The sequence below is a fragment of the Orussus abietinus genome, unplaced genomic scaffold (assembly GCF_000612105.2).
Source record: "Orussus abietinus isolate OABI.00-Male unplaced genomic scaffold, Oabi_2.0 scaffold195, whole genome shotgun sequence".
In the NCBI taxonomy this organism is placed as follows: Eukaryota; Metazoa; Arthropoda; class Insecta; order Hymenoptera; family Orussidae; genus Orussus; species Orussus abietinus.
The window spans coordinates 25,732-167,467 of NW_019394374.1; the positions used below are offsets into that span (position 1 = coordinate 25,732).

The following is a 141,736-nucleotide window of genomic DNA, read 5'->3' on the forward strand; positions in this document are numbered from 1 at the left end:
CCTTTCCTCGACCACTCGACTCCCCGAGCCATCCTCTTCTTATCCTCTTTCCTCTTTTCTATCCGAATTACTCGCGAATTTGTCTATTATAATCGCGAAGGAACCTAAAATAACGGGGGTTCACCAGAGCGAGTGCTTTCAGAGTAAAATTCGCCGCTGCGAACTTAATCCATCTTTTTTCCCTTTCGACAGCTTTGTGCATATAAAGTACCGCAGATTTACGGATCACACGGTCGAGCGACTGGCGTAGATTCTGTCCGAGTGGAATATGCATAGAGCTCGGTGAAATGGAGCCAGGGGCGCGGTGAAACTCCTTCGTTTCCTGGGAAACAGAACCGGAGGAAGTCCGCCGATTTCTCCATCTTCGGGAAGTTCTGAATTTTTTATCCACCATTCCTTTTTACAATCCCGAGAGTGCACGGGGTAGGCGTCGTGTAATCGGGGAGCTCCGGTGTCGGGAAATGAAAGAGGACCCTTGAGATTAATGGGACCAATCTCGGGTCCCTATTCCCATCCAGGTGCACGTCGCAAATTTGGGCGTGGGATTTTCCCCGTCGCCGATCCTTCTTTTTTTTATCTCTTTTCCCCGTATTTGTCGAGCGCGGAATAGACATCGGGCACACGAACCTGGGTAGCGATCTGGCCGAACACGAGGCCGGTCCCAGAAGAGCCACTCGAGGAGTTCCATCTCCAGATGAAATGGAGAGCTCGACGAAGTGTCTCTCGTTTCATGGAAATCGAGCCGGAGGGGCCAACCCTCGGCCGCGACTCTCACTTTTTTCGCAGAAACCGGGCACACCTTTTATTTATGCCGTTCCCCAATCACGGCACGAGGGGAGAGGTTAAGTACTCCGTAAACCTTGCCGGCGAGGAATTAAAAGGCCATCTTCGGGGAATCTGAGCGGTTCCCCATTTTATATCTTCCAGGATCTCTGCAAGGTTTCATTTTTAATATACCGGGATCCATTCACAAATTCTTTTTCTCATCCTTCAAAAAGACCCAGCCCCGACGCGCTCGGGAAAACCCGAGAAAGACGTCCTTTTCAATTACCGGAAACACATAAAAAGTCTTGGTTGACGACCCGCAATAATTATAAATCTCGAGGGAAGAGGGGCTCGTCTTCCTGGCATATAATTTCTTGCCGTGGAGGCTCCACGTGGCGTTGACTACGAAAAGGGATAAATAAAAGATTCAGCCCTGTTTCTCGGGTCGGAGCAGTCGTAGGTACCGCTCCCGAGTCAATTTCCATGAAACGAGAGACAGTTTCCCCGGTCTCGCCGGTTTCCCTGGTTCCCCCCGGGTAAGGCGTTGCACTTGAAGATGGAACTCTCCGAATTCGCGAGCTCATTCGCGGTGCTCGGCTGGCCGTGCCGGCACGGGTCGGGGGTCGACTCGCCGCCCCCGCCCGGTCCCGGGAAACGTCGCAGAGGAAGGCGCCGGCGAGCCCTCGTATCTTTACGACCTCCCGGGCACATAAACTGGTGTTATCCTCCGGTACCACGGTAGCACGTTCTGTATTCCTCCAAAGGCACCCCGTGGGGTGGAAGGACCCCGTGGGGTGGTCGAAGGGGACGGTCCAGGAGAGGGATGCCGCGCTTTGCTCCGGACACCCTGATCTCCACGAAATACGACCTGGACCCTCCCAAGCTCCCCGAAAGATACAACCGCGATATCGCATGCCGAAGATGACGTCAATCGGGAGATCTTTCGGCCGTCGAAGCAAGCCCAAGAGAGACCTCGCCTGGAGAAGCGAGGAAATCCCGAATCGGTCTAGGGACGCTTCTTCGTTTTGCGCCTCCTTCTCTCCCATTTCGTAATTTGCAACGCGTGGTCATGAAAGTCAAAAAATGCGCGAAATATGACGAACGCCAAGTCTGAAGAGACTCTTTTTATTTCCTTTCCCCCGGTTTTCTTAGTTCTCGGATCCTCGTGGAGCTTCATCTGGAATTAGGTTCTTTGCTCAGGAGATTACTGGGCATATACCACGTGATAACCCGGTAGGATGTCCGTTACATCTGTTTCGCGTGTTCGGATCAATGGGTTTCGATAAGCCGCTGATTCATGGCAGTCGAATTCGATGATCGAGATTATAAGGTTTCGTGGACGCTTGCGCTGGAAGGTGGGTCAGAGATTTCTTTTAGATCAGACGAGTCAGCTTGTCGCGTCTGCCTCGACTCTGGATCAATTTCAGTTTTCCAAGTCTCGATACCAGCGGTCGTAAGCAACAGCAGGTGCACCTTGGAAGGACTAAACGGCAATGGACGTATATCGGGGGTGGACTTTGGAAGCCTCCGGGCTTCTGGAAGCAGAACACGCTACCTCGTCCCAACATGGCGTCATTTATGATGAGCGTGGCATAGTCGCCGTTTTTTTCCTGCAAAAAGAAAAGGCACGAATAAATGCATCCTAAGGACAAATTGATGACAAATCGCGCAGACGCGGGTCATTTAAAGGGACAATACGTGAAAAGAAAAATGTATGAATAAATGCATCCGAAAGACGAATCGACGACAAATCGCGCATACGCGGGCTCTGTAAGGGGACATTCAGTCAAAAGGAAGGACATGAATAAATGCATCCCGAGGCCAAATCGAGGACAAATCGCGCATACGCGGGCCCTTTAAAGGGACATTACCGTCGCTTGGACTCGGCCCGGAATCAATTTGCACCTCCCAGGACGACAAGGAGACGCCAGCTGTTAGCTGTATCAACATTGTCTCGCGGCTGAATAATTCCCTTTAACGAGCGGGAACCTCCGTGGGGTTAATGGCGGGGTAATGGTCGGCTGGTCGTGATGAATTATCGAGCTGTCGCGTAAGAACGGCGCAATTGCATCCCTAGGAATAAATACCGACTTCCGGGTTAACGTGGCGAAAACGGAACGAGCAGGATCCGGGAGGTCATCGGGCGAAGGGCCCCGGGTGTTGGGATGTTAATGTTTCAACGGATTCGGACCCCTCATTCGTCCTCCCCGGGTGAGCTCTGAATTTTGTAAATTCCGTAAGGGCGAGTTTCCCCCGCTGTTGCCCTTCGAGGTCCTTCGATGGCCTCCCGGAAGGGAGGAGCGTTTACTGCCCTCTCACCGTCCACCTATTCCTGGCGCGCTACGAGATGTCCTCTCTCGGTTGGAGCCTGAAATATTTATTTTTATCGCTCGTAATTGTACGCGATGTTTATGCCTTAACGAAACACTTGGCGCAAAAATGATGATAATACTTGCTGCACTCGAAATGTTAATAATACGTTAATGGTCTTATTACTGATGGCTATTTTTTTAAAGAAATTACAATCGAACGCGAGCTGAATTTTGTAAATTTTTCGAGGTGAGTTTCCTTTGCGAGCTGTTCTCTCGCGGTTAGAGGGTGAAATATTTATTTTCTTCACATGTAATTGTTTACAATGTTTATGCCCTAACGAAACACCTGGCTTGTAAGTAGTACGCTTGCATTCGTAACACCGAAAACCCGGGATGTAAGTCACATTTTAAGAGAGATTTGAATTGAACAAGTTATTTTGTATATCTCGTACTAGACAATTTGCATCATTGCAAATCTACCACTGCTTTTTAAGGAGACTTCGAGGAAGAATATTCATTATTTTCTCCTATATTTCAACGCTGGTACCATTTTTTTTAAAGAGAGTTGGATCGACCGGCCACTAAATTTTCTAAATTCATCAAGGCGAGTTTTCTTCGTCAGAGACCCATTACTGCCCTGAAAGGGCTGCGAGAAGGGAGGAACGTTTACTACCCTTGACCGTTCGTCTATTCTCGACGCTACGACGTGCTTTCCTCTCTTAGTTGAAGGGTAAAATATTTATTTTCATTGCTCTTAATTGTTCGCCATGTTTACGGCCGAAGGATACACCTGGTCTACAAATGGCAACGACACTTATGGTGCTGAAAATTCCCAATCTTAATAAGTTTCTTCGGTGATACCATTTTGTACAATTATTTTCGCGACATTAATAAATGTCATTGTTGATAACAGTTTTTAGAAGTAATCCTAAATGACTACCGGTTGAGTTTCGTTAATTTTGCGAAGGCATGTTTGCATCGTCATAATGTGCCACCACCCTTGGAGGGCTTTACGAAGGGCGAAACTACCCCTTGGCTATTCACCTGTTCCCGACGCGCTGCGAACTATTCTACCCCTGAGAGGGGGCATGGAATATTTACTTTCATTGACCATAATTGTTTGCGAAGTTTATGTTCTGACTAAATACTCGGCCTGCAAATTACGGCGATACATGCGTTGTTGGAAATTCGCGATGTTAATAAATCTGCTATTCGATATTACATTTTATGTACAATTCTAACCAAAAAACAGCAGAATTTCATATCATGAAATATTCCGAAACACGGTTAAGGGAATATTTTATTATTTCTCTCAAAAACCTGCTCAATGCATGTTCGCAGTAAAATTACGGATTCGCTGGCAGTTAACGGCGAGTTACACGGTATGGCATGCGATTTGCATAACGGCGGGGAACTCTGGTAATTATTCAGAATCTAAAGTTAGTGTCCGTCTTAATACTCCTTACTTTAAGGCGGAACCTAAGTGCTTTCGAAGCAGGAACGTGAAATCCGTCTTGGCGAATCTGGCCGGAACTTCGAATGGCGTCGAGTTGGTATCAGAAAACGGAATTAGAGATTCGTCTTTAACAAAAGAAATGAAAACGTATATAATTATCATCCGTGCAGGCGCATGGAAGCAATGAGTACATACACACGTGAAAAATGGTCGAGTCGATTTGGCAGCAGAGAAATTCCGGGGAACCAGGGCCCCGAAGATCTCAGGAAAGTTTCCTTGCTTGCAGCTCGTTGCGGATTATCCTGGCAAGTCCGAGTTTGCAAGTACGGCAACAGTGTACCCGGAGAACTTTGGTAATTACTTAGGACCCTAAGGTAATGTCTACTAATATTCCCAATTGGGTGCGCCAATCGAACCGCGTCCCAGAAGAAGCGAAGTCTGTAACAAGGTCAAACCTTGACCGCACGATTTTCGATTAAATAATTTTATAAAACCAATTATTTAATGGTGTTCGAAAAACGTTTTAGTTCCTTAACATTTACCATATATCGAATGAGACAGATAGCATATACAGATATTCTTGACGTAGTGGGAAGTGGATAAGATTAACGATTACATCATCACACTTCACAGAAGCATTGCTATCAGTTTGTTTCTTAGTGTGTACGTATTGAAAGTTCGTAAAGGGATTTTAAACCTTGACATACACGAAAACGGTAAAAGATGTCTTCCCTAATTCGGGGTCATAGATTTCAGAAATGTCATTATTTTTTGGCTTGAACTCTCGGGGCATCCTGTGGAGACTTCCTGATTTCAGAATTCCATCGCTGCAGGGAGTTCTAGATAGCATCGATTTCAAATCTACAATCAATTTAATCTGTTTTTCTAAATCTTATCTTAATAAAGAGTGATGTCTCATAAATTCACCTTTTTCAAGACATTAGTCCCACGCAATACGCTATCGCGTTAGCGACTTCACTTTTTTAGTTGATCTTGTAAGGATCAGAATCCAGGCTGAAGGGCTGTCGAGCGGAGACAACGTCCCATAAGAAGGTCAATTTATCCCCATAAGAAGATCGAGTTCTCAATTTCAGGGATGATATGCATTGTGTCCTCCCCTGATACACCAAGCATCCTAAATCTTGTCATCGTCATTTTTTGTGGGAGGACTGGGCCGATTTGTGGAAGGCTTTCTATCAAAATAGTCATTGGTTATCAAGTTTCAGTAACGAGACTTGCCCTCCCCTTTTCCTTTGCGTCCTCGTCGATAACGTTGCACCGTCTAGAGAGTCGTATCCGACCCCGGGATCCGCGAAATGTTGTACCCCTCTTCCGAAGGAGTCATTACAAGAGGGCCTGTAATCAGTCGTCGAGGATACCGCGAGGGTGGAGTGCAAATACAGTCAGCGTCTGATCGTGACTCGAGTGTGGGATTTTGGATAGTTACAGTGGATGCAGCTAGTCAAGACACCATGGTACTTCAATACAGTCAAGTTTGTCTAAGACGAGTTTACCCGAGAGATATTACTTGCACTAAATTACCGTAAATTCACCACAGAATCCAGAGAAAGGTACCTTGTACCTGGAGTATCGAGGCAGCAACCCCTACAGAAAATCAGTCCTAAACATGCTAGCAATTAGTAGACTCAAAGAGTACTGCTAGCGTCAAGTAGCTGTAAATTTTGCAGTACGAAAAAACTGTCTTCGCAAGTACCTTTCGTCAAAGCGGTTCGCCCGGGAACACCTTGAAGAACGCTGTGCATTCCGAGAGGCTCGGAAAAGGAGTGCCCCGCATCTGGGGAGTCGCTAGCATTAAAAAGAGTCAGCGACATATGAAGACGTCTCCGGCGGAACGTAAAACGGATAAGAGGGACTGTAATTAGTTCTCGAGGACACCGAGAGGCGAGGGTGCAAATACAGCCAGCCGCGGATCGTGACTCGAGTGCGGAATTCGGGGTGGTTACAGCGGAATACAGGACGCCGTATGAACCACGGTCGCTCTAGATACGCTATACACCCACGTATATATATTTTGCACACATATACAATGCAGGCTTCTCACCCAACTCCCTTTACGACCACCAATGGCGGCGGTTCTCTCGAGTTTCCAATTAACCCTCGCCAATAGTTCGTCGCGACGTCAAAGGCGCGAGAATCGTTCTCGATTCTGTGCGAGTACCCACTCTCGATTTCAATGAGAGCGTATATGCATGGAAATCAAGTCTGCTTACCGGGAACGATATTTTCCCGAGGCCTGTATTTACCAATACAGGACCCTCCCGGAAATATCGGAGTTCGTTCAAAAGAAACGCCCCACGGATCGAGGCTGCTCCCTATTCGAGCGCCGGGCTTTTTATTCACCTGAAAATCTCCCCGACTTCGCTTCCTCAAAGGAACCCACCCTGCGTTGATTTCGCGTCTGAATATGTCGCTATTCAAACGACGCGGTTTTTTCTTTCTTTCCTTTTTTTTCCCTTTATTAATTGGACGCAAATTTTAATCAATCGATTTCTTCCAGGAATTTCTCGCCTGGGTGGAGAAGCTCCTTGTTTATAAAACGTCGCTATCGAAGGAATTACTTTTTACTGGTAGTTGTAATTAATTCGACTGAATTTTTATTGTACTCTGTCTAGGTTTTGTTCAGATTTTTTGTTAGATTCTTAGTGTAACTTTTACATTAACTTTTCAGGAAGTTCCTATTGAGAGAGAGCTTTTCCGATGGGAGAAAGCTCATCGAAGAATCGAATGATAAAGAAATTCAAACAAATCAACGTTATCGAGGTCGAAGGGGGCCATGTAATCCGCCGGGCAATTGGAAACTAGTTTCCGAAGTGGAAGTGCAAACGACCCTTCGGGAGCGAGTCGATAACCAATCGAAGGCCCGCGGACCCATCGATCGTCTCTCCCTGCCGATTATTTCTCCCGGATTTCATTTCACACCGTTCAGTTTCGTCGTCTCGCTATTCCTTCGCTTTCGGATTATTCCGACGATTCGCAGTTCCGAACTTATCCGACGATAACGAAGTTTCAGCGTTCCGTTCTCTTTCTTTACGATCCGACGTGAGGAAACTGAAAGATTCTTCAAAAAGTTCATTATTGAAAATGCAAATTAAAACTTGAAATCAAAGAATTAAGTTTGAATACGTCTTACCTCTTCGAATATCTCAATTATACCTTATTTTTATATCGTGCTATCTCATGCCCTCTTTGAACAGATAGGAAACAAAGTATACATCATAATCTATGATTATAAAAAGAAAAGCTCTATCACAAGTTCACTCTTATTTTCGATGAATGAGAAAGGTAATGTCAATCATTTGACGGTAAAAGAGTGCGAAACGGCGTTAAGCGGAGATAAGGCCTGGCGTTCAAAGTTTCAATAACATGAGATAATTCCGGGATGCGGAAAAAGAAACGTCCCAATGGATGTCGGCGCGAAATCGATATACTGGAATGGCGGAAACACGGCAACACCTAATACCCCTCGTCGCTCTCGTAATTCGATGAACGGCGCGTGTTTTCTATCTCTTTTGTAAATATTGCTCCAAACTTTGGACGCTCGTTTCCCCGATATATCGGGTTCCGATACATTCCGCGTTGCAGTTGTCCCCGGAGTATTAATATGAATTTTCCGAGTCGACCAAGTACAGGCGATTTAAACTCCCGATGTGCGCGTGCACCTTCCTGTATGTAATTGCGCGATAATTTAATGAAATTTCTTTATTCCCGTGTGAGAGAGCGATACGGTCTGGACGTAGAACTGCGACACTTTCACTGGGATCTTCGAAGTTCGTTTTCTTTTGTCCTTTTTCTTTTTTCTTTATAATTCTGAAAAAATTCGGAGGTTATGGAATTCGCCGGAACGTGGACAGCGTTAACTCGAAGGGAAGAGTCTCTTTCATAAATATTATAAGTGCTCGACACTCGAGGCGAGAGTCTCGGAGAATAGTTTCTGGGTGAGTCGCTCTCATGAATATCCCACTCGATGGTTGGCGCCTTGCTGATCGACGTGCACCCCGTCCTACTTGAAAGTCTGCGAAAGTTAAGAAGAAACTCATTGCTCTTTTTATTTTTTTCTGCGACCTTTTTCCTTCACTTTTATTTGTTGGCACGTCCGAGAACCAATACCTTAAAAACCTGACGTGCGACTTGCGGTTATTGTATTATAATTAAGTTTAAACGTAAAGAAAAATCCACGCGAGTTATTTAATACCTTAATTTGTAATTTGTACATTTGTTCGTAAACGATTTCCAAATATTAAATATATGTTTCGGTAGAAGCGTCGATTTGCAACTTATTACATTTGAATAAGAATTTCGACGAGGGTCGTATTTGTAGAAACATAATTATTCTTTTTTATTTTCTGAACGTGTGAAATCGATTGATCGCAATTTTAGGGAGGGATCGGGAATTCGGAGAAGTTTCGTCGATCGATCGGTGGTTTCGCGAAAACGCGAGCTTAGTCCCGTGACATCGGCAACTCGGAGGTTAGGGCGCCGTCGCAATTATCGGAAAACTCTCGAGCCGGATGAATGATTGCTAATATGTAATTAGGGGGCTATAATTTATAACGCGCTACTCGGCTGTCGAGCGGGTCGCGACGCTTTGCGGAATTAAACGGGCGGAAAAGAGGGACCGGGTAACGAGGTTCGATCCGTCCGGTATATCGACGCGTTCGGATATTCAGATATCTATGTAGTCGCAAATTTCCACTTCGGGAGGGTGTTCGAATTTCGACGAATTTCCTCGAATATCCACGCGATTTCCCTGGATTCAGAATTGTCTCACTCGGTCCGAAGATAAAAGATTATACAGAATGGAGAGAAAAACGTTCCTCGATATTAGAGAGTTAAAAACTCATTTTTGGTACAGTGGTGAATATTGCGGACAATTTTATTTACATCGATTTTACGAACTCGTGTATTTACAGCATCACTTGCGTCATTTATAATTACTGTACTCTAAGAGAAGACTGATCCATTCAAAGCTCAAAATCGTACTAAGAAGCTGGAATAACATATACAGAGGTGTGTACAAGTTGTAGGCTACTCAACATGGAGAATACATGATTAGAAACGACATTAATATCTTCTTCTGTATGAAGAGCTCTCTCATAAGAGACAAATCGTATATTCAGCAGAATCGTCCTTAATCATCATTCGATATTGACCATAACTCGATGCACTTCGAAAATCCGATTTAAGTAACCCGGAGTAGCCGAAAGCGGTGCTGGGTCGATGCGCGTTCAATATTCGATAATCGGTGCACCCCAAATTGATGCCTGAATTATCGATCTTCGTCGATGGATGGCAGCTGGTACGGAATGGATCATCGACCCTCAGGACTCCTCTTGGAGGACACCACATCACGGTCTATGTAGTGATCTAACATCTAATCTCCCGAGTTTAGGAACGCTCTTCGGTCTTCAATGGCCGCAGGCGAACCCAGACGCCATGTTTGGGAACGCTCAAGAAATTCGAGGGTGCAATCTCCAAAGGGACTTTGGTCCTGTTAGCGAGCTGGAAGGAGTACTCCAGGAGCAGGGTAGTCAAGCAGATCTTCATCTGCATCATAGCCAGTCTCATGCCGACGCACATCCTGGGTCCTTCCCCGAAGGGCAGGAACACAAACTTCGGTCGATTCTGTTTTTCTTCGGCGGAGAACCTGTCAGGATCGAAGGACTCTGGGTCGGTCCAGTATTCCGGGTCTTTGTGGAGATCGTGAACAGGAATCAGGATTCTGGTCCCGGGCTCTACGCGGCAGGTCAACCCATCCGATCCTTGCAGGACGATCTCCTCCGTGCAGGTCTTCTGCAGGCCGATGACGGGATGGTGCCTCATAGATTCGCTTATCACCTGTTCCATATAGACCAACTCCTTCAGAGACTCGTAGTTGAATGCTCCATATTTTTCCAAAACCTCCTGAGCCTCTTTTCGAGTCATAGCCTGAACGTCTTGGTGCAATGCCAGCTCGAAGCCCACGTAGGCCAACGTAAGACTGGAGGTCTCGTAGGTGTCCACGAAAAAAGTCACCGAGTGAGGAGCAACCATATTCACGTCGATGCGACCTGACTTGTCGGTAGTCGCTATCTTGTCTATCACCATTTGCACGAAGTCGTTTCTGCGCGAGCTGTGCTCCTGACGAGCACTTAGGACGTTCTTGACGGCGTCCACGAAGTAGAGCTGGAGTTTCGTAGGGATGAAGGGGATACTCATGATATCGAAGAGCCACGGAAAAAAGAGCATCGTGGCGTGCCCCACGATGTTGACCCGGGTGGGCGCGAAAATGTCCTTAGCCTTGTTGTGCAAGGATTCGGGATTATCCTGCAGCCCCAAGGACGAGTCGTTCAATCCGAATGCGACGTCGGAAGCCACCTCTGCGGTGAATCGCGCAAACAGGTCCTTCAGGTCAATCTCGAGGGGTCCCTGGACTTCGCTGGAGCGCTTCTTCAGGTAGGCACTCAGCTTCGCGGCCACATTCAGGATGTTGTCGGATATCGCTTTCAACTTGCCGCTGGTGAAGGCGTTCACCACGAACGAGCGCTTCTCTTTCCATTCCTCGCCGGTTGTGAAAAAGGGATTCTCCGCCAGTAAAAAGTCCACCTTCGGGTCGATGGGGAACCCGTTCTCCTGGAAGCTGGTGAAGTTCGTCGAGAGGACGGATTTCACGAGTTCCGGGTCCCGCAGCACCAAAATGGGTCTTCGCATTGTGTAGAGACCGAACATACTGCGACCGGCCATCTTCTTGTAGTGTTTGCTGCAGATTTCGAAGAGGCCGTCCTTCAGGAAGATGATCTTTCCCAGATGGCCCACTGCCGGCAGGTACCCATCGGGACACGGGACTCCACGTTTCTTCCAATAATTATAATTCCAGGTTGAATAAAGGTACATCAGCGTCACTAGGAGGATCGCGACCAAAATCCAGACGGCCAGCTCCATTTTTCTGGGCCTCCTCCTCGACGCAGTCTGGAGAACTGTCCGTACTTTCGTTCACCAGCGTCGCAATGGTCTTGACCATGTATCGATATTTTTATATAACTTCTGGAATTGCGACGAACGGACGTTTATTTTTTACCGTTAATCGCAATGGGATGGTCGTTCGTACAGCGGCGCACGACGCAATACTGGTAATAGAGATCAAGGAGTAGTATCCATGTAGAGCCTCCGTTGGTGTTATCAATTGGAGTAGACTGCGACGAGAGGTCGAGCTCGTGATAACGAGACGAATCAATTTAGACGAAACTGGTATCAAGGATTCGCTCGCGCGAACGCATCTCCAATTGGCCGTTCAATTAGGCCGAAGACCAACTCAACGCAGACGAATGTGTCCTACAAATTGCAACGAGCTAGTCGATTTCAAAAATCGAAATGACTCGTTCGATCAGTCAGGAAGCGATCTATGGGATTCTCGAGGAAATGGTTGTGGGGGTATACGTAATGATTTATTTATATGGCTTATCAGAGTGTGATTAGATTTTAACAGGAAATGTTTGCTCGGCCATTTTATAGGAATTATCGGACTTAAGAGGCACGAAACTATGACCTTCGTATGAAATTAAGATACGTTGCTGAGCGATAACAGTGCATTGAGAAAGAAGTTCGGATTAATTACCGTTTGGTCATCGTTGTCACTCTTATGAAATTATTATGGAAGAACGTGTAAGTATTTCTGCATATTATATTACTGATTGACAATGACTTAGTACGAGTGATTAATTGTTTGCGAGGACTAGTGCTGAATATATGTCATTGCCGATTCACAATCACTGACGGTACAGAAGTACTTCCGATCACGGTGAAGTACGAACTGTAATGCATTTGAAAGGTGCACTTGAAACCGACCAGGGTAAAGTACTGGCACCGACACATTACTCGCGTCGGAAACCATTGACGTCACCAATTACGGACCATGATGAAGCATTAAATTGTTAACACTAGCGACTTTCAAGGTGAGGTGTGATCGACGGTAGTGCATTGCTGTAAGCAGCGAACATGGCATTAAATATTACTTGCAGTTATTTTATTATCGTTTATACGTCTTTTATGATTGCATGGTCCTCGTTGACTCTTACATGATCAAAAAATTAAATAATAGTCTTACGTTGAAATTAAAGTTAAACTTTCCTGTGAGCTTAAAATGTATTTATAATCTAATAAAAATAAGGTAACATAATTTGGCCAGTGATACCGATAAGATGCAGTTCTTCAATTTAGTCGACCCGGAGTTCCTTGATTCCCCCGAAGACTAGTGTAGCCTACTGGTTTGTCTTTAATGGATTGCAAATACGCTTCGTTACCATACATCGCAAAGGTAGTGCGGAGCGAATCCTTCTCGAGCATCTTGACGAGAGTTTCGAGTGGCTCCGAAGTAATTTCACTCTCTTCTCGTTGCAGGTGCCCCCGTTTGATGGAGTACCCTCTTCCGGGGAGAGACGCTTATGAGAACTTTGGTGAGCTCTTTGACGCAAAGTAGATTTAGCGTACGCGTTGCAATTACCCTCGGTTATGGTCCTACCGGAGGCGGTTGCTTCATTGGGCGTACAATTCACCAAGGGATCGAGTCCTGCCGTTCCGATGAAATCCTTTCCCAGGAATCGTGGAAATGATCGAGGTTAAAGCGACTAACCGTTCCTGATATGTTTTTATATTTCTTCAAAAATTGTTGTACGAGTGAAATATTTTAAAAGCATTCGCATCAAAGTACTTTGCAAACGAATGTTCCGTTTTTTTTTTGGTCAGAAGGTAACCTTGAATAATTATGACCATCCCGCGAAAGTAGAGGTAATATTTCCGTCAACGTTAAATGCATTTGCCTCCGAGTCTATGATCGCAGTAAACGATGTTCCTATTTTAAAGTCCTTTGTAGAGTGCCTTTCTAAATATTACCGACCCTCCAAAATGTCCTTTCTAGAGCTCGAGTTACCATTACCGTTCAGAAGGTATCTGGACAGCCACGACGGTCGCGTCCCACCCACGACATCTCGAGACGTCTTTGGGATCATTTAATTTGGCCGGAAAGAGCGGAGCCCTTTTTACACTCCCCTTATAAGGTCACGTCCACGCCATTCCTCATCCTAGGTTGATCCAATTCATCCTTCGTCCAATCACTCCGGCCTCTTCCAACCCCGAAGACCCCTCGTTAATCCCGCTGCAGAATCGACGAGATGTCCATTTCGCCAAAAAGAAACACCAAAGTCCGTTTAATCCCGATGTTTGGAAATCTGGAGCGCTTCGGGGTGTCGCCCATTCGACCAATCCTTAGCCGATAAGGTCGTGATCGAGGATCGATCGATCGCTGAAAATTCCCATGGGGGAATTATCGACCTGGCAGGGAGCAGGAGCAAGAGCTCTCCTGTAATTAAGTTGAGCCAACAGCGACGTGGCTCCATTGTGCGAGGCAAATGGGCTGTTTAGCCCGGATACATGACGCCGTCTCTTGTTATTGTGCATGTACCAAGGCAATCGATCTCGCGTCCTCTCGGCTCCTCACCTCGACCTCCGAGAACTCTAACGAGCCGCACAGGAATCTCCTTAGACCAGGAGCCGTCCTTTCTTCGGATCCCTCAGGACGCTTTCCGGCTTCTGCTCACCTGGATGCAAAATCGAGGAAAGGAACTTCGATGGGATCCTCCCTTGGGGTGTCGTGGGAGGAAAATGTCTTTCCTTTATCGGAGGCACATCTCCAGGTGTTTGGCACGTTCAATTAGAGGATTATTCCTCGAGAACCTTGAATATGTAACCCTGAAATGATAATTAAGAACTGGATCAAGGGGAAAATAAGAGATAAAATAGAGATAAAGTGGAGCAAAGCATTAACTCGGGTCGTGGATCTGAATTCATCCATGGAAGACCCCAATTGTTCCGGACGGTTATCCCAGAATTTCGGCGTCTGTTAACACGGCCAATCCTAGGAATTTGGCCTCCCCCCTGAAGAACGAGGTCGGACCATCCTCGATTAATGGTTCCGTCAGCATCTGGCGCGATCATGGGCTACTGGGTCGCATCAATCATTCCCTGCTAAGGGGGCCACTCCGAGGCTTCCAGGGCCATGTCGAACCCGATGCTGGCTGAAGGACCCGGAGTAATTGCTACATTCATGACATTTGCGACGCCGGCATGATTTCCTGGTACCCCATGATAGAACGATGGTCCGGATCGCTTGCAGGGTCGGAAACTTAACGAGGCAATGAGAACTTTAATGTTTATCGAATGCGCTTAGACACCTGTATTCATGAAATTTTACTTATTTACAAAGTTACAGCGATTGCGAATGCACTCGCGACATTAGTCGGACCAAGTTTGTCCCGGTACGTGTCGAATCCCTCGCCGCGTAATACCCGAAGCTGAGAGGAAGGACTTGGAATAATTGCGATATTTGCAAGGACGGCAGAGCATTTCCTCCCGTGGGAAACCGATGTAACATCCTCCAAAGCGGTGAGTTAAAGCCCGGTCTTGACCCCAGCGGGCCTTGAAACCGAATGGCCAGGGTTTCCAGAAACCGAAGGCCGCCTCGAGACCATTTTGCGCCGTCCACTTTCTCGCGGATCGAGCCCCTGTCTTTGGGATCAATACTCTCACCTCCTCTCTCGGACACTCGATGGCTCCTGGAGGGACTTCGAGTCATACAAGATTCATCCCGGCTAGGAGGGTCCCCTTGTCCAGGCCTTGCCGGCCACCGGAGGGATCGAAATGCTGCTTCGTATCGCGCCGAACTTGTTCCACCGAGCACGCCTTCGTACATATGTACGCATATGGATACACGTGACGTCGTCTTGTTTTGTACGTACGCGATCATTTTTTTTCTGAAATGGATAAAATACTTTTTTTTTTAATGTATACAAGTGCCGTCTTGCGTCTCATCTTGAGAATAAAATATCGTGCTACGGAAGTGGTTATTACCCTTCATAATTCATTCGGTTCGAAATCATATTCCGTATACGTGTATATTAGTAACGTTTTGAGATTTTTTGGGTTCATCGACATTGCCTATAGTTCGTGATATATGTTCGTGACTTTGTTGTTCCAAGCTTGGAGCCCACCGGTTTAAAATCGCTATTTCGTTTTTTTTTTTTTAATATTTGGGAGTTTCGTCTGGGCTTTCGTAGAACGAGCCACGTCATGTTGGGAATTAATTGTTAAGCCAAGGAGTTCTCTTGATAACATTTCCGAGAGACTTTCCGGTTCGACTTCCCCGGGCTGAAAGTAATCGAAGTGTGCTCGGTCGTTCCAGGCGACGTCGGTAATCGAGAACTCGCATTAATCATCTCCGATAGCCTGCCAGCTGACCCGGTTTTCAAGTCGCGGACGAAATACATCTTTGCCGTCATACCGAATCCGCAAAGTACTGCGAACTGGCGCAAACTAGCGCCGTAATGGAAAATCATTCTTCCCTCTGGGAACGCCTTCCCCCGACCCTCCGTGAAGCAGCTCAATCACTTTAAAAAAAGGAGGGAATTTGTGTCCTTTTTACGGACGATTCAAATTGTTTATATTTTCTCCGTTCAAAAAGAATGCGGAAATAAATGACACCATGTATAGGAAGATGGTATTTTGGAAGTACTGCAGTATTAACTTTTTGTGGCAGGGTGTCGCTCATCAATGTTTTGCAATTATTTTTAAGCAAATATTACCATCTAAAACGGTAAAAATCTGTTGTTAGACTTCCTTAGCCTGTGAAACATATCCATGACCCGGCGTGTCTGAGATTTTCCCTTCGCAACACGTGCAGGAAAACTCGGAAGAAGATTAATGCGCATGCATCGATGAGTTAGTTTTACCAAGAATTTTTAAATCCATCGATGCACCGAGACAACTAAAAGCCGCGCGAAGGCTCGGGAGCTGCATGCATTTATGCGCCGGAATACAGCATGACACATGCAGGATTGTCATTTTGATCTGACGTGTATCCGTCGGCTCATTCACCCGACCTCCCACCCATCCATCCACCTAACCACCCATCAATCCATCGATGGATGACGGCTCCATCGATTCGCAAGGGAGGTTCCTCCATTTCCGGATCCGGAAGGTGCAGACGTGGATGGGCGTTCTCGCCGGTCTCTTCGATAGGGAGGAAACGAACCGTGGGCAGTTTCCGCCTCCTGGAGGAATCAGAGTCGCCCCGGACGCATTTCTGGCCGCATTTCCGACCGCATTTCCGGTTTCTACGAGATTATCGTCCCGGGAGCCTCGAGGGTCCTCATTGGATCCCGGCGCACGAGCGATGGCTAGGGCGTCTTTCGCGTCTCTGGCGAGTTTCGCGACTTCGGCGACTTCACCGACTTCGCCGACTTTGGCGACTTTGGCGAGCGAGGCAACGCGCGGCCTCCGGGAGCCTTAAGTCGCCGTTTGACCGAACCGGGTCAGGCTCCTCCCCCGGCATCTACGAGGTCGGAATTCGAAGCGGTCCCCCCCTGGGCAGCCTCGAGTTTGACCGACTTGGGCGAGAATTCTCCATATCACGCGCGTTATCGGATGGACGAGATTTATAAGGACCATTTTTCTTCGCGATATATCAGCCGCGTTATCAGACGGAAGAAGATTACGGGGATCGCTTCTCGCGGCAATTCGTTAAATGAAAATTCCCCGCGAGTATCTCCGGAGGTTCCGCAACTTCGGCCGCGCGCGAAACCAATCGGCTAAAGGACCTTTTGCGAGTTCGGTCTCTCCAAAGGATTCCAAATCGAGGATAGTTCTCCGAAGTTTTCGGCTAACGGGATCTATCAGAATGCCGTTTCCCGCTGGAGGTTGCACTTAGCCGGTCCGCTCGGGGAATTCGTGAAATTCGCGCGACTCGCGACCCCTCGAGCGGGACGAGTCGTCCTTTCGAGTGGAGGACGAGGAGCAAACTTTTTCGCTCTACCGAAACTGGCCCATCCGGACCGGGCGACCCATTTCTCGTGATCCCTCTCGTGGGGCGGCAGATTGCATCTGCGATGGAATGACTCTTTCCTCGCATGAAGCGTGTTACGCGAAAAAAATGGCCCGGTAACCCTGCAGCCTGGATGAGTCGCTTATTCCGGGGAAATCTCCCTCCTTCCTGAGAATACCCTTCTTCGGGAAGAATTCAGTCGACACCGGAGAGAAATTTTCACAATCGTTCTTTCATGTGGTCAAGTTTTCATAATCACTGGTTTCCTCCATAAGTTCGCGGACAAATTTGTAAAGGTCAAAAATGCATTTTTCACAACGAAAGGAATCACGTATTAATTAATAGTGTATTCCCTGGCATCATTGATTACCTCAAGCTCTTTAAAAATTTTCGGTAGTTTTATTTAAGCGGGCAATTATTGTCATAGAAAAATGTACTGGAAACAAATGTATGCAAACTTATGGAACCAATACATAACGCGATATAAGATAAGTTACCTGAATCTCGATTTCCGGAAACTCATAAATTTTAGTGGTTTTTGGCGGAATGAGGTGGTCTGAACGGGTACATTTTTGAAAATATCCTCCTATTGGTTTTCTAAAATAAAAGAAAAATTCCAGGACAATCTTCCAACGGGGAAGAAACGGAAACGACGGCGAAACGGGACGCGAATCGGAAAGGGTTAAGCTTTAAAGCGGAGCGATCCCTCCAAGACCGCTACCCGAATTACGGCGACCATCCTCTCCGAGAGGGTTGCCGGGGGTGGAAAATTGCCGGGGGATGGTTTCCTCGCGTCTTTTGTATCGCGGCTCTTATTCCTGGTCGGCGGACCAATCTCACTCCCTCGGCGCGATTGCGTCCCTCCTCCTCCCCGATGCATCCCCGCGGTCTCTCTCATCCCCTCGATGGCGCTCTTTCGCCACCCCTTTCATCTCGGGACACGCGTGATCCCTTTGCCACACTCTCGTTTAATTTCCAACAGACTACGCGCCTTTGTCGCCGCGCGAAACACGCCTTTCCGTCGCTCGTAGTTCGGTGCACCACGAGCGTTATGCACTCCAAGGGGACTACACTTCTCGCTTAATGCACTTTTCGTCGCTACTTCGACGAGTCGTTTATTAACGAACTTGCGCCCCTTCGAGGTGGAACTCTCCCCGAGAGGTCCGATCCGTTCGTCCGAAGCCCTCTCCAGGAACGATTGATAAGAACGGACCTTGAACCTGTTCAAAAAATTTAAATCATTATTTTCCCTCGTAGGAAATGATTTCACTTGCAAGAACATTTTTTAATAAAATAATACACTAAGATAGCAAGGAATCTCGATAAGAGTTGGAAGTGGTTATTGCAGGAATGGAGAAGCAATGAGAACGGAAAGTGTCGGAAATCTTGGGGTGTCTACCAGGCGGAAGAGTGACGCATTCGCAGGGCGTGGTTTATCGTTGCACCCTAACTTCATTACTCGGCAGTATTAATAAAACCCCGGCGTAAAGTTTCGAGCATAAAGCCTCCTTGCGCTCTTGTTGCCGTTGTCCGCGTTACGCTTCGCCGGCGTAAAATAGGGAGCGCCTTTACTGTCCCGGTAAAACGGAGACACCCTTGGATTTCGTGCAGGGGAGATGGAGATAGACAGGCGGATACGCGGAATCATAGATCATCCCTTAGCCCCGAGGATCCGGGGTTGTACCTTAAGAAGGTCCTGGGATTACCTTCGTGCACCTGAGCTTACCCACCCCATGGTATCCTGTCGTTCATTCAACATAGTGCAGTGAACTGTCCAAAATCCGGATCACCTTCCTACTACAGGTTTGGTATTTTATTTATTATATACAGACTACTGCAAAAATAGTGACGCGGTTTTCCCGTCGCTATCCTTGTCCAAAATGCAGTCGAAAAGTTCTGTACAATTTTTTTTTCTGTAGTGCACAGTTTACCTGTAATAATTAATTGAGAAATAGTTAACTAGGTGTGCCGATTATCCGAATGCATATCAGCCGCGGTCTACTATTTGCAGCGAAAGGATAAGACATTTTATGACGAGTTCTTCGATTTATGTTCTGCTAATTGACGCGCCCGGTTGGCTATTTTTAAATTAATTACGTCAAGTAGACCATGCACTGCAGAAAACAATAGTACAGAACTTTTCGACTCCATTTCTGACCAGAATACTCCGTAAGCCGTGTCCACTTTTGGTATACCCTGTGTATGATATTTATTTATGATTCAAATAGAAGTAACATAATAATAAGGAAGAATCGAGGAAGATCAATTGGGAGGAAGCGAGGCAAAGTATAAAAATATGATACCGCAGACTCGTTAGCATCGGAGTAATCAATGCATCAATTGGAGCGATTCTTTCGCATGGACGTTTCAGGCCGAGTTTCCACCGCGTCGTCGCCTCGAAAACCATCGCCGGTGTAACCTGGACCGAGCACGTCTACTCTCCGTCCTCTCTCGAGGGTGACGAAGTGGTCCGGAGTCTCGGAGTCACGAGGTGCGCCTCTCAACTCCGCGCGCCTTCTCCGTCGTTCGCGCAGCCGACGCGATCTTTTCTTCCTCTTCGAGTTCCTACTCCGTCGGCCTCGTCGCGCCCCTTAACCGACCGCCTTGTAACTCGGAAATAAGAGACGTCAGCACGTGCAGCTCGAAGAGCCATTGATCTCGCTTCGTGCCTTCTCCCTTGGCCCTCTTCGCCCTCTCCGGAAGATCGTTGCTTAATTATCGCGCGCCTTCTTCCTCGCTCTCGGACCGATCTCTCTTCGGAGTCAAGATGGCGGCCACGAGCCAAGTCCACCGTTCGAGTTTCCTCGGTTTTCCTGGGTCCCCTCGAGAAAGCCGTACCTACATACCCACGTGCGCGTCCCTTTATTGATTCCTGCGTTAAATGAAAAAAGAAAGGAACGGCGAAAAAATATACAACCGGCACATGGCTGTCACGCGCATCGAGAGTGAAACTTCTAAGTTAATGAGAATTATTTGATGTTATTAATTATTATTCACTATTCTTTCATGAAATACCCTTGTGCGCTAGATACTGGTTGTTTCGGGCACGGTGATTTTTCTTGTTTATTTGTACTATTCTTATTTCACTTTAAATGGCAATAATAAACAACGCGCCAACACCGGGGAAAACCTTTCCGCAAATTGATTCGACTGTAATACGCAAAAATGAATGCAAATAGGAAGTAACCGTAAAAAAGTGCTTCGCTTTTCAACGCGGTCCCTCTTCGTAGCATTCGAATTTACACGTACTATCGCGCTATAAGAAGTTTCACTTGAAAAATATAAATAAAACAGATATTTAATCGAAGCTTATAAAATGAAGAACTGGTATAATTCTCGTGGTGTGATTCCTAGCAAGGAACCGCCGATCGGAAGTTCATTGAAACTTCAAGATTTTAACTCTGTAAAGAGGATAAATCGGTAAACTCGGCTCGCAGGAAGTTGCGCTGCGAGATACGCGCTGTCGTCGATGCAGCGCAGCTACAGCGGTCGAAGGGGAACATCGGTGTTCGCGGTCGGCAGGTTGAGTACCCCTGCACTGGCGCCAGGTCGGCTGGAGCCTGACACGCGATCAATCAACCTGCTACCCCCTGACCCCTGCCCCTGCGAGCACCCCTGGCTGCTTTGAATCTTTCACCTGAGCCTGACAACAGTCGATAGGAGGGTTGGATGCGGTCGCGAGTGCACCACCCTTGAAGTTCGCCTACTGTACAGTCCTACTGTAGTGCAGCGCTCAGGGTGCCCCGGTTCTATATGGAGTTACAGGTTGGTGTATTAATCGCGCGGCATTTACATCAACCCCGATGTATTTTAAATTAATGTCGCGGTTTGAACGACGTTTTTTCCCCGTTTCTTCTCGCCCCTGAATCCCGACAGTGCACGTTCAAATGAAAGCGGTATCGCTTGCAAATGGGCTTACTTGAAATTAACCCCTCAGCGAACCCTGACGCACTTTGATCAACGCCAACTCTCGTTTCGGTATTCCAATTCTCTCCCGAGTTTATTCATTCGGTGTCAATTTATTTATTTATGCATACATACGAATAATTAAATTTCTTTTCACGAACGCGGGCGCAGTTTTTGTAGGTCTTTTCCGGGCAGGGGAATATTTCCGCGGTGATTTTGCTTTTAAAACCGCCAATTCCCGAGGGTGGTTCTCCAGGACCCCGGGGACTTCGGTCACTTTTCTTACGAAGTTCTCGAATTTCTCTGTCTTGGCCTTCCGTGGAAATTCCGCCCACGTCCCGGGTTAAGACATCGCCGAGACGAGTCGCGGCATCCGCGGCCTTTGGCGTCGCAGTAAAGTACCGGGTACTTTACCGAAATCTCATTTAGCCCTGGTTCCTAGGACGAATAGCCCTTGGCGAACAATTACATCGGGTTTGCCGGGGTTTACGAGCGAGCCTCGACCTTAGGGCCTCTCGGAGATGCGGCCAAGCGACAGCGCCGGACCCTTTACGTGATCGGTAAGGTAGGTGCCTTCCCTAAAATTTACCACCTGGAACTTTGGGAACCCTCTGGATAATTTGTTAGATCGAATTACGTCTTATCCAATGCCCTCTAACTCCGTGTATTCTCGAAATTAGTTTAAGGACGTTGCTAAAATAAATAAAAATGATTAAAGAAATAAAGCGAACAGGTGGTAGGAGTAATTTAATGTTTAGGTCGGAACTTTAATTTCTGCAGTGAACTAATCAGGGGCTTCTGAGGTAATATGACCTTATGAAAATTCGAAAGTATTAATAACTGTAAGAAGTTATTAGAATCTTCGATGGATATCATCCGGTGCGATGGACTGCTCGCAACTCGCGATTATTCATCAGGAAAGTCGTGAAACCGACGGGGGTCGCAAACTTTATATGTTATGTCCTATCGCGAGGGTAAAGAGCCTTCGTGTGCAATGGCATAAAGGGAAACGTTAAAATGATAGAAATTCAAATTTTGATGGGTCCTGAAAGGTAGCGAGGGTGCAATGCATTTACGCAAGGGAGAACACGAGGGAGAGACCGTATAAAATGGATATCTCCTGGCTTTTATGATTTCTGTTTAGCAGGGGGCAGCCTGGTAAAAAGAGAACTCACGGGAATAGTTACTTCAAGTACCGTGCCGGTCAAATTATCATTACAACGTTTTTTTCGAATAATCTATTCACGGATCATTTATTTATTTATTTACTTAGGTACTATACACCTTGAGGAATTTCTGCTTCATCGTTGAAGTTTGAAAAATTAATAAATATTTATATAACAGCTCAGGTCTAGGTAAGAAGCAAACAGCTGGGAAACGGATGTAGCGATGATCTTTCGTCATTCGGACGTGTACATGCATCCATGTATCTTCTACTCGTCTTGAAGAAATCCGAGCTTCTGGAAGGAAACGCGAATTCCTCGGAGAGTCGCAGTTAGTGTAGCCGAGGGCCAGTATCAAGTACCAGGGTTTACATATGCACCGTTCAGTACGAGTGCACACTATGTACCGCGAAATGCATACGTGTGTACATGGGCACTTGATTTAGCGACCACTCGACAGCTCTCGGAGGTCAATGGTCTGTTTCTACGGAGGTCTCATAGTTGCTTAGTCTGCACTTACACTTGCAACCCACGAATCAATCGCGTTAACCACGGTAAGAGGATGAGTTATGCACGACGCGCGGTTGAGGGTTCGCTCAAGGGAAGAAAGACGCCATTGAGATATCATATACCATTCTGCCCCATTAAACAAAAAAGGAAATATTAAAATAATAAGTAGTCTCATGTAACATGAAATACATTTTCACTTATATAAACACCTTGAATTAATTGTAGTTTCTGAAGGAAATTGATGGATATTCAAATGGCACGATTCAGGTTTTGCACGAAAGGAACCAAGAAGACATCAATTTGGCAAATTTCAGTTTGCACCGTAAACCAAGATGAAAATACTAAATAATAAATCGCCAAGTAATCTAAAGTTATTGTTTATACGCAGCTCGAATCAATCGTGGTTTCTGCAGGAAGAAAACAAGTACCCGAATCGAGCAGTTGAGATCCCGCTTAGGAGGGAGGAGTGCTGTCGAATTCGATTCTTCAGGTACTATTGAGTGCAGACTGCATTTTCAGTTACCCATATAGGGCTCAGAGGTACACGTTAAGGTCATAGAAACTCGAAACTCAATCGATTGCCCACCCGGAAGGCTGATCGAATTTATTTCGAAGGCGCGTAAGTTCGCTTCGCGAGTTGCGGGACGAGGTAATCGCATCGAGGAAAAATAGGAAACTCCGGTTGAGGATTCAAAAGTGAAGACCGAAACATGACGTTATCAATGAGACTCCATTTGGCGATAATGGACCCGGGTCTGGATTGTATTGGTATTCGGACCGTTAAAGGGTGAACCACAGGATCGTCGATTAAGCGTCAACGGATATCTCGGTTAATTTAACTCGCGTCCTAATTCGAGAGTTCCTGCATTAGAGCTGAATCTGATAATCCGATGTCTGACAATCTCGTTGCGACTTCGATGCAACAAAATGCACCTGCGATGCATTTCAATTGTATAAACCCCAAAATTTCGAATACGAGCGCTGTACAGGGTAGAAAAAGAATTTTTTTTTCTGAAAATCGTTTAGCAGCATTAGGTATTTGACAAATTTTAAGAAAATTTTGAGATGATTATACACGTAACAATGAATCTGTGCAATACAGATTTAACTGATGCTTGAATGCCACGTGGATGTTATAGATTAACTCAATTTAACTGTACTGATTACAAATCGGTACGATTTATCGTAAAGCGTGGAGTCCACTCTAGAAGCTAATGAAAAAACGATGCCGCGGCAATGTAATTACTATAAATATACACAGTGTATGTTGTACGATAAAAATATTCAATCACGCGTACCTTGACTTAATTACTTAACCATTGGTTCACGAGTGATCAGCGGTTTAATTAAACCGGGACGTAATGAAATTAGTATTCAAATTAAAACGCTCATTCTTGCGCTGAGCCCCTCATTTATGCGTTATTCATTTTCTGCTTCCACAACGAATTTTAAACCAAATTTCACGCATATGGTGTGATAACGGTGCATATGAGTACACGTTATTACACCACGGACATAATTACCGTACGTAAACATGCGGAGAGAGTAATCCTAAAAAAATATCAGAAACAGCGCTTTACAACTTGATCCTCTGTCTATTAACCTCTTCACCCACAATATCGTGTAAAAGACGTGGTACATCAATCGGGCCAAACGTGAACAAAACGTGTGAGAGACGTGATATGTCAATCGGGCCAAACGTAAACAAAACGTATGAGAGACGTGTGAGTCTTTGAACATTCAGCCAAACGATGAAATGACCCGATATATGACCGACATTTTTGTTGTTTATAGCACGCACCATTGGAATTCAAATCGTAAGGCAAGGGATTAAGTTTTCTTGCACGAACGCCTCTGTTTTAATTAAAAAGAAAAATTGTTATCATATTTTGCCTGTAAATTTGAAGTAGCGTAAAAACTCAGGATAACTTTTCGTGTCAACATCTCGTTTTGGAATTTCCGATACATCGCAATGTACGTTGTCATTTATGACATCGTCGAGAGTGCATTGCGTCTATCGAGTATTCGATCCATGGCGATTTAATGCCGTAATACCAATAACCAGAGCCGATGACGTTCCTATAAGAGTGGATGGCGTAATGTAAGCCTCCGATAGTTTTTCCTCCTATTCTCTTCGAGAAAAAAAAAAAAAAATATATATATATATATACAAAGCGAGAACTCACGGCCTAAAATAATTCAAGACATCACAGACATTACCCGATGAAACAATTCTAATCTACACATGAAAGGCACCACATTTGTCAAACCACCTCTAAATCGTTATCTTCAAGAGGCCGGAGACAAATACAGAAAATGAAAACATCAAACGAAGCGACACGATTTATTTAAAATTAAATTTCAAGAACTACCAAGCACATCTAAACTATCAACTAGACCTTCATGGCAGAAGATCCGCACGCGGTTTCAAACAGGAATCCTCCATTCCGAGACGAAAAAGGGACGAAAGAAGCCCCAAATTCCCGTAATCCCGAGCACGAGAAGGAGGCTTTTGGAACGCCGCCGCAGGGCTCTCTAGCGTCTTTCCATCCGCCGATCGGGTCTCGATTATTCCACGAAGACTCCCGCCGATCCAGGGAGGAATTTCCTCCCGGAGTCTTCGCGCTTATGAAATATTTATGGCGAGCGACGATCGCGCCCGGACAGGACGGATTAACGAGGGCCATTTTCCTCCCTGGTCGTCCCAAACGACATAACATTGCCCCTTCGGTCCACGTAGAGGCCCCCCCACTCGTTCGCGGAACGATGACGGCGACCGTGGCGCCCTCTCGCGGCGCACGGTCGAAACTGCGGAATCGGCGGTCAACGAGGGGGGTGGAGCGCGCAGAAGAGGCCCCGCGAAATTCCTCGGCGTCGCTTCTGGAACGCGCGTGGGTGTAGCGGTTATTTACCCGGTTAGCTCTCCCCACCTGCGCCGGACGACTTGCGACTCCCTGGCAACCGAGGACCCAACAGGGCCCTCCGATTGGTCGGCTCCGACGGAACGCTCGGTTTCTGGAGTTGAGCGCAGGCTCTTCGCGAGTCCAGGGACGCGCCAGTCGATGAGTTCACCGCTGCCTCTTCGGAGGAGGCGCGATCGACGTTCTGTGATTCAACGCGCATTTTTCAATTGAGTTTCATATATAAATCCGTTGAAATGGAATGAGTCATTTTTATCGGAAAAAATGCAACGAATCGATAATGAAGTTTGTTATTTACTTGAAAAGTCCCTATGACGTGGATCAAAATTTCAAGTTTGGTTTATGATTCGGTCCTGACTAACCTACCTCGTTCGCAGTGAAGGACGCATAGGGAGCGTTTATGCCTTTCTTATCTGAACTCTAACCTCTGCATTACTCCTAAAAAGTTCCCAACTTTGAGTTTATACCGAGATTTTAAGGAAAATAGCATGCGCATACGGAAAAGTGCGCATAGTTTGAATATGAACATAACCTCTAAAATGTCGTAATCTAGATAACAGCGAAATTAAACGAGGCTGCCTATCCACTCCACTGTTTTAATTAGGAGCAGTTTGAAAATTATTCCACGAGGGTAACAAGATATATGTACTGTGCATGATCCGTACAGCGCGCAGGTTCATTGGTCGGAATTATGATTAGGTACAAATTAGTACACGAATATAAACTGTTCCAGGAAAATGGGTCCAGGGGAAAAGATAGGTTAGGATTAGGACGGAAGCAGAAAGCAGAAAATACTTCAATATAAAGCATTTAAAATATTTCGCAAGGTAGAGAGCTGCCTCCAATTGCTTAAATTAATTGAAAGAATATAATAAATACTATAAATGTAATGAATGTCAAAAAAAGTAAATTTCATTTTTAGGATATTTAATATCCTAAATATTCAAATTACAATTTAGTATGAAAAATAACAATAAATTATTTTTTTTTATAGTGAAATGGTACTACAGAGTAGATATTTATAGACATTCTCTTCTCTGATTTTTTAAAAACGTAAATGACACGAAGTCGACGTAGCCTAGACCGGAATGTCCTCGTCGTTCGCGGGACGCTTGTGAGGGTAAGCGCGTCCCTGAGCGACTGACATCACCGCGGCCGCACCCACACAGCCAGCGACGATGATGTCACGTGTGACCATCGAGCGACCTGATTGGCCGACTGCAGGCGGCAGGCGACGCTCGCGATTGGTTGGCGGCTTTCCGCACGCCGCGTGCTGTTTATGTCGGCCAGTATCGCCCGGTTGACACGGACGATCGGCGGCGTCGCCGGAGTCTCGGAGTCGTGCCGCTTCAGGTGGAAAATAGGAAACAGGAAATAGGAAATGGCGGGCAGCGGGCGCTTCGCGATACCTCGCTGACGCCGCCACTGCTTGAAATCCATTTCCGGGGCAATCGGTATTCAATCCGCGCAAGGTCCGCGCGATAGCACTAACGTAAGGACAATGAACCGCAACGGTCGGACTCACGGTAACTTCAAAGCGCAATGATTTCCTTTCGCATATTCCTGTTAAAAGACTTTTCTCTACAAAGCCTGCAGTACTTTTAAGTTTTGCTAACCCACGCTTGAACTCGCTAGGGAATTGTCAAATGTTACTAATGATGCCAATCGTTATTTTGAATCTCACTGCCCGCGCTGATCACGGTGGTCACGTGGTCACGGTACCACCAATAGAAACGAAGCACGCGGTCACGTGACGGAATGCGCGGGATTTACTTGGAAGATGTTAAAAGTGCATGTCTGCATTGTTGAGGTAAAGGGTTGCAAGTCCAATTTTTAAAAACTATCTGAAAGCTTTCATTGCGAGACGGTATCAAAATTGGGCAGAAAAAAGTAAAGCAAGATTCAGGTCGTAAGAAGTGTATTTTCTAATTACAGAGAAGTATTAGATATTATTAAGTGTTTGACAGCAATATGAATTCGCCCAAACGCCGAAAGGGCTCAACAATAAAAATATTAATTATTCTTTATTATTCCATCAAAGCCCCTTACGCGTTTTAGGTCACTTGATAAAAACGTTTACGCTGATTGCGGTAATACCAATATCCAAATATGAATACAAGTAGTATTTAACTGTAGCAAAATAAAAAAGAAATCGTTTCATCCTTCAAAACGGGGCTCTTTCATAACGTGCGAACTTACACCTGCCCCCGTGCCATAAGAAAATTTACGTTTCACTTATGAATAATAACAACTCCACATGGCAATAGCTGGACCCAAGCCCTTTCACCTCTCTTGTCCAGGTCTACAAGGACGCTGCTTCATTGCAATGCTTCGATAACCGTTTCCAAATTGCTATCGAATCTGCCACGAATTCGGTCGAACGCGTAAAGGTTGGAAATGCATTTTAAGGTGAAGTGAAACCCCATGTAAGAATTGCCCTGACACATTCAAAATTTGGATTTTTCAAAAAAAAATTTTTAACTTAGCCCAGACCAGAACCAAAACGGCATCGAGCTCTCATATTTCGATCAATATACAATTATCGAAGGCTCTGATATGAGAAACGAAAGGGTCAGGACAATTTTACGACAATTTAGAACACTCTGGTAATCGATAAACTCGCATTTGAGCGGAATAAAGGCAAAAAATTTCTTATGCGCTTCTATGCTAAACCGATAGGAATATAAGGTCTTTGAGTGAAAATTTAACTTACCTGGAAATCACAGATGGCGCAGGGGGTCCCTCTGCAGTCAATTAGGGCCTCAGAAAGCATGAATCCAGAGGATTTCTGGAGTTTTACTTCGATTTCTTTATAATTATTGTACGAAAACAACAGGTGAAGTACGCCATTTAGTACAATACCCAATATAATTCGACACAGCTGTCAATATAACAACGAACGTCGGCAACGTAGGTATTTAGAAAAATCTTCTTTATCGACGTCGATCAAGTTCCTCGGCGGGTTTCACTTCACCTTAAGGTCCGGTTTGTTATGGTCGCGTGACGAGAACGGCGTTTTGTGGCATTGTGCAGGTGGAGAGCTCGCGTTCGGCGCGGTAGCGAAGCGGTCGCGGCCGGAGCTCCACCTATGTTGTGCGGGGAGTTGCTGAACGGCGGTTTCGTCAGCGCGGGAGCTGCCCCGGTGGTGCCCTGTGGGTTGCTCGGCCTTTGGCTCCCCGGTTGCCTGAAGGCCTCCAATCCTCGGCTGCTCACCTCGCCGTACCTGACCCTCCTGGCCGAACTCCTGGCCACGGGTTGCTACCTGGACGACCAGCTGTACCGCCTGCACCGCCATAACCTCCGCCGACACTTTATGTTGCGCCGCAAGGAGATGGCCGACCTGGACGGCGAGCTCGACGGCGACCTCGACGGCGACCTCGACGCCGACTTCAACATCGACGAGGACGTCTTACTCGGTTAGTGGATTTTCCTTCCGTTTAGAGCGTGAAATTAAGCAACTCGGTAGAGTTTCGCGCCAAATATATGCACATAGAGGCGCGAAACACTGACCTAGCCATTATCTGCTATGTTTAGCCTGGCGAGTCAAACTGGACAGAGTATGTCATTTCCTGAACCTCTTGAATGAGTAATGTTAACTTTAATCTGGTCATCGAGATTGGACTATTTTTCCGCGTTTTTCAACTATTAACGAAATTAAAATATAATAGCTGAACTCTGAGGCGGTTCGCCGTAAAAGGCTAAGGAGCTACGGCATTTCTACGATGAACCGCCATTCGAGTATCTGTTTTCTTATGAAAATAGTTTTCATTTCCTTTTTTATGAATTTAAAACCTGCATTAGGCGTAAGTCGTGTTTATTTATTAACCCTTTGGCTCCTATAGGCGCCTAAAGGCATCCGACGTTTGGGTCAATGTTGTTTGCACGCTTTGATGAATTTCGCCCATATGTCGAAAGGGTTCCGCAGTCAAAGGGCTAAATATGCCGCGGGGTTATGCACTCAGGAAATCATGGATTTCAGTGCTCGAAATCATGTGCAAATAAGCTGGAAATTGCAAGTAGAAAACGCTGGAAATTGTTGAAAATCCCTGAAACGTCAAAATTTTATGGCCGAACGTCACATATTACCAAATAGCCTAGTTGTTTGTCGCATGAAATCAAAGGCAATCAATTCTCAAAGAAGGAAATAGTTTTCAATGATTTCCGAGTGTCCCTATCTCCTCGAAATACAGGTATGCATCTTATTAAGCAACGAAAGCTAACAAAAACCTTAATTTGACATTATCTGAGTCCGTCTGGCGCTGATTCTGATTTCCAATAGAACATGGGCTCCAATGGTATGTGGAAGTAGGAACGATCACGAGGCGTTTTTAGCATTGTCTCGGAGCCAGTTTATGTGGGAATTGTGCTGGCGATTTCATAGATTGTAGCTGGAATTAGTTTGCTTACAAAGGAAACCGTCGTAGGCGTGGTTACATTGTCATAAATTGTACACTACGGTGTTGAAGTATTTCACAAAATGAACAGGATAAGTCATTTTGTAAGTTTTTTTCTTTTAAGATTTTTACGTTTTGGCGCTACCCCGTCGAAAAATTACGAGCCGCTACTGAAATTAAACGGTGGAGGTAAAAATTGTTCCTTTTTTTGCGCTTTTAGTGAGTCGTATGTGTTTTAGGGGAGATCGATCGGTCGATCGGTCGATCGGCTAGGGCCTGGAACTGCGAAGTAGCGTGGGAGCTAGAAAGGTTTAGGCGTTTATTCAATCGCGGGGTTCGAGATTCTGGAAAAAAAAATGGATTGCAACACCCAGAGGGGTTACCGTTATCTCGCCTGCTGCAGTTGGCGCCTGATTCGCATGCTATCGCTCGGCGAATTGGCTTGGGAGGATCGATCGGGCCCGTTTTCACACACAATGCCACGTCGAGCCTGTTTCAGCGAGTTAATAAGTTGATTCATCTGCACTTTACCGGCATTTCGTTCCGATGGAATGTTTCTACGTGGCTTTGAGTTCCGAACGCTTTTTATACCCGGGAACGCGGTTTATTTTCCAATAAATTTTCCGCCGGGGAAAAAATCTACCGACCGTGAAAACAGCAGCTATGGTTATACGGGGCGTTACGTCGATGGAGCGTATCGCCACACGATTGAAACTCACGAACGATTCGCGCGATAGAGTCCCACATGAGAGGGAAGAATGGGGCCTCGTTCCACAACAGGCGATAAGGTATCTGGACATTAACCAGACTCCACGATAATCTCGCGTTCCGTTTTGTCTTTAGGGACGGCTGGGCGGCCGGTGAGAATGTTTCGGAATGGCGTTAAAGACGCATTCCTGGAGATTACGTCTCCTTCCCTTACAAGGAAGACTTGGCGCCGTTGCGATTTCTCAAGGACTTTATTGTACGTCTATACCTAGGTGCAATTTCCTTGATTTTTTTTCTGGTATAAAGGGGATCCCACGGGAAGATCGAAATCGTAGATCAGGTCGCGGGTCCACGAGGGCCGGCGAAACCTTATTTCGTATCTCTGACCCACGTCCGGTATATATAAACGGCAGATAAAGCGGTCGTAAGACGCGGTGTCCTCTCTCGGGTGGATCCCCCGCGACTTCGGTGGGCTTCCTCGGGACCTCGTGTATTCCCGCGGGATTCCCCTTCGCGGTCGGGAGAAACGTAAGTTATCAACCCGGGGCCGACCTTAGCCTGTTCGTTTCTCGTGCTTCCCAGACAACCTTCCAGGAGCTTATTAATGATCCCTGCGCGTTTCGACCGGGAGGCTTGTTTCTGGAGGGTCCTGGCTATCGGACCCGGGAAGATGGATCGTCTTGGAGGAAACTCGAGGAGGGTCGTGGGCAGCCGTACTTACCTGAGAAATCGTGGAAAAATGACTGCTCGATATCCCTCAATTATCGTCAGCCATTACTTTACGATGCATCGGACTGTAGTGCGGTCTGTTCGGGTAGTCCGCGCATTGAAACGAAAGGGAAGGAAAAAACGGGAACGGCCGGAATCCTTTCAGAGGTTTATTAATGATCCGGGCGTCGTTTTCATGCGGAGGTCCAGGGTACCGGATGTTGGAAGATGGATCGTTCGCGGAAAAACCGGGGAAATTGATATTCGTGCCGTATCTCTAGAAATTGGATCTTTGGAACGTATTCCCCGGAAGTATTATTGCTACGAAAGGTAGGGAGCATTGTTTGGAAATGAACTCTTGCATTTGAAAATCATTGTTTTCTTTGGAAAAGTTGAAAGGCGCAGTCAGGAGAAACTGTCTCCTGAACGGTACGAAGAGATTTCTCTTCCCTCATTTTTTGTAACTGCTATTCTCGACTGGTCAAAATGTTATTAGTTCATCGCCTAGGAGCTTATTCTCAAATTCAGTCTTCCTCGGAAAAGACTGAATTCCGTAAGACTTGATTTCCGTAGCCTTTTAAGAGAATGGCAAGAAGTAGACATTTCTTCCTCCGACACAAATCTATTGGTTCACTTGCGCCGAAAAAAAAAAAGGAGGAACATGTAAAACCGTAGATTTAGTGGGAAACGAGAGGAAGGGGAGCTCGGCGAGGCACGACAATAGGATCGCGAAGTCGTCTTGACGGGGGTGGCCGGAACGAGAGTGGATGAAACAAGGCAGAAAACGAAACGGGCACAATGGTCGCCGTATTATTTTCTGTTTGCTGCGTCAGACCAGCCACCCCTGCGACGAGCCGACGACCCGGGCCGCACTTTCGCGTCTTCCACCCCCGAGATCCAAGATTACGTAGCCGATGTTTGCCAAATAAACGAATAAGGACGGTCTTATCTGCGCACTCCTGTCGGGCCCCCTAGGGGAGTAAATCATCGGGCACTCTTTATTTCGACGTCCTACGTGGTTATCCGGCAGGGTTCACCAGTAGAGGATAGGCACTTACGCGGTCCGGGGGTGGAAATGGGCGACACGGACTTCGGGGATCCGGGACGTGGGATGAGTTTGGTTGGCTTCCACGAGCGGATTCCCGGAGCCAATTTTCTGTTCACCCCCTGGAAAAGGGACGTTAAGAATTTGTCCAGAGCTAACCCTTTGTCGCAGGATTTCGGGATGTAGAACGGAAATGGCATAATTTCTTGGCGCAGGGACGTAAGAGTGCCATTTAACTCCTCGGCGCGAGGATATAATGGGACCGTATAATCCCTCGGCGCAAGCGTCCAGACTTCAAACCACCCCTGAAGCGTCCGCCCACTCGGAACCCTTACTCGGCTTTCCTCGGCGCACGTCTCGAGCGAACGACTTCTCCTTTTACGAGTGCCGGGCCCAATTTGTGTCTCGTGCTACCCTTCCCTTTAATCTTCGAGGGAAAAGTAACTCCTAACTGTCTGGCGATGCCCCGGGAGGGGTTTGGGCTTCCCTAATGCGTTGTATCCGGGGATGAAAAGGCTGCGTCCCGGCCCAGTCGGCGCGGCGCATACAGTCGTCGATTAGGCTCGGGAGGGGGGAAGATATTCCGAAAAGGCTCGCGGTGGTTCCGCCACGTTTTTGCCGTGGTGCCACAAAATTGGACCTGTGTCCCCTCGTCGGTCGAAATTGGCGCAATTTTTGTCGCCGCGACGTTTCGCAGAGGGGACCTCTCGATGTTCCCGAGCAAAGCTCGGCGTGGCGTGGCTCGTTTTGCTCGTGCAAGTCGTGCGCGAGCTTTTAATTGCTTTTCCGCTCTCGCGACCGCGGTCGAATCGTCCCGTTCGCCCCGCACTGGCCCTCGAAACCGCAAGGCTGCACGTGTGCGGCGGGTGCAACGCGCGCGATATGCAATTTCGTCGTGGAAGGATTTTCAAGGGCTGAGCCGGGTACATTCTCGGATTTGTAGAGGAATATGCGATCTTGGAGCATTAATAAGTTATAGTGAAATTTTAATTGCTTCTCCGCTAGCGCGCTCGCGGTCAAAATGTCCCGTTTGCGCCGTAGCGGATGTGGGAACTGCGGGATGCACTCACCTGTACATATACGGCAGGTGCAACACGGTTTGTGTGCAAGGTCGTCGTGGAGGAATTTCCAAGAGATGAAGCGTGTTCATTTTGGGATTTGTCAAGGAAAGTGTGATCATGGAGTCTCGATGAGTTAGGGCTAAATTTTAATTGCCCCCCGGTTTCCGCGATCACGGCGGAAACAGCACCCTTCCTCCTGCATCAAGCCCAGAAACTGTGTAGTGCACTTGACTGCATGCATGCGTGTAACCTGCATCACTTGCAGTTTCGTCGTGGAAGGATGTTCCAAGGATGAAGCGTGTACACTTTGGGATTTGTCAAGGAAAGCGTGATCATGGAATCTTGACGAGTTAGAGCCAAATTTTAATTGCCTTCAGAAACCGCGAAGTACACTTAGCTGTACATACGCATGCAACATGAAGGATGCGCATTCTCTTCGAGAAGGAGCTTTCAAGAGATGAAGCGTGTACGCTATGGAATTTATCAACGAAAATGTGATCACGAAGTCTTGATGAGTTAGAGCCAAATTTTAATTGCCTCCTGGATCACGGCTGAAATCTCCTTCTTCTTGCATTGGGCTCCAAAACCGTAAAATACCCTCGGCTGTTGTAGATAACCGTGCAACGTGCATTACGTGCAGTTTCTTCGTAGAATAAATTCGGAAGTAGGAAGCGCGCATATATTCGGACTCGTCGAAGAAAGGGCGATGTTGGAATCTTGACGGAATAATTCGAAACGATACTGGAACACGATAAGTTGTCTCGAGTTAATGGAATATAATTAAACCGCCCAATTAGACGTCAAGAGAGACTCGCGGCCATTTTCGCGAATCCGTCATCGTCGCGAATACGATGAAAAGACTTCCCCCCCGGAGTACGAGGCTGGCGGATGATGCTCCTTTGTCGCATCGCTAATCACTTCCTGACTCCCGGGGACCAGCGTCCTGGTTCCCGAGGGCGAAACCATTCGCAATTAAGCGCTTTTTCATCGGAGAATCGTCGCTCGCGGCGACGCCGGCTCTCCGAGCTTCCGGCTCCGAGGGCCCCCTGCGAAAGGGATCGTTGGAGAGCCTCGTCGAGGGGAACGAGGCCGTCTTTGGATTGGAGGAAAAAATAGAAAGAAGCTCGATCGATTTTCAAAGAAGAAGGCCTCGGACGTTCCCACTGGTAGCATGAATATTGGTCCCAAAAACGAAGTTGAGAAGCGAGTCGCTCGATAACAACAATGTGATAGTACCCCTTCCAGTCTGGTCTTCGATGGTGCTTTTTCTCTGCGATCTCTCCCTTTCCTGAATCCCGAGGATGAATGGGCGTCTTAATCCTCGGAATTCGATGATTCGTGAAGTCTGATTTTCGATTAATTTTATATTTTATTTAACGTTATCAGTCTATTTGGACCTTGTGGAGTTCCTTCGGGGAGGAGCACAGGCGTTCTCCAGAGAGCCGCTCTAGGGGTGCTTTCGATGGGGTTGCATTCAGGTCGTCGTCTTCTATTTTTAAGGAGAGGGTCCCCGGACATTCGCACTGGTAGCGCGAATATTGATTCCAAAAAGCTGTGTTGAGCAGCGAATTGCTCGATAACACCCTCGTGATATCACTCCTTTCGACTTGATTCTCGACGGTGTCTTTTTATTTGCGATTTTTTCCTTTGTCGAACCTCGTGTATATACCTACCTGGTAGTATAATTTAATAATGTTAATAATAAAAATAAAAATAAAATTGCAATTTCTATGCCTTTTATTATCCGTATCCATTTTATTTCTATATAATATACGACTTTTTTCAGTGAAGTCGAACATATAACGTATTGATTAACCGAATTTAATATGTATACGGGCTGTAATGAAATTCATTTTTTAGGCGGACATTTTTCTTACTGATATCGTATATGTAGCGTATTGGATAATCAAATATATATAATTTTCATAATATCCGTTTATGAGCAGATAATTTTCCGTATAAAAATCTGCTTATAAATACCGTTTTGAAACGTTTACTATTATCGTGCACTAAACATATTTAGTTACTGGATATACTTTGTATACATTATCATATAAATATTCGTTTTTCAGACGGTAAATTTTCTGATTAATAAATAGTTTTTATTCCTCTTATCAACCGTGTAAAACGATTCTGTTATATATTTTTTAAACGTTTAATCCACCCTTAAATTCTTATCGGGAATTGATGGCTTCTTCGGAGTGGAATCTGGAGGTGGGTCGCAAAAAGGTGGTTTACTTCGTGAAATTGATTTTCGTGCAATGGATGCCTCATCGAGATGTGAACCGGGAAGCAAAACATTTGCTGAGCCCAATCGACCGGTCTTTGTTTACTAAAATCGTTAACATAGTTGGAAAACGTATCAACAATAGGGAGTACTTATTATGGAATGTTGTTTACTTCTTGAACACGGCAGAACGTGGAACAGCGGCGACTTCTCAATTGAGTGACAACAATCTCAATTCAAGATGTTATTGTTCTCTTTACCCCTGAAGGAACGGACATCTTTCTTTACAGTTTTAATAATCCCGATAACCACCATAACGTAGAATTACATAATACCAATTTACGTCACTGCCGAATGCCGACCATGTAACGAGCAATAGTGCACCCCTGCACTCGCACTTGTTGCATCGTCTCTGTCCACCTGTGCCTCCCCCGCGTTTACCCCTAATTTTGTAACAGCATTTTTTATATATCCTCCCTGACTATCACCTCTGTAATTCCCACCCTCTCACAGAGTTTCAACGGTAATAATAATGCTGCCTTATAAGAACTACCCCTGTATAAAAATTTACTTAAATCAAATATTTACCCTTACCTACTTAAGAAACAATTTAATATAACGGGAAAGAATTTTCCCAGGTGCATAAAGCGAAATCGCAATTTTTACCGTTTCCCGAAATGGGAGTCGATGGGGTGAAAAATCGAAGATGCAGAGCCCGAAGAGATGAATTTTCCAATCCGCATCCCCCGGCTTATCCCTGCGAAGATACGAGGTCAAACGTCGTGGGGTCCTCCTCCAGGGGATGAATTCGAGGGAGGGGGTGCCGGATCGTAGATTTACGGAGAGGTACGTCCTCGGGCACGTAACCGGAAGCGAAAACCGGAGAATCGGGGGTGGCTCGGTGTCTGAAGTCGCCGGTGGGGTGCCCGGTGCATTCGGTACGGAGAGTGACGGTATGCAAATTACAAGGGGGAGGTTGGCGGCCACCCTGCCCGGCACCGGGCACGCCTCTAGCTCTTTACGATTCGTCGGGGGAAAAAGATGGCGGCCGGGGGGGAGATCCTCGGAGGTCTTTTTCGGCACTCCCAGGAAATGCACGCGGCTGCAGTGTAAGGGTAGTTAATCAGGCCGTGTTTCATTTTACAAAGCTTGGGCTTCCACGAAATGAGTCCTTTGATCGGTCTCCCAGGATTATTTGCAATCGAAATGGGAATCGGAAGGCAGAGATGATTTCGCTTTTGCGGGGATCTCTTTATAAGGGTGCGCTCTTCATTTTGCGCGAAAGGGATACGAGCTCGGATTTCTCGCAGGGGCGATCTCTGAATGGTCTTCAGGGACTCGGACGCTGGGAGCTATCAGGATCTGGGAGGTAAAAATCTGGAGTAATATAATCCGAAGCTATTGCCAGTCCTGAAAATAAATTGCGGATTTCGATGTAACGTGGACTTTTCTCAAAATTAACGAGGGGTAGCTTCCGCGTATCGCTATATGATTTTTTTGTTGAAATTTTCAAAGAAGATTTCGTCAAGGCTCGGATTTCTTTAAAAATTAACACCGAATGATTTTTAGTGAAATAGGTATCGATAATAATGTAAATATCACCTGAATGTCGGATGTAATATTCAATAACTTTTTTCCTGAAAATTAACACGGGCGGATCTGGCCGCATCCTCATGAGATTTGAGGAAGAGATTCCCAAGAGAGATCTCGCGGCTTTTAAGGGGGTTTTCCCAGAGAAACAGCCCTTGCGGTAACTTCCTCCCCTAATTTAGGGGTGTAATTATTTTCCGGGGAGAAGAAAGCCCGGGGAAGAAGAGTCGCCGCACCTCGGGACCTCGCCTAGGAGGAATCGATCCTTACGACGAGCGGAAGACCAGGAATTGAGAGAGAAAGAGAGAGATCCCGGATACTTTCCGGAGCCAATGAAACGACCGGCCGAGATTAACACCGCCGGGTATCCGAGGCAAATTAATGCCCCCAGAGGTGAAATTACCTCGCCGATGTCCCGGGGAAATCTATTTGGGAAGTTCTAATCCTAAAGAATCGCGGAGGGATTAGCGCGACCTGCGGTTTCATTTCGTCGTACCTTTTGTGCGCGGGTGTCGCATGAGATTACCGACAGGTGCGAAGTCGAGTTCTTTTTCTGTATTTTATACGATTCATTATTTTTTTCTATCCTTTTCTCGACTGATACATATTCGTCACTATTAGATCTAACGTTCGAACTTCCTCCAGATACCACAGAATCATTATGCAAGTTTTAACTGCTGTTTTCCTCCAGCAACAATTACGTTAAAATTTGGAATTATATTACTCGAAATAAATGTTAAATATTTTTTCTCCGATGTCTTCTTCCTTTATTTGTTCTATTTTACGTTTACCTAGGTTCGCGTCGATTCTGCCCTTTTCTGGTCAAGGTTAAGAGGTAATTTCCTAGGGATAAATTTATACGAGTGATCGGAATTAGTGGAGGTAGGCGCACTAAAATCGTTTACCCTGGGACCAGAGCACCCCTTGCTCGTCCGGGGTCTCGTGCTCACTTCCATGTCCTGAAAGATCGCGGTTGTTCTTCGCGGCGATGTCACCCCATGGGGTATCCGAGAAGGGGTGGACGGTTCTTCGGACGTTAAACCTCCGAACTGCTCCCATTTTCGGGCCACTTTCGCATCCGTGCTCCGTTCCCATCCCCCTCAATTTCGTCCTCACCCTCGAAATCTCCCTTGCATTCTTCACCGGGAGCCACCCCTTTTCCACGGGTTTTCGGGTGAAAACGGGCGACAACGGGGGAGAATGGGGAAAAACGGGGCAAACGACGATCCGAGGGTGAGGTCCAGTTCGCAGGCGACGCGTGCCCGTTAAAGCTCTATCCCTTACCCGGTTCCGCTCGTTTCTTGGCGGAATCCGCGGGGTCCCGGGGGGGCTCGTCTCCGACGTCGGTCCGCTCCTTTCTTTTAAAAGCCCAACCATTACGCCAGGGGGAGGGCAACCCCGGAGGTCGTCGCTAACGTAATAACGTTTCAATTCGAGGACGGAAATTGCCGCAGGCCGTCCCCCGTCGTCGGGGGTTGACCACCCCTGCGTTCACCTCAAGAGTAGTTTCCGCTGGTGTTTTCCGTCGCCGCTTGCGGAAGTCCCGCCCTCGGAGCGAATTCTGGTGCAGACACCTCTGACGACGATTCTCTCGAATCCGATTCGAGTGCCTACTCTTTCTTCGATAACGACCCTTATCAGCGCCCGAAACGAATGCTCCGATATGTTATAGAATCATCCTCTTCGTCGATCGAGATAACTCGACGCTCCTTCTTTGGTCTTTTCACTTCCAATCTTCGATCCTTAAATTTCATCCCCTCGATTTTGTTTTTTCATTCACCATCTGCCTCTGGCGTTTCATCCCACTAGGCGCTAAATTCGCCCCGGTTGTCACAGGCTTAACGCAAACCCGATCGGATGCGAGTTGGTCGGCCATTGCCGCGAGTTCGCATAATTGCGCGGGCTGGGGGCCGCGCCTATCCGCTTTAATTAATGCGACATACTTTTCATTACCCAGAAGTGGCGCATCCGGCCGGAGCCCGTTTGGTGCTTTTCCCGTCGATATAAACGCGACCCCGCCGAACGCCGTTTGGTCTGCTGTGTCCTTCCTCCTCTCTTTCCAGCCAATAGCGAACGGAGCGTCCCTTTTCATCTCCGTTGGTCTTCCGGTGTCTTCCGAGGACCCACCCCTTTCGAACCCCGCGGATCCGATGGAATTGAATCACACTCCACGACTTTTGTCTTCTCTCCGAATTGACGAACTTCTCATCCCGCTGGATCCTTGCTATATCGTAAGAAGTCTATTTTAAATTCTCTTAACTTTTCACCCGCTCGCGATCGTAGCAATTAGAGAAAATTGCAAGCCCATCTTTGCATCGTTACGCTCTTGAATGCGTCGATTTGTGCGAAGAGCTCCAATCCTTCTCGATGAGATATCTCGAATGCAAAGTTGCGCGTTTTCAAACTATATCCTTTGATGGAGGCTGCCATCCCTCTTTCACCTTGTCCCGGATCACGGGATGCTGCAACGGACAGCAACGAGTACATCTCGCGAGCGCTCCGGGGGATGATTTACGGTGATGATTACGCGCCCGTTCTCGCCGCGTTGGGGTCGCATACGTCACGCACCACCCCGCTTTATGATCTGGTCGCGCCCCAACCCCCGCCCAGCGCGCCCTCTGCGTTTAACGTTCATTGGCCGAGCGACGGGGGTGGGTCGCATAAATTCCCCGAAGCGTCCACCCCCTCTGGATTCCCAGAGTTCGTCCGGGCGGATTCTTCCAGGCATTGTTGCCGGTCATTTCGCGCCCCTGCCGCGACTTTTTTCACCCCCCTCTTCCTCCTTTACTATTTCCTTGCTCGCCCGTGGTGGTACCACCCCCTATCATCGGGGTGGCTCTTTTCGTCGGGCATCAGGACGCTCGAGTGCCCCCCGACCCGCTCGTAAATTATTCCACGGTGTCCATTCGTCTCCCTTTCTTGCTCCGCTTTTTGCCTACCCCGATGTTTCCTCTCTCTCCGACCGCCTGCTCGCCCGGTATGTCCGTCTCTCTCCGATCAACGCGACTCCGCGACTGCCCAGCGCCCCGAAAACCTCCCAAGTTGACCAGGGTCAGTGACTGGCCGCTGCGCCACCCCGTGATTTCAAGTGCACTGTCTGACCCAGCTTCCGCGCGATTAATTATTGCTCCCGCTTTCTGCAGTATGGTTTCGACATTAAATATAAATTGGAGCATGGCCGCCACGTGCACTGCAAGTGACGTTACTGAAGAGAATTATTAAATACTTGTGATTATTGTTCATTATTCTCTCGCTAAGTGCCCTTTTGCGTTCGGTACTGACTACTTCGACATAATTGTTTATGTATTTTTCTGTTTCTATTCTTCGTATTTCTCTTGGAATGTTAATGATAGAAGAGAGGAAAGAACTAATGGTCACGAAAACGTTCATGTTAATTGTGTTAACATGAAAACACAAGGGGCATAATTATTTTTACTTTTTACTGCTATCATTTTTCATTTTCGTTTTAAACCTCGCTAATTAACTGAAAGAATTTCTGTACTGACACACAAAGCTGAATGTAAACAGTAATTAATTGGGAAGGAAGTGCGTTTCATTTCCCGAAACAGGTCCCTTTTGAAACATGCAAACCTATATGTATATATGTACTATCATGAGGAGTTTTCTGTAAAAATATAAAAATTAATATTAAATGTCGTAGTGAAATACAATACGGCCGTTTTGGCTGCACTCACGAGCGTCGAAGCTTCGAAATAAATTCTTTTACCGGTTACACGGCTGCCGCGGTTTGCAATAATTAACGGGGGACGAAGAGCCATTATCGGGAGACCACTCGCGGCCATTACGACGTCATTCTCTGGAGCGATGGGACATTTTGCTCTCGTCCTCGCCCAGCGTTTCTCGACCACGACAGACCAGGGTCCTTTGACATTAGTTAGTTAATTTCATTAGCTTCTCCGCGGACGAGCGTTTCCCGTATACACGAGGATGCTCGGTTTATTGTATAAGAGGAAATGATTTTCCGCCCGTAAGGCTTGTTTTTTTGCTGCTTTGACAGAAACATCGTTTTAAAATCCAATCCGTCACGAGCTATATCGACAGGCTCGCGAAAATGTCGTAGAAACCTCACGTAAATAGCCAATACGGCCCCATTGATGCCATTTTAACGAAATTCCAAAATCGAACGAGAACATTCCCTTCCTTATAAAAATAAAATTCATCGGAATATATTTTCAGGGAATTTGGAGTTCCGTTCATCGAATGCCTCCCTTTAATTAATCGATTTGCAAGTCGTGACCATTTTCGTACAAATTCAATGACAACGATGCTTTATGATCTTTCTTCCACGTAGTCACGGGCATTCCATTCTGCAAATAAAGTGAGGTCCAATTTCTAATTTAATTTATTTTAATTTCTTCTGGCGGATAGGGTTGACACAATTCGCGACGCCTCGTTTGGTGATGTCGCGGGCGTCACGACGCCCGATGGACGAAAATATCGAGCGCGGGACGGCGGCGCTTCGAAAGCCCGATTTAACGCGGGCGACGTTGGGTTTGGAACGAAATTGCCGGGGGCGTTATTAAACGGCATCGGAGCGCGTTCTTTAATTACTTGACGCCGGCGCCTGGTGTCGGCAGGGGTTTGCGGGGGATAGGCGTGACCCGGCTCGTCATTAAATTTTGTCCCGATCCTTCCGGGACGGTTACTCTGTCGGCGCGCGGTTGGAACCGCGGTGAAAAGCCCGGCGAGATCGCGATTCCGGGCTTTTCAGGAAACGTGGCAGCCACGGCGGAAACGTAGTACGCCGCCGAGGGCCGCGTCGTTAAGGGTTGCGGAGACGCGGCGCGATTAGGGCGGAGAAGGGGCCGCGAGCCGGGAACGGCATTTCCGTTCGCGGGGGAGTTGGGCATTCTGAAGCTCCTTTCTCCTCCAGGTTCAGTTTTCTTTCCGGAAATTGGAGGGCTTTGTTTAGCGAGAATGGTGCCGCGCACCCTTACGTTTGACACTGACCCGACATGTTGTCGAGGAGGAGGGTTGGGAAGTAACATACAAGGGTTGAATTTTTTAAAGATATTTTCCATTACTTATACAGATAACGTTGCATAATTATATTTTTTACCCAGCACTTCATTAGCGTCGGAATTGACTTACCCCAAGGAGCGTTTTTACGATTCCGAGCGTTCCCGATGTTTCTTAAGAGAGACTCACGGATTTATTTTTTGTTTGGAGCTTCTTTTCTCCATGCGGTTCATTTTCCTACGAAAAAATGGATTGCACTGAGTACAGGGGAAGTGTGTCCTTAAAATTGATACCAAATAATATCATCGAAAGAAACTGAGATCGAGGAGTGAAATGCGCACCGAGGTCGGATTTTAAGAAACAAGCCGCGTTTCTCTCGGCTGAAATTGAGAAATTTTCTTTAGGCGAGAGCAGGGACGCTTCCTTGGTGCTGGAAGTGACCTACCCCAACGAGGGCTCCAGTCGTTGCGAACGTTCTTGACATTTTTCAAGAGAGACTCGCTGATTTATCCCTCGTGTGGATCGGAGCGGGGCGGGATAGACGGGGGTGGCTGGCGAGGGGTGGCTTGCATACCGGCCGGCATCCACCCCAGGAATTTCATTTCGGTCGTAGCTCGTTGCGAGGCGGATGCTAAAAAATTTCATCCCTTTGCAGGTCGCGGTAACGTCGATGAGCTGCGATCGAAGGGTCCTCCCTTTAAGGGCGCGAATCGGTCTATGGGAGTAAGGGGGCTAGAACGCGTCGATCGACCCGAGCTTTACTTTTTCGTTTTATTCAGCGCGAAAAACAGGACGAACGCCCCAGGATAGGAAATCCTTCCGAATGGCAACCACTGGAAGTCGTCCTCCATTTATGCCCACGCGTATATACAGCAAATTCCACCCGGTTTTCGTTTCGGTGGCGCTAATGCGATCGATGCAATGGACTTTCTTCGTGCCATGTGTGTCGATAAGAGTGACATTACTGCAAAACTGTCGTAGGAATTCGGCTATTCAGCGTACCCGCGATGGCATCGTGGATCCCTTTTTTTCCCCACCGCGTCACCCATTTGCGATGAGCAGTGGTTTTCAGGCCAGCCCTTGCGCGACCGAACGATGGCTTCCTCCTCCGTGGGGTTACTGACATTCCAATTCCCCTCTAATCCCCGGTCTGAACACGAGAATCCAACTAAAACCTCATTAAACCGTCTACGCCTAAAAGAACATCCGCTACTTAAAAACATTTCACAATTCGATATAAACCTACAAAGAAGAAACCAGAATTGAGGGACCGGGCAAACCGGCAGCGAATTTGATACAGGGCTTCAAGAGTTATCAATAAATAACTATGAATCTGAGAAAAATAATTAAAAACATATATTTTTGTCAACTTAATGGACCCATACCAATCGTCTAATTATCCACTCTTTTTCATTAACACACTGAGAAAGAGAATACATTCAAGCAAAGAAATATTTTGTTAATTCAATGACTAATAATTTAACTTAAATAAACTTGAATAAATTTGACGCAACGCTTCTTCGGAATTGTGATAATTTATTCGAATGTATTCGAGCCAAAGAATTATTCCTTGAAGTAACAAAATATTTCATTGATTCAATGAATCTTATTTCCCTATGCACCCTGAAATCCTCAAAACCTATTTTTCTGTCGTGCAACCCCCCGTGCGAGGTGCATAACCTCATGAAGATGTTTTTAGGTTTTGAGTCTCCTTTCGCGTCCAGTGCGCGCTCCGCGCCGCGCTCTGAGCGCCACTGGATGACGTCGTCTCGGGCCGCGATTGGCGGAGCCCGCGGTCACGTGACCGCACCCCGGACTACCCTTCGCGCCCCCCACCCTGCCGGCGGCGCGAGGACGAGAGGGGGTGCCACAAGCCTCCACCAGTCACTGCGACGCCGCGACGCCCGAAAGTCTCGGCGCCTCACTCGTTCGTGCTCTCCCGAGCGGCCGCGTTATCGCGCGACGCCCGCCACCCGGGGAATCCCCCGAGCCCCCAGCGGCGATAACTTCGAAATCCCGTCCTTGGGATCGACCGATCCGCTCGTCGTCGTTATCGTTATTGCGATTGCTCTTGAAATCGTGATCGCTATCGACCGGCCGGCAACGTAGCACGCTCGATCCCGGGGGTGGCAATCGGTCGGTAAATCGGCCCGCGATGCGGCGCGACTCGGCGGGCTAGCTCGGTCGGTAATACAGGTCACGATCGACTCGCGGTATGCGCCGTGGCTCGAGCTCCGGTGCTAACTTCACCTCGCACGGCGCACGGGGCCGGGACTCTCGCGAGTAATGTAAGACGTCCGGTTAGCCTCGACGGTCTCGCGACGGAAGAGCAGAGGATGAGCTAACTTCGCCCCGGACCGGAGCTCGGACCGAACGGCCTCGTGTGCGGGGTAGAAAAGCGAAGATATACCGGTGTATCTCGCGCGGCACGGGCGGAAAGGAGGGGGAGAGAGCGAGAGAGAGAATCGCTAAAGTCGCACGATGGTCCTTCACGGAGTGAATCGTAAGTTCTTGCTTGAGTCAGTAGACCCCTCCCGTCCCTCGGTGTACTTCCGGGCCGCCATTGGCGATCCGACCCTCACGGACGTCACTGATCACATGGAATGAGAATACGCACAAAATATGACTCCATTATGTTCCCCCGAGAAATCCCAGTAGGTAGAATTTCGATTATTCATCTCTCCCTGTCCTTAATGATTTTGTAGATCGTAAGACGCAACCGTCCTCGAGATAAATGGTACGATCTTGGAATAGGGGAGGAGGGAAAATGAGTTTTCCGGTTTCCCCTGCAATCCTTATCAAACGTTACTTGTTCTATGGGGTGAGAAAACGCAGGAGTTGTAGATTTTGTATATCTTTTCCAGCAATCCGCGTACAGGGTTGAAAGAGTTATTTAGCTCGCGTTATCCTTCATGATTTTCTTGGGTAAATGAGATTTACGTTACTCCGGGTTGAATAATGTCGCGTTTCTTGAATGGGGTAATTAAGGAAATGAGTTTTCCGGCCACCCGTCCGGGCGCCGGCTGACGACGGGGTGGCCTGCAGACTTGCTTCCGCCTCGACTCGTGCTTCTTTTTTTGCAGAAATGCCCGGATTTTCCATATTTCGACCCTGACCAGACCCACGGACGTGCCGGGCCACAACATAGCGTGACACGACGTGCACTTGCAATCCCACTGTTGTGTACGCCTCCGTGGCAGACCAATCACGCGATGTCGTGTGACGGACTCGACGACTAGATATAGATGCATCCCGAGCGGGGACTGACTTTCCGAGATTTAGGGCTACTTTTCGTATCGTTCCGTTTCCTTTCCTCTTCTTTCCTTTTTTCCCCCTCGTAACACCGAGATTTATCGCGCTCGCCTCTCCTTCCTTTTCTTCTTCTACTTTAATGTGTACCGTAGCGAATTTACGAGCACATCGTTAGAAGAAAGAAAGTAGTTATTAAACATCCCTGAATATCGTGGTAGATCCCTTGCACCTTCTTTCTCCACCATAGACATAGGAACGTAGAGATATAGCATAAAGTACAATCTTAGACAAGGGGAGTGAAGCCGAATTTCGGGGGGTTTGGTGCCTGAATCGGATTGATTAAATTTGTACGCATGCTCAGTACCGCTAATTATAATTTGTAAATACGGTAAACACTTTTAATACCTGTGAAATGTAATTTTCACATTATTACTTCCAAACCTCTTTTTTTTTTTTTCTAATTTTGAAAGTCCTATCCGTTCTTACAGGACGGTACAATACAGTGCAGCATTTTTTTATTTTTATAAAAACTATTTTTTTTATAACCTCACAAGAATACGTAACTATTTCTCACGTTTATCATAACCTCTTTGCATGCATTTCTACGTCATTACGCTTGCGCAGAACATTGGCCAATCAAAGTTAGGCACCAAATACCTTGTCACCCTCCTCTCAGTAGTTTCCCCCTCACAGCATTAAACTCTGTCTCTATATTCCTATGTCTGTTCTCCAACCTGGGATAGAATCATTCCTAACCCCGGTCCATGGCCCAATAGTAAGTTTTTCGAATGTTGAATGTCCCCTAGCAATATATCCCTATACATGTAACGATTTAGGGAGGAGATTTTCGACATTTGCAGTCATTTATTCATGTTGCACGATTTACTCGCACTACTTGGGAAGGGATCGAAGGTGGATTTGCATGTAGGTGCATAATGCGGGGGCATGATAAACGAGGCGTGCATGTTTCTTATTTGCGAATGGATTAGGGGCCTGCAACCTTGCAAGGGGGTTGCTATTACTGGACTTCCTGGTAGGGGCGACCGCGTGGCGACAGACGACGACAGGGGGCTAGTCAGGGTCGGAGGTGACCTAGGTCAGGATACTGGGAATCGGCGTGGCCGTTTACACCCTCCCGGAATTATCGGCGAGCTTGTGCACCCGATTTCCTGTCAAGTATCTGTAAAATTTGTAAAATTCCACATTAATTTCTTTCACAGTGAATCGGAAAGGCTGTTTTCTATAGAAATCCATCGATTAAACGTGCAAAGAAGGGATTTACAGTATCCGGAGGCTTGCTGTCGGCAACTTATTGAACTGAAATGGAGAATCGCAGCCAATGGAATTACATGGATTAGGATACCATGGGATTTTATATTCTTTTTTTAACAGCTATTAGTTTTGGTAGGATGTAAACGGCTAATTCTGGGAAAAGATCTATCAATTGATAGTCTTAGGTTCATTGGAGTCGATTTTAGTGATCCGTATTCTTTGGAAAAATGAGACGGTAAACAATGGAAGTGTCGGGCAGGCTATGGTCAATCCATGATGGGGAGATAGACCGGCGACACCGGATCGTCTTTAGTGTCCCTTTAATGGCCAGTAAAAATCTACTGGCCACTAAAAATCCATTTACCGTGACCGGTTGATCACCTCCGTCACGGTTGATACCTCATAAACATGTAACGCTCGGTAAATATCTGTCAGTTGGAACTGGTTAGGCGCATCCACTCTCTTATATCTTGCATTTTGCCATTTGGCTCTCTTAGGATCCCATAAACGTCCAATGGATAGTATATTGTCTACTGACCATGATACTTGAATCCGTAGCAGTCCATCCCATCGTGGCGCATTTTTTCTAAAAGCGGAACTACCATCACCGGAAGATGGTGATCGGCCCTCACCATACCACTGTACCGGAAAATTGACTATACTCCAAGTCGCCTTAAGTGTCCATTTTACTGGTCACTAAACGTCTGTTAAAGGACTTCCGATCTTGCTATGGCGCTTGATAGACCCTGAAAAGGTACGTCGGAGGATGTCACCCCATCCTGAGCAATCTCTTAACCCGTATCGAATGGAATTTCATAACTTTTAAAGCAGCCATTTGATGCTACTAGTCTTGATCTAGTTTCATTCGCCTTTTGCCACAAATCTAATAAATTGAGTCATAGGATCCGCTCGTCAGACTCCCAAATTTTCAGCCCAAACTAAACAATAACGAAGAGATTTAGTGGCACCGATCTCACCAGCGGTCAATCGGATAAGATTTCGAAGCTTCGTCCCTATCTTGAAAGGAACTTTTGGTAACCACGCGCGGGCACATCCTTTCCCCAACTTCGGCATTACACCCCCAAGTATCCAGGAAGTCCATTCTCTCCTTCTCCACCTTCGCGGGGGTATTACACTGACTTTGGGATCCAGCTCGTAAACTCGCATCGGCAGTTGCACCGTTGGATGCATTAGCTAATTGTTGCCGCGCGATTCTTCCAATTTACCGAGGGGGTGCTCGAGTCCGGCCTCTCGCCATCTTGAAGCGCGGTCCGGTGGCGCATCGAAGCTCCAGCGGACGAGGCTCGGATGTTCGGATGTACACGAGCGGAATGGCGATCGTTAACCTCTCCCGCTGGTCGGACCCTGAAGACCGTTCCGCGGAACTCTCTAGTCGACTTTACCGCCGGCTCTTTTACCGCTCGGGAGAAATGTGGTTACGGTAACGGTACTTTGACCATTCCCTCGCGCTTCGCCGATGGCCTCGGCGGTCCCCTTCTTCTCCTTTTTTTCTTCTTCCGCTTCTTCCTCCTTTTCGCCCGTTCCTATTTTATTCTCCGATTACGGGGCGAATCCCTCGCCCGGTCGCGGAGGCACGGGACGGCGTTAATCCGGTTACTGGGAAGATGGATGGCGCGAATACTGCAGTTCTACGCCGGTAACGAGTCCGAAGATGAGGAGGAGGACGAGCGAGATGGTCAATTTGGCCTTCCCGTCGCTTTTTGTCCCTTTCGCGCCGAGGGGAGGGTCTTATGACGCTGTAACGCGAAGATCAGAGAGCGGAGCCCCTGGCTATGGCCCTTCTCCAGAAGGGTGGCTTCACCCCCAGAATAGAATCAACAGGAATATAACTCTTCGTTGCCGCCGAAATAATGACCATAATCAATGAAAACAAGAGAATCTTGGAAAGGCACTCCTGGTTGCGGGAATTTCGACTCTTCCTCGAGGGGGTGGCTTCATCCCCGGAATCAAACCATCGGGGAACGCAATTAGTAGGACTGGACTGCTCAAGGCGGCCCTATTACCAAAAGTTGGCGAAGCTCTTTCTTGCCCTCCGCACCCCTTTCGTCGAGGAGGTGCAACTACGCGGGCATGTACATTGAAATAACAAAAGCGCGGTGTTTTCCCCATCCCTCTTGCGTCGAGGCTCGACTCCGCGTCGGCAGTCACCCCTTCCGTCACACGAAAACAGGGGGAGCGAACGATTTTCCTGCATTAAAATAAACAAGCCGTTTCGCCAATTTCTCTCATGAGTACACGTCAACCCTAACATGCGTGAACCTAAGCACACCGCATATTGAAACTCCGCCTCGAACAGTTCACCCCCTTCTGCACCCTCGAAATTAAATCCTCCCGTTAGAGCGACGATTACCAACACAAATGAAATTTCTTTAATCGAATGTGAATCAATGAAATGAACAATTCTCTACTGATCTAACTTAGTGCAAACCAAAAGGCCAGTTGTAAGCTCGACGAATACTGAGAAACTGCGACGTCACTAACTAACGTTCGGTCCAAAATGGCGTTTTGTCTCTTCGACGCAGCTGACGATGCAAGAGGATTCGTCCCGAGGTGTCGTCGTTGAATCCGAAATAGGCCGTAATTCCTGCCGGTCCAAAACAGCTGCGGTGGTATAGGGTGCACACCCCGGCGATACTTCAGCTCGGCATACGGCATTACGGGGACGCGTCGGTAAAGCAGGGCGTGCGCAGCTGCATCACGAGCGCCGAGATGGACGAGCTACTCGGGGTGCATTTCAGATGAGACCGTCCACCACTTCGATGCTCCCAGCCTGCAGCATCTTCTCCAGGGCCCACCCCTTGCGCCCGGGATCGAAGGGTTATGGGTATTCTTCTGGGATTAATACCTTTCGCTATTCAATGGGGGAAAATAAGCCGATCGACGAGCGACCCCATCTCGGTGTCGGTAACAACGGGCCCGATGTTGTTATGATGCCCCTCTACCCCCACGGACGGGCTGGAATTGCTTAATCGGGGTGAAATTGGCTCGTCCTTCGGTTCGCTGGAAATGAACGCGGAACGGAATTTGTAATTCAAACACAAAGAATTTTGGTGCTGGTTTCTTGCGTCCCTGTAATATGAATTTAGAAAGTGCTTATATGTAGGGTGAAAAAAAAACAGGGCAGACGAAGAAGAGAGGACGACACCCCTTCTCAACCGAAATAACGCAGGGAGCAAAGAGGGTGACCCAAACATTGCAATAAATATTGAAGGGGTCAATCCGGAATGTCTCTTTCTTTCGTAACAGCGGATTCGGTATTTCTATAGTACTAATATCCTCTTTGCGTTGCCGATTTCATAGTACTAATGTCGACGGGGCGTAGTTAGAGTGAAATTGAGCTCTCCTTTTATCCACCGGTGGGAGAATACAGAATTTGTAATTCAGAAATAGGAGTACCTTTTCCCATTTCCCGCGTGAATCTATATCGAGTTGAACAAGGGGAATGCGAGTAAAAAGCACCGAACATTTTTTCCCCCTCCCAACTCCCCGCTGCGTTGAAAATTGCAGCCGTATCGACACCCCGTCGGGGTGGTTTTGCCGCTGCGGGGCGGCGAGACGGAAAACTCCGGGGAAAATGCCGAGAAGGGCCGTATCGCGAAATCCACCCTCCCACCCCTGGGTGCGTTTCTGCCGCAATATCTAAGCCGAATAAAAATCTATTACATGCTTCTACGCCGGGGTGACAGGGATGGGAGGGGACGAGGGGGTGATTCGCCTAACCGAAGGCATGCGAGTCGAACGCGCACCTCCGTGTGACGACATTATCGGTTTCGCATCAACCCTAGTTTACTCTCGCTGCATGTGCGCCCCCGGTACCCCTGGGTGCTCCCAGCATCCCCCAGCTCCCTTCGAACCGTTTCCACCGATCTGGGGTTGCACCGTTGAGACTCGTCCTCCTCGTGTCCTAACCTTCGTCTTCTTCTTTTATCCGCCAGGGCAAATGCGAGGGATGTTTATGTAACGCGTTTTCCGAGGGGATGTTTTCTAGGGGGGAACCAGGAGACATCGGGGGACATCTTGTCGAGGGCGGTGAAACGCCATCTAAGATTCGCCAAGGAAAGTCGAGGGCACTCAGGAACCAACTGGTGCATCAGGATTATCGGAGTCAACCCTTTACGTTCTGATCATTTCTGTAGTTATATTTTAAAAGCTTTGTCTAATGTTGAATTACATTAACTCTTATGCAAAATTGATATCACGCATGGAAAAGTGATGTTACCCACTTTCTTCTGGATTTTATTATCAGAGGTGTATGGTAAACTGGATCGTAGAGAGTGTACATAATCAACGGAGGGAATACGTAATAGAAGGTAAATTTCTTTATCAGGAAAGAACACTTAGGGGGTGAAGCACGCCCTGACATGAGTCACCCCTCCTCCCGTCTCGGTAAGACAAATCTTCCAATTTAAGTGGCGAGAAATGTTGAAATAACAATTTTAAAGGGTTTACTTCCTAGAACCTTCCTAGAACTAGAATTGATCCGATTTGATGGAGTTGAGTAAAGTACGCGACGTTAAGTCGTTGAAAGGCATAAAAAATGGTTTCCCAGTCACGACCGGCTTCTGAAGGCACGTCTGGCAGATTGGCACCGCCGGATTTCGGTGGAAGCTACTTCTATGGGATTCACTTGGAAGTTCGGTACAACTCGTGAATTCCCATTATGCATTCAATTCGCAAGTTGGAATTTTCCACGGACAGTGAATTGTCACGTAGAGCTTGAATGGGGCTCGGCGCCCCATGCGCGGCCAATCGGGCCGGCATTTTTCCGAAATTTTCGTGAATGGCTTTTTGATTTTTTCATTTGGCATTCGAGTTTACCCACGCATTCTGCTGAGCCTAAATTGGATTTTTGATGATTCGTGGAATTTTCTCGGGTCTCTTCGTCAACGAAGCCTGACACTTGTTTCTGGAGGTGCGAGGGGGTGAAAGAGGCTGCGAGAGGGTACTCCAGCTCGCTTCTTGACTCCGCGGTCTTTGTCACCGCGTTCCTCTTGACCTCCCCTCGAGCTATCTGACCCTTTGATAGATCGCGTCATCGATCTCCCAAGATCTTTGTCCTCTATTTTGAGGTCTAGATTTTTTTAAAGGTCGCATTAAAAAATGAGAGACTTTTGATGAAATTTCCGGTTTTTGACATCTGTGAGTTCCGGAGGGACTGTATTTTGTTCTCGCTTTAGCTGTAATTTATTCTAGCCTCTCCTTGGATTTTCGTAGAATTATTTCGTGAGCAACCCCAGGGGTGTGACGGGGTGTCTAATTGCGACACGGCGCAAATTTCCTTATCATAGCATTTTTTTCGACTTTCTTTCTGCTCTCTGACTGCTTGGTTTCTCAAAATGTTCCTACCCTGAATTCTCGTGTTTTGGTTTCTCGAAAAACCTGTATCATAAAAACGTAAACAATTCTTTTGAGATTTTTAGTCTTTACTATTTGTGAGGGCTCAAGAGGGCTATAATTTATTTCCGCCTTCTAGCTTCCCCCTGGATTTTCTGGGAAACTATTCTGCCTAACAGCCTAAGGGTGCAACGGGGTGTTTGATATCGACTTTGAATTAGGTTCCCTCGTGGACGCAATTCCCACGACCTTCTCGATCGTTCGATAAATCACGTAAACGATATCTCGAGATTTTCCTACCCTCGAATTCTAAGACCAGATATCAGAAAATCCCATATCACAAAGCCATGAAATTTTCTTTAGAAATTTTCAGTCGTTAATATTTGTGTGTCCCGCGAGGACTATGGTTTATTTTCATACCACAATTTCCCCCTTGGTTCCCGTGAAATTATTTCGTACAACAGCCTAGGGGTGCGAAGGGTGCTTCATCTCGATCCCGGGCTCCCTTATCACGGTGATTCACTCAACCAGCCATTCAAACCGTAACTCTCCGATTTCTCAGAATCTCTTTGCCCTTTTTTTATGAGGAAGTACCTGAAACAAACGCATATTATAAAAATATAAAAATTTCTTTTAAAATTTTCAGACCTTAATATTTGCGCGTCCCGGGAGGGCTGCAATTTATCTAAGCCTTCCAAACACCCCTACATCTCCGCAGAATTATTTCCTCCAAGAGCCTAGGAGTGTTACGAGGGGTTTGATATTCTTTGCCACCATGTATTCCTGAACTCCCCCCCCCCATTTCTTCCTCAACCGCATAATAAATATAAAAATAATAAAAGCATGAAAAGTCCGAAAGAAATGTTCAGTCCTTATTTGCGCGTCCCGAGAGGGCTGTAATTTATTCTCGCCTTCCAGTCTCCTCGTGGATTTCCGCGGAATTATTTCGCGCAACAGCCTACGGGTGTGAGGGGGTGCTTGATCTCGGCTCTGGACCAGGTTCTCTTGTCGAGGCGTTTCTCTCGACCTTCTCTCGAGCCTCGTGACCCGCGAGGAAGCACGCAATCGTCGGATTTCCCCGTCTGCATTTGGAGTTTAGCGACAAACCTCGCACCTGGGGTTTTTCCAGAACCATGAAGAATGGGTCCCACGGAATGTCTCGCAAAATGGGAGGATCCTGTGAGCATGAGTAGAGGGTTGTAAAGGTGTCGCGCGATCCTGCCCGGAAATTTTTCAGCGGTTTTCCGAACTTCCTGCTCCAGGATTTCCGAATTTGAAAATCCGACAAAGTTTCCCGCCGCATAAATTTTGAGAGTTCGTACGGGGCTCTTTCGTCCATGGGCAAGAGTAATTTTGCCTGGTTTTAGTTTCTCTTTACGGGAGTGTCGACAGAGGGCGAGTGAATATGCAACGAACGAAGCTCGGCTGTGGAATGAAATTGAATTTATTTTTTTAAGGGGCTTGGGGAGAGAGAAAATCGGAGTCTGCCCTGCGATATACCAACTCGTTGGTCTCCCTAAAACATGAGGAACCCTTTAAAAGTTCGCGAGCAGTCCTCAATTTCGATGGGCGACTACCCTTCGTGCTTGAAATTTCAACTTGCTCTTTCTTCCCTTTAAGGGAACCTTTTAGGGAGAAAGTCAAAGCAAACGTAACTTTTCCTTATCCGTGGTGTATCCCCAGAGGTAAGTCAAAATCTTTTACTCCACCCTTTCATTAATTTCTCCGAGATCTGAAAATTGACGTCGCGTCTCGCATCTGGAATTCTATGAGTGGATTCCACCCTCGAAGTTATTCAAATATAATTTTTCTTTTGACGGAGTGTTTTCTTGCGAGTTAAACGAAATTCCCTGCTCCACCATTCCAGTCTTTTCCTCGGGGTCTGAAAATCAACGTTAAGTCTGGTATCCGGAACTGCGTGAGTGAATTCTCACCCCTAAAGTCTTTCACTAATACTCTTTCCCTTTTTACAATATTTTTTTAAAGGTATATCGAGATCCTTGACTCCACTCTTTCATTAATTTCCGCGAGACTTGAAACTCGACGTCGCGCTTCATACAGATACCCCTCTCGAGCAAACTCCCAACCTCAAAGTTATTGAAAAATAATTTTAGCCTTCCTCCGCTGTTTTTTTAGAGGTAAATGAAAATTCTTAGCCTGGTCCTTTCATTAATTTCTTCCAGGCTTGAAAATCGGTGTCGCGCCTCTTACCCACGGCCCCGCGAGCGAATCCCCCCCCCCCCCGAAGTTGTTCAAAAATAATTTCTCCTCTGCTCCGGCGCTCCTTCGGGAGTGAATCAAAATCCGTATCTCCAGGCTTTCATTAATTTCCCGAGACCTGAAAATCGATGTCGCGTCTCGCATGCAGATCCCCGCGAGTAGATTCTCACCCCCCGAGTTGGTCGCAAAGGGCGCGTCGGAGGGGCGCTCGGGGTAGTTCGAAGCCCCGTATTCCGGCTTTATCCCTCGGGAATTTATGCTAAATTATTTTGCGCGTCCGCGTGGTGCCACCTGGTGCCAGGAGAAATACACGCGGAATACGCATACGCGCCGGGTTCGCCCCTTTATGTACACTTAACTCGGGACGTCTCGACGCTTTCGCGCTTTCTGGAAACACGCCCGCTAGCGTAACCGAATGAACGAAGAGGAGAGGGAAAAAGGGACGCTAAAGGACAGGACAAAGTATCGCGCCTGCACTTTATTACGCGGATTAACGTTGGGAATTTCCTTCGGCCAACTTCCGACGAAGAAGCCAACGGCGAAAATCCGCCAGCTCGCCGGTTCCTCTTTCCCGACCAGGAGGGGTGCAGCCCGACAAAGAGGCGTACTTACGGGATAATTACGCCGTAAAAGGATTTCACGGCGGGGCATTGCGCAGCTACCGAATCGTCTTGGATTCGTATAGATATCGCCAGCTGGAGACCAACTGGCGGAATTAAACCAATTAGGGGCGCGAGGCCGCGGTGAAATTAAGGAGCAGCCTTTCCTTGCGTTAAGGGGTGCGTTTCGAAGCTCGAGTGGGATGGAATAAGTTTAGAGAGGTATCTTTATTTTTGAGGAACATTCTTCGTTCCGTTATGGGGATGCATCTCGGAGTTCAGGAATAAATTGATTTAAGGGAGGTTTCTGAAGTGCTTGCACGGTAGTACTTGCAAGTTTTCATTGTAAGAAAGGGATCCAATTGGAATAGTGAAACACTCCTTTGATTTCTTTACGTTTAGTTACAATTTACCCTTGTCTTTGTGTTTCAGTCATAATATAGTTTTTGCGTAAACGTTTTCGTTAGCGTTAGTACGTTGTTCTGTCGGTTAATTATTTAAACCGAATTAAAAATAATCAAAACAGAAAATAAAAATCATTACGCTCGAAGCTACTAGTATTGGACGGATAAAGGCATTTTGTGAAAGAATAATTCAGAATAATTAGCATTGTGTGATAATTTTCGTTAACTTTGAGGTTCTCCCAACGCACCCGGTGGCTCTAAACCGATTTTTTTACCAAGTCGTAGGAGGAGGATTTCGTTCAGAAAGGCTGCAGGAGGTGATTTAAGGCCTCTCCTGGCGGGAAAGACGCGGATTGCATCGGGGTAGGTTTTCAAAGGTGGTTGGTTCGGAAATACTCGAGATTTACGTCGACGGCCACGTCGAGACCGCAAACCTCCCTTCACCGAGGACCGCGGCACGTAGGGGAGGATTACCCCGGGAATGCGCAACCTGGGCTCGTAACGCGGTCCAGGATTGGCCTTCAGGGCGACGAGTCTCTCGCGGCACGTCGGCAGAATTTCGGGGATTAAGGGGGTGGCCGCGACTCTCGAGGGTAGAAATGTGTGCCGAGCCGCGAGATTCGTTTGCGGGACCTCCTCCACCGGTGATATTAATCCTGCCCTTTGAGGATCCTCCATACGAGTCAGGACGCAGGATGAGGGGAAAAAACCACCCCTGATTCGGGGCAGACCTCTACCCCCCGCTTTGCGTCTGATCACCAAAGCTTTTTCTCTCGGACTCTTTTTCCACGCAACGCGGTTCATTCCTGAAAAAGAAACGGTGAATACCTCTAATTAACCAAAGCTCGACATATCGGTTCGATGAAACGTACTCTAGTTGACGTGACATCCCTTAATAGAGGGAGAAGAAGCCATCCAGCGCGACAGTTCTTCTTCGTCCTGGAATGGGAATACATCAAGAAGTTTCGCTCTTCGCTTGCGAGATTCTGAATTGGCAATTCCGTTCTCAGGGGGTGGCGACCAAGAGTCGGATTAATGCAAGCTGCTATTGGGGGTGGTTGTCGGACCGGACTCTCTACGGGGCATCTCCGTTCCACGAGCATCGGCCCGAATTTCGCGGACTCCCCAGGATGGCGTCGGGTTCGGAGGAAAATATCTAGGGGCGGATCGCGTTAATTCCCCTCGGCTGCCACCCCTGCTTCCCCTGGGTCGAGAGATCGCCATTGTCGGGCACGCGGTATCGCCAGGAAGAAACGAGGGGGTCCGACCTCTCTGGGAATTCTAGCAGGCCCGGTCGAAACGGTAAGCTGCCCCGGGGGTGGCTGGGCTCTATTAGACCGACCATCGTCCACCCCAGAGGCCATCCCCTGACGGCCTGACGCGAGCCGACACAATCCCGTAAATCAGGACCGCCCTCGGATGCAATTAAAACGCTGCATAATACAGGACCCTTCCCCTCCACGCACCCTGGGGGGTCGCGAAACTGGTCGGGGGTCATCATGGTTTTGGCAATGCCGAAATACTCGGATGGGGCTACCTTTCAGGAGCATGGATAAGGGATGGATAAAAAAGTTTCCTAGGTACGGGAGAACCTTAAATAGATTTAGCCCTTTGCAGTCAAGTTTTCATCCTCGCCGCGAGAATATTCATTGACCCAGTAAGAGTTAAAGGACTACATGGACACTTAATCTTCCCGCTGTCCGAATACAGGTGACCACGAATATCGATCCGTAGGTCGATAACAAGCTGAATTTTATCCTAAAAGTGATAACGATAATTGATGTTACGTTGCCCCGAGGAACGTGGGTGGGTATCGTACGTAGCTTACCTGTTGGTGAACCATTGTTGGTGTATCAAAGTCCCATCGAATTTGTTGGATGTAGAGTTAACTTAGATTAAATTCTATCTGGAAGCGTTCTTGGGTCTTAACGGAGCTTGTAGTGGAGTTCGCTCTTCTTAGTCATGAAAGCTCAATGCCTGGAAGGAGGATTACCGAATTATGTGGCTTCGGCCGAGGATGAGACCCTGCGTCAAAGACGGCCGGCGGGCTCCGGGCAATCGGGGGTTAAATTAACTGCAGAGTGTACGTTTCTATCGGTGGTACATAATGCGCATATGTACCGAGAAGTTGTATTCCGTACACGGTTAGGGCCATTTACTTGGCGAGCTCGGAGTATTGCAGTAATACTTCGGCAACAATGCGAGTGCAAACGTCTGTAGCGCACTGGCGAGGCCATCATGGCTCGCAACCCCAAAGTGCTCCGAACGCTGCGACGAACCGCAAGCTCTGGGGAGGAATTTCGACGAAATCCGGGGTGATCCTCCCTGGCTTCGAGAGGAAAGCTTACTCGAACCCCGGATCCCTGCCTTTTCGCGAAAAGTCCTCGTTTCGAGTCCTCATTAAATATTTTATTAACGAGAACATTTTAAATGGTCTGACCATTGATCTACCCCCCAAAAGTGGTGCAATCAGGAATCGGACATATATTCGATGATATTTTGTTAACCTCTTTCGATATTTTACTAACGCGAAAATGTTAAACAGTCCGAACATCGTTTTACCCCTGAAAGTATTGCGATTGGGAATAAGACATCTGTTGGGTCGAATAGACAAGAAAATTACCTTTGTAAAATATTATCTTACCTTTTATCAAAAATAGGTAAGGCATCGGTTCTGTCTCCAATATTCCACTCGTGTACATCGGTATCGCTCTTTTTATCTTTATCGATTTTTAAACAAGCCACTGAAATCTCCTAGCTACTGTTAAAGAGTGCAGGTGGTGTAATCGGAAACTGAACGTACCTTGGGTTGGTACCTTGTAAAATAATTTATCGAGATAACGAAATCATCCCATAGATTATCGGCAATCGATCCAAAAGTTAGACAATGCTTCTTTCTTATCCCACTGACGCAACCCCGTTATCGTTCTCTTCACCCTTATCTCGACAGGCGATTTCATCGATTTCCTAACAAGCGGCATAAACTCCCTAGCCACAATTTCAGACTCCGAAGTGGTATAATCAAGAAATGGACATGTTGGGTTGCTCGTAAAACAATTCAACCGAGCAAGTAAACCACCCCCATAAAATGGAGGCGATCGATCCAAACCTCGGATATCCCTCTTTTCCTTGAAACTCCATCGATGCCCTCCCCGTCCTCCTTATCCTTATCTCGACAGGTGATTTCATCGATCCCCAAACAAGCCGCATAAAGTTCCAGGGCACCGTTTCAGACTCCAAAGTGGTATAATCTGGAATTCGCCGTGCGATTAGGCTACTCCGGGACGAGCTCGGCCAGATTAAGGGGGTTGGTACATCGCGGGTAACAAGATTATCCCCGCAGGCTGCGAGGGGTGTCGCGCCACACGGGGGTGGAACAGGGGTGCGCGCTCCAGTTGAAGCCCTAGCCGAAGGTGTCCACCGGACCAACATCGGTGATCTCGTTATCGTCGCATGCAAAAGGGAAGGAAGAAAGGGATGAGGGAAAGAGGGAAGAAGAAAATAGAAAAGGGACAAATAGTAGGAAAACGCCGCGCCGAACCGGCCGGGGGGTGGCCGGCGAGTCCGAGGGGTGCTATCGTTATCGGAAATCGATCGGCCGTCGATATGGATGCTTCGATCGTCCCGGGACCCGTCAGCCCGGAAATTATTCGCCGTTCTCGCCGTTATCGCTGTTCTCTCGCGCCTGAAACCCTGTGGCTCGATTAGCGCCGTGCCAGGAGATCGTACACGCCCGAATTAACGTCGGCCCGTCAGAGGGCGTCTCTCTCGCCCGACCACACGCTTCCTCCCCTCGCGGGCTTTAAGCCCGGAAAGAAAAATCGGGGCTTTTTTGCCACCCCTGGATTGAAGCTCCGACTAGGGGGTCGCAGATCGTCCCGACCGAGCCAGCTCGCCCTGGCTTGCGACAACCCCTGACGAGCTCATTGAGCGTCGGGAGTAAAATCGCATCCTCTTGGGGTGCGATTTTAAATTTCTCTGAACCCCACCCTCACTTGTAGGGGTTTCTTCCGATTGAAGGAGGGAAAAGACGGTTGGGTATTTTGAAAAAGATCTCTTTGACAACGGCCGAAGTTTTTCATTTCACGCCAGCTCGCCCTGGTTCGCCACAACCCCTAACGAGCTCATTGAGAGTCGATAAAAAAATCGCTCCCCAAGAGGGTGCTATTTTGAATTTCTCTAAATTCCACCCGTGTGAGTAGGGATTTCCTCCGATAAAGGAAGGAAAGAGGCGTTTGCGAATTTTTGAAAAGATCTCTTTGACTACGGCCGGATTTTTTTCATTTTGCCCCCCCCTCCCCTGCGTTCGGAGGCGCATTCAGCCCGCGTGCCGGACCAACCCCCGAGTACGGTCGCTGCGTTCGACCCTCTTTCGAGAGAAAAACGGGCCGACGGGAGGAAAATGAAAAGCACGGGAGCGAGGGGGTGGCGAACGCTGGGGAAAATAAAAGCGTCGGGGGAGGAGTACCCCCGTGTCGCGACGCGGCAGGCTGGGGAGGCACGACCCGCTCGTAAAGTTGTCGCCCAGCAATGTCTCGATATTCGCTCTCGCGTTCGCGCGAACTTTTTCTTGGCCGACTACCTCCCCCGTCTGTCCGGGGGCTCTTTTAACCCCGGGCATCCCTCGGGGAACTTGGAGGATTTTTCCGAAAGTTTTTCGCCCTCCGGCGCTGACGAAGGGGACGACATTGTTTCCGAGGCTTGCGGCTTCTCTCTTCGCTCGGCCTTTGTCATCCCCCTTTCAGGGGTGACGACAAACTGGGCCCTTTCGGGGGGTGAAATCGAGTTGCAGATTCGGGGGCCTTGCCGGGTCTAACCAAGTAACGTGGCCGGAATTTCGGAAGATTTTAGCGTTTCCACCAGGAACCGTTTGTTTTCGGTTTTGGGGATGGACTCCACGCCGGCGCCGTTCATCCCCCAACTTTTGTGCCAGCGATTTATGTGCACGAACCGTACGTGGTGTTTGCGGGGTGCTCCATTTATCTCGATCTCCCCTGGTGCCTTTTTCGACCGGCGATCCGGGGAATGCTGCAAACCCGAGACAAATTCTTCGCGGTTCATCGGGTTCTTAACGTCCCTTAGACCTTCTTTAATTGTTTTTTATTTTTACCCAATAATTATGGGTGCTCTTTAAACCATTTTTTTCGTTATCTTCTCATTTCCTCGTCAAGTTGAAACCCTCATCCGTATATATGTCGCGCACAGAACCGAGCCCCGAAAAAATGAGAGTGCCCTCGAATCCATTACTTGGCTCCCTCGGTGACAGATCTCCACTCCGAGCATCCGTGTCCGGAAATTCGAGAGGTCGAGAAATATTTCCCAACAGCTCGCGCCTCAAATGTCATGACGCTTACCGTTCCGGAAATTTTATCAGCTTGTCCACCTATCGACCCGGCACCTCCTAGCTGACAATTTCGACGCTCGAAGTTTTTTCACTCCTACGGTACAGGACAAATCTAAAGATTAATATTTTCATAACCTCCACAGAGTAGAAATATTTAAACGATCCTGCCTCTATCTATTTTAATAAATCTTCCAAGATTATTAATATTTTACTTCGAGTCTCAAATTTATCTTCTTTTGTTTGTTATACATATTTTTAAAGCGTTCGGATCTCCGTCACTGTGAGGCCGGGCACGACTTCCCCTCAAGAATTGAGGGACTCGACTTGAGGCGAGTTAATTATATCCCGTCGGTGTACGTAGAATCATCCCCTGTACCAGGGAAGAGGAGAGGAGGCCGAACGAGGGCTGCCCCAGCCTTTGATAATTGCGGCGAGATTATACCGACACGACGTCGTATCAGCCGAGGATCGAGGTTAGGTCCGCCAAGTATATCCAGCCATCTACACCCTTAACCCACCCCTCTCCACAACCCCTCACCGCACCCCGCTAAACAAGCCATCCTCTCGCGAGGGTGGCACTTCGCCCTAGCGCGGCCCAGGGTGTGGAGGGTGCGGATGCCGCGGGTCTCGTCCTCGGCTTCCGGGGACCCCGAAGAGGTTGGCACTACTCGATTCGGGGTGGCATTGTTCCACAACCCCTTTCGAGGGGACCAAACTCCGATCTCGCGAGCTGTTTCAACGCGAGATTGAATCGGACATTTTTTCATTTCCACTCGGCACTTCCTGATTGCAATAATTCTCGTTGGCCGAGGAATTCCCGCGTGAATTTCTCTTAGATTTTTCCGATAATTCCGTAATTTAAAATCCCTTTGACGATTTAATTAGCATTTAAATTGTACTTCTTCGCTCCCGAGCGTTTGGTCCGACTGTGGCTTCTCGGGGGAGATGGGACAATTCAACAAAATTATTCTACTTAGGTCTTCGGTAATACAAAGTGACGACATTTTTTGACGTAGAATTACGTTTTTTTTCTTGTTGCGGGTGAAGGGTATCGACTCAGCGCTCGAGTGTAATGAAAATCGGACATGCGAAAACGCGAGTGAGCTGGAAATTAGGCACGCGAGTATGCGAGCGAGGCCAAAATTGGGCATGTGCAACGAAAATATCACGTAACACTACACTGAGAAAAAAATGTCATTGAACCAAAGAAATATTTTTGTTAATTCAAAGTATAATTATTTGACTCAAAGTCGAATAAAGTGGATGCTTTTTGGATTTCTTCGAAATTATGACAATTTATTCCAGTTTATTTGAGTCAAATAATCACTCTTTGAATTAACAAAATATTTATTTGGTGCAATGCAATTTTTTTCTCAATGTACGTACAATGTTAGCATTGAAGTAGTGTCCAAAAGATCGAACCGTCGAATTTTTCAAAGATATTACCTTTAAGGAGATGACGAAATTCGGACTCAAAATCCGGGTCGCCCGTCCGGTCACCGACCTTCGACGAGCGAGCTTCACCCGGGAATCTCCCTCTGGGAATTCGCAATTAGACTCTCACGGCTAAGGTGAGGCCGAATTGGTCCCTTAATTGGCCGTTTAAATGCAATTTGCTCATCTCTCGGTTCCCACCGTGTTCTGCGGCCGATCGGAAACGGAAGTGCACGCGCATCGTAAAATTGCACTAGGCTGAGCGACGGAAGGGTGTGTCGAGAGCGAGGAGAGTCTCGTGACTCATCGTCTCCCCTCTCCCTTTAGTCTTACCCTTCTTTTCTAGTTCGTCCCTGTCTCTTCTCTGTACAGGTATTGCGCGGTACTTAGGGTCTTGCACCCTCGACCACGTCGAATCATCCCCCTTTCCCAGCAGGGTTCTTCAGCATTGTCCCGCCACGGTGTAAATGCTACTTTGCGTTTCTATTTGCATAAGAACTCGTTTTCTTCCTCCGGAACCCTATTCTCCCAACTTACCTGTAGGTAATACGACATTGTCTCCTCTTGGGATTCTACCTGTTCTCCTTCGTTTCCCTGAAAATATCCAAAAATTTGCATATAACGCTGAAAAAGGATACCGTAGTTTTCTTTCTTCTAGTTTTGGGTATAACATTTCTTATACAGGTAATAGAAACATTTGTCGTCGTACTTATCTGCATTTACCGCACCGCAGATTCGTAAATCAGAGAAAACGCAATTACGCGCAGGGGAACGAAATTGCGCGCAAGAATTACCATTCGGAGTACACGCGCCCCACTTCGAAATTACTTTTTGGTACGATAATAAAATGTTAATAAATTTCCAAAAATTAGGCAATTCCATTGAAGCACGGGGCGGATTCACCCGGGGAGAAGCAATTACTCGCAGAGGAGCGAGATTGCACGCGGAATTGCTATCCAAAGTACACATTAATTTCCCCGTGCGCGATCGAACGCAGTTAGGTGCAGTGCACCTCGGTACGCGCATTACTCGGCGACATTCATCATGTTCGCAAACAGAGCCGTAATCAGATTTGCAGATTCACGGGAAGGACCGTCGCATTATCCGAGGAAAGGTCGTAATTGCGTTCCCACGGTTTCGCGATGAATGCGACATGATATGATATGCCGGTTTTATCGGGCGCCGCGTGGAAATATGTTTCGCTGGAAAGTTATTTCGCGCGTAATTTCCGGAGAGGCTTTTTCTGCACCGGTCGCCGACTAAATGGCGAATTGCATTCATCCCTCGAACGGCGGACGCGGTGCAGTTAGTGCACTTCCGAAAATACTTAATTTGGGGCGGCGCGCGTTTTGCGCGTTTCGGCCCGGACTAGCGAGCTGGGCTTTCACGAGTGGGTTTATTTTGAAATAATGAGCCCATTGTACCCGAATAATAGATAATTCCGCCTCCGATTGGGAGAGTCATTTGAATCCGGGCGAAATCTGCCCAACCAAAATCTCCCTTGTCCGCGCGTTGCATTTATCTACAAATCACGTTAATTATTTCCAACGGATTGATAGCATCTGGAATTTCATTATTTGGGGATTCGGCTCGAAACTATTGACGTCATTCCCTCGAACCTCATTTCAAATATCATAATTGGATTTATGGATAACGTGGCACTGAGAAAATCTTAACGAAGCCACCTGACGACGCTCACCCCTCAAATGATATTCGGAATTTCTTGAATTACAATCGCAAAAAATTAAATATGATAATTTCAAGGTAAAATAAGAAGAGTAGAAATTGAAGAATTGAGGAAGAAATCATGTCAGGCTTTCTTGGCTAAAAGAATTTGCTCAAGCTGGATTCCTCCATCTCGCATTCTTGTCCTGGGATCCTTGCACGAACCCTCACCCCCAAGCACCGTATTTATACGTTCTGCGAAAACTCGCGAAAATTCGTAAAAACTCGGGGAAAACTTGGCTTTATTGCACGTGGCGTATACATAAATGCATCTCCCACATCGGAGGACCAGCCCCCGACTGGCGGACCCTGACGGGCCGCCCTTCGCGTTTTACGCGACACGTTCTACGCATCAGAAGTTTGCGGCGTAAAACGCAAGTAACTTTGTCCGAAAGGGGTAGTCGGAGGGTAGGGGTATGGGCGAAGTGAAAAGGGGCAGCCACGTTTATATATCCGAGTTTATACCTACCCCGCGGCGACCAGCCTCCGGCAGGGGGTGGTTCGCCCCCAGGGGGCGTGGAAGGGGCGGCCGGAAGAGCGATGCGAGCTAATCCACCGGGCCGGAAGTTACAAATTGGAACGGCAAACGGAGAGCATTATGTTGCGCTTTAACTTTCGAATGCAGAGGGGTGGCGGGGTGAAGGGGGGGGGAGACAGGAGTTGGCCGATTGCACGGGTCGGCTTGGTTATAAGAAATAACTTCCTGGTTCTTTCGCGCTCACCGCGCCACCCTCGACCCACCCCTCGAGTCGTGAATTACGCTTCCACCCTGGTGCAGACGTTTGCAAGTGCAGCTGGCGGAACGGGTGCACCGGTGAGATGCAAATCTCTTCTATCCCCCTCTTTTTTCGCACTTCACTTTCGGGGCAGGGGATGCTCCAGGGGGCTCGTTGCGCGAATTAAGGGGAATTGACGCAAATTTCTAGGGTATTCGCTTTAAGAGAATTCTCAAAATAGGCACAGATGTCGACGGGGTTGCGATAAAAAATTGTTTTCCAACCCCGGAACAGTCGTTCATATAAGTCCCAGTATTCTGGGAAAAGAGAGGGTGTCGATCCCTTCGAGACTGGGAGGGTATAGCTGGTTTGGACAGTTCTTGAATTTTTCGGAGGAAAGAAACGTTTCCACCCTTAAATGGTCCTCTCCCCTTGAGGACTCGCGACCCGGTGCGATCGGCTCCTCGGGGAGGGTGCTCAAATTAGCCTGGAAGCCACCCCAAAGGCGTTACCCTTCCCTCCCCTACATGTCAGGCTTCTCGGTGTTCATTAATAATAGTCTAGTCAAGAGTTTAACTATAAATTTCGGCTTATCTCGCCTCCACTTGGCGCACCCCTTACCGTGGTATCCCGCCACCCCTTCGCGCCGATATCGGTCAATCCTTGGCACCCTTTCGCAGAGGAGGGGTTAATTCCTCCGCGCGGCGACGAATTTTCGGTCGGCCTTGTCGAACGCGATGTTACCCCTCGCGCACCTTTCATCCCCCGTGTCCATAACTCGGCGGAATCTCCTCCCGGGCGGGGGCGATCTACCCCGACGGCGAGTCGTCGCTCCGGTAGTTACAAGCTCGTAGCCGAAGCCGGTTCGCCCGTTGATTAACCCCTTGTAATTCCAACCCCTGTCGTTATGTTAACACCCCCGACACGCGCTCCCTTCTGGCCGTGCCGCCCGAGCTAGACCTTTTTTTCCCGGCTCGGCTCGCCTCTTTCCGCTCGCGGGAGCTTTCACTCGTTTTACCTTTACGACGGGCACGTTCCACATTTTTATAGACTTCGACCAATGGCGGCCGTCTCCCACGGCTTTCGCCTTTATTCCCTCACCCTTGGTAATTAACTTCGCGGCCACGTGCACTACCCCTGTCGCATTATTGCAGAGGTTCTTGCGTCCCTTTTAATTCGGCCTATTACAATCCTTACGACGACAGGACCTACGATCTACGCCTTTGGTTGTCAACGTGTCGCTTGATTTTTAACTTAATTTACCGTTGTGATAGTCGTTACATGATTGATTAATTACAGGATATTAATGGTGTGAGGGATTCCTATTGCGAAGGGGCAAAATGATCATCGCCTTTGTTTGCGTTCCGCCAGTTATCGCGTAGGATAGGAAAGAAAAATCGGAAGAGAGCCTCACGCCATCATTCCGCGTTCCGTACAGCCGCCGCACTCATCTGCGCTTCCGTTTTCATTCTGTCACCCCTGGTAATTAACTCCGCAACCACGTGTACCACCGCCGCACTCTTTCGCTTCGAATTCCAATGAGGACTCTCGAATTTTTTTACCCCACAGTGTAGCTCGCAGCCGAGCTTTATTCAGCTGGGGATAGGACGAGAAACAAGGGTGCGCTTCCGGTCTGAATTTCTTCCTCCACCTCTTACGGACCAACGGAAAAAATATTTTTACGTTCCGAACGCCGTGTCTCGGCAAGACTTCTTCGAAAGCAGCGTTTTTGACGTCTCGTACGTCTAACGGTGTCATTGACATTGAGGGAAGGAGGGTAAAAATAATAGTTTGCAGGGAGGAGGAAGTTTTCCAATTTTGTTGATTGTATTAGCGCGGATTAATCAGTCCGGACTTAGCGGTAAAAATAATTATTCAGAAGAGATAGAGAAATGAAGGAGGTTCTGCATTTTTCGGCGAATCAGATTTAATCATATTTTCGGCTGAATCGATTAGACGTTGCGACAAGTATACCGATTCGAAAGAGGGAGATAATGAAGGGAGTCCCTACATTTTCCAGCGAGTCTTATTCGATCAAATTAGTTCGGATCAATCAGTCGCAATCCCGTGTCGGAAATATTGGCTGTAAGGGGAGCAGGAAATGAAGGGAGGCTCCACATTTTCCGGCAAATCTTTCTGGACCACGTTAGCGCGGATCGATCAAATACTGTGGCAAAAATATGGGCTCGCAGAGGGTAGATAATTACAAGGGCCCTTAAATTTCCCGGCGAGTCTTATTCGATCAAATTAGTGCGGATCAATAAGGCGTGAACCTGTGGCGAAAATATCGGTTTGGAGGGGGTGGAAAATGAAGGGAGCTCCAGAATTTTCTGGCGAGCCTCCCCCGAGGAAATTAGATCGGATCAATTAGGCACCACCCTCGATGCTCTCTTAAGACCGGGTCTTCGCAGCCGAGAGGAACAAGGGAGCTTACAAGCTCGCGAGACGGCGCGGCCGGCAGCTAATATCGCGAGAAATACTGTTATGGCCGCTAATATTTTCCGCAAACTTCCCGCCTTGCCGACTAAGCTCCTGGCGAAGGGGTTGAGGGCGGCCCAGCTACCCCCCGAGAGAAAGGCCTCAAATGATACCTTCCCTCGTATTTCACGTCGCGCCTCTTATTTGCTCGTTCCCACTGTAAAGGTCCTGGAAATATCCCCCCACTTCCGGTCCTCGCCCACCCCCGGGGGAGTTCGGCAAGAAACGGAGTCGCACCCTCGCGCCTCGATAAGGTGTTCCCGGGGGTGCTCTCGGTGATTCACGACTAGACTGGCCCAGTTTACACGCGTTTCTTTTCCTCCTAGGTCCTACGGAAATGCGGAGGATGGAGATGTACGACATGGTACGGTTGGACCGAGAAACTCTCTTTGGGGGTGGAAGGCGTTACAAGATCTCCTAAAAATCGTTTCTTCGATCAGAGGTAGTTTTAGGGGTGGTTATTATTTACGTCGTCTTGATCGAGGGTACACATCGTGTATTTTTATTTGTCGAAGTATCTTTTCCCTGATACAACCCTTTGTGCCTAAATGCAAACTCGCCGAAGGGGAAGAGGAGGGGTGTTTCGAACAATATGGCGCACCTTCTTTACCGGGCCTCGAGTGGCGAGGGTGCACTTACAGAAAAATAGGGGAAAAGGGGGAAAGAACGGCGGGGGTGATTTCAGGTGGTGATTTCCGCGTTTTTCCAAGAAGCCGGGCGTTAAATTACACTTCCACTCGTATTTCACGACGTGGCTCTTATTTGCTTGTCGGGCACGTGGCGTGAAAATATTTTCCCCCGACTTTCGGGTTTTCTCTTTGCGAATTCTGCCTCTCTCCCTCGCTGGGGGGTCTCTTTGGCGACACCACAGCTTCGCGCTTGGATAGAAACCTCGTGAAAAATGCTTCAGATGATTCACTCGTTTTGCCTCCGGTCTTCTAGGCCACCCCCTTCCAGGAAGTCCGTTTCTAGAGAATCTCTTTTCCTTTGAAATTTACGGGAGATAAATTCGATTAGACGGCGCGCTCGAGGATCTTTTAACCGGAGAACGAGGAGCTTGCGAGCTCCGACTCCTTTGGGCCAGGAGAATTGTGGGGATCCCTGGTCGAAAAGGGGTTCCAGGCCGAGGTTTTAAGTCGTCCAAGTGGTCCCCCGAAACGTCACCAAAGGACTTGCAAAGAGCTTTCATCGCGTCTCGATGACGAGGACTGTTCTTCAAGGACTTCGCAGAAGTCGTCCTCGACACATTTTTGAGGGTACTTCAACGGTTTCAAACTATGTAGAAACAGGGACGATCGAATTCTTTTTGCGTACGTTTCACGTGTAACGTGCAAAAGGGATCACTGTTTTTCATGAGAATTTTTCAACAAATAGTGTTGTTTAGAATAAATGTTAATTAATAAAAATCGCTGAAATTTAAAATCGGGTAGGGTATGGTGCGGACCTTTCTTTGGGCTCGCGTCCCTTCAACGGACGTTTGAATCGAGACCCTTTTCACGGGCGGAGTTTTCCACCCCATTTTTCCCGGCAACTCTCCGGAACGATTGCACCCCCGAGCAATTTTCAGGTTTTCGGTCGCTTAACCGAAAAACAAGCGACGCCATCACGCCCGGCTCGTAAACCTCCCCTGTGGGTGTCGGGGGAGGAAAGAGTCTTCGGTGCTCGGGACAGAAGTGTACCTTGGTCGCCACTGAAAATTTCAGGGGTGCAGGGGCCCCGGGGGGTTGGAAGGGTTGCAATATCGCCTTTACTGCGGAACATTGCCGCGCTAAGACCGAATAAGTGTTTAAGCCCCGCGGTATAACCGGACGGCCGAACGTGCCGGAGTGGGTATTGCGGGGTTAAGGGGCGAGCAGGAGTGGAGGCGATAGGGGTGGAGCCGGTTAGGGGTGGCGAGCCGAAACACATCGTTCGGGAAATACGTCCGGCGGCCATTTCCGAGCGCGCTCCGAGTACGGGGGATGGGCGCCCGGAGGGTGAGTTTCCAGGGGTTTCTGGGGGTTTCGGGGAGTTTCAGGGGGTTTCCAGGGGTGGTGGGCGATAAGCACCTGTATCACCGGTGGAGCGACGAATAGACGGCGCTGGGGGTGAAAATGGCCTCGCTAAAGGCTCGCGTTACTTCCGAGGCAAAGCTCACAGGAAGGACTTGGGGCACGCACCCTTCCTCGGGGGTGCCTTTCCAGGGGAGGGACGAAATCCGCTGGAATACCGCGGATCATGGCCGCGTTTGCGTCTAAAGCCTCGAAATGAAATTATTAATCCTTCTCGGGGTTTGGAAGAAAGACCCTTTAAGGGAAGTTCCGTAAATTGATAACAAAGTTAATAATTCCGTTAGGTGTTAGCGTAGAATAATGAATATCCGTCTGACGTCAGTGCAAACATCGGACTTGTGGACTGGTCGAGATCCGCCCTCGTCAAAACCACCCCCAATCGATTCGACGGTACAATTTATCGCTATCTCTCGAATGAATGATTGCAGTTCGACCGGGGACGGAAGGACCGTTTGTTTCCCCATTAGGGTAGTTCGTGCCACCCTTAGTCGTTTCTGCCCGTAAGCGTTGACTTTCTCCAGACCGAAAGAGGATCTTCATTACCCGGATCGCAGTGCGTGACTCGAACCACCCCTTCGAGTCAATTTATTATGAATCTATTATGCGAGCCCTATGACTCACCGCGGTACGTTTCCTCCGGTGATTAAACGGTCGCCCTAGAAAGTAAGCAGAAAAATTAACTCCTAATTAATTGTAACCTAACCTATCCAGCGTGCATGTTTGCCTTATATTGACCATGAATAATTTCTTCGTTCACTTATCAAGTTATTTTATTTTCCTATTTCACGAGAAATGTCCTTCGAAACACCTGAATGGGATGGAGTAATTTCCGGTAACAATTGTCAAACGAAGGTGCTGCTATTCTTTTTCTAGTGTATACTTTCCGGGCGCTAAATCGACCATATTATCGGGCAAGAATAAACTGGCGTATTTCATCGCCGCTTGCTTTCGCTCGCAGAATCGAGCCATTAAGGTCGAGGTGCCCCATGAAAGCTAACGAATGTCCTCCGCCTTTTCCCCGAGAAGATCGACGCGAGGGAACGCGCGAAACCACGAGCTCGAAAGGGCCGAGGGGAAATTCAATTTACCCGGAAATTAGGGAGCAATGCCGATCGTTGCGGCAGCTAATGGTTCCTACCCCCTATCGGGGCACCGGAAGCTCATTATATTTCCGCGTTGTACACCGTGTCCGTAATGAATATTCCGGCTGATTTATCGAGGAAAACGGCGGTTGGAGCTTCTGGCCAAGACACGGTGTCTCGACGTTTAGCGACGTGACGTTACTAAATGCTTCTGCAAGCGCTCCTTAATTTCATAATCTCTAGGAATTGTATTACTCTAACTTTTCAGACGCACCCCCCGTTGCAACAAATATTGACAGTGCTTTGGTTCGATATTAACACAATACTATTTACCGATCCAATATTATCAATTATCGAGTCATTACAACATTTCCCGCCTCAGTAAATGTTAAATTCAATATATTGGTACAATATGGGACAAACGTAGTTAGCCATTCGGTATTTTGTTATAATAGATTTGCAATATCCAATCAAAACGTTCGCATTTCAATATTGAAGCACTACTCACAATATTCAGCCGCTATATGGACTTCAGTTTATAAACGTTGCGTTATTTAATATTGCCAAATGAGATGTTTCAGTGGAAATTTTAAGTTACTGAGCTTAAATTATTTATATTCAATTTTTGAAACTTCTTTGGTCTCCGTTGTAAGTATCCGTGACATTTAGCCAAGGACAAATCTTGGAGCAAATTCCCCTCTTGTTTTCTTGAATTTGTTTTCCCCAAGCCATTTTTTAGTTCTTTGCTTCGTTTGGGACAATTTCGACAGGGCCGACTTCTGGATTCTTTCTTATTTTTCTTCTCCACTGTCTGACAAGATTCCTCCGCAATTCCTCCCCGACGTCCGGCGATTCGGCAAGTCGAAAGCTCCGGAGTACACAGGGACCGGGGCGTGTCGCGAATCGTTCGAACAATTCGGCAAGCCCTGCACCCCGCGCACCCTCTGCACGGAATGCAGTTGTCGTGCACTCTGTTTGCACGAGAATTCCGACGAGCGGGACCAACGGCCGGGGAGCGGTCGAGTGCAATTCGTCGTCCTCCGGGGTCGAATCCCCCGAAAGAGACAACCGGCGAACAAATCTGCCCAACGACAAAAGAACCGGAAACGCCCGACAACAATGTCGGGGCCCGCGTAATGGCTCAGCTTCCCGCGTCCCGGGAAAGCGGACGGTTTTCCTCGTAATCGCGGAGGTGCGAAGTGCTTCCAATGAGTGTACACGCACTTCCCGACAATGCTCTTTTTGTCGAAAAACCTGTGTGACGCCTCGTGCAATACTAAACTTCAATGAATGAATGTCAAGGGAGGAAATTTCCACCATAATTTTAAGCTGGCAGTCCATTGTTGACTTTATGGGGCAGAAAATATTGGGCAAACGTTTTTATCAATTTTTGGCGAGAATGTGGCTTTGTCGATGGATGCACGGAAATCGTTCACGAGGATAATCGCTCATAATTGTGGCTTGTTTGGTTACAGCATGAAAATTAACAATACACGAATTGAATTAATCAACACGTAGCTACACTCCAGACATGAAATTCGACAAATTTCGAGAACTGATAAAATTTTAAGACGCCGCTTTGAAATTTAGCGTGACTGTCCGCGTAGACATTTTCAAAAGTACTAACTTTGCCGCATCGTTTCTAACCGATTACCCCATATGGGGTACGTTAGAAAATTGTCACTAATAATTGTTAAAAAGTTAATTTCATTTTCATGTAAATACGTGCGTAACCCTAAACGGACATTTTAAAAATTATAAAACTGAAAACAGCTTTCGGTCGGCAATATTGTTCCACCATATAATCGGGTAATTCGTCCCGGTACAATCATCTCAACTGTGTTTATTAAGTCAAAACTTTGGTTATCTAAATAGTCGCCCTTCGATAAACGCGATTCCGTTTAGAAATGGCCTCAAAAAGAAAGATGAAACATGATTCTCCTAAGATATGAGAAAAGCCATTAAATTGTAAAAAGTGCTTTCATGAAAAATGCGCTAATGTAAAATCTACTGAATTTTACATATTCGTTTTTTGTAGTAAAATATGATTTATTTAATCAATTTTCTTTTTCGAATTTTACTTATATGGTCAATGTTTTGCTTTGAATCCATTTCTCGTATGTGGTACAAATTATCCGACCTTATTATAACAGAAGAGGACGATTTACCATACGAGCTGTTTAAATAGTTCCGTTGTAATAAATATTTTATTTTAATGTCTACCGTGTTAAATAGCATTTATGTACTTATGTGTGTATATTGCATGCAGAATTTCACAGGTAAATGAAATATGAATTCGTTTATTAAAACATCCTGCCAGAAACGATTCTATTGGCATTTTTGTAAATCCGGTACAATTTATCCAACTTTACCATAAATTTTGTGATTAAGTCGACGATTCAACTCTGCTAATTTTTGATCCGTACCAAAGGTTCACGGGTAATAAAATTCAATTTAGTCATTAAGCAGTGTTTTTAATTCTCCTTATCGGATGAGTACAAGAATTCCGAGGCAGGCGGTCGGAATTTCAAGTGGCAGAAATTTTGTAAATTAATGCAAGGGGTGGAAGTCGCGGGCGGAATCGGTGGGCGGCGTCGGGGGTAGTAATGGCGCTCGAAGGGTTGCGTGCGGCGCCGCGTATGAACGGCGCCGCGACGTCTGAACGATTACGGAGTTAACGTTGCCCGAGCCTGGCACTTTTTCCACCCCCGGGGAAAGGCGGTTAACTTTTCCCGTGAAATACATAGGGAGCATCCGTTCCCGTGCCGAGCCCTCTTAAATATATTGCGACCGAGTTTCTTTTAATTAGTGGGACACCGTTCTGGCCTTGTCCGAAATAAAACCGTCACTCGTCGTGTCGAATAATGGGCCATCCGGATGAGACCGAATGATAGGATAAAATTTGAGTTCTCGATTTGGACTCAAAAGTTGCACAGCCGATCGTAAGAATCTGCTGTTCTTGCTATGTTTCAATCATTAAAAACTATTTCGGAATGACGTTTCAAGTACAACTTATCACGCTGAAATAATAGAATTTATAGAATCGGGCGCAGAAAAACTCCCTTTGCGCTTCCCCGATGAATCGATAGGGTGCACGGTCAATTTCATGACGATAAAACTCCTTGAAATTTTAATGCGCTTCCCGAGTGCCGATGAATGTTTTAATGACGATGAACTGGCGTCGCATGCATTTTTCATGGACACTTTTTTAGTGTCCCTCGATATGCACGCGTCGAGCCTCAGGAAATGCGAGGTCGATAATAATTTTTCATTTAATTATTTATCAGTGGAATTGTTGGATATCAGGCGTCGCAAAGTTATCGCGAAGCTTGCGGATGTTTTTCGAGCTTGTAGCGATATTTTATACCTTTCGAATTTGATATTCAAATGCGGAGGGGCAGCTCGACGCAGGAAAACGTAGTTCCTACAAGTCATTCGACAAGGCCCGTAAAAAGATTAAAAGAACCAGGCCGATAGAGAGGCAGGGAACTTTTCCACGGAGAGTGGGCACGGGGGTGGTTCAATTCTGGGGATAAGGGGGAGAACGCATCGCGATGTTCACACCGTGGCAGGAAGAAGAACGAGGGGGTTGGCGTTCGGGGGTGCAACGATGGTTCCATCCGAGGCGCGAGGGGTTGCCTCGTATCGGCATTCAGCTTGGGGGATAAAATTTCCCTGAGAATTGGATTTTCCCGGGGATTCCGGGAGAGAGTGGAAAATCGCGCGAACCAGAGAGGAATATCTTGACCTTTCGCCTTGGCGGTGATAAAGTTTAATGACCACTTTTCAGATTGGTCTGCCCTTTTTCCCCGTTAGGGACTCGACACCCCGTCGACATGACACAAATATTCGCGAACAAGGGACACCCTCAAAGTCTCTCGCCATTCCCAGGGAAACTGTCGAAACCTGCATTCTCCAACTTCCCGCCCTTCCACCCAACCCTCGCGACATTATTAACGAGAAAAATATGTCGGCTCACAAATGCAGGGTAACCTCGAACTTATTCCTCGAATCGACATTACGTAAGTCCCAGGTAGGGAAAGGCAGGACCGACCACCCTCCCTCCCCCGGGAACGGAGAAATCAATAGGGTGATTCGGTCCTAACCTTTCCAACCCGTAAGAATTTTCTTTTTCTATTTTTCCTTCCTCCGTTCGGTTTTCCTTTTACGGTAACGTAACGGGCGCATTGTCCGTGAAACTCTCATCGAGCCGCGATGTAGTCACGAAATTGAATGTTCCGCGAATGGACTTACGTAAATCCCGGGGAGGGAAAAGGTACCGCGAAATACCTCACCTCCACGGCCGGAGGAATCGATCGGGTGACTCATCGAGGGCGGTGACAGGACTCTCCCCCTCCCTTTCTCTCCTTCCCTTTTTCTCTCCCTCTCTTTTTCCCTCCCTCTCTTCGTCCCTCTCACGCGCGTAGCTTTCTCTCCCTCTCCCTCTCTCTTGCGGCTACTCGGTAACTCCGTCCCTCTCGCGCACGTGACGCGCTCCGCTACGACGAAAGCGTGTCCGAAGTTTCCAACTCGACTTCACCCCCGCCGAGATGTCCTCCCCCAACTCCGGCCCTTCGCCCAGCCTCGACTTAATAACGAGATGCACTCAAACCGCGTCGTTACGCACGAAAGTTCCTGCCATCGCGGGGTTTTTGCGGAAGTTACGCCCTTGCTTATGTTCCCTCCCCCTGGCCCAACGCCGTTATCTGCATTGGACGACGCGGTACAGGCTCGAAAATGGACCAGGGTTGGATAAACGTAAAAATATAAAAAGAAATTCAACACCGTTACAAACTCCAAACCCGAAAATTAATTGAAGCAATCGATTGATTTTGATTATATCTGCACGGATTACTGACTTATCAACATGTGGTAATAAGAAAAAATTAAAATCAGTACAAATGGCCGTCACGCGCCTTGGAAACGAAACTTCTAAGTTAAAAGAAATGATTAGTTCTAATTAACCTTTTACGAAATGCCTTTAAAGGTTCGGTATTGGTTGTTTTGAACATAACGGTAATAACTCACAGATAAACGTAAATTCTAATTAACTAAAAAAATATGTTTCACTTTTTAACACGCTCTTCTTCCTTAACGTGCGAAGCTTCTCGTGCTGCCGTGCTATAAAAAGTTTACTTAAAAAATGTGAACGTAGAATATGACACTGAGGAAGAAAACTTAATTGAACAAAAGAAATGTTTCTTTGAATAGTACCAGAAAACTATTTGGGAATCCGAAGAATAATTATTTGACTCAAATAAACACAAATAAATTGTCATAATTCCGAATAAATATTGCATCCAATTTAATCGAGGCTGTTTGGGTCAAATCATTATTCTTTGAGTTAACCAAATATTTCTTTGGTACTGTTTAAAGACATGTATCTTTGGTTCGATTACAATTTTTTCTCAGTTTACGGTTAGTGAAAAGGATTAATGGGACGTAAACAAATTGGAAAGTAGTTTGTTCGATTGATTTTCGAAATTGCGCCTAAGTGCGAATTTGTGTCAGTTGGCATCGGCGGCACTTAAGTGCCTTGCAAAGATATTCGGGTCGCAGACGTGACCGCCTTTGAGAGGTTTCGTTTCGCATCCCCGCAAAGATGGGGCGCAAACGCGGGGGTCCAAGGCGCGGCGAGGGAGACGTCTAGGGATAGGTTCCGACTCCTTGGCGCGACGCGACGCTTTAAACCCGAAAAAGAATCGATACCGAGAGCCGCGCAAATAGATAGGTGGCCGAACGAGGCCAAGGAGATTCGACTTAAGTGGACTTACACGTTGGCCCGTTTGCCGCCCTCAATGGCGGAGCGCGTCGCGCCGTTAGGCTCGATCCAGTTTTACACCGGCTTCGAGGAGGGTATTCCCCGATAATCTCGAGAACGAGGCTGCATTATCTCATTAGCGATGTAATTAGCCCAGAAACGCGAGTGCCTTGTCCTTCGAAGCCTCCATTTGGCGGCAAGGAGTAAAAGCAAATGAACGGTCATGCTCGGTGAAGTCCCTTGGCACATTAAGGAGTTCGAGTGAATCCGTGGTCAGGCAATCGCCGCGCATTTCAGAAATGGCTCAGGAATTATTCCGAAAACAAGCAGGTGGACTTTGACCGTCACTAGTTAAAATTAATGAAAGTGCATAACCTGTATTAAAAAATAATTACAATTTTTAATGTGATTTTTTAAGCGTTTATTCGACCGTCGTCTTTAACCAAGGAAGTGGTAGAAGTGAATACTTGACTCAACGACATATGTAATCGATTATGAATTTTCTTCCGACCTTCGCTTCGTGCTTAATATTTTCTACGACACACGTTGATATACTCCAGAGTATAAATTAATAACTACGTTTTTTTAACACGCTACTAGGGAGTGAAAATAGAAAATACGGGGAGCTGCCTAAAAGTGTACAAATATTTCGCCATATTTGTGTTCCATAGAAGTAGAGTATCTCTAAATTTTTTTAATACGTATATTAACAAATTGTTTATCAACGGGGACGGTAGTTGCAATGACATTCATGGCGGTTGACTCGGCGACGTGCGAAGTTTTCAAGATTAATAATTATATACATACGTGAATCATGCACGATTATCTCCGGTAATACGAAGGTGATACGCGAAATATGGGAGTGTATGTCAATGGTGACAAATTCGATCGCATATTTACCATCGTGTGGACCCTCGCGACCCGGCGGTGTTCCCTGACGATCGCGTCGCCATGACGGCGTCGGTATGGACGCACTCTGCCGTTACCTCTGCAGGGTCGTCTTGGCCGTGATAATCCTCGTCAGAAGTATAAGTAAGTTTTTCGTAATAACGTGCGCGGGATTACTACAAATAGGTTCACCTCGCGTAGAACCTCCGTAAAACGGTTTCGTCTAAAGTTTTGCGCTATTATTTTCAGAAAATATCGAAACACACAGACGAGAAATCTGTCAACTGACACGAAATAAAAATCTTTCATTTGATTATCGTTGCCGGCACTTTATTCAAGAAGAATTTATTTACCGCGTCCTGTCGGATCCAAGGCAGTCGTAAATATTCTTCTTAGCCTCTCAAGCCTCTAGAAATATATCTCTTTTATCCCACTTCCCCTGTCACCTCGAGATCAACATGGCGGCCATCTATGTTGCAGAGAACGGCCTGCTCTCCTTCGAGAACCCGAACTACCATCTCGACACGGCTCGACTCGATGACGCCTTGAACAGTAACGGAACCAGAAGTTCCCTGTACGAGGAACTGTATCGGGAAATCGTCGGGGACGGGAGTGACGAGGTGACGGGAACTAGGGCCCAAGCTCGAAGGACCTACGCAGCTCTCGATTTGGGCAGCATGGGCGTTGACGTCACCCAGGGCCCCCTCGCTCAGGACTCTACCGAGGACGCACCCGATAACACCGATAACCATAATCTGGGGTAAGTAGACTTCACCCGGTATCCCGGGACTCGTACGACCCCACTCGAACGACGGCACGATCGATCCTCCACCTATACGCCTCCGGGTCTCTATGCACCCCTCACTTACCGTGCACTTTATTCAATTTATTCGGATTTATTCACAGAGTGGATTCGACTCGATCGTTAATTAATCCCCCGGCGCAGGTATGCGGTCTGTGGCCAGGTTTTGTGGCGAGGAATCTAATCGCCTCCAAACGACGATTACCATTTATTGGCGGTTGTTGCCGCGATTTATAATCGAGTTGACCATTGGTCTATTGAGTTACACAGGACGTTTGAGCCATTACGAACAGCGAACTCATAATCGAATTAAGGTGACATGAAAGTGGCGTCTGAGGGGTCTCGTTTATGAAACTTTTCTCCGAAATGGGTGTATCGAATTTGGATATGTCGGATTTGAAATTTTGTTACTCAAGTTTAGAGGCCCCAAGGAAGGTCCTGGCACTCATAGAATTCCATATTTTTAAATCTAACTATGAACATTTTTAATATTTTTACAAAAAATGAAATGTTATTTCTGGGCGGCAGGGCGTTTTTTTTTTAGCCACCGTCCTCGCGTTGTAAAATTTCAAACAATTTAGTAACCTAGTTCGTAAGTTTAGTGATCGATTGATACATACGATGTTACTTTTATATCACCTTAACCTCAAATGATTTGGCACCAACTTTGTGCCGGAGATGCCGGACGCGGAAATATACAGTTTTATGTATTTTTCTTTGCTAGGATCCTAGAGATGTATTCTGAAGTTTCCTCGTACTGGAGTTGTCGTTCCTAGTTTCAGCGCGTTGAGAGTCGATGTTTCGAGACTACGGTTCGAAGTTTACGGGCGAAGTATCCTCGGGGTTGGAGGATCCTCCGGGTCCGTTCTCTCCAGGTGGAGGTGCCCGCGTGAGAGAAATGGCAGGGTGCGGACGCGCGCCGTAGATATTTATGTTGCCTTGTTTCGGAGAGTCTCGTAAAAGCCGGGGTCGAGATTCGCGGGAACGACGTCATCGCCGCCGTTCGTCTGTATTGCTAAATAATGTATGCGGCCCATCGATCTCTCTCTCTCTATTTTGGTCTGCGTTTCCGCTTAGGCCGAGCTTCCCTTTCGTGCTCGGCCGAGCGAAGCTCCCCAGACTTTGGTCAGGGAAGTTGTACTTCGTGCAGGGTAGCGAAGTTACAACTTAAGTCCTCAAATTTCTCTAAAATACCTGTCCACCAAATTTTATACTTCACGCCGTGTTTTCTCTATACATTTGTTACATTTTCGTAAATAGATTCCCGCGTAAAGTTTCCCCAAAGTTAGTAATGTCGAATTTCCTGTACACAAAATATTGGAATTTGATACTTTACCTAACATTTTTTAAAAATAACAATTACCTTTTTTGTCTCGCGTCGTATTTTTCTTACATGCAAGTATTATGTTTTTATAAAGGATATAGGAAAAGGAAGCTTTATTCCACAAGTTCAAGCTTTTTAACCAACTTTATGAATGATAAAACAGAGAAACTATAATTTGCGATAAAACTTGCTTATAAAATCTTGCGATAAAATATATGTGTCCACATCCGTTAATGTTTTCTTAGACTCTCGAGTCCTTGTGCCTCTTCCATAAATCCACGCAATCGGGATTATGCCGAACTGAGTTACTCCGGCGTACAGTCCCCGCTGATTTATGACTCCGATTTCCCGAGTGATCTTTTAAGACTTCAGTTCATTCAGGACTTTTAGAGGTTTCTACTAATCCGTCTGCAGGTCGCGCAACCAATAGGGAGTCTTACCTGATGAGCTTTACATCATCTATAATGCTTTCAATTCAGAAAACTAATACGAAACTTGAAAGCTACGACTTTCACGAACTGCAATTTTCTCACGCTTTCTATGTGCCCGTAACAGATGTTGCGTTTCTTTGGAAATTTCTTTGACGCTCAAGTCACCCGAATGTCGTTGGGATCTATCTAAGTCGAAGGTCCTTGCAAGGTGGAAGTGAATCCACGAAGTCTTGAGTTATTTCCAAGTCGGAGAGGACAAATTACGAGTTTCAGGATCTCCAGTAATCTCGTGATTTCAACTTTCACCTCCGAAGAGGCTGAGAGACAGGAAGAGGGAGCCCATTCGTTTCGGCAAAATCTCCATTGACCTTTCTCGGGATATCTTTGAAACTCAAGGCAGTTCCCAAAGAACGTTGAAGATCCGCCATATCGTCGATTTCACATTCACGGGAGAAGTTTACCTGCCCTTACCACTTCTTTATCTCGTTTGGAAGTCTTTTCCATGGATTCCGCAAGTTTGTGTCCTTGCCTCCCTCTTTAACATCCCCATTTTTTAATAATACTTTACTTTTTTTCGTTACTCAGATAGAATTTCGCACGTAACAAAAAGTAATCAATGCCAATAATATTCCACATACAAAAATCATGAAGCAACAATTTTTTATGAACTCACCTTTATTTAACTTTCTAGATTATTCCGTTCCCTACCTCACCGTATAATATTTAATTACCGCCATGGTTATTATTATAATTACCGCCACATAAACACCGCATAAAATTTAATTAATTTTATAAAAACTATTTTATGGACATCCGAGAAACCTGGTATCTAGAATTAATTTTACAATGCACTTGGAAGTCGGCTTTCACGAGAGTTAGGTTGATGTGGAACAAGGGTGAGTTCAACAACCCCTTTTCAACGGCCAGTCTTCTAACTCAGGGATTTCCGACTCGTACCTAACTCCGGGGGGCAGTTATGTTAACTGCATGGTTCAATCCACTTTTCTACTCGAACTTTTCGGCTCCGAAGAAGTCCTTCACCCCGATCAATCTTTATCGGCATCCCTCCCGCGATATCGCCCGGTCTGAATGCCCGGAACTCTTGGAAGTTTTCCACGGATCGGCGAGAATCCTCGTCCTCCCGTTCGTCTTGCATTCACAAACGAAACGGCAGATTTCCTTTCCCACCCTCACCCCTTTCACCCGTTTAGGGTGAAAGCCACTTGCGAGAATCGGCGTCGACGTTCGCCGGGCCACTTTCGGAGGACTTCTGGAAGACTTTCAGGAGTTGGTGCACCTCCGGGATTCATTCACTCGGCCGAGATTCCCAGGGGCTGCAAAACCACGAAGAGGGAGCGGTAAATTACTGCCCGCGGGGTGCCCAAACTGCAAAATTAATTTTGCAATTTGATCATTTAATTAAACTAATGGGGTGGACGGACGGGGGACGAATCGAATCGTCGAAAAGTTCGGTTCATTCGAGACCTCGGCGTTGCACCTGCATTTAATATGAACTTACAATTAGTTTATACTATGTCATAACATTTAATATAACATGATTTCCGTCGTATACCTGTAAATAACGTATTATATAATATAAACTCAATTTATATCATACTATTTTTACCCAATAAACAGTCTCAATGCGTCTCGATGAAATCCCTTCTACCGGTGACTAGAGGAAATTGCGTAATTTCGAGGAAAATTCAATGGAACAAGTGAAGCACCAAGGAGATAATTCACGATCTGGGCGACTCCGCTATTGTTCTTGCACCCATACGATATTATCGCATTTTACATAAACATTATTTACATCGCACAATAAAAGTGTTTTACTAAGTAAACAGCAACATACTTTTGACAAAAATCTTTGGATCAGCAGTTGGCGGAGATATTGCGCAACTTCGAAGATAATCCGAGAAGCAGTTCGTGGTGATTTCAATGGCGAAGACATGTCCGCGGACTCGCCGAAACGAACCAAACGAATGGAACGAATGGAACGTCGAAAAGTTGGACTCGATCGGGTCCAGCGGGACGTGGTCGGCATTGTGTCCGCATCGGAGGGACGTTCTCGATAAATAAAGTTCGCCGAGGGAGCGCGAGGTCGTAGAGTTCGATGGGCAGGGCCCTTTGTTACCCGGTTGTCCGGCCATCCCGGGAGCGCGTCGCGACGACCCGCGCCGGGATATTAGACGGAGGAACGGAAGGACGATAACTTCGGATTGAACTCAATCTAAACTTGCGGCAAACTTCCTGCCGGAGCTTCGATACCTTTCATACCTCGACCTGCCCTCCGCCTCCGGCTCCAAGGGAGGTGCAAGCCATAAAAGCGCAGCCTCCTTCAATGACACCGTACCGTGAAAATGTGCATTCTCTTCGTTAAACTTGTGAAATTCCTTGTTATTTCTTTGTTGGATTGAATTTAATGAAGGTATAGGACGACCTAGGAGTCGGGAATGTTATTAAAGGTAGAACTACACAAAAGCGTAGCCCCCCTCAGCTTCCTTGTTGCATCGCAGAAACGCGCAGTTATTTTGCCTAACTTTTAGTTAAATGTTGGGTTAAATCAAGATCGTAAATTAGTTTGCATAAAATGGAAGATAGCGATATCTTTTGTATCTAGATACTTGAGTGATTATACCAGATGAAAGAACAACATGCTTTAATCTTTATGCATCCTGCAGTTAAGAATTTTTTTCGTAAAATCTTTGAAATTTATGAGTATTTTTTTTTTCCGACGCGAATCAGGGAGTAGTTTAAATTCTTCCCGCGGTTTATTGACAAATTTGTTTGCATTCAGCCTGAATGTATTCTCATGGGCCATTTTCAATAAGGTCAGGTTCTCGTGTGCGGCTTCTACGCTCAGGGGCGGCGATGCAATGAGGTGGCGGTGTAGATGCATCTCCGCGAAATTACGGCTGCGGGGGTTTTATGCGAGCGGTTACATTGCGGAAATTCATGACTCGCGCAATTATTTCGTCGTCCGACGAACCGTTGAGCCGAAAGCTCGCCAAAGCTCGCCAAAAGCTCGCTGGCGGTTACTCCGACATATCCGTACAATACGACATTCGCCGCGAACAGCATTTCCAGAGCCTCCGGGGATGAGCATTTAAATAAATCATTCCTATTTCGAGCGGATGAGCGAACGAGAGAAAAACTCCGTTTTTCTTGTCTCCTGGAGGAGCGAAAAGTACCGAAGAGCTCGAAATAGGACGAAACCGGGTTATCGGGGTAGCCGAATAAAGAGGATTACACTTTAGAGAGCGTCGAGTTCGCGGGGGGTCCTCGTGGAAGGAAAATCCGACGTGCGAGTATTATTCTTCGTCTTTATCGGTAGCGGCCTTAAACACTACCCCTTGGGGCGGAGACTAGATTAATACCGAGTGCATCAATCTCCATCCGGCTTGATGTTACCCCCTTTGTCTTCGCTCGTATATTCACTTACCTGTGTCGCGAGTGCACAAATTTATATGCGAGGTACGTTCGATGTGCTCAGGGTCTCCGACCTTCCTTACATACTCTACATATTACACGGACATGAATGGTTTTGCCTTCGTTAATTTTAAAAATTCTTTTTTCATAATTGGATTATCCTAAAAATAAGAAGTCAAATTATGTATAAAAATGAGAGAAATCAGATCTTATATATTAATATTAAACATGTATATGAAAATTATATATTATTTATCCTTATTCTACTTTAAGTTTTTATTTCTACGATGTATTCAAAGGCTTAATTTTCTGTTTATTAATTAATCTTCCCATTGGGAGGACAAAAATTACCACATAATGCCACTTCATCGATCTTCGTTCATCTCTGTTCGTTCGTCGAGTTAGAGCCTCCTCTGCTCCTTCTCCTTTTTTTCGGGGATGAGTCCCATCGCGCATAATCGAGCGCCTCGGTAATGTCCTCGCACCCTTGTAACGACCAACTCCCGGTAACGTCCCGATAACGTGCGGGGCTCCAGGAAGCAGGGACCTGTAAGACGTCGACCGCGCCATTCACGACATCCTTGATATCGGCAGGGGATCGCGAGGGGTCGACACGAGTGACCAGGATAGGTATCTTAACGATCCTGTCTGAGTCGGGACACATTGGGCGTGAAATAAATGCCTTTGTTAGGGTAGCTTCCTTTGAACCGGCCACCTCCCATCCCTTGGTACCAGCCAACCACCGGCGAAAGGAGGTCTCCGAAAAGGAGGAAAGGAAGCATCCCCCATGTGGGATAAAAGTTCCCTTCGATCTTTTGCACCCCCAAAATATAGGGACACTCTCCGGAAAATCGAGCGACAAATTTCTCCACGTAAAAAGAGGCCTTTTCCTTTTTGGCACTTTTCACATCTGTAATGATTTAATAATTACGAGGTGGAGTACTCCTTCAAGAATGGGAAAAGAGATGGGTAATGTGGTTGAAAGTGTTAGAAAAGTGCGGTGCTATTGTTAAATCGGTTCGAAGGAAAATTATGAGTGTTCCGAGAACGATTTCCTGGAATGCTTGGTTCCTCCAATATCGTAAATGCTCACTAGGCAATTATCTAGAAACCGGCTATGAGGACTGGGGAAAGACGGTCGATCGAATACAATCCTCGTCTACCTCTCGTATTTTCAACCCTGTCACGTCTGACCTGCCGAAATATACGAGCGCAAGAATATTACCGACACGGCTTGGCCATAATCTCTTTACCGAGGACGTTGGTATTTCTTGGGCGATGGTCGGGGGTCGAAGCCAATACGTAAGAGGTTCACCGAAACCATTGCCACGATTTTTGATGATAGTCAAAAAGAAAAAAAATGGTTTAAATGCATTGGTCTTCGAACTTATTATACCATTTTACGAAAAAAATCGGAATTAAAATAGAAATATTGTTGTATAATTATTTAATAAATAAAATTTCGACGTAGCGGCGGCTTAAATAAGTATGTCAGTTTAGACTTTTCTGGGAAAAATCATGGCGATGAAGAATTGAGACGATTTTTTAACATTTTCTTCACACTCCGACGGCCAAGTAGATCAAGTCAACGAACAGTCGGACGAGTTCAAGAAGTGCTACTCAGGGAATCCAATCGCCTTGAAGGAAAGTGACCCAATTCAGCGGAAACTATGTTCGACCATCAGACCTAAAAAGACGTACTGAGTTCCAAGTTCCTCGCTGATGGAGCGTTAAATTAATGGCGGCCCTGAAGACCTCTCCCCGTCCGAGAAATGTCTAAATTCCTCCCTGTCATTTTCTTTCTCACTTTATGCAAGTTATTCCCTTCTTTGCATATTCCTCCATAGTTTAATGCGCATTTCCTTTTTTTTTCTAACGCTTTTCCAATTAGCTTCCTTTCTCACTTCCCTGAATGACACTTGTTGAAGGCGGAAGTCTGAATGCTAAATGAATGCCCAGAAGGAGCGATCCAAGGAGCCTTTACGGACCATTCCTCCAAGAGAAGGAAAAGATGTTCGATAAATCATACTCCTTTGGGGATAACGAGCTGTGAAATTTCGAAATAACAAATAAAACTCGGATAGTACTCGAAACGACGCGCCTCGCTATCCCGCAAAGATGTAGCGTCTCTTCAAGGGTTATTTCTTCACGGTTGAAATTTTCTGAGGCGTTTATTGGGGAATTCTGCCAGCTAGAAAATTGTCAGAATTGTGAAGGGACGGGATAAGGATCATTAACGTTTCACTTTTGACTGTAAGGAGGAAGAGGTGTCGGAGAAGGTAGTTTCGAGGGCGAGCAGGGAAACGAGGTCGTTCAACTTGCAGAAGGGCGTTTATCAGCAGCGGAGCGCAGGATGCAACGTTGTTAGGGATGAATTAACGCCAGTCGTAAGCTCAAGGTAAAAAGGGACTAGAAGGGAATTCTGGTGCCAGCAGTTTTCTTCACCCCTGGTCCTTTTTCATTTTTTTTTCTTTTTCTTCAAGCGCTCCGCGCGTCCCGCCAGAACATCACCGAGGGCCAGCTAAAAAAGGGCTCTCCGACAAGCAGCGAATCGCAAAAGTTCCTTCTCGTGATTTCCCAGGGAACCTTACGGGGAATCACGGTCACTGTTTACCCGGAGAATCCTCTACGACGAGGAAAAATCGATCCCCTTTCGGCATTAGCGCCATCTTTGCTCGCGTCCTCGACGGAACTCGAGACTGGAGACGAAACTCTCGAATTAAGCAGTCGTCGGTTTTGCAGAACCTTTTCGTCCCCCTCTTTCCGATCCCTCGATGTTAGAACGACTTTGGATTTTCGAATCAAAAAAGTAATAATAGAAAATAAAAATGTGAATTAGAGATCGATCCATCGTCAATTTTGTCTCGAAATCTATTTACGGTTCTCACTCACTTCGACGATTTTAGCTTACAATTAGAATTCCCAAAATGTAGGGAAGATAAGGTACCCCAGGCAACCCATGACGTGGAATATACGTAAATTAATCGTCTAAATTAGGTCTATAGGTATAGCAAATGTATATCGTCTATCATCCACCTAGAAAAATATCTATAGGATATATGTAAACATCTGTGTCTCTTGTAGATGAAAATTATATATCCACTATTGATCTACAAATATCTACTTATTTCTTGACGCATACAAAATATATAATAGTTTATATTCAGCTTTCACAGACTTATAAAAATGTAGATACACTAAACAATTAAACACATTTAAATGAAATATCTTTAAATAATATTCATAAAATTCATACACTTTTAGTTTATAAGGTTGTACTAAAATTATGAGTTTAGTATCTTAAAAGTGAATTGGTATACATTTATTATACACTTTTAAAATAAAAAGATGGTTTTATAACATACTGTTACAATTTTTTAAATGACTTAATTTTACAATCATTTACGAGTCTTTTTTTAAGAATAAGTTTATAACAAGATGCAATAAGTATCATTAGCACCAATTGAAAAGTACCGGAGCGATTTTTATAAATCCGAAAATTATTTATTGCTTTATAGGTTTTGGTAGCATCATGGCTAGCGTTCCTGTTTCCTACCCGTGAGTCCCGGGTTCAAATCCCGATGATTACAAAAAAATGTTTCCATATAAAAAACAGCAGGATTTGTCTGCATAGCTGCACTGAACAAGTTCTCAAACAGACTCTGCTCAAAAAGTGTTATGAATTTAGTTTTTTTTTACAAATAGGTATGAATATCTATAGACCATCGATTGTAGATATCTATGATATATATATATATTACGTACCATGTCCGAACATCTAGCCTTTGAGTGTATCTGAAATAGAGTTCATAGATATCTATACATATCTTACCTATGTTCAATAAAAATTTATATACGATTAATTTACGGATATTCCACGTTCAGCAGGGCCTGGGGTTCTGCGGGAAATGGAAAAAGGAAAGCGACGTCCTCGAATCGGCAACTTCCGGTCTAGGGAGTTACCGGCGATCGCTGACCTGCCTCGGAAGGGCTGCAATTTCATGCAAATCGCGAACCCTGCTGGAAATAGGGACAAAGCGGAACCTGGGTGCTCCGCGGAAAACCGAGGCCGCATATGGACCATGTTCGTTATTAAAGAGCTCATTTCAAGCGAGATCCCCGGGATGAGCCGGGGAAAAAATGCTGATTCCCGGCGAGAGCCCGGCGGGCTACGGCTACCCTGGAATTGGGGGAAAATAGAAATTCAAAGGCTGCCCGAGGAGCCCGGAGGCATAAATTGGACGGGATAATTCTTGGGGAAAGTGCGTGGACGCTAATAAATTGCGTTACTCCCCCTACCGGGTCGTCCCCTTTTTCGTGGGCTTATTTAGCCGTGCTTAAATCCTCGTCGACCTAAACTGGAGGCCTCGAAAAGCCGACCTTGCTGCTCCATTATCACTTGACGAAGTCACCGCATTGTTGTTGCTTTATCAACTCCTTTATGAACTCCGAGTTCGTTGCAATTTCTCGTCCCGAAAAATGTGTACCTTTTAATCGTTTTTCTTGCGATATCCAATTTAATGGTATCGTTTTAAAGTATCCAGCAGTTATTTATTTGGCTCTTCCCGTTAGTCTGGATTTCGAGCTAATCAGTTGCTCTTCCTATTTAGTCTCTCTTAAATCCTCGTCGACCTAAAATGAAAGCCTCACAAAGTCAACATGACTGCTCCAGTATCACTTAACAAAGTCACTGTGACGTTGATGCTTTATCAACTGTTTTATGCATTCCGAATTCATTTTAATATTCTATCCGGACACGTTTGTACTTTTTCATTGTATCATATTTATAAGCAATGCAATGTCATACGCAAAATGAGACCTATAAAATATTCAGAATCTAGTGGACATAATGACGTGTCCATTTAATCAATCGAGCGGAAAATTAATCATCTATACGTATGGGAATGGGGATATAATTCTCCACCATACTCCGTCAGTCTTTCGTACTTAAAAAAAAAAGTCCGGTTAAAAGAACTAGAATTCCAGTTAGTTTAACTGGAATAGATTATTAAATATGCCTTTACTATATTTCTGGTTCCAAGTATCACATATTTCCAGTAAAACATTATATGATTGCATTAATTCTTTTTCTGGTAAATCCATAGAAAATTTCTGGACAGAACGACAAGAATTTTCTATTAGAAAGTGATCTAACAGTTTAGAAATTTAATTACGATAACCATATCTTTAACCAAACTTCAATAATTAGAATTTTCTAGTCATATGAATGAATAATGATAACTAGAAATCTTTTAACCGACCTCTTTTAACTTTTTAATACATTCAGAAACATCAACCGGTGCTTGTTTTGAGTGCACGACACATTGTTGTATCAGCAATTATAGTATAACTGCATGCAATTTACAGTTCATTCGTTGCAGTAAATACATCCCAGCCATTTTGAAGGTTCGACAAAACTCACCCAGTATATCGTCTAATTGTCTTCCTCTAAACAGCGATAAATCGTGACCGGCTCGAAATTAACCTACGTTCCCAGCTAATCGGTTTAACTTGTCGGCTCCAGGATTCTCTTGTTTAGCCCTTTGGTCGCAATAAATACACATTCCGGGAGCAGGAACGACCTAAGACGTAAAGCATCCCGAGCCTGCAGGAAAACCGTGCTGTCTAGCCGGATCGAAATAAAGGATGCCATTATCGGCCTTAATGGCCAAACCGGGTGCCTGCTGTCGAGTGCAACAGCAGTTCAGGAAGACGGAGCTTCGGCATTCGAAATTGTACCAGGTATTGTCTGGAAGACGTTAAAGGAGTGCGAACCCTCCCGAGAGACTTCGTCTTGGCTGACGCGAGACGCCTTTTACTACTGGCGCGCCTTATAGCTACACCGGGGCCCCGTGATTAAATCTCGAGGAGAGAAACGCGGTAAGAAATCTTGTAACCCTCGATCACGATTTAAGGACTCCAGAAAGTTTCAATTCATAATCCGACGTTCTTCAGATATAATTTGACTTAAAAGTAGGCCGTAAATTGGGAAATTTAGGTGAAATTAAATTGCATTCTGCTTTTTAACGCGAAATGTTTTTATAATAATTTGGAGTCCTCCGATGACCGAGAGACAAGGAGAAATGAAATCTGACAGATGCTACAATTTGATATCATTAATATATTTTAAATATGACCCAATATTTTAAATATATTCCAGACTAAAAATTGAATTTAGCAGATGTCAAAGAAACTCCATTAAGTTATATCAAATATCGGTCCGACCCGAAACGCATTTTTTCATTGACTCATCTCATGGGCAACCACGTAAGGAAAGAAATGCAAACTCGTTCAAAGAGATTCGAGTCCCGGAGGAATTTCAGGTCTATCAGCTGATCTCTCGGGATCAGTCCAGAATCGTTTCCTCGGACCTCAGTCGCCGTTCGAATGCACCGCTCGTCTTGAGTGACAGGGAACCATTGATATTCAGCCCAGCGTCGCGAATTTCATTTATATGCAAACTCTCTCCTTTCTCCTGCTTATTTACGCGGGGCCTGGGGCTTTGTTTCCCCTTTTCGGCACCGTGGAGAAGCGACGCCCCTGGTACCTCCTTGGACACTTCGACGTCTCCTCGACAAACACTTCCGCGTCCCGATTTTCAAGAAGAAATATCTGCCTCTACTTGCAAACTATTGTCTCGAATTTTATATTCAAAATATTAGAGGGAGATTTCCTTCCCGCAAATTAAAATATTTTTTATTATACTCATCTTGACTTCTTTTTGGAGTAAAACATCTTATGGCATGGTGATACATATAAGTTTACGTATTATGAAACTCCCGTTTCGGGAAGTGAAACGGTTTTGTTTTACAATTAATTACAACTTACGTTTATTTCTTCGCCACATTTCTTGAAAAAAGGGAAAAAGAATTCGTACTGAAACCGGAAACCATTTAGCGGTGGTTCGCGCGACTGGAGGCTACCTCCTGTCGAGGGTGGCTTAGGGTTGAGTTTCGAACCGTGTCGAAGGCGCGAGAAAGCCCGCGAGGCCCGCAATCGCTCCTTAATTAAGGCCGGCGATAACGTCGGCCGACGGCGGGCCTCGCAAGTACCGCGCCGACGCCAGGCGTCGTTACGGGACGCCGTGTGTCACTCGACGAGGCGCACTTAACGTAACATCCCCGACGCGGTCCCGAGGGTAGCGCGCGTGTAACGAAGGTCGTAATGTCCCCGTAAGCCGCCTCGTTAGGCGCGCATTAATTGAGAGTTAAACTCCGCCGGCGGGTCACGACGCGTCTGAAAGCGGCCCCCGACGCGAAAGGCGTCAAAAAGTGCGTCAATAATGAAATAAACTAGTGAATAAAATTAATTGGAACACGGGGATCCGCCCGGGTGAGTTTCGGTGGGTGCACCTTTACGAGCCCTCGGCGGTGGGCGTCGCTTTTACGGTCCGACGCCGCTCGTGGCGCCGCGAGCGGGGCTTAAGGCTAACGCGGTAATCCATTTTGCCGAGACGCGGAGACCATTCTCCACTCCGGGGCTTCTCACCCGGGAATAGGGAGTTACCCGGCGAGATAGAGGCGAGCTACGACTGGGGGAATATGGTTCCTTCGCGAACTCGCTTTTCCGGAAATATGGCCGAGATAGGACCGTCGGCTACGATCCTAAGGGGCTCGAAAGTATCCAGGTGGCGAAACCGCCGCACGATCGCAGCGCCGCGCGGAAGGTACCATGTATACACATCCGTGTTCGCGGCGCAAGATCGAGAAGAGTTTCTATCTATGGCGATGCCAAGTAATCCGGCAATCCGAATTAAGGTCGATTAACACCCGACCAACCCATATTCGTTGCGTATCCGTTCCGATCAATCCGGTAATATCGGTACCATGGTTTCTAATGGAAACGTTTCCACTTTTCCATATTTGTGCCGTCCGGTCACGTTCTGAAGCTGCCGGAAGAAAATGTACAATAAATCAATATTTTGCAAATTAAAAATAAATTAATATGAGGTTTAATAATAGAGTGTACCCGATGATATGCAGTATTTTGTATTATAAGGATTCGAAGTGTCTACGTGGCAGAAGCACTGCTCGTTAAATGCGACGGATACATCTTCATTCATCACCTATAAGGCCGAGAAGAGCGACTCCCCGTCAACGCCTTGAATTATCCGGCAAACTAGGTTGACGGAATTTTGAACGCCCACCTTTCAGGCCTGAAGGCTAAAAAATGGCAAGCTCCTCGTAAAAATGTTCGGCCCCTATTCGGGTGGGCGTTGAAATGAAGGAAGCGTAGGCGCGAGTGACTTAGCGGCTCGTGAAAAGGGCTGGCACGCAAAGTACGCGGGCGAGGGCGGAAAAGTTGCTCCTTCGGTTGGGAAAAAGCGCCGAGGAAAAGGAAAAGTTGACAACACCGACCGGCACGTGTCCTACGTGCGAAACCCGCCTTCCTTCGTACCCCGTCTTCGTCCCGGTTTCCCAGCAGCCCTGCAAATTGCATGCATCTACCGTCAAAGCTGTCGCCGAGGGTGGCAGGCGCCCCGAGGGAGAGGTATCGACCTCGGTTCCTCAAGGCGATTCGGAGCACCCTTTTCACCACGACGGTTTACCGATATTACAGTTTCCCTCCGTTTCCGAAGAGTAGCGTAACGAGCCGATCGAAAAACGCCGACCCACGCGTGTCTGCATCAGAGGGAAGCATCGAGTCGGTCAACTCGTTGCAATTATGCAACCTTCGGGGTCAACGACCGTTTTTTTTTTAATTCAGGGCACGAACTTCTTTCTTTTTTATCACAGTACGCAAACTGTACAGGTTTCGTGTACAAGGATGGGGAAATGCATGCCATCGAGGGCCAACGACCCTTCTTACCCTTTGGCCCCCTTAGGGGTGCACTTACCGCTGGGGGTGGTTCGCCGAACGAGCGGCGAACTCACCCCGGTTCGGCGAAGTCCGAGGATCGATCGAACTTGTACCGCAGGGTATAGGCGATTCCTATCCACTCTCTGTACGGCTACGAGCCATAATACGTCCGCACTACCCTGCTCCAAGCAGTACTCCATTTTGCAATTCCGACTCGTGGCTCGGTTACCTCCCATAAATAAGGGGCTTCTTTCCCGGTGCAACGTTTCCGACGTTGCGGTCCCGGAGCTCTGGCGACTCGTCGAAGACGCCATTTCCGCGAGACTTCGATAGTTGGTTTGTTACCCCGCAGAGTTTTCGGTGCCAATATCATCGCGGGGTCAATCCCCCCAGCCTGCATCGTCGTCTTTTCATCTATTCTCCGACGTTCCCGAGAGCAGTCTCGCGCACGAGGATTCCGGAGACAGAGAGAGAACGGTACATGTATATATACGTTTATATATGTGTATATACATATATAATAGATACAGAGAGCGACAGAGAATTCAGTCAATAAGACCGTAGGGGCCGCTGTCCCCCACCAATCGGTTTGCGGCATTTCGTATCGAATTCCATTGGCGATCTCGCCGAATATACTCCGAATGCCCGTCGGCGTCCACCCGGGCCCTGGGACGTTCGGTCGACTTCAATTGGCGAATATAAACTTCCGAATCCTTGCCGAGAACGTCCCGGCGTCTCCTCGGGGTGGGAATCCCACCCACCACTCACCCGGCGGTCGTCTCTGACTTTGCCTCCTTGGGTAAACAAGTTGTTCCGCTCCACGATCGACATGTCAAACCCACCTCCAGCCTTTATCTCCTCGATTAGAAGAAACTACCTCCTTGCATTTCCCCAAAGAGCATCCGAGCATCCCCCTCGAGGAGTTCCCCCGCTCGGTCGTCGAGGGCGCGCCAGACGGGGAAACTTTGGAATTTTCTCTGCTGTGTCTTCTCCTTGCTCTGGGTTTATTAAACCCCGGAGCAGGGTAGGGAAAAAGTTTTGGAAGGAAGAAGAGGGTGCGTGTACGCTCTCAGTGGGATTGAAAACCCCCTTTACATTGGGGTAACGCTCGAACCAAATTATACAATTATTGATATGATTTTGGAAGGTAGAATAAGAATTTATATAGGAATATGTACATACGAGTGCGTACATTTGTATTCATGCCATATATATTCATGCAGACATAAATACACCCGTATACTCAACCACGGTAAATCTCTCCACTCGATGTTTCGGCATGACTCATAATTAATACATTCCTCGAGTACGTGTCGAATTTTGCAGAGACCCCATTGAAAGCGCTGCAGAGAAAAGAGGACAATCGGTGCAGCCTAACGAACCTTATTTAATAACGGTGCTTTGATTGCATCCAAAACGAAAAGCTAAAACCGAAACTGGGCGAGACGAGCGACATTTCCATCACAGGAGACCGGTCCACCCCGAGCTTTGCCCCCGTCGACCCAGAAACCGAATAGCGTTCGTCGAATTTTAGTTTCCCCTTCCACAAAGTGCATCCTTCGTAGACGAGCCGGAGCCTGAAAGGGTAATAAGCCCTTTTTTTATCAGGCCGGCGCCAGACCGGTAGGGGAAGCGTTACGTCCCTCCCCCAGGGGGCTCGCGCCCCACGCCGCTGTAAATCATCCCCGCGGAGCCGCGGCTCGCGAGCCGCCGGTGTGCCAGATTTTATTTCGGCGGCGCCCGTGGAAGGGTCGACTGTTACAATCACGAAATTCGGTAATAACGGAACGGCAGAGGGGGCCCACGTAGCGCGGAGCGAGGGAGAAGTCCGAGGCACGACCCCGCAGGAGCGAGAGAGAAGACCGAGCGGCACCACTGCAGCGCGCCGCTCCCCAGTAGTAGAGGCACGCGATGGTACGGCGAGGCGTGACGTCACCGGCCGCGACCGAGCGGGGTCGAAGGCGGCCGAGAACGCCCGAAGCCCCGCGCCCGGAGCCGCTACAGCTCAGTCTTTCGCCGACCGCCGGAGGCTCGCGACCGGCTCCGTCCGCCTCCGCGCCGATCGCGACGTCGACCGCCGAATGACGAGCCAAGCGCTCCTCAATGATAACCGCTAATCGCGTCGATGCTCCCTCGAGGCGAATGCATTCGCTTGGCGCGAGAGAGAGCTTAGATCGGACCGCCGGGGCGCGCGCAAGCCCGAGAGAGACGCCAGATCGACTGCGCCGTGAATAGGCCGAGCGAGGGCGAGAGAGAGAAAGAGGGACACGAGAAAAGGGAACGAGAGCTGAGCGCGAGTTATCGAGCGCGCTAGCCGCGCGCGACTCGGACCATGAATAATAATCCCAGTGTCGTGGAAGTCGAGTTGATGCCGCTGCCCGCGGAGATTCGCAGCGCCGGCAGCTGACTGTAAGTCTCCCAGTGACGATACCCCCACCAACCTGAGCGAACCCTGCGCGAGTTGGGGCGGCCTTCTCGCGGGCTGCGCGACACCCCCGTGAATCCTAACCTCCGTAGCTCGACGAGTCCCAGAACCGAATTCGCGTTTTGTTTGATAACTCTCTTAATCCTATGAAATAATCTCGCTAATCCGTGCATTCGCGTAACCTCGGAACCTTCGTTACCCAATAACCAAAAACTCACGGTACCTCGATCCCATATGTCGTGACAATTTGTAATAAAACCAGTATACCCCTGTCGCCTGTAAATACTCATCAACATGATGAATAATACTCGTTCTTCACAAGATGATATTTTAACAAAACAATAAGGAACATTTAAAAACGAATATCATTGATAAGACTTTTTCTCGATTAACTAGGGACTCGGGATGTTCCCTGAGCAGGGCCGACGCCATATTGGAAGACGACGCATGGTGAGAGACTATGATTTAAAGAATTTCGCGAAGAGTCATATTGGAGCCCTTTAAGGAGACCGCGGTCGAATAGAGTCTTTGAGGGCGCAGCGAACAAGATGGCGCTGCACTCATAGCGTGCTTCCGCGTAGACGGCCCTCTTTTAATTCCGTCTGTAATCGGAGATCGTCCACGGGAGCTTCGACATCGGCGGGCTTCCAGCGAGTCGTTGGTGCTTATGCTCGTAATCCGATCGCGTTCGCTCTTTAATTGGAGAGCTTGTAAGGGCGCCTTGCGATTCCACGGCGCCGCCACTTGAGAATCTCTCGTATCCGCCGGATATTAATCTCCCATCCCCCGCGATACTCGTTAAGCCGACTTTTTAACCGGTCAAGCTCGCCAAGACGATAAACTCTCATCCCTACTCGAAGCCGGTGCAACGAACTGCCCGATACTTCGTCACGTAAATATGTACGATATAAAGACAGTCCATTAAACGAGAAAATTGCGTTAAGTCAAAAGAAACTCGACGGAATAATTATTTCTTATATTTCTCGTCCTCTGGAAGTAGAGCTTGAAAGGCTTTGCAAGGCTTTAAAAGAACATGGGAGGTGATACAGAAATGTCGCAAGGTTAACTTCGAAGGTCTCAGGATTCCCTTTTAGGGTACTCTTAAACAAACGATTGCGTCAATTCCTCGGATTAATTGGTAATTAATCGTTAAGCTGGGGATCTTCTCGTCACAATTTACGGGGAGGGTGCAACGGCGAGGCATTATTTACGGCATGCCTGATTAGAGCCTTTTTTCTCTTTATCACGATTCTCCTCGTCTGCTTCCATTAAGCCCCCTTTTCTGTTTCTTTTCCTTCCGGCACTTCTCGTTTTCATAATCGCGTCTCGCTCTTCGTCTCCCTTCCGGCTGCGAATTAGCGGGCGCGGTTCAAAGGCGGCGAATCCTTCGGAAATGTATCTCTAATGCCCGGGTTTTCTCTAGGCTACGGATCAAAGGAGCGACGTTTAATTCACTAAAATTGGTCAGCTCGATTAACTTCTTTTTTCTGCCTCTCGGCGCAACATCCGGCCTTCCGTATCTCCGACGTGGAGAGGCTCGAAAATATCGTACAAGTGAATCCGCGCGCGGATCCCCAAGGGCCTCTTAGACCATAGTCAAGGTGGGGCCTGAGTGCATCCACCGGGATATTTTCGTCGGAAAGTCAAGCAAAAAGTGCGTGAGCATGCTCGAAATTCCTTACGTCGCCAACGGCAGGATCCGGGAGAAAAACACACGCTAATAGGAACGTGGGAGGACAATGTCCCACGGTGGTGGTGAGGACCACCTTTGAACGCGGTTTAGAACCTCGTCATTCATGTTCTTCCCACTGAAGAGCGTAATAAATGGAAGTTTATTACATGCGAATCTTGTATTAATGTTGAATAAAAGAGTCACCACAAACCTACTAAGATTTCAAATCTGCATTTATGAGAGAGTCCTTGAAACCGGTGGGAGGCGCGGCAGAATCCGCCAGAGAATCACGAGGATGTGGAATTCCTGCGAAGGGAGGACTCGAAAGGAATCTCGTCCGCTTTATTTATCGCACAGGCTGAGGAATAAATTTTCCACGGTCTAAGGAAAATCGCGAGGTCCTTTGCCGGGGTGTCCTTATCCAGGAGAAATGGAATGGAATCCCAAGGAAGCAGCTCGGCCCTGTATATTTCACGGGCTCAAGAAAGCCTGGAGGAGCGACATACCTTGCGACGTACACATTTTGCATGTTCTACGTACTCTACGTGTTCTACGTACGCGGCATATCCCGCGTCACCTGGAACGTTGAGAAATTATGGAGAACCCGAAACGAAGGACGTCGAGTTCCATTGCCGGGAACACGCACGCCCGGGATCACCGTAAATCCTGGAAATGGAGTCGAACCTTTATATCCGCCATCTTGGTCCTGGAGAGTCCCGAAAGGATTCGGCCTAGTCACTGTGCTGGATCCTCATGAGAGCAAAAGTTGGCCTTGCGAGATAATCCATGCTGACTCGGCAAGATTCTTCGCCTTTCTTTTCAGTCAGTCCATGGGTCCAGGACCATTTCGGTATATTCTGGGGCCGATCCTAGAATTGCTCCTGCAACTGGACAACTGCACCAGCGGGGATCGCGCGGAGTTCCTCGGAGAGAAAAGTTTGATACGACTCCAAGAGCAGGAAAAGAGCGGAAGAAATCCGGGGAAGATGAAGCAGTAAACAAGGGACTGCTTTTAGATGCCTACTTGGTCCTGGCAGAGGACCTCGTTTCGCATAGAAAGCGCCGGGACGAATCCGAGACCCGCTCGTGCATTTCATGCCTTCGTGGCGAATCGCGGAAACTCGGAGCTTTCTTTTGGAACCAATGGCTCCATGGAGGGGAAACTTGAAGATTTCTGCGACAAAGTTGCGTGGCAAAGTCTTTGCGAAGACTATACTCCTTGGCAAATCCTCGCTGAGAATTCGTTCCCTCTCTCGGTCCCGATCGCAGGATCCAACGAAACACGAGCTTTCTTTCGAGGAAGATGGATTCTCGTACATTGAGAGCTGGTTTTTGGACGGGTAACTCCTTCCTGCAGGCAGCGCACCGCGATGTATATCTGAAAATGCCCACGGATGGGAGAAAGAGGATCGGTCGATGGATCTGAATCCTCGAATTTATCGCGATAAGACTCCGCGAAGGACGAGCTCGTTACGGCTCTCCAGCTGCCAGGAAACTTCCTCATGTCGAAGGAAATCATGTAGAAGGAGAGCTGGACGTACCCTCGGATCCCTAACTATCTCGATATGATTCAACCCAGCGGGGTCGCGTTTTATCGCACAAGTTAGATTAAAGTCGCACCGTCTTGGAAGGTGGGGGCTGAAGAAGAAGATCATAAAGCTCAGGGGACACGACGAGCTTCCGGGCCGGAGAAAGGTCGCCGATAAACTTGTCGGTTGGAACAAGGCCTCGTTTCTGAACGCCTCTTCCTTGGTTGTCGAGGTTTCCTTCTCTTGGCCGCTATTTTGCTCCTGATTGCCAATTAAAAACGCTCTTTACTCCGGTGCGGACGCTGCCTCTTCTTTATTTCCGAGCTTGCACCTCGGATCACTGCTCCGACTCTACGATTTTCCCGATGCCAAAGGAACGTCGACTACTTCAACGAGGCGTTTCTTTTTATTTGGAACACGGAAACAGGGGAATCACGCTTAGACGGCTCGGAACGATTGAATTATTACTACTTCGCTGGCGATAAGATAAAAATAAACCGTAGATATATTTGGATCAAGGAGAAAAATTCTACAATAAAGTTCCTGGCCTCTTTTCATTTGGCCGACGTTCTTCTTCCTGTCGAAAAACCAAATTTAGGGAAGAATGAAAATTGAATTGAATTAAGTTAACGGCCATGGAGATCGAGCGGTCTTAAAGAAAATTTGTCATTCCTTCTGTACACTTCGCTTGAGGGAGGAAGAGGAATTCCCGAAATGCGGGAACTGTAACGTCGAACTAGCTAAAGTTAATTATCGCCCAAGTCCCCTCTCCGCGCCAATGGGGGTGCCCCTTGTGACTCGACGGACTCGCGCGCGGAGCGCCAGTTAAGACGCCAACGGCGTCGCCGCTTCGGGGGCACTGGGGGCCGGCTGGGGGCCGCGGCCGGAGGGGCGTCCCGAGTGCGTATTGATCGACCGGCCGTCCCGACGCCACCGACGGCGCACCGTCGGGACGTTCGCCTACTCTGCGGGACCGTAATCCTCGGGCCGGGTTAAGATCGTATCTGAGATTTTCTTTTTATATTTTTCTAGAATATTAATGAATAGTACACGTTATTCGTATTCAATGTCTTTGCGAAAAATTCCGGCGCTATTATTAACCCTTTGCACTCGAAGACTTTGCCATTCCAGTTGTCAGGGGCGATTGACAAGGAAGGTATCCCACGTCGATTTCTCCGATTTGATTTCTTTTATAATATGTTATAGTAGACTAAAAACTAAGCGACACGTATTTTTTTTTATCTGCCATTAAACACTTTAAGGGAGTGAAACCACTATCCAAAGTAAGGCCTGTGAGTGGTGGCTCACTTCTTAATTTTTTTTTTTTAATTGAGGAAATTATGTTTTTCATTTCTTCCTATGAGAAAGCTTTTCCAGGTGGATTGGTTAAAAAATATTATGTTCTTGTGGGTGACACTGCCAAATCGCCCCTTCACATGCCTTACTTTGGATGATGGTTTTACCCCGTTAAAGTGTTTAGTGACAGATTAAAAAAAATACGTGTCGCTTAGTTTTTAGTCTACTATAACATATTATAAAAGAAATCAAATCGGGGAGATCGACCTGTGATACCTTCCTTGTAAGAGTCGCCTCTCGAGTGCAAAGGGTTAAGGAGTGAGCGAAATGGCAACGCGTTTCGGTATTAGTGAGATACTTTATAGATTTCAAAAGAAAAGCAGGTTTCAGAAGCCCCGCTTCGAGAATTGATGAAAAAAATGTTTTCAATCGTTTCCCGTTTTTTCTTTCGCTAATAAAAATATTCAATCTTTGTTTGAAAAGTGCCTACGCTGCTGATGGAGCTATAGTTTTCTCTCTCCCGCTTCCAATAGAGTAATCGGATCGAGACGTTTCATTTTTCACTTTTGCGGGAAGGCATTCCCCGGGTCCCGAAAACAAACCCCCGTGGTCTCCTCACTTGGGGGTCTCTCAAATCGGTGGTCTAGATCGCTTCTTTCCTTACCTTTTTCAATAAAAAAGTTCAATGTCTTCTTGAAAAACGCCCCGCCACCCTGCAGTAAGCGGAACGACGTTAAACTTTTCACTTTTGCGGTGGGGCGCTCACGAAAACAATCTTCAGTAGTCTCCTCACTCGGGGAATATTCACGATCCCATCGATGTTCGGGATCGCTTTTTTTGTTTCCTTCTTTAATAAAAATATGTAATGTCTTTGTAAAAATTCCCTACTCTCCCGTCTTGGAGTAAACAAACCTACGTTTCCATTTTTGCTTTGCAACGAAGTATTCTCACGTTTCCGGCGACAATTTTGTAGAATCCCCTTGATCAATGCGTAAAATTGCTTTTCTAGATTCCATTTTCAATCAAAATATTTAATGTCGTTCTGAAAAAAGAACATTCTGCTCTCCTAGAGTAAACGGAACGAAATGCACCTTTCCATTTTTGCGGTGGGGCATTGACGTGTTCTCCGTACGATCTTTTCGCTTAAAGATGATCGATGCCTGGGATCACATTTTTCATTTCCATTTTCTATACAAATATTCTCTCAAAAAATGATCATCCTGCCCTCCTGAAGTAAACAAATCGAAATGTACGTTTCCACTATTGTAGTGTGGCTTTCATGTGTTCTCGAAAACAACCCTCTAGGATGGCCTGGTGCGGAAGAGTCTTCTGGTCGATGTCGCCCGGAAGTTCCGAGAGCCAGGCCGGAACCGTCCCGCAACCGGTCCGGAACCGCCCGGAAGGATCGATCGGCCTCTCGTTCCCGCGAACTCACGCTTTACCACCTGGCGAGCTTCCAGCGCGAGTCGTTAACGGACTGCAACGCTTTGCATAAGACCGCCCTTTTAACGCCGATCGAGCATTTCGGTGCAATGAGAAGAAAGAAACAAAACGTGACTCCTAATCCACAAGAACCGTATTTTCCTATCTAATCTACAGAATCGTCAAAAAAGAACACGGTGAACCTCCGACCACCCAATGGAATTTTCTTCGAAACTTCCGAAAAATCTGCAAACACGATATTGCGAACTCGAAATCCGCGGTAGTGAAACGAATTCGTTTGTGGGGAACTTGTTGAATGGACCACCCGGCATTTAAACGTCAGTGGCTTTTTTGTCGCTTTTGATGGATTTTGAGGTAAAAACTTGAGGTCGAATTGTTTTTCTCGATGGATTGGAGGGCCAGGAGGTACCAAAAATTTGGTTTTTGATTACTGATAGAAACGATCGCAGATTTGCATCTAAACGAGGATTTAGTGGGAAGGGCGTCTCGAGGTGACCTGTCGCCGAGAGACGTGATTAAGGTCGGCGATTGCTGGAAGGTCGTCTTCTTGTCTCCTGGTCTCAAACAGGTGTCGTGGCGTTAGAGGAGACTCTGGTATGCTAATGCTCGCGCGATCGTCGATACAACTTCGGATTCGGTCCCTGGAATGCGGTCCAGCGACTTGCAGGTGCAAGTGCTCGACACATTTAACAAACTTGAGAATCTATTTCACGTAATTTTACATCAAATATTCCTACGGCGAATCAAAGTTAATCCGTTCTTACGAACCCCCTTGATACAAATTATCGATCTCGATACACGTATCTTGAATTGTTTCCAATTTATGCACTCGCCAGCACGGATGTGGTCGGTGACGACGAAAAAGTGGGAAATATTAACCGAGAATCCGGTTTTTGGAAATTCCTTGAAAGAATATCCTTTTAAAAGGATGCCAGGACCTTCATCGATTTTCATCGCGGAGGAGGTCTCGAGGGTGAAGTTTAGAGCCGGCCGGGGATCCGAAAGCGGGTTGGCCATTTTCATCGTAATTTGTTCCCAGAAAGCCTTTCTCGACTCGTGCGCGGAATTCTCCAGCCAGGAAGTACCAGGACTACATGTGAAGAAAAGGCGAGAAAAGATTAAGGTGGTGACCTTAATCTTTTCTCGCCTTTTCTTTCAGAAGGTGTCCTCCATAAAACCGAGGCGAATCCTTGACTCGTTCTTCCATTAGCCCTCGACCTCGGCGAAGCGTTCGAGGCAATTTGGAAAAAACTAAAATCGAACCACCCTCTGACCTCGAAGTTCTTCGATCTGTCCCTGACAATCCCAGGACTTGAAGAGACCTAAAAGAGACCTAAGGATATCAAGAATATATTTAGAACATGATAAAATAACAGGAATTGATTGACGTAAGACGGTTCGACTGCATTAAAAAATCGCACTCAGGAACTCGATAACCTTTTGCAGAACGCGACGAAGCGAGGCTCATGGACTGGAAACAACCATTTCCTCCCGAAGTGAAATACATATTAATGATAATAATTCTAAAAGGAAGCGTTGCAATGATTCAGAAAATGAGATAAAAATGTGAATCTTGTAATTCTTTTTTATTCAGAAAAGAGAGCGAAATTGGTTAATCGGGTGACTCGAAAACGGAACTCTTCTAACCAAGGGAATTTCATTGCATCTCAGATCGGTACTCGGTACTCGCCGTTCAACCAGCTGCGAAGTATAGAAACCAGCTGGCAAATTGGAAACAGCTGAGCGCTCTCTTCGGGACTCATTTCGCCTCCGAGCCGAAATTCGTCGAACATCTGTCTGGCCGAAGTTCGTGGAATTACGGGGGTGTATTTTATTAAAGAAAGTTGAAAGTCGATTTTCCAAGCAGAGGCGCTTAGAGCTCTCGCCCCACTGCTGGCTTTAATGGAAGGAAAGAGGGAAAAAGCTCGTCGGAAAGTCGGTAATCCAATGGCCGGTGTATCGCTCGAAAGGAACGAGACTTCTCGTGTTCTCGAGGCTCGAAAACGCGATCAACCGGAGGCCCTTGGCACGCCTTGCCGGAATTAGCCACTAAACCGTCCAACTAATCCCTCAATTACCCCATACCAACGATACTAAAATCCACCGATCGCTCTTTCCAACGATGGACTTCCTATCGGGATCGAAAACGACGCGGAATGAGGAACGACTCGCCGGTCGATCATCGATAAATGGCAGCGCGATTGTGCTATCGGATCGCTCGCAGCACCGATCGTCGGAAAATCTAAAAGTGACAAAAAACCGCAGCCCCCAGTCGAGAATAATAACGAACAGATGACTAAATTAAAAATGTAACGTCACACGTTCTAGCGTGACGGTCGATCTCGTTGCAAATAATTCGCTATTAATATGCCACCAGTGAAGTTATCCGATATCGTTTCTACCCTCGCGTAAATACACCATCAAATTAGTAATAATATTGATATAATAATAAAGAGAGGAATAATATTACAATCTCGTGCCGGTGTTTCGTTACTGGAAATAGATTTGGAACACGCGAATGGTAAAATAAGTAAATAAACGATAACGAGCAATGGAGTTGCTTTATTATATGAAGAGGTCGTATCGCGTTTCACAGTGAAAGATTGTCTTAAAATTGAGGACTAATGGTTCGGTTAATTGTCTCGGAAAATGAAAATACGCGGGGAGAAATTCGTAATTTTCTCAGGGAAATCGGAGAACGTCGAAGGGCAACGTTTCGGGAAAAAGCCTGTAACCCTGGTGCACCTGTGATTCAGATACAGCGGCGAGGGTGCGGTGGAGGAATCGACGCTGGTCGACGACACCCTCAACGGAAACCCTCGATCGGGGTCATCCGACCTGGTGAAGCCTCCCCTGGCCGAGCCCTTCGGCCAGATCGACGATCGCACCAAGGGCCATCTCTTCAAGTACGTACGTTTGCGACGTCGTACGCTTTTTTTATCCCAAAAATGGACTCAATGGTCCCAACTCGAACCTCTCGTAATTCTACAACAGAACAAGGTTACCACAGGGAAAATTGCGTCGTTGTGGCGAATTGACATTATTTTCATTTTCTAAATTTCCTGCTAATTAATGTTAGTACAGAATTACTACCAGCAATTGTTCTAAAGCAAACATTGTGCGTGATTGCACTCGAAAATGAAATTTCTCGGTAGCGCAGGTTCGAATTTAATTGGGCAGGTCGATTCGTAGATCGGGTTCACCGTGCAGGAAAATGTCTACATGCAACAGTGTGTGCATAATTAATTGCAGTCGCGATCGATCGTGACAATCGCGGTAATTTTCCACTCGGGGAGACCCGAGGAGAGAAACGGTGAGGCCTCTGTAATAAATCTGAAATTAATTGCTGGGCTTAATTGCCATCATCGGGGGATTATTGAACGCGTTTTCTGGGTTCGATTCTACCGGTATGCGGCTGGCTCGACTTTTGAAAGTTGTTTTTTAGGGGAAAGGAAGGTTGCGAAAATTGATCCTCGGCGACGATCCTCATCTCGGAATTCACTCGACCGGCCTCACTTATTTTAAGCGATTTGCTGGCGAATTCTTTTTTCGATTCATTCAATCCAAACTGCTTGAATCATCACTTTTTCCAGCTTTTCATTCTTGTATTAGATATTGCTTCACTCGCGCATCCGGTGTTACATGAAAATTGATGCTCCTCGAAATTTTGTAAGAATCAGATTAAATTTAATTCCTCTTAATCTACATGCTGGTTATTTTTAGCTGTATCTCTTCAATTAACGTCGAAACTGTTCTACTGAATGTTTGCGATGTAGATGCACGTGTGAAAATAAGTGTACACATATGGCATCAAGATGCATTAAATTGATCAAAAATGAATTTCGCCGATCGATTTTTACCCTTAACAGGACACGGAACTAAGGGAGGTGTCCTGGGATCGGGAGCGCAGAATCGAGCGAATGTTTCATTCACGAGGTGCATTTATCAAAGGAATAATCGGCGATTTTCTCGCGACTAGCGAGCCGACATCAAAGACCCTTTGTAATCTTTGCCTCAGCCAAGTTTAAATGGTTTTGCGCCCGGCAACGGGACTCGTGACTCGCAAAGTCGAGTCGTCGCTGGTCAAAGGAGAGTAGCGTTTTCAGCGTGACTTCCAACCAAACGAGCTCCCGCTCTTTCTTCTTTCTCGCCCTTTTGAAATTCAATCCCGAGTCGCATCCACGAGAAGTTGGAAGAAACCGAATGTTCTCCTCGCTTTTTAAGCCAGCCAACGCCGCGATGCTTCATTCCCGAGAAAATATCTTCAGAAGAAGGCGAGAATGTGATTGAGGGGTGATCACTATAGAAAAAAACCGATCAATCCGGAGATGGATTTCGTGTGAATATTCAGCCTCATACTTGACATTCTCTGATCAGGATCTCCATCGTGTATTTCGATATTTCCTCTGCACGGTGTCCTAAATTTGTGCAAGTTCATCCCCGTGAATATCCTGCGGCATATCTTTATTTCTTTTAATGTATAAGTATACACAAAATGTATACTTATTGATTAAATAAAAATAGTTAACGGTAATGGTAAGTTCTTAGCGACGTTTGACGCCAAGCGCAACGAAGGAAGGCTGCGTTGCAAGTCAATCGATGTCTCGATGTCAAGGGCAGTTAATTCAACGTAATGGCAGGGCAATTTCATTCCAAGGATTTTTGACGGCCTGTTAACGACGAACCTGTACGTTCCCGTGTGTGTAAAATCACGAACCGATATTTTGCCGATATTCCCTTCTCCACCGGGATTGCAACTTCGGTAGCGTAACTGCACACATCCTTCCGTCAATCGAAAAAACCGACATTAACCTGCCCCAAAGACAGAATCCACCCTCGGTTCCCTCGAATTCCGTCAATCAAAGTGATCCCCGACAAGGCCAGGCACTTCGCCCGAAGAAACGGGGGAAATAATCGCAATGTCTTTTTCTACCATCCGCGAAGCAACGAACACTACCAAAGATCTCAGGATCTTGCCTTGCGAAACTTACCAAATCGTATTCTGGATCCCTGAAACGGACCATCTTTGAATTTGTGGTACAAGACTATGAGTTTGTGATGAATTAATACCTAATGAAGTCGAAGCTTGGTTGGAGCGGTGTAGAAGGGTCTCGGAAAGATGTAATCTGAGAGAATAGATAACGTTTGAATATTTTTATACAAATACGTTTGTTAAGTTGGGTGTTCATTTTAGTAATACATGTTCCTTTTTTTTCTTATTGAAGGTACTGTGAAAAGGCCGACAACGAGAACACGGAAATGGGAGGTGTGCCGCACGTCGAGGGCGGCCTCAACAGCGAGCTCTACGCGGTTCCGGTGAAGCGTCGCCAGCCGAAGGAGCAAAAGAACGCGTCCTCGCAGCAGAACATCGGAGAAAAACCTCCAACGAATATCGAGGTGGATCCGGTGGACTCGGAGGGCAAAGACGAGAACCTTCCCCCAGGATGGGAGAAACACGAAGGTTGGTGGTCGATAAAAAAGGAATTCCAGTACGAACTTATTCAATGGCCGACGTAGGTCGTGGCACTGTTGTTCGCGTCCTGCGATCCTTGCGAACGCGTCGAATGGTTATCGACGAGGTCCTTTTTCTGCATCCCAATAAAGAATTTTTCAGTCCTCGCGAATGTATCGAATAGTCACCGATGAGGTCCTTTCTTTGCATTCCGATAAGGAATTTTGCGATCCTCATGAATGCGTCGAATAGCCACCGACGAGATCCTTTCTCTGCATCCCGACAAGGAATTTTACGGTCCTCCTGAACGCGTTGAATAGTCACCGACGAGATCTTTTCTCTGCATCCTGATAAGGAATTTTGCGGTCTTCGCGAATGTGTCGAGTAGTCAACGACAAAGACCTTTCTCTGGATTCCGATAAGGAATTTTGCGGTCCTCGCAAACGCGTCGAATGGTCACTGACGAGGTTCTTTTTCTGCTTCCCGATAAAGAATTCCGAGCAACAGGTGACCAAGTTCCCAATGATTTCAGACAACGACGGGCCTTACTATTGGCACATCAAGAGCGGCACCATCCAGAGGGAACCCCCGGAGGCCCCCTTGAATTCGAAAACGGAGTCCCGTAGGAGTCTGGTCAAGGACAACGAGAGCGTAAGTCTTCCTTATCGTGACGGGACGTTGATAGATTTCCTTGGTGGATTTTTAAGTAGAGTCCTGAAGTTTCTTTTTGGTTTCAGATAAATAATTTCCACTCGTTGGGAGGGATGGTGAACACGGTGACCAGGAGCAACACAAGCTCCGCTCTGGACCAGGATCTGGAGAACAAGAGGAAAGAGGAGTTGGCTTTGAAGTGAGTCTCGTCAGGCTTTCGGCTTTCGAGATATTGATTCTAAAGGTTAACCATGGGTTCATTGTATTCCGGGATTATTTTTTCCATCTAGGAGACGAAGTTATCCTGCCAGGGCTGATTCCGAGGGCAGAGACAAGCCTATCAGGTTTGCGGTACGGTCCCTGGGCTGGACGGAAATTGCAGAAGAGGATTTGACTCCGGATAGGAGCAGCAAGGCCGTTAATAAATGCATCGTGGATCTCTCTCTGGGAAGAAACGATCTTTTGGACGTAGTTGGTCGGTGGGGCGATGTAAGTACACGGTGCGTCGGTATTCGAACTCGTAATGATGTTTATGATGCATCATTTTATAGGGCAAAGACCTCTTCATGGATCTGGACGAGGGTGCGCTCAAGCTGATCGACCCTGAAAACCTCACAGTGCTGAACACTCAGCCCATTCACACCTTGAGGGTATGGGGCGTTGGCAGAGATCACGGCCGGTAAGATAACTCTAAAGTTTCTGGATATTTAAGGTAGACCGTTCAACTTTAAGTCGCGCTAATGCCTGATCGAGGCTTCTACCTTAAAGCATTATCGAGAAAAAAAGAGAAGGTCATTAGGTGAAGTTTCTGTGCTAATCTTAGCATTTCTTCTATGTCTGGCTACCTTATGGATCCAACAGCGAGAGGTAACTTTCCATAATCGACGTCTTATGAATCCAGGAAATGTGGGAATTTGACACAGTGGCAAGGTGAATTCCATGGAAACATTGCATACATCTATCGAGTCAAAAGAAAGATATCCAGTTGCAATTAAATATACAATCGAGTCAACGTGCGAGGACACGAGTTCGCCACCGTGACAAATTGCTTTCTTTCCTCGAAGAGCTCTCGATCCCCGAGGACCAATTCGATAGTACCGCTGAAGAAGCCGCATCTCCTTGCGGAACCCCGAGGTCCATTTACGACTAATTAACCGTTATTTCAGGGACTTCGCATACGTAGCAAGGGACAGGACAACGAGGAAGCACATGTGCCACGTCTTCCGTTGCGACATACCGGCACGCACGATCGCCAATACCCTACGCGACATCTGCAAGAAGATCATGATCGAGAGGTCATTGCAGCAGAACCTCGCCAAACCGGTGGACATCAACGGGAGAACGAGTTTGGCAACGAGGCCGACAAATCTGCCGACGGAGCACCGACGGTTCCACAGAAACGGCCAGGCGCTCGTCAGTGAGTATCCCCTTGACAGGAGAAAAACCTGAAGAGGTCCCTGAGGGCCTCAGCGAGCGCACCGTGTGAAGCATCATGGAACCAGATTTCTCCAGGAGTCCGAAACCGGGAAACGAACGCGAAGAATTTGCCGTTAATAGGCTTCGATTTAAAATAAACGCCCTAATTTAATTTTTCTTCCTTCAGCGCAATCTTTCCCGACTCCGATGGAAGAGCCGAAGAAAGTCCTACGAGCTCAGTATCTTGGCTCGATGCAAGTGTCTCAGGCCATGGGCATCGAGATCGTAAACGACGCGATAGACCATCTCGTAACGAACACCCCATCCAATCAGTGGAGGAACGTCAACGTCGCGGTTGCACCCAGCATGATCTCTATACAGACGCCTACAGTAAGTTGAGGACGACCCGGTCCCAAGTATAGAAGCGTTTTGTCAGGAATCTCCTAACAGGGGGAGAAAGGAATCCCTGGAAGAGAATCTCGAGCTCAATGGAATATATTTTTTAGGACGACAAATTGATAGCCGAGTGCCGAGTGCGTTTTCTCTCCTTCCTGGGGATCGGCAGAAACGTCAAGCAATGCGCCTTTATCATGCACACCGCTCAGGATCTCTTCATCGCTCACGCGTTTAACTGCGAGCCCAGCAGCGGTGCCCTTTGCAAGACCATCGAAGCTGCCTGCAAGGTACCATTTATCGACATCTTGGGACAAGCGTTTCCCGGCGAATTAAATTACTCCGTTTACCGTCTGGATTGGGATTCGACTTTCAGTTGCGGTACCAGAAGTGCTTGGACGCCCATCCCCAGGGTTTTCGTAACGCGAGCGGTCTGAACACTCCCAGCGGTCGAGGTCTGGGAGCCACTATCAAATCCCTCGTCGGATCTCTGACCGGCCGGCGAAACAAACAGGGCGAATCCTGAGATGAGGCTCTCTCGCTGCAGGTGAGCAGCACATTGATTCCGGAAGAAGGCGATTATCAAGCAAATCTTTTGCTTCTTCGGGGTTAGGAACTGATCCGGCTCCTTGGGTATCACCTCGTGGATCACCCGGGAACTTTGGCTCATCGATTTCTCTACGTCCACAGGAACTGTGGCCACTACCTGCCGAGCGAGAGGTGATCCGACACAGACATCTGCAATCGCCGCTGACGCTGAAGTATTTCGAAGGATCTCCTCCGAGCGCCTCGCTGAGGTCGCTGCTCTCGCCATCCCTGGACACGAGGCGCATTCAATTGGCCCGCTGGGAGAGCAACCCGTAAGCTCTTCGACGGCGAGCCCGAAGAACCCAGGAAACGCAAACGTAGGCTGCCAGGAGTGGGCGCAGAGTGGAATCCCCCAGAGGATCCCGGCGAGTCAGTGAAGCGCTATATATCGCAGCTATAATGGACTACGCTTAGTGTGTCGATATGTTGTATGTTATATCGCGGTGTCTTCAGTTTCCAAGGGAGAAGGGCCCCCGGAGGTAGCGCCGGCGACGACGCGCCGTCTTCAGAGCCAACCTCCGGGGACCACGTCGAGGTCCTCGGCCGGGTGCGCGTCCTTGATAGACCGAGTGGCCGCACGTTGGACGACCTCCCGGGCGACCTCTCGCGCCACGCGAAGTCTAGGGTGCGGTTCGCGACCTGACCAGGGACCGCGGCCCGTCGCGGTCCCACCTGAACCGTCCTGATCGACCCGACCGTCCCAACCGACCTCCCACGGAGAACCGGATCGGCCGAAACAGTTCGTCGACCTCCATCAGGCAAACGCGTCGATCCGGTCGACCTCAGCAACAGAACGGAAGGCGAGGTCGCGTTCCAGAGGACCGCGCGAGAGGGACCGGGAGTCCCAGTGATAATCCACGAGGCATTCGAGAGAAGCTATAGAGCTTATTATACTTTACACGTGTACTATCGACTGTACAGAGTAGGAGAGAGCGTTCGAGGTCATCGGTGTACACCCCCCACCTACCACCCACCCGCGATACCCACACGTATACATCACACCCCTGCGTACACGTCACACGGTAGAGGGATAGGGAGTTTATTTTTTATGCTGAATAATATAGGAGTGCTTGCGTCGAAGTGATATGACAAATATTAGCGCGACGCCCCCGGCGTCTCGCGAGCGTCGCGACGGCCATTCGTCGGTGTGTTGCTGCGTTGAAGAAACGTGCATCGCGGTGCAGCCTTCCACTTCCGGTGGCGGAAATATATTGCGAGTCACGTAGAGCCTTGAATATTCGACCAGCGTGGTTTTAAGGGCAATTATTTAAGGGACAGTGGCAATTTTTTGCACCCTCGATCGTTACTAATACGATAAAGGAGGGTCAGAATTTCTAGCGCTTTTCGCGCCATTGTGAAATTCTCAGAATCGCGTGGTTTCGTGTAACAATAATTAATAATTGTAATAATTGAATCGGAGTACCTTGGATCGTTCTTCAAGAATATCTACGATTTTGAATAACCATTGTTCTTACGATTATCCGTGATTGCTAACGTTATCACCGACAACGAGTCGTTTCTCTCGATACGGGATACCAGAATCGATCGGCAACGCAGTCTTCGAGAAGCTCTCTTGAATTTATCTGATTTTTCTCAATCGTTCCGAAGGCAAAAGATGGCAGCCATCTAGCGTATTGTAGCGTTCGACAATTTGCGATCGTTTCGCGACGCTCGGCTGGACGCGCAGCACACACACCAACGAATAGCGATATTTGCTACTGTTGCTGGTTGCAGGGAATAGCATAGTAATTATATCCAGAGAGAGGAAGGAGCGGAGGGAAAAAAAAACTCGCACTCGCAGCGCCTAAGTTTGACCACTTGGTGGTCGGCTTCATCATTGCTCGCCCGTTCGTCCTTGCCCATCCGAAGACGTCCTCGTCGTCGTCGTGCAAACCGCTGTAATGGTCGTCCCGGGCACGACCGACCCAACTTCTGACACCCACTTGGCGAACTCAAGACTTCACCCTAACTGGTGAACCACTCTTCGATTTCTTCAGGTTCGAAGCCACCCTCTGCGTTCCAAGTTGCACCTCCGATCGCCTCAAGATTCGCGATCCGAACCTAGCTGGATCGCTCCAAACCTTATTCTCCGATATAGGAACAAACTAAACGAACGACATAGAAATTCTATAGTACATCAAATTTGCTACAGACCCATGGAAGGGCTTTCGTGTACCTCTTCAAGGCCGTTCCTCTAAACTCAGCAATCGATGGGAATTCCCCGCAGAGCTCATTATTCTCGCTTATGGGAATGTAGGATTCTTACCACTTTGTGGTCGTTGTCTGTGTCCTCGACCTCAACATCTATTGTTAGGATTCGGTAGTTCCTGCCAGTTATTGAAGATCTTGAAGATCTCTTACTCGGAGGTGCAACTCGACGCACAGGAGCCCGTTCTTCCGCACATCACGGGCTATTGGATTCCCGGGAACGGGTTTAAGGGACGTTTCCGAAGTAATCAGTGAAGTTACAATGTTCCTAATCGACTAGTAGTCGCCTTAGATGGTCGCCGAGGGCGACCCTCGTAGAGGGGAAGAGGCACACACGTGCACGTCGCCCAGTCCTCTCCTTTGTAGATCGCGAGAGACCTCGGCCTTGAAACTGCGATCCCGAGGAACCAGCGATGGGTCTCGGCGATGATAGACGCGACACGGGAGGGTCGGATCTCGGAGAGGGCAGAAATCGGCCAGAGAAAGGGTTAGGCGGGAAAGGAGAGCAATGGTGCACCGAGACTCGAGTTTCCGATGATTCGCCGTCGTGGTTGATCTCGAAGACGCTCGGCATCGAATCGTCGGCAGCGTCGCGAAGGCCATCGTAGCAGAGATTAAGACAAACTCGCGCGGGACCCAGGATGTTGTTTCTATAGTAAGCTAGCATTTGCAAGAGAATTAAGGAGAGCGACAAGAGAACGAGGAAGCTTGAAAGCGAGAGAATGAGAGAGCGCGAGAGGAGTGTCTGCACGCGTTGAGTCTCTTTAAGGGCCGTTAGAGTGGATTTTCTTTTCCAGAAACTGACTTTCCCGGACGCCAAGTTTGCGCCGATTAGACTCTCCGCCTTTCTCTTTGAAAGGGAAACTTTGGAAGATGGAAGAAGTCAGCCAAGAACCCGGAAATCGATTTCAAGTTGGAAATTCGGACGCGAAGTCGAACTTGTCGTTTTAGGATCTAACTTCTTTTCGGTTTATGCAGTTCTGGTCTTATTTCGATATCTTCTCGCAAGAACTGGCCACTTTGACGAAAGTTGGGCATGTCCGAGGAAAATAGGTGACGGAAGATGTTCTCACCTCTCGTGAAATCGGAAATCAATATCCGCCCTCGTGGCTCCTTAACGAGGGAACCATCGACGCCGCGGATTAGCGGCTGTATAAGTAAATCCGAGATTAATTTATAACGAGGTGTACCGAGCGCGAATGGAGGTGCGAATGAGAGCGAATCAGAAGGTACGAACGCCCTGTGTTGTACATAAGCGCGCGCTGAACCCCCGCCTTCACTATACTTATAAATATTATATATGTATAGCTATTATACATACGTATATGTAGTTACTATATCGTATCGTTATTCCCGCACTTTGCCGCATAGCGCGTTCCGCCGTGGAAAAGCGGAGACTTCAACGCGAGATATCACCGCGCCGCGCCTCGCACCGATCTCCACTTCTTAAGAACTTTCAAGAAAAAAGAAAAAAAAACGCTTCTTCACGATTACTCCATTACCCCCACCTTCTGTACTACCGAGTCCGAGGGTTACACAGGCCGGGGGCGAGTAAACCAAACTGTTTTTGCGACCGAGTCGAATTTCACGTCTTTTCAACTTGAAATTAACGTTTGATGAAAAGGAACGAATGTACCCTCCGCAGTGCGAGATAAATTACAGGTTCAAGCAGGAACTATTAAGCAGTTAAGAAATTAAGTAACCGAGGGGTGTAACGAATTCCAAAGCTAGAGAATTAATTTACCTTGCTCGCCCTCGCGCCGGCAGTAGAGTTTGATCGGGGAAGAAAGGGCCTTGAGGGAGGAAATTCTAAGTGAACATTTCCGAGTACCGTTTTCGAAAATTACAGACAATAGGGAAACGCTGCTCGACGGGCCCTTTTGTCGCGCCTCGAAAGAGCCGTAAAGTGTTATTAATAAAGGAGAAGGAAATAGAAACGAGCGATGAGGCAGACGTTATATGTACATATATTAGACGTGTAACTTAAGAGCGATCCAAGCAAGAGGGCGAAACTGCGAAAGTCCGGCATTTTTTGCGGCCAGAGGACACACGAAACTCACATCGGACACACACGTACACACGGATTATGAGAGGAAAAAAAAATAATAAAAACCGAGCACGCGATCCGCGTGGGGATTCACACGCGCATAGCTTAATTGTCATTCTAGGTGTTGATAAAGTCACCGCGAGTGGTAAGAATTCTAACAAGAGAGTACGGAAGCCCGCATTAACTGATCTAGCATAGCGAACTTACTTATATATTATTACTGTGACATGTAATACTCCTTAAGAAGAGGTGACGATGACGATGATAAAGAAATTCTACCGATACAGATAGGGAAGAGGTTGTTCTGCACAAACACGATGCTTAATAATTATATAGTATTTCGAAAATACTTCGACACGTCTCTTTCCCCTCCCACCGTCGGTCATTCTTCTATTTAACATTTTTTCACATCTAGTCAAAATGTACAATACGTTATTTCATGGCCATAAGATCTATGCACTTCATTTGACGGGGAAAAGGAAAATATAATTTACAATTCTCAAAAATGTTAGACATTTCAATCTTTATCTGTTCGATGTTTTCGATCACAACATTTTTTTCTCGACAATCGCGACTGATCTTCATCTTGGTTGGTAATGGGTAACGGGTGTCAACAGAGATGAGCAGAGATGAGTTGGGAGATTGCTCACGGGCAGGATCGTGCGATCGCATCCTGTGCTGCCCTCTGGTTTCGTACGTTAGCCGTCACCGTTTTTCGCCCCCAAGGGCGATGCAACGAATTTCTGACAGGGGTTCACGCACTCGCGATGGCGGTACCATCTACCAGTCGCCGTTGGCGGCTCACGCACTCGTCATGGTAATACCATGCGGCAGTTGACGGTGGAGGCTTATCTACGCTTACCAACACAGCTCGCTTTTGATGGTAAGGGAAGAACACTCGTGACGCTCCATTTGACTTTATCTACTTATCTACGACTATTAACACTATGCCGTCCGCGTGTCTAATCTAGATTTTTTCGTGTCGTGCCGGTGCAACTGACTTACATAATTTCGTGGCACCAACGTGGAGCCACCGGCACTTACCCGATAGTTTTTGCATGGCACAAACGTGGAGCCACCGGACGTCATAGTGTTAAGTACATTGTTGCCATGAAGTCGACGTGATGCGGAGCTTTGGGGCACACGTCGGTGTCGCATACGGAACTCTCATGCAGCGAATCTGTGTGAGTGCGATCGCTCCTAGAAATCTTCGCGCGTCTCAACCAGCCACGCGCCAAACTATTGGTCGAGACGTTGAGTATGTGTACGTTCGGCGCTACACTCGACGAGTATGCGTTAGAGTCGAATACTGCGAAAAATCTTCCCGAGACTTACCTAACCGCGGATATAAGTCGAGTCATTTCGCGTATGATTTTTACATATCCCTACTAGCATTATCGAGCGTTTTCAAGCGTTTTTAGAGCGCTTTTGAGCGTTATCTAGCATTATCGAGCGTTATCTAGTATTATCGAGCGTTTTTCGAGCACTTTCAAGCGTTTCTAGAGCGTTTTCGAACGTTTTCGAGCGTTATCTAGGGTTATCGAGCATGTTCCGAAAGTTTTCGAACGTTTTCGAGCGTTTTCGAACGTTTTCGAGCGTTATCTAGGGTTATCGAGCATGTTCCGAAAGTTTTCGAACGTTTTCGAGCGTTATCTAGGGTTATCGAGCATGTTCCGAAAGTTTTCGAACGTTTTCGAGCGTTTCTCGATCATTTTCAGAGCGTTTTCGAACGTTTTCACGCATTTTCACAGCGTTTTGGAGTGTTATCGAGTGATATTCTACTGTTTTCGATCGTTATCGAGCGTTTTCACGCATTTTTCGAGGGTTTCTCGACCATTTTCGAGCGTTTCTCGATCATTTTCAGAGCGGTTTCGAGCGTTTTCGAGCGATTTCAGACCGTTTTTTAGCGTTACCGAGCATTTGTCAACCGTTTTCGAGTGTTTTTAGAATCTTTTCGAGCGTTTTTAGAGTGTTTTGGAGCATTATCGAGCGTTCTTCGAGCGTTTTCGCGCGTTTCTCAAGTGTTTTCGAGCCTTATCGAAGGCCGTCCAGTGCCGTTGAGTGTTGTTAAGTGCAGTAGAGTGCAGTAGAGTGCCGGAGAGTGCCGGGGAGTGCCGGAGAGTGCCGGAGAGTGCCGGAGAGTGCCGGAGAGATGTCGGAGAGTGCCGGAGAGATGCCGTAGCGTGCCGGAAAGTGCCGGAGAGTTGCCGCAGAGTGCTGGAGAGGGCCGGAGAGGGCCGCAGAGTGCCGGAGAATGCCGTAGCGTGCCGGAGTGTGCCGGAGAGTATCGCAAAGTGCCGGAGAGTTGCTGGAGAGTGATGCAGAGTGCCGGAGAGATGCCGGAAAGGGCCAGAGAGTTGCCGCAGAGTGCCGAAGAGGGTCGGAGAGTGACAGAGAGGGCCGGAGAGTTGCCGGAGAGTGCCGGAGAGATGTCGTAGCGTGCCGGAGTGTGCCGGAGAGATGTCGTAGCGTGCCGGAGTGTGCCGGAGAGTGCTGGAGAGTGACGGAGAGTGACGGAGAGTGCCGGAGAGTTGCTGGAGAGTGCCGGAGAGTGCCGGAGAGTGCCGGAGAGTGCCGGAGAGTGCCGGGGAGTGTCGGACAGTGCCGGAAAGTGCCGGAGAGTGCCGGAGAGTGCCGGAGAGATGCCGTAGCGTGCCGGAAAGTGCCGGAGAGTTGCCGCAGAGTGCTGGAGAAGGCCGGAGAGTTGTCGGAGAGTGCCGGAGAATGCCGGAGAGATGCCGTAGCGTGCCGGAGTGTGCCGGAGAGTTGCTGGAGAGTTGCCGGAGAGTGCCGGAGAGATGCCGTAGCGTGCCGGAAAGTGCCGGAGAGTTGCCGCAGAGTGCTGGAGAGGGCCGGAGAGGGCCGGAGAGTTGTCGAAGAGTGCCGGAGAATGCCGGAGAGATGCCGTAGCGTGCCGGAGTGTGCCGGAGAGTACCGCAAAGTGCCGGAGAGTTGCTGGAGAGTGCCAGAGAGAGCCGGAGAGTGCCGGAGAGTGCCGGAGAGTGTCGGAATGTGCCGGAGAGTTGACGCAGAGTGCCGGAGAGTACCGGAGAGGGCCGGAGAGTTGCCGGAGAATGCCGAAGAGATTCCGTAGCGTGCCGGTGTGTGCCGGAGAGTACCGCAAAGTGCCGGAGAGTGTCGGAGAGTGCCGGAGAGTTGCTGGAGAATTGCCGGAGAGTGCCGGAGAGATGCCGTAGCGTGCCGGAAAGTGCCGGAGAGTTGCCGCAGAGGGCCGGAGATTGCTGGAGAGTTGACGGAGAGTCCCATAGAGTCCCGTAGTGTCCCCTAGAGTCCCGTAGAGTCCCGTAGAGTGCCAGTAGAGTCCCGTACAATCCCGTATAGTCCCGAATAGTCCCGAATAGTCAAGTGGAGTCCCGCAGAGTGCCGCAGAGGGCCGGAGAGTGCCGGAGAGTGCCGCAGAGTGCCGGAGATTGCTGGAGAGTTGACGGAGAGTCCCATAGAGTCCCGTAGTGTCCCCTAGAGTCCCGTAGAGTCCTGTAGAGTCCCGTAGAGTGCCAGTAGAGTCCCGTAGAGTCCCGTAGAGTCCCGTAGAGTGCCAGTAGAGTCCCGTAGAGTCCCGTAGAGTCCCGTACAGTGCCAGTAGAGTCCCGTAGAGTCCCGTAGAGTCCCGTAGAGTCCCGTAGAATCCCGTAGAGTCCCGTCGAGTCCCGTAGAGTGCCAGTAGAGTCCCGTAGAGTCCTATAGAGTCCCGTATACGTGCCCTAGAGTTCACCAGAGTTCCCTAGAGTACCCTAGAGTGCCGTAGGGTCACGGTCACCTGACTTCCGTGACTCCGGACATGTCGCGTGAAGTCGCGTGAAGTAGCGTGAAGTAGCGTGAAGTCGTGTGAAGTCGCGTGAAGTCGCGCGAAGTAGCGTGAAGTCGTGTGAAGTCGCATGAAGTAGCGTGAGGTAGCGTGAGGTAGCCTGAAGTAGCGTGAGGTAGCGTGAGGTAGCGTGAGGTAGCGTGAACGTGACTCTACGGCACTCCACGGGACTCTATGGGAGTCTACGGGCACTCTACGGGAATCTACGGGACTCTACGGGACTCTACGGGACTGTGCGGGACTCTGCGGGACTCTACGGGACTCTACGGGGCTCTACGGGACTCTACGAGCACTCCACGTGCACTCTACGGGATTCTACGGGGCTCTACGGGACTCTACGAGCACTCTACGTGCACTCTACGGGATTCTATGGGACTCTAAGGGACTCTACAGGGCTGTACGGGACTCTACAGGACTCTGCCAGAATCTACGGGCACTCTGCAGGACTCTACGGGACTCTACGGGGCTCTACGGGACTCTACAGGACTCTGCGGGCACTCTACGGGACTGTGCGGGACTCTCCGGGACTCTCCGGCACTCTCCGGCACTCTGCGGCAACTTTCCCGCACTCTCCGGCACTCTGTAGCAACTCTCCAGCACTCTCCGGCACTCTCCGGCACTCTCCCGCACTCTCCCGCACTCTGCGGCATCTCTCTGGCACTCTCCGGCAACTCTACGGCACTCTGCGGCAACTTTCCGGCACACGCCGGCACCCTCCGGCCCTCTCCGGCACTCTCCAGCTACTCTCCGGCACTCTCCGGCACTCTCCGGCGCTCTCCAGCAACTCTCCGGCACTCTCCGGCACTCTCCGGCACTCTCCAGCACGCTGCGGCACTCTCCGGCAATCTCCGGCAACTCTCCGGCACTCCCCGGCACTCTCCAGCAACTTTCCGGCACTCTGCGGCACCCTGCGGCACTCTCCGACAAATCTCTGCACTCTCCGTCACTCTCCGGCACTCTGCGGCACTCTTCGGCCCTCTGCGGCACTCTGCGGCACTCTCCAGCAACTCTCCGGCACTCTCCGGCCCTCTCCGGCACTCTCCAGCAACTCTACGGCATTCCCCGACACTCTCCGTCACTCTCCGTCACTCTCCGTCACTCTCCGGCACTCTCCGGTACTCTCCGTCACTCTCCGGCACTCTGTGGCCCTCTGCGTCACTCTGCGGCGCTCTACCACACTCCGCGGCATCTCTCTGGCACTCTGCGGCAACTCTCCGGCACTCCTCGGCACTCTCCGGCAACTTTCCGGCACTCTGCGGCAACTCTCCGGCACTCTTTAGCAATTTTCCGACACTCTCCGGCACTCTCCGGTACTCTCCGTCACTCTCCGGCACTCTGCGGCACTCTGCGGCACTCTCCGGCACTCTCCGGCAACTCTGCGGCACTCTCCGGCAACTCTCCGGCACTCTACGGCACTCTACGGTACTCTCCGGCAACTCTCCGGCACTCTGCGGCACTCTGCGGCAACTCTCCGGCTCTCTCCAGCACTCTGCGGCACTCTCCGATACCTTTCCGGCACTCTACTGCACTTAACAACACGCAACAGCTCTGTATCCCAACTCATCTCTGGTTGAGTTGGGCGATTGCTCACGGGCAGGGTCGCGCCATCGCGTCCTGTGCTGCCCTCTGATTTCGTACGTCAGCTTTCACCATTTTTGGCCGCCACGTGCGACGCAACGAATTTCTGTTAGGGGCTCGCGCACTCGGGATGGCGGTGCCACCTAACAGTAGCCATTGGCGGCTTACGTACTCGAGATGGTAATACCATGCGGCGGTTGACGGTGGTGGCTTACCTACGGTTACCGACCCTGTTCGCTTTTGATGATAAGGGAAGAGCACTCGTGGCGCCCTCTTTGACTTTACCCTTCACTTACCTTATTTAAATTACGGGAAGGTGAAAAATTTTATCTTAATTAAATTCTACTACACAGCTAGTTCGCGAATCGGTGTCATCACATAAGGATGGTACCGATCCCCCAGGTCCCGCAACGAGGAGGCCGCTGTGATTGGGACCCGCCTAAGCATAGACACCTGGTTCCGTTGAGTTCCCAGCGTCCCAGGAACTCGCAGAACCAGGATTTCATAACCCATACGGCACACCACTCGCATACCATACTCATCCGTCCATACAACGCTCGCCGCACAGTATAAGGGAAGTCGCAGAGTACATTGCCAGTTGGCATCGAATTTCGAATATAATTTGCCGTAGAGGCATACTACTTCTAACGCGAACAATCCAGCAGCTTCCACCGCCACCGACGACTAACCCAGCTCGGCTGTCGGCCCGCGAATACGAGTTTCACTAGACGAGCTTGTCCCGGCTTACAGCAAGCAAAGCCCCCGCAGGATGCCGCCAAAGCGAAACAACGCATCGCGCAAACGACAACCTGAACCAGGTAGCCTTGCACGCCGTAGCTTAGCTACGGCGTACTAGGTGCCGACGGAAGCTGCCGGATACACTAAAGGTACGGCATTGCCGTACCTGCAAAAAACTACTTCGGTTAGCACGCAAATCCGAAATTACTAGCTGCATGGAAAGGTACCCGACAACGTCCTGTCCGCAGTTTACAATCACGCACGCACGCAATGAGTGCTTCCACTTTCAACTACGTTAAACTACTATCATACAAAAGAAAAAAAAAACACGCTAAGTGGAACCACTCGTGCAGCTATTTGCGGACCGGGGGTTTTCAACGATAGTTGGAAACCACCGATCCCCCAGGCTCACCACGTGGAGGTTGCTGCGCACCGAAGCCCTTTACGAACTTAATAAATTAATTTTAATATAAGGGCAATGGGAATAGGAAAGAGGTGGGATGTCTCCCATAAGGTCCGGTTTCACATCTCGAGTTAACCGGAGTTTGATTGGTTTACGGTCGGTTTAAACCGGCAGTAAACCAATTAAACTTTAGTTAACTCTGGAGTGGAACCGAGCCTTAATAGTGTATAAACATAATTACAGGTGTTTGTATGTATGTGTGAGCGGGGGTAGAAACAGGTAAACCGATGTTGACACTTCGGGGGACCGAAGGGTAATGATGCTCCGAACCCGCTCGCGGCCTTATATAGGGACCCCACCCCGGCATGCGCATGCGCAGCTCCTTATCGCACCTTAATATGTTCCAATTTTTTAGTTCCTTTATAAAAATGGATTTTCATGGCTACCAAGCCCTTTCTTAGTGTCTTTATACTTACATTATACAATTTCAATCGATTCGGTGCACCTAGATTCGAGAAAAATTTCGAAAACCACTGACCCCTCGGTTGTCTCTTTCACGGCACCTTAACGGAAAATCCATAATTTTAAGATGATGCAAGGGTAAGATGAATACATGGGTATCTTTTTCAGGTATCTGCGGTCAGGTGTCGGTCGAGAGAAGGGACAGTACGGTAATTGCGGACTCCCCATTGTCACAAAATTCTACTCCACATAAAATCCCCAAATTCTAATAACATATTTTGAAATTCATTAATCAACTATGTATCAGACATTTTTGGCGATCATCCACTTTCCAAATTCATTTTGATCTTAAGATCTCTCCGAGATCTCAATTATTTGTTAATATTCTTTTAAGGGGTATGGCCACGGTAGCGAGTATAAAATCATTTGCATATTCAACAATTTTTTTGTTGTATAAAAAGTAATTTATTTACAGAACTAATTACAGGTACATTTAGTGTATGTATCAAAGTAACAAAAATTGTTTTCTTCAATCATTGTCTTATGCGAAATGGCCGACAACTCCTATTTGCTTTTTTCATCTTTTTCCCGAGGCGTTCCACGGCGTGACATTTGGCGTTCACAATTTTTAACCTAGAACAAAACGAAAAAATTCTCGTTAATCTACATAAAAATACCTAGAGAAGTACATATGGAATTTTAAAAATATTAATTTTTTCGAAAATGGCAGGTATTTGAAGTTAATGGGTGAATTTCCAGTGAAAAATTTCGTATAAAACTGCTCATAAAATGGAAAGTTTTTAATTAATCAAAAATTCCGTATGTACCTATCTGCGAAATACAATTACAAAGATGATATAAAAATTTGAAGTCAATCGGAAGAAATTTGTCGAAGTTATTTATCACGCGAATTAGAAAAAAGCTGTTTTGAGAAAAATGCGTTTAATGTTTGACGTATAACTTTTTGTTGTTAAACTTGAAGAATCGAATCAAAAAAAATGTTTACCTTTAGTCTGCGATGCCAGCTCCATAAAGTCAACCTTCTAAGGCAAGATTTTCATCCTCTTCAGCTTTCCTACGCACAGTTACGCACAGTACGCAGTTTTCGTTGCTACAGCAATTGCTTCGACAAGTTTGTCATAAAAGGAATGGTATATCGGCCGTGACAATTCCATGAAGGCACTAAACTTTTTTATACCATTCAAACCTACAGCTAATAATCGCATCGCTAAGGTGATTCTGCGATTAATTTCATATCCATTTCTCACGTAAAGGCAATTAGGTATTTCAGTTTTCTCACACTGGTTACGAGAAATTACGATCTTGAAACCCAAACCGCGCATGGCCGATTCAGTGATTTTTACATCTTGACCGCACGTTTTGCAAACAACCACTTCAGCAATTGCGTTCATAACAGTTACGAAATTTATAAATCTGTTACCGAATTTAGCGTTAGTGTCATTATCACGCGAACTCGTTGACAGTCGTAGTTTCTTGGCCGACGCGCTCACGCCTTCTGCATCTGCCTCTGCTAAGAATCGATTTACCAGTCTACGCTTCGAAATATTGGTCTTATACGAAGACCAAGTATTTAATTTTGACCCCTTCTTTGATAGATAAACCTTTTTTTGGTCACTCATTTCGGCTGCTCACAAAGAATGCTTCAACTTGCACAATACAAAATCACGTACAAAAAGCAGAAGAGCAACTGAATGGCGTTCTTTCAACGGTCATACTGGCATTAGATGATCCTCTATAGGTATGTTTTCGTACAGGTAGACAACCAGTGCTCTCTAATGGTATAGCTCCGAAAATCCGAGGTCGTCACGCGGCGCGCTCGGATACTCCACGGCCGCGCTACAAGTAGGCTTATGTTACATGCTCAAAGTCGATAAAGAAAATTTTTTTCGCTGTAAGTCAAATGCTAACTTATTCTTATGATATTAAAGCATCGTTTAAGCCAAAAAAACAAAAATCGTTTTTTTGAAAATTCTACCGTGGCCATACCCCTTAAAAGAATTTGAAAAATGAATTTCAAAATTGGATGATCGTCAAAAATATCTAATACAAAGTTGATTAGTAAATTTCAAAATTGGTTAGCCGAGTAGCCATTCGCGAATCGATGCTTCTCTTGCATTTCCGTGCAAGTCGAATCAACGATTCCCCAGGCCCACCACGAGGAGGTCGCCGCTCAATGGGGCCCGTCTAGGAGCTCTAAAACATCTACCTAGACACCCATCCTGTCACCTCTTCGTCACGAGACTTCGAGGTGTCACGATGGGATTTTCTTCATTTTTTCCCGCGGGAAGAAATGTTCTTAAAACTAACTTACACACTTGATTTTACAGTTAATTAACCTACGCGAGAGACCACCTTCACCAATCTAACACAGAGGGTGTAAATGGAACTCTGCTAGAAGGGCCTATTTTCGATACAAAAGCAATCGTTAATGGTTCAGGCGACCGTACGACCCACGACTGCCCGCAACGCACGCTTCACCTTGTCGGCCGCCAAGGGGAAGCGTCCGCCGCAAAACGGAAGTTAGATCGCACGGTCTAGCATACCGCAGACTTGCTGCGACACACTATGTACTATCAACGACTGCGGATTCTAGAGCGTGAAAATCACCACGCCAGCAAACTTTAATTTCGCGTGACTCCATTCGCGGGGCAAAAGCAGACGTTAACGATGCAGGCGATCGTACGACCCGACAAACGCCCGCGACGCACGCTTTACCTTGTCGGCCGCCAAGGAGAAGCGTGCGCCACGAAACGAATGTCAGAATCGCACAACCTCGCATGTCGCAGCACAGCTGCGACACACTGTGCAACGCCAACGGCTGCAGACTCTAAAGACATGAATATAATCCACGTCTGCAAAATCAACAGAAACACATCAAAATAAAATCTTACTTGATTTCAGTGGTCTCTGTACACGAGACGGCACTTATATTAAACGCGAATCTTCTTCGATGATGGTGATCCTTCCTGGTGGGTAGAGAGAGCGTCCCCAGTCTTCGGCGTCTTCTTCGCCACTGGTTCGAAGGGACTTTTGGAATCTTCGTCCCGAGGATGATACGGGAAGGGAGCCTAATCGGACGTTTTTAATTGGCTGCTTAACAGATGGTGGGGATTAGAATTTACCATACCGTCCCTTCTCCCGACCGATACCTGACACCTGATCCCCGGCCGTGTCCGACTCCGTGATCGGACGACGTCGCCGGCCCAATCACGGTCCATCACCGGCCCTATAATAGACCGTGATTGGGTCGGCGACGTCGTCCAATCACGGAGTCAGACACGGCCGGGGATTGCGGCCCGGCCGGCGGATCGCCAGCTGCTCCTGAAAATTTGCCGCGATAAGATGTCGTCGAAAATTAAGAACATGGTGGGGGGCGCGAGGGACGTATTACATACCACGAGTGACATTTATATCAACATGGTGCTATAATTCTCAATCGACGGCATCCAGAGATCGTAACGAGGTGCAAGGGACGCTTCGTAGATGACGAGGTGGGGTGTACGCCCAGTTTCCGAACCGACGCGAAGACAATGAGGTTAGGACGCGACAGTGATCACGGTCCGCGAGTGCCATTGATTAAATATCGTTCAGCGAAAGAAAAAGAATTCAACGAAGGCAGTAATATAGTATTATCGTTCAATGAAGCAAGAGGAAGACGAAGCGAAGGCAGCGTATCCAGCGTACCCAGCGTATCCAGAGTATCCAGCGAATGCAGCGAATGCAGCGAATGCAGCGAATGCAGCGAATGCAGCGACTGCAGCGAAAGCAGCGAAAGCAGCGAAAGCAGCGAAAGCAGTGGAAGCGGACACAAAGGTGGAATGCAGCCAGAGCCAATGTCGAAGGGAGGCAGATGGAGAGGAGGCCAGAAACCCCAGGTCTCTGCGGAGGGATCTCCTGGGGGAGTACTGCCAGAAAAAGACGTATCGTCCCGTTGGTAAGTCTCAACATTTTCTTCCTCCGATCCCCTCATGCCGCAGGATGACAGGTCCGTACCGTCACGGGGATCGGTTGTACGTTACGATTTGTTTGAGGGACCGCGAGTGGACGGGGAGTGACCTCTCGCCGACTCGCGAGTGGCCGCGTAAACTTTGTTTATTTCTTGTGTATTGACTTAGACTAGGAATAGCTTTCTCCTGGGTCCGCGGTAGATTACGTTTCGCGTTTATTTATCATGCGCCGGGAAGTCGGACGACCCTCCGACTTCGGGGCCATCGGTTTCGCAATATATCTTCAAATGATCTCAAAAAGACTTGGGAGGAGGATCTCGCGAGGAGCCGACCTCGAGACGAAGTGGCACTTCGATGTGCCTGTGGATCGATTTAGAGCCGCCGCCTCGACGAGGGGAACGTTTCAGGATTTTCAACTATTTTCGGCCAAGCCTTCCACTACCCTGGGGCCGTAGTGCGTGCTGGGCTTGGCCTTTCTTTTTTGGAAAAATTATGAAATATGGATATCGAGTAGAGTCAGTAGCTCGTTTCAACGATGTATAAATTAATTAGCTTAGGATTCTTCCAGCCTCTACAACGGTAGGTGCCCTTTCTTGTGGCCGCGTTCTTTGCTGGCCTCCACCCTTCGACTCCTCCAGGAGCGAGTCGATCGGGTCGGGGCCAGGAGACGCGGTAAACCGATATTTCGCGAATCCCTCCAATTGCTATCCGCGTTTCGATTCCGCGAACAAGTTTAATTTTTCTTTTATTCAACCGGCGATGGCAATCGGAACGTATAAGTGTGAGAACTGAACTCGGGGGTCGGACGCATCCCGGGATGCTGTCCCTAGGATTAGGCTTTTTGTCCCCGGGCGGAATGAGAGTTGGAACGAATGTGTTTTTTCTTTTAGATATAGCTAGGGAGGTAGGTCAGTTATCTTGAGTGAATGTCTAGATGTAAGCAGACAGGGCCAGGGCGGGATCTCTTCCTGGGGGTTTGGGAGGAGATCCTGAACCTGGGGTAATTTTCCATCGTCCGCGCTTCCGGAAGCGCGGAGGATGTCCACCCTGTGATATATCCGCGATTGTATCAATTTTCTTTCAGCAATAAAATTAATTAGACTGCGCTTGGGAATCGAATAAATGTGCAATACGCTCGGACTGCGCATCCTCGGATCGCAGGTCGTCGTTTTGCTAGATTTTAGATTCTGCCCGAAGAGATTACAAGTGTCGAAGAGGCTATATGCCGAAGCGGCCCCTTAAGAAGAGGGCAACTACGATGGCCTTCCATTCTTTGGACAGTCATCCATTTTTTTCGCCACGTTATCCCTCTAATTTTTTGTATATCCTTCTGTCTGGATTGACGGGGAGAGACGGTGAACTATCGTTTTCATGAAATTTTCTCGAGTCTGCATTTAAGTAAGATAAATATATTAGATTTTTGTCACGCCAAGTAATGTATAATTGAATACATTTTTACTGGGTCAATTATACGAGATCGATGCACTGCGAAATATTCTTGACTTTAATGGTAACTTTAGTAAGTTATTAGCTCTTGTATCACCGTCTCTTTCTCGCTTTCCCAATGGTTTCGTTTGTGCCTTTGTGTTCCCTTTCAGCTTTAGGTGGGCGACTTCGAAGAATCTGGCGACTTCCTGGTGTTTCTTCAATGTTCTGTTTTACCTGTACTTTTGTGCCCCTTTGCAGGTTTAGGTGNCCTGGAAGCAGGTGATTTGGCAGAGATGAGTTGGGAGATTGCCATAATGGTAAGCCACCACCGTCAACTGCCGCATGGTATTACCATCACGAATACGTGAGCCGCCAACGGCAACTGGTAGATAGCACAGCCATCGCGAGTGCGCGAGCCCCTACCAGAAATTCGTTGCGCCGCCCTTGGGGGCAAAAAACGGTGAAAGCTAACGTACGAAACCAGAGGGCAGCACACGATGCGATCGCGCGATCCTGCCTGTGAGCAATCTCCCAACTCATCTCTGTGAACGGCTATAAGCAATTTACCAACTGAAGCAAACTGAAGTGTTGACAGCGTACGCAGGTGGCTATGATACCATTTATAAACAAAACTTTGGTGACAGGGAACGAAACAAAATTAAATTAATACTATTTCGCGGTATTAATTTCAGGGATAAATCTCTCATTTATAATGTGCTTACTTCTGAAGGTAACGTAGGGCTAAAATTGCACTAAACGAAACATACGTAAATTTTACTATTCGATATTGTTCCGGGGTACCGGTATTGTCGTGTGGCATTGGAATAAATAGTTAATCAATCTTTTACAATGGCGACATTGAAGGGTATATTTCCAGAGCCGAGTAAGTATTGGAATGATCATATACAGATTTGGAAAGAACTTTTTGTTTAATATTTGTACCACCGTAAGTTCTTAGTTCTGTTAAATTTTAGGGCCAGTACAACGAAAAAATTTTATTCATGAAAACGTGAAAAATGTTCGCAAAATGGAACAGTTTTTTCATACCAATAAAGAGATTGAGGATTTGCAAAAAGTTCACGTCCAGAGACAGCAAAGAGTACCAGACAAGTATCGAAATGTTGGACCTAGAGTTCATTCTAGTCTTCGAGAAAATAAGCATGATGATGCATTTGTAAACGATTTATATGCTATAAAGGCAGAAGATGACATGGATCTACTGCATCACAAAAGCAATATAATTACAGTATCTAATAAATCTAATAAAAAAATATCTAAACTGTCAAAAAATGTGACAGAAACGAAACAGAAAAGTATGGAGAGAAACAAATCAACCAATAAAAATGAGAAGAATAAGCAATCGAAAAGGCCTTCCGAATCAGATATTTCACATAGAAAATTAGAGGAAAGAAGCAATGTAAAATACAGAAATCAAGGAATACAAACACTGGACACAAAATCTTTGAACGATTTATATGCAGAAGGAGTTATTAGGTAGTAAGATATTAGTTTCAATCCTATCCTTTAGTACATTGAAACTTTTTTTAAATCCTATTCCTTTAAAGATATCCATCGTGTCGAAGCCCACAAAATAATTCATTGGCACCAAGAGTGGAGCTCAACCAAGACAAAACTCCTAAAGTCTGGTCAAATCCTCCCTCGGATAGAGGAGATGTATTTCCATCTTTGGATTTAACTCAGGAATCAGAGCAAAAGCAAAGTGAAAGTCTTACTCCTGCTGAAAAAGTAGATTATATCAAATTGAACAAGCAACAAACTTCTGTTGCTAATAAAATGGCAAATCGACTCAGCAACAGCATACCGCCTCATTATCGCAAGGGTGTTGTTCCCAAGTATGATATTAAAAGTAACTCTTGTTCTTATCTATTATTGAATTGTTATTAACATTGTTTGCTGCTTCTATTCATTAGTTCATTAGAAGTATACATTTTTTAATAACAGCATCAATACAAATAAATGTAAGGTTATTTATCCAATTATTTTTAGGAATTAGTAATAGTGATAACAGTCCAAGTATATAATTATTCTTATTTTATTTCAAATAATGGCAAATCCGGGCAGTTTATTAACTGGTGAACATTTTCAATAGATTACTTTATGCCTTTTATAATAGATATATTCGTGAACGAAAGGAAGCTCAACAGCAAAAAGATGAATTAGCCAAAGCAGCGGCATCGCTTGCTGATTGTCCAGAAGGTCATATCCCCCTTCCTGACAATGAACGTAAAGAAACATTGCGAATGTTAAAAAAGAGTGAGTAACAAGCAAATGCAATAGGTTAACAATGCACTGCAAGTATTTACATTTTTCAGATTATCAAGAGTTTGTTAACGAGTTAAATAAGATGCCCATAAAGACTGATACTCTTAAATCCCAAAGAAGAAAAATGGAAATCGAAAAACAACTTAATAAATTGGAAGAAGGTATAAAGGTATTTTCAAGACCAAAAGTTTATGTAAAAGTGAATGCTTAATATTTCGATTGAGGTAATTCATGATATTCAAAAGGTGATCACTGTATCACGTTTCTTCACATTGGACTGTCATTGTATATAATAGCAATTACTGCAATATGTATTATACATATTTATGCTGTAGTCTCATATGCGTTGTATTATCTTGTTTTAAGCTTGTCAAGATTGTTGTAAAGTTGTACATATGAATTTTAAGATTGATAAATTACCTAGTCCACTTTAAAATTAAAAATTCACTAGACTTCAAGATTCAAATACAAAGTAAAGTAGAATAAACTATTTTTCTAAACAAAAGTCATCATAATTTTATTACGATTTATGTTAAAATCTATATATGATACACAAACTAGTTTGATTTAAATATTACAAGTAGTAGCTATACATACAGTGACTGAAATATAGAATTTTTATGTTACAAACTATTTTGTACTCTGTCTGTCATCATCGGTAACATAACTTTTGTCAATAGTATGTACAAACGACGAAGGGTCAAATTTAAGTCTTCCTAAATTGAAAAAAATTTCTTCATTTTCTATCCATTGTCTTGTATCAAAGTCTTTAAAAAATATTTTTATTTCCTTCTCTGCTGAGTCAGGAGAATCTAAAACCAGAGATGATTTGTAAAAAATTTATACAACATCGTCACATAGTTTTGACAGTACTTTAATTACCTGAACCATGTGTAGCGTTTCTAGTATCTGATAAACCAAATATGCCTCGAATGGTTTCTGGCGCATTATATTGGGCTTGATAGACTTTTGTTGGTCCCATTAACATTCTCCATCGAACGATAGCGTTATGACCTGCTAAGATATGAATATCCGATGGCCCACTGCACATGAACGTTAAGAGTCGATTATAAAAAAATTTTCCCTTGTGATCCGAATAGAATAATTCTGCCTCACTTGGAACAATAACCTTCCTCAGTGATCTGACAACTTTGAAATTATTGTCAATTATTATATCACGAATTTTCTGAAAATTAAAGGACTCTCATTGCGCAACTATTTTACATTTGACATTTGAATGCTATTTCTAATACGACATACATGCTCAAGGTTACAAAATCAGATTTTGTCATATTCACAAAACCATAAGGTTCCATTGAATATTATACAAATGAGTGGGCTCATTCGTAACACTGACATTACATACGCAAGTAAGAAATACTTTGTATATTTCATTGCACTAATGGTAAGGTTATGTAATTACTTGAACGGCAAACGGTGACTTAACCACGTGTGGCTTAAGTACAGCCAATGTCAATTGGAGTAACTGCTTGGATTTCATCGTGAGATTCGCCGTTCGAGCGTAAATCTCACTGATACCGAAAAATTTCGAATCATGTCATTGAAATAAAATAACTTGACATTACCACAATTCAAATCTCTCAAATGGGCTTCCAGCTGACGGCCGCGTGCGCGCGCAACTTGTCTTGGCATAGCGGACCTTGGCACGGGACGGCCAGTGAGCCATCTCCATCGATTTAAGTACATTTATATCTTTCATACTTACATTCACTTGTGTTTTCATTTACGAAACCTGACTACTAGTTACTCGCGACAGGAACGTGCAACAACAGAACAATAAATGTATTTTCAATTGGCATTTGCAGAAATATACGAGGATATATAGCAAAATTTAGATAAAAATAAGGAATACGCTCTTTACGCGAAAATCACAGCTACTTACCTTGGACAACAGATATATAATTTTTTATATGACTGAATTGAAATAAAAAAATGTGTACGGGCTGTTACACACAGAATGAACAATAAATTTGCGATGAGTGTTGAAGGTACAAATGTAATTATTACACGTATGAATATATTAAATATACTTTGAATTTCTTCTTTTCATACAAACATTAGACATTCTGACTTTGTTAGAAATTCAAGTTTATCGTATTTTTACGTGACTTCCACCATAAAATCTTATGTGCCGTGGGGCATTTAGGATTTACATAGGATTTCCGGTGGTTAGAACACGTGACGTTTTTACGGCGGCCGTCGCTACGATCGGAGTTTCCTCCTTCATAGTTTTGGGGTCTCTTGAAGTGAAGAAAACCCCCCAGGCCGCCGCAGAATCCCCATCATTGGCGTCGGTATTTTTCTTGAAGTTATGTACCGAATAACGATTGTACAATCCCCAGATGCTGTTCATTAACTTGCTGTTATATTTCAAAGGGGTCAGCTCCATGCCTGTAAACGAAAAACAGTAGTGTCAATTTATAGCACTGCGTGATGCGTTCGTATGCATACAAACTTGTCAAATATTATAAAACATCAGCATCTCAAGATTCTGGGCAAATAAGACTAAAAAACTAGAATATTGAAAAGTTACATAAATATGATTTCAAATGTCGATTGTACAAGTATCCGATTACTTAACATTTACGTTACAGCAAAAATAGTTGATTACTCGAGCTCCATTTTCTCGTGCACGAAGTGGTGCCCAATTACAAAAGAAAAGTAAAATTTAACGACACACTTATAAAGTTTCTTAAATGGCTAATGTATTTACGGCTGTGAAATTAATTTTCGTAAAATGAGGAATAATTTACCTTCGTTAGAAGGTTTGCAGTTAAACCCGTTTCCCTTATCAGAACCGCTGCTCTCATTTGCCGCCATCTTGGATGAGATGAAGTTGCGCTCGCGACTTTGGCGAATCTTGCAAGCAGCAAAAGCTGCTTGTGGAATAGCAGCCATTCTCTCGCAACCTATAATAGTAACCCAGTACAATAACACTTCTGACCAGCTGATACACGTAGAATCGGCAAGGCCAATCAACGCCTAATCAAACCTACCAGCGCAATTCTCGAAAAGCAGCTCCGCGATTTCCTTACGCGTAAATCTTCTTTCCGTGTAAACTGTTTTCCTGTATTCAGGAAGCCTTCTTTTCCGTGCTTTAGGCGGCTGGATTGCGCTAAACCTCATGCAGATCTCTTCGGGATACTCTAACAAAGTCATCAACTACTGGTTACGTTTTTGCTACAATAAAGACAGCCCAATAACAAACTGGCTCACTTTACTTCATCATCGGAAACACTAAGAACGGTATAATATCCTTATTTCATACGAACGCACTAACATAGGGAACGATCACTCAGTTCTCAAGATTTTTACTCGGATGATGCCTCGAACGGAATACTGGCGCTGGATGTGTGTTGCATCCTAATTTATAAGTATCAGAGCGGGGGAATCTAAAGAGGGATTGTCGACGTTGTTGTTTCGAGCTGCCTGTTACTGACTGTACAATACGAGTATCGTAATCGTAAACCGTATCCAATCGTCGAACGTACTTAAGCGTGCACTCGTAGACACGGACGGATGATAACGACTGCATGCGTCCCCTTAAAAAAACGGAGTATAAAGGTAGGATTATAGTAGGTTTTTCCAAGCAGATGGTTAATATACAATTCAGAGAGTTCATAAAGTGTAAAGTCGGTTGAAGTATATACTACGGTTTGTACACTTCCGCGGAAAACGTGAACAACTGATAACGGTTATGCTTAAATATTAAAAATACTTCATGTATCGCCAAAAAAATTTTTTTTTTTTTTAATAAAAAGAACGCAAGATATCCACTTATGGACACAAGCAGAAGATCGAGTTTGTCCATTCAAAGCTTTCCCATTGTATAGACTTTACGGGCTTATACTCTCGACCTGAAATTTTAAATGTTCGCACAGAATATCAAGATATTTCTTTATCTTTTTTGTATTTTGTAATATGGGTAACATATGTGGAAATTGCTCTGGATATTTACTCAACGTAACGCTACTTTCGTTGAATTGCGTTGCAACTTTCGCGATGCCCTCTTTCGCAGGGGGTCGCCATTAAATATGTCATTCCTTCCTCGTTTACGACTTTTCCATTCATAGAGTCCCCATCAGTGATTCACAGTTACTTTTCTTATACTCATTTTCTTTTTGTTGAATAAATACGTTACTCTGAAAATGTTTTATTTAGTACCGTAGACTGAAATTGTAGATTGTACCTTACTAATTTACCAGTCATTATTAAAGTCTAGGATGGATTGATAACAACTACGTTAGAATTCATACAAAGAGATTAAGTATGTCACCCATTAATAGTTTCTTTAACAAAAACTTTTTCAGCATCTAACTGAAGTGGCATTACGTGGTGAAATGAACGCGTCTGTACCGCATGTACGGTCACTCCGTATCAAAAGGGTTAAAAGATATTGATACATGATAATATAACAACTAACACGCACGAATTTTCCTAAAGCGAAGATAATATATGAAGAATGATGTCTGGAACGTCTTTTAAACGTTATTTATTATGTGATTTGCAGATAAAAGTAAACTAATTTGGTAGGAAAAGGGTTTCATTAATAAGGGCTGAAAACGAAGAAACTGTTTGAAAGGAGATACGTGTTTTATCGGTGGAGCAGCTGTACAGTAAGTACCAGTAGGTGTTTATTTTGAAATAAAATTGGCTGGCTTAACCCATCTCGAAGCACCATAACTTTCATCATTTTCAATCGATTGTAGTATCAACCATCGCGCAACAATTACGTGCAAATATTATAAGTATTTACGTATTTTTTATTTAAAATTATCAAAGTAAATGGATTGAACATTTTTAAGGAAAGTAAATGATAAGATTCTTCAAGATCGGCATTCAGAATGTCAATATTTAACGTCTCTATTATTTAGGTTAGGGATTAAATCAATTCAACTTTCTTTTTTAAACACATATCTGTACCTATATAATATTGAGAGAATGCAAAAATATTAGTCCTTCCTTCTTTTCTACCACGTAATCAATTTAATCCTAACAAATAATTACTACTTTCAAGCGGCTGACTTAAATATTTGCAAGTGCATTTCAACCCCGGGCTGCAAACTGAAATCTTCGAAGTTTTCCGCAAACTTTCAATAAGTTAATACGTTTTAAATGTCTCGCTCGTTATCGTTTGTACATTGGAATTACAATGGACCTCGATTTCTTGCAACTCCCAGAAATATCAGTACTGTCTGTAATATTTACCCTGTTTTTCGTATTCCTTTTAAGGAAGTGGTATAACGTTTTTAATAAAGTAAAGGTTGATTTAATAAAGTCCACTATTTATTACCTTTTTTGTTAAAATATTTAGTTTTGATTTAACGTGTTCTACTGCAAAGCGCCAGTTGGAAGAGTGACGGATACGAACAGCCATTGGTTGTCGTTTGACCTATAGCCCTGGAGCGTACACGAGCCTTGTTGCTTCGACGACGTTATCGTCTTCCATCATAGTAGTGGTGACGTTTAGTGACTCCCTGCGACGTTTTACATCTGAATAGGGATCAAGGTCCTTCTACTATCTGTACCGCGTCACGACCATGGCGGTCTACTCAGAGAATATAGATTTGCAAAAACTGTATTGTAACGAAAACCGCTACATAACTATAACATGATTCGCTTACAAGTAAAATCTGAAAACAACCACCGCATACGTATTACATAGTCAATATTAATACAGCGATTCAGTCTTCTTTCTCATAAGTGTGTGACCACTCGGGCTGTCTTTTTTCTATGAAGCTTCTAATCCCTTCTTGTGCGTCCCACAATTGTAAATTCCCGACCATTATCTCCGTTCCCAGGGCGTACGCCGTTAACGCGTCGAGGTCCAATTGCTCGTAGAAGAATCGTTTACCTAAGCTTATTACGGATCGGCTTTTTGCGTTTATTGCCGCAGTAATTCCCTGCACTTCTTCCTCTGAAAGCGAAAAGTATACTTGAGATGTCTTGATCGTGTCGTTTTTTGAAGTCTGCCAACGTAGTTATTAAATTACCGAGTTCCCCGTTTGTCACTACTTTGCTCACGAGACCTGCTTGATGAGCTTCTCGTGCCGAAATTGGCAGTCCCGTGAAGAGCATCCACGCGGCGACTTTTTTCGGTACGTTACGTACAAGTGGCACTCCAGGCGTCGAGCAGAAGATTCCGAAATTAGCCCTGAACATGGAAATATACGTTGACACATTTGTCGTAAATGTTTCCTCGACATTCAATTAGTCTACCCCGGTGTCGAGAAGCTGCTCCTCTCGCTGCAAACAGCCACATCACATGCTGCAACCAATTGACAACCGGCTGCAGCCGCTAGACCATCGACCGCAGCAACTACAGGAACAGGGCATTGTACGATGCAACGCATCAACTCTTCACACGTCGAGAACACTTCCTGATGATGATCCTTGCCATACTCAGCCGTCTACGGAATGGAAGCGGTAATTCATTACACAATGTGCAATAATATGCTAACTCATAATTTTGGTGTCTTGCCAACTAAAGGACCAAGTACCTGTACGAACCAACTCTTTTAGATTGTGCCCAGCTGAAAATACTTTCCCTGGAGCGGCATCTATGACGATGGATCGGAGCTCTTGATTATTCTGATCCCTCGTAATATTATACAGCAGAATTTTCATCATCTCCAGCGACAGGGAGTTCCGACTCCCTGCATGATTCAGTGTTATGGTTCTCACCTAAACATTTCATCTTATAAACAGAATCGTATCCACGGCAATGACGTAACTAAAAGAGATGCTCAAAGCAATTTAAAAAGAAGCAAGGAACATACGCTCGTCGAAAAAAATTGCTTCAGCAAATGGTAATGTAAACCCCTCCCTTCGAAACTTTATACCGATTCATCAAGCCCCGAGTATCTTCGAAATGAAGGTAACTAAGGTGCTAACCGTTGATCTACTTTTCAATGTCTTACGATACCTAGCTGTTACGACGATAAACAACGTTCCGCGATCGTTTAGTCATTCCGCTAGGAAAGGCGCGCGAACCTAAACATGCATATAGTGGGTTGCACATCTGCCTTATCACCTAGCGTAAATCTTCATTAATTAAATGGAATTGCTCTCACCCCGTTACTCTGCTTCGTGTCCACGTACTTCTCTTGGCTCTTTAGTATTCTGTTTGTCGAGAACGTCCTTGTAATAGATCGTCCCACCTGCAGCATCGAGAGACGACAAATATGGATTAGGGAACGCATTCGAAATAATTCCGCCGTGCGTTACGGTACCAATGCGCATGCGCCCGCCGTGCGCTCAATGGCGGAGTCGCTCGTATCGGCGTCGAGTAGCCCACAAGTAAACGTGCAGAAGTAATCGGTACATCGACGCATACGGCACAGCTATGAAACCTTGGGCAAAATTATGACATAACGTATTAGCGAAGCCTGGTGAATTACCTTCGAACCGACGTAAGCCAATCTCGGCAGTCCCACCATGATCGCCACCTGTCGGGGGAATCTTCCGGAGATCTGCGTTCTCGTCGCTCCACGCTCTCGTTAGGATAGGACATGCTCGAATTAATTCTCCGAAGTCTCAGGAGCGTAATCGCAATCGTGCAGGCCCGGTCACTGACACCGTAGGTCTCTCCGTATCCGCGGACCGGATCGATTTATGTAATCGAATCGAGAGAAATGCGCGGGTATTTTCAAACTGCCCACTCAGGCCTTCGACCACGCTCGTCCACCTTAGAAGGAAAAAACCGACCATTCGCAATAGGATTCATCTTCAGATTAGTGCAAACCGATACAACTTAGATGAAGGACTATTTATTAAATACAGTGCGCCGGGTGGGAATATCGTAACGGTACTTAGTGTTTCAAAAAAAATACTGCGGGTCCCCCGACGCACCGCGGCGCACTTCCCCGTGCACCTGTCGCCATGGAAACGATTGTTTCGCCTAACAACCAATATGGCCGACGCCGAGGGTAAGTTTGTACATGTCAAATGGTGCGCCGTTATTTAAGGTGGGTTTGGCATTTTCTCCGGGGTAATGTCGCGAGGGAAACGTTTGCTTTTCCGCGTCCGGTTCTCCGCCGAGCGCGGTGCCCTCTTCCTGGTGCCGTCCCTTGGCCGCGAAAGTTTTCTAATTATATATACGGATGTGTCTCGGCGTTTCGATAGCTCGTGTAAAAGAAAATAGTCGCGGACGGCCGGTTGGCCCTTCTCCGCGCTGAAAATAAACCGCCTTATGAATTAACGCGAGACGCCCGCGCCTAGTGCGCTGCCGAGCGCCTCGAGGAGAGTGTTCACGGTTAGCCGGCTCTCTCGGCTCAGTCCGCCTCTCGCTCCGATGTTGTGTTGTGTTTCGAAGAAGGCCGCGGCAGGGACGGACCTCGAGGCCCGACTCGGGCGCTCCAGAGCCCACCACTCGCTCGCCTTATTTCCGCACCCGGAAGACCCGAAGCCCAAAACCGAGAAACACCAGGTCGACCTCCCCCCCGACGATGGCGCGAATGACGGTGATCTGCATTTCCTTATTTTCAACTCTCCCCTTGGGACTTCTCCATTGAATTCGTTTCGTGTTCCTTCCATTCGAGTGTACGTTAACATTGGAAACAATATTCGAAGTCCCTTTTCGTTAAATTTTAATATCGTCTCCATAGTCAATCGTGATATACTTTCCTTATACCATAATCTAAGAAGAAAGCAAATTTCTCCCGAATTCACGTTTGGCCTCATAGACCGTAATTTACGGTATAAATGGTGTTGCAATTTTAGAATACGTATTTCAGACAAAATCCAGGCTGAAGGTATTAACGAGTGCAGTCTGTTACTTAGACCGCGACGGGTCTGATTTAAGTTTAAGTTCCGTTTGCGTAATGTTTCTTTCTTTAGTTACGTGGGGGTGATAAAATATGTAGATGTTTTAATGCAACGTAATATTTAAATACGGAACGTTTAGGTATGGATGAAATTTAATTGATCGACCCGAGGCTCTTTATGGTATGGTTAATGAATGCTCTTAAGATGCAGAGAGCTAAGTGCATTGCGCGAAGTGCTCTCAATGCTGCCTCACTCTTTGACTGAGTCATATCTTTATGCGAAGTAATTCATCGGCAGAATTAATTTAAATATCGCTCAACTAAATAGACTTCTTCGTGTTTAGATTTTCTAGAATGTATTAACCATTTCCTGGGTCTAAAAAGTGTACGTCGCTTCTGTTCAGAATTTGGGTCGAGCTTAATTTTGGGAGGAAAGATCATCGGCACCTAAGAACTAGTTGCTAGTCTTTGATCCCAAAGCGTCTTTCGGTAACAGCGAAAGAGAAGGAACTTGTCAGCTAAGGTACAATTTGTATATTAACGAAATGACCACTTTACATTTCGCCATTATCTAACTTATGTATACGTCTGTTTTTATCAAAACAAAGGAATATCGGAATTGATACTAAGGATTGGAAGAAAGTTAGGAAGAAGTTAAGAAAATATCAATACAGAACAGCTCACCTATCTTGTTTTCCAAATTTTCATTTGCAATTTGGAATGATCCAGGGACAACGTTATATATCATTATTATTTTGTATCGAACACTACTATGAAAAGTTCGGACTTACATTCTACCGAATAATCCGATCAAATGCTATGTCATTAAATAAATAAAATGATGTGCTCTTAAATTGGAGTCATGGCAATCGTCTTTGAAAATATAACAGGAAATATAACTTTCCGTGAAAACCGTTGCTGGGTTTCTTCAACGGTTCTTTCCTTTGAGTTTCTCTTGATGGTACTTCACGAGGTAGATCGTCGTAGGTGGATGGTCGCTTTCGGAAGGAAGGGACCTGTCGCGTCGTCATCTCGATGTTACGTTCGATATCGCGGCACTGGGTCGGTAAATCCAAAGAAGGAAAGTTGTTTCTCGTAGGCGACCGATCGCGGGGGCGAATGTGCGTCGTCGCGAGTCGCGGGACAAGAAGGCGTTCGACATCTCAGGATATTTTTTTTTCATCGAGCATTCACCAGCTCTTCCACGGTCTTCCGTCAGTCCTCGCAGAGTCTTCCTCGAAGATCTACCGGTCTATCAGAATTGTCTACCGATTTTCCACGTCTGGCGCCACGTTTCGGCGAGAATACCGTCCCCACAACCTGCACAATTGGGGTCTCCGGAGCGGGTTAGTGCGCGTAAATTGTTCCTTCAGTATCGTTCGTAAAACATGTATATTTAATTTCTGGGCGAAATCCTGATCATTCCCTCCACTACCTTCGATGACTCCCGAGTAAACAAATTCCCACGTACCCTCTGAACACTTACTAAAAATCTTTAATCATCCTTACCAATCTGGTATAACTAGTGGCCTTGCGGTAAATTGGTGCACGGAGAGGCAGGCATCGGGAATTCGTCGTAAAATCTTCTTCGTCGAGTTATCTCGATTTATCCGCGTTTTCAGTGTCCGTGAAAATTCCTTCGGAGCAGTCAGTCGGCAGTTTCAGTAACTAGCGCACGTGTCTCCGCAACGAGTACCACGAGTACCGAGGATAATTATCCGCGAATATTCTACGCCGGTCACGTTACGCTACCCAAGCGTAAAGTGAATTAGCGCACGCGTCTGCAGGTAGTATTCATCCACGGACATTCCTCGGTTCTTTACCTCCACCCCGCTCCTGCACCATTAGCCTCGCTCCAGGGTCTCGCGAAAGGCTCCTAAACACAGACTCTGCGTTATTATCAGCGAACCGACTATTCCAATCATTCTCCAGCAGGACAAAGATCGATCAAACGTTTTTCCTCTTACGAATGCATCCTCGCGGTAACTTCTCGGACGGACGGAGCTAAGGTGGCCTCGCGGCTCGCCTTGGACTGTCGCAGCTCGGCGAGGCCTCGTAAGAGGGTCACGTGACCGAGTCGGAAGAATGGGCCGATCGGCGAGGGTCCCCTCGGTCTTCCCACGGGGTCCATCCGAGTGCGGGCGCATTTCCGAGGCTCGTGAAAGTGCCCGCTTTCACGACTCGTTCCTCGCGGGACAATAGAGTCCTCTGGCCCGCGATCAGGTCGTTTTCCGACCTCGGTAAGATCGGCAGGTCGCCCGGCACTCTCGGCCCAATGAGAAAGAGTCCCGAAGTAACGATTGCTAATCCTTGTGGGACGATTAATCGCGAGAAAGCGCGAGAGAGACGATTCGCCGCCGAGATCGGGCAGCCAGCTCGTCCCGCGTCGTCCGCGGGGCCGCCGGGCCACAAGTTCTCATCGAGAAATTAACGGGGACGCCCTCGTTAAATGGACACAGATGTGCCGCCCATCCTGCTGCCGTGCGCGATCTGCGCGCGGACCTTCAAGCCGCAGTCGCTGGAGAAACATGCCAGGATCTGCGAGCGAACGGCCGTCAAGAGACGCAAGCCCTTCGACTCCGCGAAGCAGAGGATCCAGGGGACCGAGCTCGCGGAATTCCTGCCGAAGCAGGAGAAGAAGCGGCCCTACCACGAGGACCGGACTTGCAAGCCCTCCTCCTCCTGGAAGCAGACTCACGATGAGTTCCTTCGTGCCATCCGCGCCGCTCGAGGAGATTCTGTAAGTGTGGACTGGCCTTTTTCTTGAGGTGAAGTGCAACCCCCCTCAAATCGGTCGATTCGAATACAATACTTTTTTTTAAGAGCATTGGATAGAACTGTTTCACATGACACGAAGGATTTTTCCAAATTCCGATTTTTACCAAAATGGCAGTGGTTTTACTGAAAAGTCACTTTTTTCGTCTTATAACATTTTCGTCTTTCCTTAATAAAACAGCAAGTTTTCATATAAAAGAAGAATCCTTCGGTCATTCAGCAGTCCTCCATGTGTAGAATTAGCCCTAAAAATTTGAAGCCGATCGGTGAAATACTTTTTGAGATATCGTGGTCACCGCAGAAAAAAAAGAAAACTTTCGGAAAATTCCTGTAACTCAAAAAAATGATATATTAAGTTCAATAATTGTACTATGAAATCACGCTGTTTCCGATTTAAAAATGCAATTTAGTTACGAAAAACAAAATTCTTCAATTTCTCCTATGACAACTGCATATAACCCCCCTTTTGGTCTGGTAAAGCCAGAGCCGCCATGTTGCATTTTGACATCAGAGGCGAGGAAGTCACGGGAAACTCCCAATCGGTATTTGACTACTTTTTTCACGGTTTTGTCGAAGTGCGGGTGCCGTTGTGATCGATGAGTGGGTAAAATATGTCAGTTTGCGATGACATTGCGCTCATTGTCGAATTATCACCTCGAAATCCTAACGTCGTCAACGGACCAAGTTTCGGAGTATCTCGTTTCGTAGATTCGTGATAAACTGAACGATTCATATTTTCTGCAAATATCGAGCTTCTTCGTGTCGTTCTTATCGTCGTTAGATGAAATACGGAGAATAGATTTATTTTAAGAGAGGAGAGTTACCGTATTTCGACATTATAGCATAAAGATACGGAATTCAATTGCTGCTTAGTTAGGAAAACTAATTTTTTTCATTCGGAGAATCAGACGTTTATCTCAAAAGATTGTCGTGAAATTGTTACCAAAGTCTCTCGCATATGATAAATTCGCCAAGATCGTCGTAACTTTATGTGTATCGTTTTGTGTAGGTCGACTCTAAGGTACCACCAGCGATTTCGACGGGTGCTCCCACCCGTGCCAACGAAAAGGGGATGTGTCCCACGTGTAATCGCCAGTTTGGAATCAAAGCCTACGATCGTCACGTTGCGTGGTGCAAGGAGCGTGCCACGAGACTTCCGGTGAGCCCGGCTACAAACGTCGCCAAGGAACGACTCGAGGCTCGTATGAAGTACCGAGCACCAGCCATGAGAAATAGGCGACCAACAAACCGGGAGAAATACGCCCCCGGGTCAGCCATCAATTTAAGCACCGGCAACAAAACGTCACCAACGTCATATACGAGCAGAGCGAAGGAGAGCGTATCGTCTCCCAACTGCAACAAGATAAGCGACAGTCCGGGAAAGACGAAACCGTCTCCCGTGTGAGTAGACAGCGTCAGTACCTAAGAAGTTAGGAGAATGACGATAAAAATACGCCGACTCGGTTTCCCGCGTGAACTCGAGGAAGTTTAGTATCGTACATCACTGTTTCTCATTATAGAAGACGATCCGGACATAACCGAGAGCCGCCTGTTACCTCCAGTGCCAACAAGTCAAGGCTGACGATGGATCATTCAATCAGGTGAGGAGAAATCAAGCTACTAGGTATAGATTTGAGATTCGTCGAGGGTTTCGGTTCGTGCGGAACGTGTAGTCAATGATGAGCATGAGGAGAAGGGGAAGGGTCGGCGTTCTTTATCAAATTGTGTAAGGTAGGTACCGAAACGGTACATTGCTGTGTAACTAATCGTAACCTTGATGACCTTCTCCTGATGACCATCGAGCGTGCATCCTTGACCCTATTTCCTCCTGCTCAGGCTGACTGAAGACTGCGAATCCGGACTCACCTCTTCACGATCCTCTCGGCGTGACCTTCGTCGAAGTTTCCAACTCCCTTCCGCGAGTCCTGGTAAAACGAGAAGTGACCTCCTGTTGACCCGTTCCTCTGCCGAAGCTCGGAAAATAGAGACGGGAGGATCCAGAGCCGATCGGGTCGTTAACTGCTCTAATGGAAAGACTGACGGAGTGAGAAGAACCCAGAGGATTAACTTGGTTTCTGCCAGGAGTTGCGGCAATCCTAAGCTCAATGATGTCGCAATTAACGATCGAGTTATTGGCATAAGTGTTTATCCTTGCAATATACACGAGAATCGTATAGGCGACGAAAGAAACCATGAATGTATCGATTCTGAACAAGTCACTTGGAAGCAAATCAGACAAGATATTCATAGATCCAAGAATCATCCACCAAAGATGCGTTTTAAAATCGAAGAATTACAACTTCCAACGTGTAGGGATTTGCAGGAAACGAAGGAGCCTTATCATGATAATGAATGCCAGGTCAAATTTGAATGTCAAACTCCTGAA

General features: G+C 46.8%; 7 protein-coding genes and 1 long non-coding RNA gene across 21 annotated transcripts in view; 4 read left to right on the plus strand and 4 right to left on the minus strand.

Annotated features, from left to right (window-relative positions):
• Positions 1-9,401: 9,401 nt before the first annotated feature.
• Positions 9,402-12,618, minus strand: LOC105704192 (probable cytochrome P450 6a14). Its single transcript, XM_012433222.2, has one exon. It carries the CDS (start codon positions 11,470-11,472, stop codon positions 9,940-9,942), a length of 1,533 nt encoding a protein of 510 aa, XP_012288645.1. The 5' UTR covers positions 11,473-12,618; the 3' UTR covers positions 9,402-9,939.
• A 14,596-nt stretch (positions 12,619-27,214) lies between these two features.
• LOC105704358 (protein Fe65 homolog) lies at positions 27,215-113,415 on the plus strand. 4 transcript variants are annotated; one of them, XM_012433507.2, is made up of 15 exons: positions 27,215-27,427; positions 28,935-29,317; positions 77,676-77,955; positions 103,105-103,254; positions 105,574-105,809; positions 106,333-106,451; positions 106,538-106,650; positions 106,742-106,940; positions 107,003-107,130; positions 107,313-107,318; positions 107,618-107,868; positions 108,055-108,257; positions 108,374-108,550; positions 108,637-108,807; positions 108,951-113,415. In XM_012433507.2, the coding sequence occupies exons 2-14, from the start codon at positions 28,990-28,992 to the stop codon at positions 108,784-108,786; spliced, it is 2,340 nt and encodes a 779-aa protein (XP_012288930.1). In that variant the 5' UTR covers positions 27,215-27,427; positions 28,935-28,989; the 3' UTR covers positions 108,787-108,807; positions 108,951-113,415. The 4 variants fall into 4 exon arrangements, with proteins under 4 accessions (XP_012288930.1, XP_012288938.1, XP_012288947.1 ...); XM_012433515.2 differs by having other exon boundaries at positions 27,215-27,393; XM_012433524.2 differs by lacking the exon at positions 107,313-107,318.
• A 12,650-nt stretch (positions 113,416-126,065) lies between these two features.
• LOC105703643 lies at positions 126,066-128,185 on the plus strand. 4 transcript variants are annotated; one of them, XM_012432168.2, is made up of 6 exons: positions 126,066-126,110; positions 126,199-126,389; positions 126,481-127,000; positions 127,072-127,359; positions 127,641-127,780; positions 127,840-128,185. In XM_012432168.2, the coding sequence occupies exons 2-6, from the start codon at positions 126,356-126,358 to the stop codon at positions 127,998-128,000; spliced, it is 1,143 nt and encodes a 380-aa protein (XP_012287591.1). In that variant the 5' UTR covers positions 126,066-126,110; positions 126,199-126,355; the 3' UTR covers positions 128,001-128,185. The 4 variants fall into 4 exon arrangements, with proteins under 4 accessions (XP_012287591.1, XP_012287607.1, XP_012287581.1 ...); XM_012432184.2 differs by lacking the exon at positions 126,066-126,110 and having other exon boundaries at positions 126,119-126,389; positions 126,465-127,000; XM_012432158.2 differs by lacking the exon at positions 126,066-126,110 and having other exon boundaries at positions 126,119-126,389.
• A 94-nt stretch (positions 128,186-128,279) lies between these two features.
• On the minus strand, positions 128,280-129,688 carry LOC105703669 (nucleoside diphosphate kinase 6). 2 transcript variants are annotated; one of them, XM_012432223.2, is made up of 3 exons: positions 129,376-129,688; positions 128,672-128,832; positions 128,280-128,601 (listed from the first exon to the last, which is right to left on the minus strand). In XM_012432223.2, exons 1-3 carry the CDS (start codon positions 129,531-129,533, stop codon positions 128,420-128,422), a joined length of 501 nt encoding a protein of 166 aa, XP_012287646.1. In that variant the 5' UTR covers positions 129,534-129,688; the 3' UTR covers positions 128,280-128,419. The 2 variants fall into 2 exon arrangements, with proteins under 2 accessions (XP_012287646.1, XP_012287637.1); XM_012432214.2 differs by having other exon boundaries at positions 128,672-128,975; positions 129,213-129,688.
• A 132-nt stretch (positions 129,689-129,820) lies between these two features.
• LOC105703680 lies at positions 129,821-131,227 on the minus strand. Of its 3 annotated transcripts, none has more exons than XM_012432256.2 (4): positions 131,091-131,227; positions 130,807-130,956; positions 130,564-130,719; positions 129,821-130,201 (listed from the first exon to the last, which is right to left on the minus strand). In XM_012432256.2, the coding sequence occupies exons 2-4, from the start codon at positions 130,934-130,936 to the stop codon at positions 129,960-129,962; spliced, it is 528 nt and encodes a 175-aa protein (XP_012287679.1). In that variant the 5' UTR covers positions 130,937-130,956; positions 131,091-131,227; the 3' UTR covers positions 129,821-129,959. The 3 variants fall into 3 exon arrangements, with proteins under 3 accessions (XP_012287679.1, XP_012287670.1, XP_023287825.1); XM_012432247.2 differs by having other exon boundaries at positions 130,807-130,990; positions 131,091-131,214; XM_023432057.1 differs by having other exon boundaries at positions 131,027-131,157.
• Positions 131,228-131,267: 40 nt separating this feature from the next.
• On the plus strand, positions 131,268-133,514 carry LOC105703700. Its single transcript, XR_001104384.1, has 2 exons — positions 131,268-131,374; positions 132,321-133,514. It is a non-coding gene; the product is annotated as an uncharacterized LOC105703700 (long non-coding RNA).
• LOC105703659 (enoyl-CoA hydratase domain-containing protein 3, mitochondrial) lies at positions 133,322-135,355 on the minus strand. Of its 2 annotated transcripts, XR_001104379.2 has the most exons (7): positions 135,211-135,355; positions 134,884-134,970; positions 134,321-134,494; positions 134,030-134,220; positions 133,804-133,964; positions 133,435-133,727; positions 133,322-133,358 (listed from the first exon to the last, which is right to left on the minus strand). XR_001104379.2 is itself a non-coding variant. In XM_012432196.2 (6 exons), the coding sequence occupies exons 1-6, from the start codon at positions 135,247-135,249 to the stop codon at positions 133,495-133,497; spliced, it is 885 nt and encodes a 294-aa protein (XP_012287619.1). In that variant the 5' UTR covers positions 135,250-135,355; the 3' UTR covers positions 133,398-133,494. The 2 variants fall into 2 exon arrangements, 1 of the variants encoding a protein (XP_012287619.1); XM_012432196.2 differs by lacking the exon at positions 133,322-133,358 and having other exon boundaries at positions 133,398-133,727.
• Positions 135,356-135,662: 307 nt separating this feature from the next.
• The window catches only part of LOC105703612, an 11,807-nt gene continuing 5,733 nt past the window's right edge, over positions 135,663-141,736 (plus strand). For 2 of the 4 annotated variants that reach the window (XM_012432116.1, XM_012432131.1), the window contains exons 1-4: positions 136,103-136,272; positions 139,035-139,315; positions 140,360-140,751; positions 140,871-140,951. In XM_012432116.1, coding sequence (XP_012287539.1) covers positions 136,104-136,272; positions 139,035-139,315; positions 140,360-140,751; positions 140,871-140,951 — 923 coding nt within the window. In that variant the 5' untranslated portion in view covers position 136,103. Of the gene's footprint in view, positions 135,739-136,102; positions 136,273-137,833; positions 137,922-138,510; positions 139,316-140,359; positions 140,752-140,870; positions 140,952-141,736 lie in introns of those variants that run through there. The other 2 variants (XM_012432144.1, XM_012432137.1) reach the window with 2 other exon arrangements.

What these genes read in the sequence shown, in the direction of transcription:
- LOC105704192 (XM_012433222.2), bottom strand. Translation starts at nt 11,472, where the DNA reads ATGGAGCTGGCCGTCTGGATTTTGGTCGCGATCCTCCTAGTGACGCTG.
- LOC105703669 (XM_012432214.2), bottom strand. Translation starts at nt 129,290, where the DNA reads ATGAAATCCAAGCAGTTACTCCAATTGACATTGGCTGTACTTAAGCCA. An exon ending in AGTCACCGTTTGCCGTTCAA is followed by an intron (nt 128,976 to 129,212) that starts GTAATTACATAA and finishes TTTAATTTTCAG; the next exon opens with AAAATTCGTGATATAATAAT. An exon ending in AAACGCTACACATGGTTCAG is followed by an intron (nt 128,602 to 128,671) that starts GTAATTAAAGTA and finishes CTCTGGTTTTAG; the next exon opens with ATTCTCCTGACTCAGCAGAG.
- LOC105704358 (XM_012433507.2), top strand. Translation starts at nt 28,990, where the DNA reads ATGTTGTGCGGGGAGTTGCTGAACGGCGGTTTCGTCAGCGCGGGAGCT. An exon ending in CGACGAGGACGTCTTACTCG is followed by an intron (nt 29,318 to 77,675) that starts GTTAGTGGATTT and finishes TCTATGTTGCAG; the next exon opens with AGAACGGCCTGCTCTCCTTC. An exon ending in CCATCGAAGCTGCCTGCAAG is followed by an intron (nt 108,551 to 108,636) that starts GTACCATTTATC and finishes TTCGACTTTCAG; the next exon opens with TTGCGGTACCAGAAGTGCTT.
- LOC105703643 (XM_012432168.2), top strand. Translation starts at nt 126,356, where the DNA reads ATGGCGACATTGAAGGGTATATTTCCAGAGCCGA. An exon ending in GGGTATATTTCCAGAGCCGA is followed by an intron (nt 126,390 to 126,480) that starts GTAAGTATTGGA and finishes GTTAAATTTTAG; the next exon opens with GGCCAGTACAACGAAAAAAT. An exon ending in TATGCAGAAGGAGTTATTAG is followed by an intron (nt 127,001 to 127,071) that starts GTAGTAAGATAT and finishes ATTCCTTTAAAG; the next exon opens with ATATCCATCGTGTCGAAGCC.
- LOC105703680 (XM_012432247.2), bottom strand. Translation starts at nt 130,969, where the DNA reads ATGACTTTGTTAGAGTATCCCGAAGAGATCTGCATGAGGTTTAGCGCA. An exon ending in GCTTTTCGAGAATTGCGCTG is followed by an intron (nt 130,720 to 130,806) that starts GTAGGTTTGATT and finishes TTACTATTATAG; the next exon opens with GTTGCGAGAGAATGGCTGCT. An exon ending in CTGCAAACCTTCTAACGAAG is followed by an intron (nt 130,202 to 130,563) that starts GTAAATTATTCC and finishes TTTCGTTTACAG; the next exon opens with GCATGGAGCTGACCCCTTTG.
- LOC105703659 (XM_012432196.2), bottom strand. Translation starts at nt 135,249, where the DNA reads ATGGTGGGACTGCCGAGATTGGCTTACGTCGGTTCGAAG. An exon ending in ACACGAAGCAGAGTAACGGG is followed by an intron (nt 134,495 to 134,883) that starts GTGAGAGCAATT and finishes TGAAATGTTTAG; the next exon opens with GTGAGAACCATAACACTGAA. An exon ending in AGTGACAAACGGGGAACTCG is followed by an intron (nt 133,728 to 133,803) that starts GTAATTTAATAA and finishes TTTCGCTTTCAG; the next exon opens with AGGAAGAAGTGCAGGGAATT.